We start from the raw sequence: 121,896 nt of genomic DNA on the forward strand, positions 1-121,896 counted from the left end.
TTATTTTGTATGTTTTATACTCTTGTTTAAAATGAGATGATTTGGAAGGATAGGATTTATCAGGGCTTATGTGCATTCTGAAGTCTACAATTAATTGATGTATAATGGTGGTTGTACCTTGATTTTAATCAATCTTAACACTTTGCCTGGGATCTTTGTATTACTGTGAAGGCCTTGGTTGAATGAACAGTAGCCTTTTGTTCCTCTTTGTGCAGTGTTAGTGTGACCAAATTGAAATATTGCATACAGTTTTCAGTAGTTCAGTTACTTCTCTACAAGTAAGAAATAAAAAAAAAATAGAGAGAGGGTCAAGAAAAGCGCAATAAATATGATCAAAATTGGATGGAATGACCTATGAGCAGGAAAGCTTGAGAGCTAGTAGTCAAAGGACTAAACTTGCTAACCAAAGGCTGATGTGAAAAATTGTTGTTGGAGCAACAACTGACATTCAAGGGTGAAGCTCAGCCCATAGCTGGTGGTAGATAAATTTGAAGCAACCCGCATCTCTGGCTCCTAGAAGGGAAAATGAATACTTGCAAATTCTTCATTTCTTCACACCTGCCCCAGAAGCCACCTAACTGTGAGAGGGACTTGACTGCTCTGTCCCATTCACCAGCAGTGAGTTGGCAAATACTTTTTCCAAGAGTTGCCTATGGGGAAAAATTAAAAGGCTTTAGATATTGTGGCAAAGTCAGACTGCACAGCGGTAAGAGTGGTGGAATCCGTACTAGAATGGTAAAAGCTTTTTTCTCCATGAGCTGAAAAGAGGCTACCTCAGGTCAACTAGGGATGCCTGAGTCCAGTTAAGGGCTGCCTGTGACCTTTAAAAACCCTTCTTCTGGTGAGAAAGACGTGAAGAGATGAGACACGATCCGCAGCAGGGAGAAAAGGCTTCTCCTGGGTGGAAAGCGTCTCTCCTCCCAGCAAGCAAGCTAGCTAACTGCCTGTTTGGGGAAGAACTGGCACTAGCATCACAAGGCAACATCCCAGAGAGGGGGCAGGAAAAGATATTCCCTTGTTCTAGTGTGAATTTTTCTTTGGTTTGGCTGAAGAGTACTACTCCCATGGCCTACTCTGAAGCCTACCTTGTAAATATTGGGGGGGGGGAATACCCAAGTGAAGAATAAAACCTCTCCTTCGTGAAACTGATTTACTCCAGGTCCTTCCACCACAACCACCCCACCCTGACAAAGGGGGAAGATGCTGAGCCCAACAAGGCAAAGGAGATGCCTTGCCACAACATATACATTTTGTTAAAAAGACTGCTAAGAGGTGATAGCTGTCTACAAATATTGGAAATAATTGTTTAAAGCTTTGCTGATGCGTCTCACAATGCTTTGCAAAATATCCTAGGAAGAACCTATATAGTATTTACTGGGTTGCGGAAGGCTTGTATTTATTAGGACATTTGCATGAAAAATGGGAGCTCTGTTGCTTAGGAGATCTCTGCTCCTTCTGTTTGTTCCTCACTGCAATCACAACAATAGCAGTTTCAGAGGAAAATAAACTGCAGTAGCATATTCTAGATAGAATATTTTTGTGTGCGTTTGAGGCATTAAGTGTCCATCAGTTTGTGAAAGAAAGAAGTTACGGAATGAACTTGTTAAAGCGAATTGAGGCTAGATATAAAGAAATATTTTTGAAAATAAAAATCACTTAGGCTATATTTTGGTCTTCTATAGGAAGTTGTAGGGAATTCCACCAAAAGAGCCGTTTACAAAATGCTTGGAGATAAACGGGGGTTAAGATGTTTTTTTCTGTATCGGTGTCTGCCAATACATTCTATTTCCTAGTGAACTGATGAGGAGGGAGGCAGATCCAGACCAATCACTTTTTGGCTTTGGAGTTAAGCTCTGTCTCCTTAGATTCTTGGATACTTACAGCACTTTATCTAAACAAAACGAAAGGCAGCAAAATTGAAAATGTACTTACATGTCTAAATTGACTCCTTGGGCTTTCGCTGTCTATTAGAGAATGTTGTCTCCCTTCTCTAAGGTACCTCAGCAGTGCTCCTCCTTGGATAGGCCCCCAAAATGACTGACAAGACAGAGGCCAAGGCTAACAGTCCTGAGAAATTGCTTAGGGCATGTCTGCATGGTAGGACAATGCACTCTGTGGGAGTGTGACTTCTAAAGCACTCTCACATGTTATGCATTAATTGGTCCACATAGACTACTGATGCGCACTAGGGAATTTTTAGGTAGTATTCTTTGAAACAGCGCTATGTTAAAGAGCACTAGAGAACTATTAGTGCATACCTGCAGAGTTTACATGGAACAATTAAGGTTTAATATGTTAATGCACTTTAGAAATCACACCCCTGTAGTGCACATTACCCTACTGTGTAGACATGACCTTAGCCTGCATAGATCTCCTCTTAAGAGGTACTGAAGGGAATTTTTGCCTTTGCTGCAAATAACTCCAAAGTTTTCTTCCATTATCAATACAGCACAAGAACTCAATAGCCTACCACCAAGTCAGCACTTAGGTTAGATCCCCATGTCCTAGGCAGGAGATAATCAGTTCTGAGATCTCTTCAATCCACATAGATTCATAGATACTAAGGTCAGAAGGGACCATTATGATCCTCTAGTCTGACCTCCTGCACAATGCAGGCCACAGAATCTCACCCACCAACTCCTGAAAAACCTCACCTATGTCTGAGCTATTGAAGTCCTCAAATCGTGGTTTAAAGACTTCGAGGAGCAGAGAATCCTCCAGCAAGTGACCTGTGCCCCATGCTACAGAGGAAAGCGAAAAACCTCCAGGGCCTCTTCCAATCTGCCCTGGAGGAAAATTCCATCCTGACACCAAATATGGCGATCAGCTGAACCCTGAGCATATGGGTAAGATTCACCAGCCAGATACTACAGAAAATTCTTTCCTGGGTAACTCATCTAACATCCCATCACAGGCCATTAGGCCTAATTACCATGAATATTTAAAGATCAATTAATTACCAAAATCATGTTATCCCATCATACCATCTCCTCCATAAACTTAACAAGTTTAATCTTAAAGCCAGATAGATCTTTTGCCCCCACTGCTTCCCTTGGAAGGCCATTCTAAAACTACACTCCTCTGATGGTTAGAAACCTTCGTCTAATTTCAAGTCTAAACTTCCCAATGACCAGTTTATATCCATTTGTTCTTGTGTCCACATTGGTACTGAGCTTAAATAATTCCTCTCCCTCTCCGGTATTTATCCCTCTGATCTATTTATAGAGAGCAATCATATCTCCCCTCAACCTTCTTTTAGTTAGGCTAAACAAGCCAAGCTCCTTGAGTCTCCTTTCATAAGACAGGTTTTCCATTCCTTGGATCGTCCTAGTAGCCCTTCTCTGTACCTGTTCCAGTTTGAATTCATCCTTCTTAAACGTGGGAGACCAGAACTGCACACAGTATTCCAGGTGAGGTCTCACCTCCTTATCTCTACTGGAAATACCTCTCCTGATGCATCCCAAGACCGCATTAGCTTTTTTCACAGCCATATCACATTGGCGGCTCATAGTCATCCTGTGATCAACCAATACTCCAAGGTCCTTCTCCTCCTCCATTACTTCTAATTGATGCGTCCCCAGTTTATAACTAAAATTCTTGTTATTAATCCGTAAATGCATAACCTTACACTTCTCACTATTAAATTTCATCCTATTACTATTACTCCAGATTACACGGTAATCCAGATCTTCCTGTATGATATCCCGGTCCTTCTCTAAATTGACAATGCCTCCCAGCTTTGTATCATCCGCAAACTTTATTAGCACACTCCCACTTTTTGTGCCGAGGTCAGTAATAAAAAGATTCAATAAGATTGGTCCCAAAACTGATCCTTGAGGAACTCCACTGGTAACCTCCCTCCAGCCTGACAGTTCACCTTTCAGTAGGACCTGTTGTAGTCTCCCCTTTAACCAATTCCTTATCCACCTTTCAGTTTTCATATTGATCCCCATCTTTTCCAATTTAACTAATAATTCCTCATGTGGTATGGTATCAAACGCCTTACTGAAATCTAGGTAAATTAGATCCACTGCGTTTCCTTTGTCTAAAAAATCTGTTACTTTCTCAAAGGAAGAGATCAGGTTGGTTTGGCACGATCTACCTTTTGTAAAACCATGTTGTATTTTGTCCCATTTACCATTGACTTCAATGTCCTTAACTACTTTCTCCTTCAAAATTTTTTCCAAGACCTTGCATACTACAGATGTCAAACTAACAGGCCTGTAGTTACCTGGATCACGTTTTTTCCCTTTCTTAAAAATAGGAACTATGTTAGCAATTCTCCAATCATACGGTACAACTCCTGAGTTTACAGATTCATTAAAAATTCTTGCTAATGGGCTTGCAATTTCGGGTGCCAATTCCTTTAATATTCTTGGATGAAGATTATCTGGGCCCCCTAATTTAGTCCCATTAAGCTGTTTGAGTTTCGCTTCTACCTCAGATATGGTAATATCTACCTCCATATCCTCATTCCCATTTGTCATGCTACCATTATCCCAAAGATCCTCATTAGCCTTATTAAAGACTGAGGCAAAGTATTTGTTTAGATATTGGGCCATGCCTAGATTATCCTTAACCTCCACTCCATCCTCAGTGTTTAGCGGTCCCAGTTCTTCTTTCTTTGTTTTCTTCTTCTTTATATAGCTATAGAACCTTTTACTGTTGGTTTTAATTCCCTTTGCAAGGTCCAACTCTACTTGATTTTTAGCCTGTCTCACTTTATCCCTACATGTTCTGACCTCAATAAGGTAGCTTTCCTTGCTGATCCCTCCCATCTTCCACTCCCTGTATGCTTTCTGCTTTTTCTTAATCACCTCTCTGAGATGTTTGCTCATCCAGCTTGGTCTACAACTCCTGCCTATGAATTTTTTCCCCTTTCTCGGGATGCAGGCTTCCGATAGCTTCTGCAGCTTTGATTTACAGTAATCCCAGGCCTCCTCTACCTTTAGATCCATAAGTTCTTCAGTCCAATCCACTTTCCTAACTAATTTCCTTAATTTTTGAAAGTCAGCCCTTTTAAAATCAAAAACCCTAGTTGCAGATTTATTTTTGTTAATCCTTCCCTTCAGTTTGAACTGAATTAGCTCATGATCACTTGAACCAAGATTGTCCCCTACAAGCATTTCTTCTATGAGGTCCTCGCTACTCACCAAAACCGAATCTAAAATGGCATCCCCTCTAGTCGGTTCAGCAACTACTTGATGAAGGCATCCATCAGCTATCGCATCTAGGAAAATCTGGCCTAGCTACTGACCAGAAGGAAGATGTGTTGGGGAGAAACCATTGAGGCAAAGTCCTTGCTAATCATAAAGTTGAATCTGAGTCATCTATCCTCCACAAAACCAGAAATGTAGATACCTCATTGTGGATGCCCTTCATACCACATTAGCTCGTGAGAAAGCAAAGACCCTGCCAAGAGAAAGCAGAGGTTATTTTCAATCTTCAGTTGTTGTTTTTCCTGGACAACTAGTACTGAAACAACCTTCCTGCTGCCCCAGACCTGACTAGTGCAAGGATCTTGAGGTAATTTTTCAACAATCTGGCCATCATTGTTCCATCAGAAGTGTTAAACTGGCTGTTTCCATTTCTGAGGAAACAGAAACAATTTGAGCCATGGGAGAAATCTTTTCCTGTCCCTTTTCTGGCGCTGACATGAGACTGTTGCCATTACTAACCAAAAAGGGATACTCCAAAGAAGTTGTTAAAACTGGCTGGCACCCAGCAAAGATTCCACCAATAGTTCCTATTCCAGGAAATGGAATAAATCAGATCAAAATTAACATTTTGTACCACTTTTTCAAAAAGAATTAAATTTGGGGCTAAAGGCCAATTCCTGGAAGGTCCACATCTTGGCAATTGCTGGCATAATTCAGTAAAACAAACCAAATCTCATCCCTTCCTATCTGTATGTGAAGGATTTCTTAAAGACCACCATCTGAACTTCAGTCCAAAACTAGTTGGTTCTTAGAGCCCTAACCCATTAATCATTCAAATCTCAGAGCTCAATTTCCTTATTTTCCTTGATTTACATGGCCTTTCTGGCAGCAGTTATTTCTGCTATAAGACTTACAGAATTAGAGACAGCCACAGTGTCCTATTATTGCTTATTTCACGAATACTGTGTGGTTTTAAGGACGGCTTCAGCCTTTATTTCTATTCTGTTCCGATTCAGAGGAGCCTATATAGGTTTCCTAAGGAAAACAACTTCTTTTATAGATCTTGGAATATCATCCTAAATATCCAGTTCCTAAACATCCAAAGGAAAAGAAGTGGGCATGTTTCTTGGGATGAGTTTTATTCTAACAAAACTTGTTTCTAAAAACTACCTTGGGTTTTTTGGGTGTGGGTTTTGGGTTTTTGTTGTTGTTTTGTTTTTTTGCCACTTGGCAGTCAAAAGGAAGAAAACTATACGTGTTTTTGATTTTTTGATGCTTGGTGGCTTAAAGCATTTAAAAGTCAGATGGACTTAACCCAGGTATACTGGACCAGGGCCATTAAACATTGTCTTCTAAATCTAGTAAATGTATTAGGCTAGATCAAGGGTGATATCTTCTTCTTCTTTTTTTAAAGACACAGTTTGAGGAATTATGTGAATAAGTTTTTCCAAAAACGTCCCTGGGACATTCTCACTGTTGTTAAATCTCACAGGAGGATTGGCAACCATGGATAAACTGGGGACAGAAAACATTTGCTTTACGTGATCATTCGTGTTCTTCTGGTATCCATTCTTGGTAGCATGACTCACACCACATGCAGTTTATAGGCATGTGTGTTCTTTCAAATTAAATTCCTCTTTGGAATAGTTTTATATTTCTCCTTTAATGCTCTGCTCTACAAGTTCATCAAAAAAGGATATCCAATAGCCTACATATTTACTGGCACTCTTTGGTTAGGCAGAATGTCCCCATCCTTCCTGGAGACACTGTACCTACATGTAAGATTTGCAAAAATGGGTTCTAAAGAATAAATCCCATGTCAAGCATAACATTTTCTGCACTGCACATCACAGGTCTTCGGGGCATGGAATGCATTATTACTGGGGTTTGTAAAGGGCTTGGTAAACTTTTATAGTGCTGTATAAATGGTTTACAATGATTGCTTGTTAGGTCTTTTCTATCCCAGAGTATCTCTGATTCCGGAAAATGGTGATTCTTCATTTCCCATCCTGCAGTACTCCTTTGCTTCTGTTTAGAAATGACCTCTGAGTGGTTTTCAACTCCACCAAATTTTTATTAGCAATTTACCAATTCTGACAAAACTATTACTACTTTCAGAATGACATGAACATATATTTCTTGAGACAGAAGAACAAAGGTTTTAAGCCACCTATGTGACTCCCACTTCTCTGGGTAAAAGACTGTCTTTTTGTTACGTGTTTGTACAGTTCTGAGAACAGTAGAGCTTCTGGTCTATGACTGGGGGCCCTTGGCATGGCTGCAATACAAAAAAAATCATCAGTCATTCAGCAGGAGATCACGTTAGTTCCAGAAGTATAGCTAAAGTATTTTATTTTTACCAATTATTATTTCAGACTGTTCCACCCCGAGCTGGAGTTATTAGTGCACCACAAAGCCATGTCCGTCCGTCTGTGGGGAGGCCAACACTTGAAACCCAAACCAAGCCAGCTGAACCGCCAAGAGGTAATGCTATACTTTAGAAGAAAAGGAAATGTAATCTACTGTTTAATGGCAAATGTAGGTTGGCTGCCTTATTTACCCTATCCAAACCTGTCCCACCCTTACCTTTGATTTGCTTCCAACTGAAAAAGCCATCAGTTTTCTGTGAAACAAGACGATTCTTTCATGTAATAATGTATGGCCATTCCTCATAATTAAGGCTGTGAGTTTGTCACGAAGGTCACGGATTATGTGACTTTCCATGACCTCCATGATTTCTGCAGCAGCCAGTGCGCCTGGCTCAAAGGCAACTCAGGCAGCCCCTGCGCCAGTCACACCGGCCGCTGCTGGAGCAGTCTTGGGCCCCGGTGTTCCCCTTCCCCAGAAGCAGAGTTGGGGGGGAAGGGGCATGGGACAAGGTGAGGAGGACTCTGGGCAGCACTTACCTGGGGGGCTCTCTGGAAGCGGTGACATCCCCTCACTCAGCTCCATCCTAGATGGCCAGGCAACTCCATGCACTGCCTCCGCCCAGAGCACTGGCTTCACAGCTCCTGTTGGCTGGGAACCAGGGCCAATGGGAGCTGCGGGGGTGGTGCCTGCAGGTGGAAGCAGTGTGCAGAGCTTCCTGGCCATGCCTTCGCCTAGGACGGAGCTGAGCAAGGGAAATGTCACCACTTTTGGGGTGCAGGAGTCCCAGGTTGCGTGCCACCCTCCCCCAGCACCCGTGGGGCCCCCAGGAAGGCCGTTGTCCACCACCTCCACCCCCCCCCCCCAATTTTTAATCATGGGTATTTTTTAGTAAATGTCATGGACAGGTCACAGGGGCTGTGAATTTTTGTTCACTGTCCATGACTTTTACTAAAAATATCCATGACTAAAACTTAGCCTTACTCATAATGCATGGAATAATCTAAGTCAGCAGCTAATGCCTTAAACTGCACTTAGAAATAAACTAGCAGCCAGTGTAGATCATGGTGCCTCAAGTGTAATGTGCTTTTAGAGGGAAAATACTTAAGAAGTGTGCTGCCTCATTTTGCCCTGGAAATAGTACTACCTCCTACCTTAGATGTATTTCACAAGTAATTTTTAATGTGCCAAGAGGAATATGTAACACATTGTGTGTTGTGGTAGCCTGGTGCTCCTGATGGCTGCACCACTAGTGTTATCTTGGGATATTCAAAAGTACCTAAGTGATTTAGGAGCACACGACCAATTGACTTTCAATGGGACCACCTTCAACCTCCATCCTAAACTGACTGATAAAACTGTCTTAAATATGTATTGTTCAGAGTGTACATCTGTACAACAGTGACTTTCAAAATACATTTTATGTTTGACCTTAGTTATCTAGATATCTATTTTATTAATCATTTTTATGGAGAAAACATCCAGAATATATTTCTAATAAAATGCATTGTAAATGTATTTGTAGTGTCACCTTTGCTTCCTGAACCACTTAAACCTCAGGCCGTAGTTCCTCTTCAACCCACCATTCAGCCACCATCTGTTCAAAAAATGCAGGAGCCTCTTATGCCTATGATGATGCATACATCTCAGACAACTCCTCCACAGAATCTGGAAGCACCACCGCAACCACCTCCTCGGAGTAGGTCATCCCACAGCTTGCCTTCAGAATCGGTTACTTCACAACAGCAAGTAAGTGTACAACTGAATATTTTAGTGTTGTGCCTTAACACAGCCTACCTTGACTTAACATCACAGACCACAGAAAAGCCCCAGAACAAAAAAAAAAAGTACCATTAATGATTAAACTTCTGATACCTAAGCACAGCAGGATAACAGCACAGCAGTAAGATAACACTTAGGTGATTCTATATTGTCCTTGTATACTGAAAATGTAAACCCTGAATATTATTTTTTTAATTTCTTGAGAATTTTTCATTTTGATAGTTACCTAAAATATAAATTACGTGTTCTTACATCTTGTCATGTAACAGTAGAATTGTAATCTTGTACCTTTATATGAAAAAATGTTTTCCAAAATTGAATACATTTCACAATAACACAAATGTGTACCTTACAGACTAGGCAACTTAATAGATACTTTTTCTTAAGAGATCTCTCTAAATCTTGCACAGAAATACTTGGAGCTTCATACTGGAGCTAATTCATTTCAAGGTGGGAAAGCTGAGTCCTAATTTTAACTAAAGTACATTTATTCTGTTTAATTCATGGTGTTCATTAAAATATACAATACTCCAAAATAATTTGACATTTTAATTCAGTAACATTGAATGCTCTGTTCTGTGTACTAGCTAAAGTATCATTTAAAAACAAACCCTTTGTTTAAGAAAAGCAATAATTCTTCGAGGACTGTCCCTATGGGTGCTCCACTTTAGATATTGTGGCACCCTGCACTTCTAGTTGGAGACTTTTGGTAGCAGTGCCCTGGTTGGCCGCACCCTTATCTACTTTCATATTGCTTTTATTCTCTGCCCTTTTCTCAGTTTAATTTCCCTCATTGTTAATCTCCCTTCATTTTTCTTTCGTTTCCCATTTAAAAAAAAAGAAAACCTCTCTGTTTTTCTCCCCGCCTCAGGCTGATAGTCCCTGAAGAGGAATTAGACTGGGACTATTCCCATTCTTTATTCAGCTAGCCTCGGACATGCCTGGCTCGCCAGGTTTCAAGTGCTGTCTGACATGCAGACTCTCAATACCAGTGACAGATGGCCACTCGCAGTGTGTCCGTTGCCTGGGAGAGAGAGACTTTACTCATGGATTCATAGATTCACAGATATTAAGGTCAGAAGGCACCTTTATGATCATCTAGTCTGACCTGCACAACGCAGGCCACAGAATCTCACCCACCCACTCCTGCGAAAAACCTCTCACCTATGTCTGAGCTATTGAAGTCCTCAAATCGTGGTTTAAAGACTTCGAGGAGCAGAGAATCCTCCAGCAAGTGACCCATGCCCCATGCTACAGAGGAAGGTGAAAAACCCCCAGGGCCTCTTCCAATCTGCCCTGGAGGAAAATTCCTTCCAACCCCAAATATGGCGATCAGCTGAACCCTGAGCATATGGGCAGGATTCACCAGCCAGATACCCAGGAAAGAATTCTCTGTAGTAACTCAGGTCCCACCCCATCTAACATCCCATCACAGGCCATTGGGCCTATTTATCATGAATAGTTAAAGATCAATTAATTGCCAAAATCATGCTATCCCATCATACTATCTCCTCCATAAACTTATTAAGTTTAATCTTAAAGCCAGATAGGTAAAGAGTCCCCACTGCAAGAAACTCACAGCACAGACAAGAAAGGCCAGGGACTTCCAATTCAAACTTTTAATGATGGAGGGATCCCTCTGACCTGCCTCTGACCCTGAGTCCAGGACACCACCTCTCCAGTCGTCACCTGCAGCTGCCTCAGATATGGGGTCCTTTTCAAAAATGGCTGCTAAGGACCCTGGTCCTAGCAAAGCCACAAAAATGCCTCTCACTCCTCACCACACCAGAATTCCCCTTTTAAAAAAAAAAAAAAAATTAAAAGGCAATCCATGACTGCAAAAACTGCCACGGTACCAATGGCACCCAGAGCGCCAGGCCACGAGGCAATGGCATCGTCCGCTCCGAGGAGTGAAAGACCCTGTGCGGTCTCACTCTTGCAGCGGCAAAACTAAGCCTTATAGCTCAGTGTGAAGGGAACAGAAACCTCAGCCACAGAGCAGTGCTAAGGCGCCACCTGCTGCACCAATACAATATGACAGGTCTGCTGCACTGACAACACTGGTTCCTAGCCTGAGCTTGCCTGCGCTGTCGGCACTGAGTATCCTGGTACTGCAGCAGTTTGTCAGCCCTGCAGACCTCCTTACTGCTTTCACCCCGGGAACTCCACTCTTTGGCACCGACGGCACCCCGGCCAGATCGGCGCTAAGTGTCATCATTATACCTGCTGGCTTGGCCCCTCCTCTCTCCAGTGATGAAGAGGAGGAAGTGGAGACAGGAGTGGACACATCTCACCACTCCTCTCCTAAACCTGGACCTGCTCAGCCACAGGGCGTGGATAGGCAACCCCCACAATGGGGGCCCCCTCCCATGGCCTTCCTGCCGCAGTGAGCATACTGGAACCCCTGGGCATTATACAGAACCCAAAAAACCCAGCCATCCAATCCATCCAGATCCAGGACACAGCAATCGTGTCTGCCATCTGCTCTGGCTTCCCCAGAACTGCTGGAGGAAGAAGTTGAGGAATCTGCAGACAGGCCAGAGGATGTTCCCCTCCCACCTACTCAAATCCTCACTTCGTCTCCGGATAACACAATAATGACACACACACACACACACACACACACACACGTTGGGAGATGACTTTAAATACTCTCAGGATTTATTTAAAAAAGTAGCAGATTCATTAGACATCCCACTGGCTGAGTTACCAGAGACTCAACACAAGCTGACAGATATATTGCAAGCTTCTCCGTCAGCCAAGTTAGCACTACCCATTAATGCTGCCATCATGGACCCAGCAAAAACTGTAGGACAGACTCCAGCCACAGCCCCACCTTCGTGTAAGCGATCTGACAAGAAGTACTACATGCCGGCTAAAGGAGCTGAGTTCTTGTTTACCCACCCTACTTCAAACTCATTGGTGGTAGAGGCAGTTAATCAAGGGGGGAAGCAATATCAAACCAAAACCAACCCTATGATAAAGATTGGAAATGCCTAGACTTCTTCGGCAAGAAAGGCAATTCATCAGTGACCCTCCAGTTTTGCATAGCAAACTACTCTGCATTACTGGTTAAGTGTACACACATTTTTTCTTAGATGTCATCTTTTATTGAGCACATCCCATCTGAAAAAAAATAACTATATAAAGCCGATATAGCAAAAGGCTTCCTCATCGCCAGAACTGCCTTGCAGCCTTCTCTGGATTCTGCTGACATGGCGGTTCGCTCCATCACCACATCTGTTGTCATGTGGAGGGCTTTATGGCTCCATCTCTGTGGCTTCCCCAAGGTGGTCCAGGCGACAGTAGAGGACTTACTTTTGAGGGGCAAAAATTGTTTGCAGAGCACGGACATCTCCTTACACACCCTGAAGGACCCTCGTACAACATTACAGATGCTTGGTATCTATATCCCTGTGAACAAAAAGAAACACAGCAGATTCTACAACCAGCGATTCCGTCCTGACCCATACGCTCAGCCTCAACAACATTATGATCAATTCTGCAAGCAGCGCCCAACGAGACACCGTCAGACGCGGGACCAGTCGTCTACGTCTCAGCCATCCACTTCTAGGCAATAGTTTTGAAGTGTTGGTCAAGGACACGATAGCCCCATATTCTCCAATCCCAGAGTCACCTCTAATCCCCAGCCCATTTGGGGACTGCCTTACATTCTTTTACCCAGTCTGGAGAATCATCATTACAGACAAGTGGGTTCTGGAGATTATACAGAAGGGCTATTCATAGAATCATAGAAGGTTAGGGTTGGAAGGGACCTCAGGAGGTCATCTAGTCCAGCCCCCTGCTCAAAGCAGGACCAATCCCCAATTTTTGCCCCAGATCCCTAAATGGCCCCCTCAAGGATTGAACTCACAACCCTGGGTTTAGCAGGCCAATGCTCAAACCACTGAGCTATTCCATCCCCTTTCTTTCCATTCCATCTACCCACCCCCGTTCCTCTTCAGGGACTGATCTCACAAGCACCTCTTACAGCAGGAAATACACCATCTCCTGCAATTAGGTGCTGTGCTGAACCGGTACTGGTTCCACAGGACTCGGGGGTTCTACTCGCATTACTTTCTCACTCCGAAGAAAACAGGTGAATGGAGGCCCATTCTGCACCGACACAAACTAAACAAGTTTGTGAGAACACAGCACTTCAAGATGGTAACGCTAGCAACCATAATTCCGGCATTGGAGAAAGGAGATTGGCTCTCAGCCCTCGGTCTGCAGGATGCTTATTTTCACGTCAATATCCACCCCACGCACAGGAGACTCTTACGATTCACTCTTGGCAACCTACACTATCAATACAAATACTTTCCTTTGGCCTCTCTACGGCTCCCAAGGGTTTTTTCCAAAGTACTGGCTGTGGCAGCAGCACATCTTCACACGCAGGTTGTGACCATATTCCCCGATGTAGACGACTGCCTGTTAAAAGCACCAACTTATGACGAGGCAGTTCACGCCACTCTAACCCTATTTACAAACTTAGGGTGACAAATCAACCTACAGAAATCCACCCTGACCCCAACCCAACAACTGGACTTTATAGGGGTATACCTCAACTGTGTCACGGCATCAGCATGGCTACCCCAACAATGGTTTCTTGCCTTAACAAACCTAATCACAACATTAAGACACAGTCCACAAACGTCCGCCAGAACATGCCTACAACTTCTAGGACACATGTCGGCTACGACGTTTGTCGTGAAACATGCCAGCCTGCATATGAGAAGTCTACAAACCTGGCAATGCACTGTATACATTCCTCACAGACATTTGATGAACAGATGGCTTACAATGCCCAGGAGAGTGAAAGACTTGCTCACATGGTGGACAAAACAAACAAATGTCCGCTCAGGCGTTCCCTTCCAAAGGTAAACCCCATCAGTCACTATCACCACGGATGCCTCTCTGGTAGGATGGGGTCACACTTGCCCCACAACACCATCCAGGCCCGATGGTCCCTACAGGAGTCAAATCTCCACATAAATATACTGGAGCTCTGACCAGTTCGAAATGCCTATCATCACTTTCTCCCCCGATCCACAACAAAACTGTCCAGATTCTCATGGACAACTTGGCGACTGTTTTATATAAATCGCCAAGGAGGGGCCCTCTCTTATCTTTTCTGCACAGAAGCAGTCCACCTCTGGCAATGGTGCATTTTCAACAACGTAGACATCACTGCATCCTACCTACCTGGAAACCAGAATGCCACAGCAGATGACCACAGCAGGAACTTCTCACAGATGCACAAGTGGGAACTGGACCCACAAATTCTGCAAACTATATTCCGACAATGGGGATTCCCCTCAATAGACCTCTTCTCCACGACCCACAATGCCAAATTCCCACAATACTGCCTCCAAGCAGGACTGGGACATAACTCTCTCTGAGACACCTTCCTCCTCAAATGGGAAGCCCCACTCCTGTACGCCTTACCCCCGATCTCCGTGTTGAGTCGTATCCTACACAAGATCAGACCAGACAAATCCAGGGTCATCTTGATTACACCAACGTGGCCTAGACAAACATAGTTCTCTTACCTGACCCAGATGTCTGTCAGATCATGAATCCTTCCCCTCCTGCGTCACCTACTGACACAGGATGCAGAATGCCTGCATCACCCTAACATTCCAACACTTTGTCTCAAGGCATGGCTAATCAATGGATGACAGAACTCAAAACAAACTGCTCCAAGGAGGTCCAAGACATTCTACTTAACAACCGACATCACTCCACATGAGAAACATATGCACACAAGTGGAAAAGATTCTCCATTTGGTGCTGAGACAAGCAAATCATTCCACAATCTGCCCCGTTACCCACTATCTTTGAGTACATATTGACACTCAAATCAGGCCTCTCGACTAGCTCACTCAGAATGCACTTATCAGCCATCACCACCTTTCACAACAAGGTAGATGGACTCCCCATTTTCACCCATCCACTCACTAAGCCCTTTTATTGAGAACACTTATCCTACATTAAGGGACCCGACCACCTATGTGGAACCTCAGCCTGGTTCTCCGTGCCCCCATGGGCAAACCCTTTGAACCGCTAGTGACCTGCTCGTTCCTACACTTATCCATGAAGGTCGCCTTTTTAGTAGCTATCACATCAGTATGAAGGGTGGGAGAGTTGGGTGCCCTAATGGCTCAGCCACCTTATACCACATTCCTCAAGGACAAAGTAATCCTATGCTCACACACTAAATTCATACCCAAGGTTGCCTCTCTCTTCCATCTCAACAAACCCATTTACTTAGCTGTATTCTTCCCCAAGCCACACGCCAGCAACAGGGAGGCATCCCTTTACATGCTAGACATCCACAGAGTGCTTGTGTTCTATGTAGAGAGAACAAAAACATTCAGAAAATCGTCCAGGCTATTCGTATCCACAACAGAACGATCAAGAGGCCAAACCATTTCCAAACAGAGACTTTCTAAATGGATCTTTAATTGTATCAAGCGATGTTACCAAAATTACAATTTGAAAGCTCCTTCTGGACTTCGCACACATTCCACTAGAGCTATGTCCACATCCATAGCCTTTCTCAAACATGTATCCATCACTGATATTGGTAAAGCAGCTACCTGAGCATTGCCCCATACTTTCACCAAACATTATGCCCTGGAACAGCAGTCAGCTACAGATGCTCACTTCAGTCTATCGGTGCTCTCCACTGAACATACATAGGCTCCGAAGCCCCTCCTCTTCACCAAGGGGCACTGATCTTCAGTCACCTAAAGTGGAACACACTTCGAAGAAGAGAAGGTTACTCACCTTGTGCAGTAATTGAGGTTCTTCGAGATGATTGTCCCTGTGGGTGCTCTACTACCCACCCTCCTCCCCTCTGGTTTGGAGTTTCAACTCGATCCTCTGTGGGTAGAGAAGGAACTGGGTGGCTGTTGGCTGCGCGCCTGGGGTAGCTGCTCGGAGCAGCGTGAGCACGGCCAACCTGGGCACTGCTACCAAAAGTCTCCAACAAGAAGCGCAGGGCACCAAGACACCTAAAGTGGAGCACCCACAGGGACAACCATCAAGAAGAACCTCAGTTACTGCACAAGGTGAGTAACCCTCTCTTTTTAAACATTTATTTAAAAAAAAATTAAAAGCACATTTGCAGTACACTGTGTATGCACAGAAGGCTGAAATTCTTCCCTAAGCTATAAAATACTAAAGATCAATGTTAGCAATTAGGGACTTCGCTTCCAAGTAATCAGATACTGAACCAAATTCTCCACTACCTTAAAAAGCATCAGTGTACTTGTGCCCATTTACACCAGCAGTGAATTTGGTCTCTTAAATGTACAGTAATTCTCAGTTGTTGGACTGCTTACTTTGACTGAAAATCAACAAATAGGCATTGAAACATTTTTTTAGAAGAAATTTTCTATGGAACAGGAAATTAATGCTTTGTGTTTATGTCAACATTCTAGATATTTTTTCACATCAAAGAATGTGTCAACCTTAAAAGCAGTTGCACCAAAGCACTTAAGTATGTGCTTAAATTGATCCCTATTCAGCACAGTGCTTAAGCATGCTTAGGATTAGGGCTGAATGGGTCTTTGATGGGTTAAAGATTTTAAATTCTAGTTGAAAGCCTATAAATATCACCTTTCCTCTTCCTTCTCCTGCACTTCTCCCTGCCTCTGAATCACTCCCTGCATTGAGCACCTTTGGCTGCTAATTTTTTTCTTCTCTGATGGAAACTTACAACAAAAAAATAGTTTTAAAAATAACCAAAACTTGATTATCACACTTTTTGGAGGGTTTTTTTTTTTACATAGTAGTTATGACAGTTTATCTCCATTTCACAGTATGAATGGACTCTACAAATATACTTAAATGGTTAAACAAATGTCTCAGAACATCAGAGCTTCTACAATTCTGTATTCAGAAGTAGATATGAGTCTGCTGATAGAGGCACCTTAGCTGCCACAAGAAGTACTGCAGAATGTATTAAATGTTCTGATTAAATATTGATTCTGAAGTGTCATTTTCAAGAGCCTTATTTTTAACCTTTCTGATGTAGTTTAAAACTTGAAATTTTTTGTGAAATATGTGCAGTGAATGTCCTTACCAAATGTTATTCTAAAATTATCTGTATTAATCACAACGGAAATTTCAGATGTCTAGTTTGATCTTAAAGTATTGTTCTCATCTTTCATTTTTCTTCTCTTGTAGAATTTAATTATAGAGTGGAAACCATGACTACTTCATTTATTTAGTATTATTTGTCAACATACAGTCTTCTGAAAGGAGTTTTGGATTGAAAATATTAAGTTGACGTTCGTCTTTTGGAAGTTTATGGGTCCAGATCCCACTCTCTGATTAAAGATTACTGAATTTTTGTGCATTTGAAAACCTTAAAACTCTTGTTGTCTGTCTTTATAAAATTAACTACTGTAAAATATTAATTGCATGGGTTCTATAACTAGAGGGGTAATCAAAATGTTGCAATATAAAAAAGTACCTTTAAAACTAAGGTGAAACTGATCATTTTAAATGTAAAATGACATTTTCTGATAGAATGTGAGATTTAACTGTTATAGGCCCTCTCTTGCTAAATGAACTACATGGACTAAGTGCTTGGAAAAAGTATTTTAAAATGATCATAGACTGCTCCATAGGATGTGATAACGTCAAAGTAATAGCTGACTTAAATTAACCAGGTAGTATGTTGTTGAGTCTTCATGATCAAATTTATAAAATCTTATGCTCCAGCTGAAATTCTACTTCAACAAAATTTTAAAATTCAATATACAGGGTATTAAGTCCACTGATATTCTCATCTCGTATCTGTTGTATACATAACATCAGACATTTTTCTTCACACGTAATATAGTATTTAAAACATTTTGGATAATAAGAATTCTTGAGGTTGGTGAGGTACCTTGGATTTTTCCTCTAATTTTTTCCTTTGATGTCTTTTTTTTTCTTTCACAAGCAGGAGCAACCATCAGGGTAACAGGTACCTGATTACTTACCAATCTTGTATGTGATCTCCATCTCTTCTAGCAGAAAAGATGTATGAGTCTTTTTTTTGCTTCATACATCTGCAGTCTCATCCACATTAAAAACCACTTGTCCACATACTAAAACAACTGTCATGCCATAAAGTTTGCTTTTTCCTTTCTTAATAGATGAATATTGACAGAAGGAGTCTCTTAGCTTTATTTGCTAGCACTGTAGTGAAAAATTGACTTCATCATCTTTTATGAACCAATTAAAGCCTTACACAGCTTGTTTATTTTGTAGAGCAAAATAGAGCTTTGAAGTAACATGAACCATTACCTCAAATTTAATCTTGATGAAGCTTTCAGAAAGTTTTTTTCATGAGAAACAGATTTTACCTTTTCAAAGTCTAAACAATAGAATAGCTACTATCCTGGGAAGTAAAATATACTCATATAAAAAATTCAGTTCTTATATGTGAATCAGTGAAAGACAAGAATTTGTTTTGAAGACCTCTGACCAACATTACTTCAATATTTCTAGTTAAAATTAAAGAATAATTGTGTTGTAGTTGATCTTGGACATCATAAAATTAAATTATTTGCCTGATCAACATGGGACTCAAGCAGACTCTGTTGAACTGTAGTTGACTTACATTCATCTTATAGTTAGCTTTACCATTTTTTCTACATTCCCCATGAAAATTAGTAAATGTATGTAGTCTAATGCGATTTTTCCCCCAAATTACTCCTGCAATTTATGTAGTGTAGTTCAAGATGCATTATTTTTTAATTACAAATTTATATCTGTATTAGGCCAGATCTACACTAGAAACATTTGCAGGCAGAGCAGTGTCAGCTGAGGTGTGATTTATCTGGAAAATTTCTATGCTGGCAAAAGCTCTAGTCTAAAAGTGCTTTTGGTGGTATAGCTTCTTTTGCTTGCCTAAATGGAGTAAGCTATACTGGCAGAAGCTGCTGGTGTAGCTATACTGGCAAAACTTTTAATAGTAGAGTAGGCCTTAGACTTATAAAGCACATGATCCAATAATTGTTCATTGCTGCCTACTGAGTGTGTTGCTTTATAAAACAATTCTCAGGAGTCAGAACAGCCTGAAAGTACTTATAGTAAATAAATAACACTGAGATTGTGAGATAAACGAATGTAGATTTTTTGTAAGCTAAATTTTAGTTGATGATTGCAATTAGTGTCGTCATTCAACAAAACTTTCACTAACAAAATAATTTTCATGTTAAAAATTCCAAATTAAGGCTGACATAGCTATATTAAAAGTTTGAGTTGCTTATGAATTTGAGAATCAAGAACCTTGAACATAATTCCTTCACTTTAGTTAATTATGGAGCATAAAACTATCCATAATAATAGGATTAATGTAACAAATCTCATATTTGAGCTTTTTTAGATAGTGTTAGAGAGAATGTGACGGTTATACTGTACACACTTGGTCACACAAGGAAATTATAAAAGAAGGAATGTTTTTTCATAAGTTTTTAAAAGATGAGGAAGTTGCATGGAGAAAATTATTATTATTCTCATTTGGTCATATTCTAAACAATGATAACTTGCTATTTAAAATACATTTTCTTTTTCTTTTTTTTTTAAAGGCTGGTGTTCATCACTTCATGTGCAGAGAAATGAGTGCCTTAATTTAGGCTTTTTTTAAAGTAAAATATGTACTAATAACACTAATTTTCCATTCATTGTGATACTTAAATATTAATAACATCACCCTTTTTATAAATTGTGAATAAACAATGACCCCATAGCACTTAAAACATTTTCTGTGCTGTGTTATCACTTGTTTAGAATATACCGTATTTGCCCCAGTTCTTCAAATGGTAAAGTGTAATTTTTATAATTTATTAAATGTGGTGTACAGTCGTGCTTTGATTCAGATAGTTGCATGAAATGTATTCAAGTTGCATCAGCAAATAAGAGTAACATTTTATATTATTTACAAGAACTAAGGAGGTATTTGTCTTTGTGCACTTAGCAAATGGGATTTTTAAAAGAATGTTGCCTAGAAAACAAATAATCATTATTACTACGTGTATACTGTATACATTATAACTAAACTGCATTGAGGCTTCTGTTTAAGTCCCAAAGCTTGTATTCTTGCCACAATGGAACAATGAGAAATGGGAGATGGTAAGGATCTTAAAAGCAAACTGAAATGCTACTACTGAACACCTTGTTTTCTTTACAGATTAAAGCAAATGGAGTCTATGGCATTAAACTTGAAACACAGTTAAACAATGACCCTTTTGAAGATCTGTCATTTAATCTGCTTGCTGCATCAAAGGTTCAGACATCTGTTCGAATATCACCTGTTCCAACTTTAAACCAAAAGGAGTTGACTTGGTTGCCTTCTGCAACACAAAGCAATGTTAACAGTTTGGATACTGTAAACTGCATGCCAGCTATGCCTCCTAATCCAGCCTATAGCAAATCCCAGGAACATGTACGCAGTTCTCCAAATTCATTGGTTACCAGACTGAACAGCACAAATCCTTTCACTGAAAGAACAGTTAATGCTGGAAACCCGTTTAGAACTGAAATGCAAGAACCTGAAGTAACTTCACAGCTTTTAATAGAAGGACCTGCTGCTTGTAACCCTTTCCCCTCTTTAAATCGTCCAAATCCTAGTAAAGGCAAGCCTATGTTCTCTATCAGTGCTTTTGAAGATAATTTTTATTTGCAAAGTAAATCTTCTATCGTGAAAAATACAAAACCGAAAGGATGGGTAACATTTGAGGAAGAGGAGGATTCCAGTGTAAAACTGAAGACGTCCTCTGAATGTGTTACAGAATTCAAGAGAGTCCGTTCCAGGAAACCTACTGGTTTTCCAGATTTAGTGGGCACTGAACCAGATATATTTCCTGGCTCAGACTTTACCTTTGAAAATGACTGGAATTCTGCTGATTCCTTCTATATGCTGCCAGCAAGAAGACCACCTGCACCTCCTGTACCATCAAGAGTAACCCAGACTATATCCCCTACAGATCCTTTTGCCTTGTTGGCACCTAAAGTGTCACCAACACAAGATTTTACAGAAAGATAGACATTCTAAAATAAAAGAGATTTTAAGTTTGTTGCTAGGTGTATCCAAAAGAATAATTGGGCATTGAGGTTATTCTGTGTGCAATAATTTATTGTCAAATGCACTGAACCTTAACTCTATTCATAGCAACCACTGTTTGTGTACAAATTTTGAATATGTATATATGGTAGTGCACAAATGAATTGTCCACAATTAGTATAAATTTAGATGTAGTAATATTGAAAGGATTAGTCGTTAATCCTCATAGAATGTACAACACTCTTGGAAATTTAGTTTTTGTTTATGAAGCACTTTCATTTCTGTTCTTCTCAGAGGAATTTCAAAATGCTCAAGAGACTTCCAGCTGTTAGACCCCTCCAGTCCCTTTTTACTGTTTGGTAACTGATATTTATAAATATTTACCAAAGAGCAGCAAAGTTTAATCAAAATATTGAATGTGGACAGGTACTATTTAGAAAGTAATTTATAACAGAGGTTATGTAGATTAGTAAGACTTAATTATATTTAAATTTGAGGCACAAACTAAAATAGTTACTTTCAAAATACAAATAAGACCTCATATACTAATATAGTAAATATTAAATTTATTGACTTTTTTGTCTACTAATTTCCTCCATTTGTTGATGTAAACTTAGAATAGCTATTTAATATTCAGTTTTATTCATTTATTCATCATTCTCTTAAAGGCTTTTTTTCCCCAGAAATTGGAAACTACTAATATTACAAAAGTCTTTCTCTTCACCCTTTAAAAAATAAATCCCATTTTTCATCTTTTGCTTTGATGTTTAAAACCAGGCTCCCGCTGTAAAGATGTGGGTGAGGAAATAAGCAATTATGCAGTGACTTCAGGAGTGTGTTTTGGGCACCATTTTGCCCAGTTTCATCCCTCTCTACTAACTGCTATAGTTTCAAAACCTTGCCTTCAGCAGAGAAAGCAGGAGAGCAGCAGCCCTCTGAGCTGAACGGTACTGTTCTATCAGCCTTCTGTTTGTGATAAATCAGCATTCTTCCTTCCCCCAGAGGTTGTAAACACCATATTTGTGGTGCTGCTTTGAAGTCAGTGGAGGCTACATCTTTTCACATAGGATACTGTAAACATGCAACTGGTCCTGTTTCTATAGTTTTCTGAAGTTCACGGTATTTGCATAAAATGTGGTATTTTGGTATCTTGAAGGAATTTTAAAATAACAAGTGTTGCTAAAGAAATCTTTATGTATGCTAAAGAAATGGTAATGTTCCTTACCATTCACCGTATCTTTTATAACATGACTTTCATATAAAAAGTTGTGTACATTCATCAAAAATGGAATGCATCAAAATTTTTTTATGAGATGTACTGGGGGTGAGCCACCATACACACCTGCACTTATTGGCTTAGCAAACAATTTATGCTATTTTTGCAACATTTGTAAGTGAATCATAGTTACTAGCATTACATTTATAGCAGCAAAAGAATATGACAATACTACTTCTAAATTCTCCAATACTATCAAAATATTCCATTCAGAAATAATCCACTCTTCCTTTAACAGTATAATTAGGAGATGCTGTTGGATAGAAGTTACAGTAGTGAGTTTTATATTGTGCTTTTTTTCTGTTCAGGTCATTAAAAAGTTCTTGTAAATTTTAAACACAGTACCTGTGATAAACTTTGTGCTTCAATATGTGAATTAACTAGTTTAAACTGTGGCTATTAATATCTATGTGATTGGTGGGTTTGGTGTACAGTCTTACATTAGCAAAACAATTTTGTTTTGGAAACTTTGCTTGTGCAAATTGCAGCTTTGTGATAAATATGTTCCTTGATGAATATTTAATTACAGTGCTTACAAACTGCTGTCTAAAATGTACTTAATATGCAGCACCTCAACACTTACATGGGATTAAGGAGTTTGACAAAATACTGCACAAAAAGATGCTAAAATATATAATACAAATAGCTAACCACTCTAATGTGTATTACTGGAAATAATTACTACCAAAAGTACTAAAATACTGAGAAGTAAAATTAGAAATGCTAAACGTATTTTCATGAATTGTGTTCCCCGTAGTAAATTGCTCTGTTAATGTGTAACAATTTTATTGCTTGTGGCACACAACATTTATGATGGTATACTTTATAAAACTGCAGTATTAAAACTCGGTGGCATACAACATTCCATACCTATCCTCTGAAATGCAGTAATGTATTACTGAAGTAAATATACCTGTCTTTAAGAAGTTTATCTTTATTCTCTTTTATTTTTGGTACTTACATGGCCCCTATTACCATGGTATGTGAGTGCCTCATGATCTATAATGCATTTATTCTCTCAGTACCCCTGTGAGGTAGGAAAGTACTGTTATCTCCATTTCACAATGGGAGAACAGAGGCACAGAGAATAAGTGACTCAACCAAGGTCACAGGCAAAGCAGACAGTTGGATCTCAGGCCAGGGGTGAAAATTCCACACCCCTCGGTGGCATACTTATCTCGACCTAACCCTCTGGGTGGACAGCAGTATGTTGACAAGGGAGCTTCTATCAGCATAACTACCATCTCTTAGGAAGGTGGATTAACTACCCCAGTGGGAGAAGCTCTCCCGTTGGCATAATAGCATCTTCACTAAAGCACTGTTGTGGCACAGCTGTGGTGCAGTAGCGTTGTACATGAAGACCAGTCTCCAAAGTCCGAGGTTAAAACCCTAACCACAGGACTGCCCTTCCTCTTCTAAATTAAAGGGTAATGTCGACCGCAAATAGAGACCCACACAGGGATCCCTCCTGCTGCTGCTTTTTAGCTGGGCCAGAGGACAAGCAGCTTCCATTGCTGCTATTGCGTCTACTTCTGAACGAGGAACAGCCACTGCCCTCACTAAACGGCCCCTTCACCATCAAATCATTCTTCCATTCTCTTACATTTCCGATTCACCTTGAATTGATAACTTTAAAATCTACTTTTCTGAATTAGTAGTGTCCTTTTAAAACATATGGTCATTTTCTGATAATCTTAGTCACAAGACTTTTTACCCATGGATAATTAATTTTCACAGTAACGTGGTGAATTGCTTTACATTATGTATATTAACAGATCTGGAAGTATAAAGTAAGTGCCCAAATTTGCAATGATCTTGGATCAGATAGGCACCCCCTCTCAGCTTTTGTAAATTATCTTAGAGGTGCAGCTATTTTAGTTTGGAGTGTAGATATTTTTCCCACCAGGATCTTGTCTATTCACAGTTAATGGGCATTGATCCCTTTCATAGCCAGACTGAGACTGGCCGCTGTGCAATCACTTTGGATGGCTGCAGCCACCACTGGTGTGTTGAGGGCACTAGGAGATGTGCTATTTCTTTACTGTTATATTCCTTTCTGTATATGTTCTGAGGTAACTCCCCACCCCTGCCCACTGTAGGCAGGGTAACTCTCGCCTTACAATACATGCCTGGAAAAAGAGAAACCCCTGAAATTACCCTCTTGACTGTTACCAGTACCATGCTGTCTAGGCTTCCTTCTGCCATTTTAAAAAGTATTGACATCTTTTATTAAAAATCAAGAAAAAATATTGCAGAAGGCTCTGTATTCACACTTGTCTTATTGCTGGCCTGCTGCAGTGGCACCTTTACTAGTAAAAGTGCTACTGTAGCCGGGACTCCAGTGTTTCTTCACCACATCATCACATGCGGCACAGAGAAATAAAAATGTCAGTGGCCTGGCCTACACCACTCATTCCACTATTGGTAGCGCTGCTATTAAACTAGCAGCAGCCAAAGAGCTGTCAATTCCCAGGACAGGATGTGCAGCTAAAGGCTCTGTCGCTTCCACTGCTGCTTCAACCCTTGCTGTGGTCCCAGCACCCTGGGCCTTTAAGCTAAACACCAGCTACCACAAAACCCCTGATAAAATCCTGAGAGTTGGTAACACAGCCAAGGTGAGCAACAGAGGCAACTTCTAGACAATGTGTGTGTCCTAGCCTGGGCCGCTGGGACCCCTGTCCTGTTGGGGCAGTTTGTGGCTGGGGTGCTTGGGGCCTCATCCCCCTCAAAGTATGCAAGAACATATATAATCTACATACACAGTAAATACCAATTGTGAACAGAGCAGCTCCATATGGATTTCCTGTGCTGCTTGTGGTTGGTATTTAGTAGTAGGGCAGTGCTTCCATCTCTACTGCCTCTGTAACACCTGCCCAAGCTGTGGCTTGAGCAGTAGCCATGATCACAGCGCCCCCTAACTGCACTGACAATCATCATGACTATGGCCACCCCTTAGGTAGATCTCTACAGGGCAGTGGTGCTGAACCAGGGGTATGTGTACTCCTGGAGGTTCGCAGAGGTCTGCTGGGGGTACACCAACTGATTTAGTATTTGCCTAGTTTTACAACAGGCTACACGCAGTGGTTCTCAAATGTTTGTACTGGTGACCCCTTTCACACAGCAAGCCTCTGAGTGAGACTCCCTTTCTAAATTAAAACGCTTTTTTATATTTAACACTATTATAAATGCTGGAGGTGAATTTAGGTTTGGGGGCTGAGGCTGACTGCTCATGACCCCCGCTCCCCATGTAATAACCTCGTGACCCCCAGTTTGCGAAGGGGGGGGCTACAGGAATAGACTCAAGGGGGAGAAAAACTTAATTGTTGCTCTTGCTTCACTGCCTCCCCTAACGACAAGGCTCACACCTGGAAAACAGGCTCAAGGATCACACTGAAATGGAAGTACAATATTTATATTCCAATTGATCCTTTTTCATTTTTGCCATACAATTATAAACTATAAGCAGCTTGCCCGTAACAGCGGGCTCTGACACTTTCGCACGTTTATGTCTGACTTTGTAAGCAAGTAGTTTTTAAGTGAGGTGAAACTTGGGGGTGCTCAAGGCGAGTCGGACTCTGAAAGGGGCACAGGCGCCTGGGAAGGCTGAGAGCCCCTTCCCCAGGGGCTGCGGCGGGGCAGGGGCGAGAGCGGGCAGGCCCTGGGCAGCTCAACGCTGCAAGAGCGGCGGGGGCCCGCTAGGTCTGGGGGCGCGCCAGAGCTCCGGGGTGCGGGGGGGGGGGAATCTTTCGGGCAGCGTCCCCGGGGCGCGGCGGCGGAGTCTGGGGGGTGGCCGGGGTCTGGGATAAGGGACAGCCCGCGGGAGCGAGGGGTAGCTGGGCGCGGGGCAGAGGACACAGGCGCCTGGGCTGGGGGAGCTGCTCGGCCCGGCCCGTGGCTGCTGCAGCGGGAGGTCGCTGGGCCCGGGCCTGGCGGGTATCTGGGCCGGAGCCACCCCGGGCCTGGCACGGGCCGCCCCTGTCCTAGGCCGAGCCGCCTCTGCGCCCCGGCGGGCGGGGCTGGTTCCTGCTGCAGCCCCGGGGCTGCTGCCGACTGATGCCGCCGGGGCTGGCCCTTTAAGAACCGGCTCTGCTCGGCCTCGCGCCCCGGCCCCGCCTCCAGTCGGTGGAGATCGCGGGGCAGGCGCGCTCCCCTGGCGCATGCGCTGAGGTGCGGAGTCGGCCCGGCCCCACCGTTCGCGGAGGCTCCTGAGCTGCGGCCCGGCGGGGTCAAAGCACCGCCTCGCCCCCGCCTCCTTCCTGGCGGTTGGTTTCCAGGGACGCGGCGGTTGCTGTGGCTGAGAGGCGGCGCGCGAGGGGGCTCTGGCCCGTCCGGGGAGCGGCGGATCGGACACGCGGCCGGCTCGTGCCACTGCGGAGCGAATCCCGGGCCCCGGGGCGGGTGAGAGACTGGGGAGGAGCCAGGCCGGGGGGAAGCCCAGTCCCGCCGTGCACCGCAAAGTGCGCACACCGCACCCTCCCCCCGCGCACCCCTATGCCCCCTCCACTGCCCTCACACAGCAGCCCCCATGCGCCCCACATACAGACCCCTCATCCCCTCTACACCCCACAGGCCCCCATAGAGCCCTCTCGCCTCTACGTCCCGTCCCCGCACATAGAGCACTTCTTAGTTGTGACAGGAACATTTTTGTTTAATCATAAACGCATAGATTTCCCTGTCTCTCGTCCTCCTTCCCACTCCTGTCTGCAGCTAACAGGGAAGTTACTTGTCCCTTATTAAAATGTTGGTAGCACACCATTGCCTGGTTCTCAATGCTTTTGCCCTGAGATTTCTCTCTCTCTCTTTGATCTGACAGGAAATTGGAGCCAACAACTCCCATCTCCTTTCGGTCTCTGCAGAAATGGTTCAGCTCCATGTGAAGCGTGGCGACGAGAGCCAATTCCTGCTGGAAACAACATGCGGCATCTCCATGGAAGATTTAACACAGCAAGTCACCAGGATCTACAATCGCAGGCTCAAAGTGCAGCGTATTTGCTCAGGTACTAGCCAAATCCATACACCACACAAGCGACCAGGGAATTCTATCTCTTGTACTTACGTAGCCCCATAACCACATCTGAAAGCCTCAGAGCTATTCATGTGTAGTAGGCAAGTACTGCTATGCTCATGTCACAGTTGGGGAACTGAGGCACAGAGAGAGTAACTAAGTTGGCCAGGGTCATACTGGAAGCCAGTGGCAGACCTGGGAACAGAGTAGAGCTGATTGAAAATCATTCCAATTAAAATTTTTGGACAAAAAAATATGCTTTTGTAAAACTGAAATTTTTGGCAGGAAAATGTTGGTTTTGCTGAAAATCAAAATGAGGGGCTCTGTTTCCCCCCATAGCTTTGGGAGCTGGAGAGGCAGCTTCTTTGACCCCAGAGCTTGTAGGGAGGGCTGAACTCCCTGGCTCCCCTGAAATGAAATTTTTGTCAAAAAACCCATCCTGGAAATGTTTTTGCATTTTTGATGTTTCATCCTGATTCAGGGCAATGTTTTGTTTTGTTTTAAATGTTTTTCATAGAAAGGGATTTCTATTTTTCAGGCATCTCAAAAATTAACCATGGAAAGGGACCCTCATGGTAGTCGATGATGATGATACTTTAGCCAGGCCAGAGGAACAAGCAGCCTCCATTTATCTTTGCCACCAGTGCTCCTGAATGAGTAGGAAACAGCAGCCATGTGCTGTCCTCACATCTAGCTTCTGGATCAGCACTTGTACCCATTTGTATGCATTTCTCTTAGCTGGCATAATTCTGTTGTCACTCATGGGTTCTGTGTTGCTTTTTGCGTATTTCAAAGTAGGGTTAAAACCCATTTCTTTATTTTAACATATACTATTTTGATGCCTCATGTTACTTTACAGTCATTAAAACAGTTGTTAAAACCTCTCAGGCCTGCCTTAATGCAGAGACAACATTTCAGTATAAAAATCAGGATATCCTAATGTAACTACATTTTCCAGAAGCATGAAGTCTAAAAGTTGGCAAAGCCAAATTTCAATACTTTGGTGTTTTAGGTTCTCTTCCCACATCAGATTAAAAAAAAATATTATGAAACTGTATATTCTAATAAAGTATAATTGTGCTGTTTTTCAAATTTGTTCGTTTAGTCAAAAAAATATGAAATTAAACAAAGGAGATTTAGGAATTATCGCTAGAAAAAGGTGGTGGCAGTAAAACAGCAGGTGGCACTAGTGTACACCTGCTTACAAAAGTTCCTCTTTGCAGCTCTTTAAAAGCTGAAACTTAGCCTGTTCAAATAAGTGCCTTTGACTTAACATTGTTTTCTGCTTCTAAACTCTGACCTTGTTTTTTAAGAAATGGAGGAGCTGGCAGAACATGGTGTCTTCTTGCCTCCTAATATGCAAGGACTGACAGATGAACAGATTGAAGATTTGAAATTAAAGGATGAATGGGCAGATAAATGTGTACCAAGTGGTGGAAGTGTCTTTAAAAAGGATGAAATTGGACGAAGAAATGGACATGGTAAATGCATCTTAAACATGCATATCTCTGTATGAGCATAACTAAGACATAGCTGTATGAGGAATTTAAAATTATTTGATATTTTGACTAAATGCTGTTGAATTTCATAACAACAAACCTCTAATTTAATCTCAAAGCTCTTAAACGAGAAATCAAGTAGATGTTAGTGTATAGTTAAAATTATCCCAATTGCAATATCTGTCAGCCAGTCCATTTCCTGTAAAGTACATAATTATAAAGTTATTTAAAAAAGGAGATTTTTTTAAAGGCAGTTCTAGTAGTATTGGGCAGCAATTAAACTCATAGAAACTGCTTGCTTGGCTGCAGTCTCACAAGAAATGAGACTTGAGAAATGAGACCACATCAGGTCTTGGATTTAGACTTGATTTAACGTTGATATTAATTATTCAAGAGTGAATAACACTATACTGCTTTTCCTCAACATGTATTTTAGATTACATCAAAAAAAAATGTGTTGAACAATAAGGTTGCAAAGTCAGGTTTCAGAGTAACAGCCGTGTTAGTCTGTATTCGCAAAAAGAAAAGGAGTACTTGTGACACCTTAGAGACTAACCAATATATAGTCTCTAAGGTGCCACAAGTATCCTTTTCTTGTTGCAAAGTCAAGTACTCAGAAATTAGGAAATTTCAGAATTAAGGTTGCCTGTGCAACCATTATTCAGCCCCTAGATATAGTTATTAATAAGATGATCACATACTATTTTTTCCACAGGACCCCAGCCTCATTTAGTGAATGGGTAGATACTTAAGATTTCTTTTTCTCTTCATTCATTAGATGGTCTTAGGCCTTATTTAACGTAGGTTTCCCCCTCTGTTTCTTTTCTCTCCTTTTCCCTCATCTCTCTTCATTGAAATCAGGCAGCTTCCTCCTTGTTCTCACTGCCACGGTGCCAACAGTGTAATCATTGAGATCACAGAAGAGACAGTTTCCTTGTTCTCAGTTTCTGTGCCCCACACCATAAATGACCTTTAGCAAAAGGAAGGAGCAATGACCCTTTTGTTTTTAATTTTATTTTCTTCTTTTTCTATTTTTTAAAGTTATGTTCATGTAACCACATTTTACATTAAAGGTCAAGAAATTCGAAGCTCTAGTTCCCATAAAAGCGTAGCTCAGAATTTTTTCACAGTATAGAATGAAGAAAATAATATATACAATATGAGCCAGAGCTAATACAGGAGAGTCAAGCTTTATATGTTTCAGTATAACAATAGCATTTAAAAGGCAAAGCCCAATCAAAGTGACCTTCTGGGTGCATGTCATAAATCTTACCCTCTATTGTAAAATAGTGTTTTTGTTTCTTGTTTAGAGTACAATCGAGAAACTTGATTATGAATTTGTAGACTTATAAATAGTGAAACTAAGTAGCATGCCTTCTGGGTTTGTGATTTAGTAGTGTTTAAATTAACTTGCTTACGGTAGATTATATATGGCATATGTAGGCAGATTTTTATAGCAAGAAATATTAATGTATTGTATTAAAGATGCATCTATTGTTTTTAAGCTCCAAATGAAAAAATGAAAGAAGTTTTAAAAAAGACAGTAGAGGAAGCTAAAGCACAAATATCTAAGGTAAGATTTTAAAGTGACGCTGAATCTTTCAACAGTGTTATGGATGCTACATAGCTCTTCTGTTTTTCAAAAATAACAGATTAATTTTTCATTTGAGTGCAAAGGACAGTAATTTCAAGTAACAATGTAAAATAATTTGAATAGTCTGATAAAAACTGTGAAACTCCAATTCATCATTTTCTTAATGACTTGTGGCAAGATTTTTTCAGTGAGTTGCAGAATCAGATATTAAACTCTGAGTGAATGCTGGCATCACAAATTTTGCATTAAATAATTAAACCACATTTCATTCCACTCACATGCTCTTCATTTTTTATTTGTTATTGATACATTCTTTAAGTGAATGCTTGTCAGGTTTTCTAGTGGAAAAATTAACTACATTCAGAAATTTGTAGATTAATATTTACTCAATTATATGTAAAACTACAGCACACTATATTAATGAGCAATAGGTATTTTAAAGTAATTGAAATGAGGTGGTCTAGACTCGATGACCCAGATGTTCCTTCCAGTCCTGTTATCACTTTTTCATAGCCTAGATGATTTAAGCCCCGATCCTTCCAAAGCTTATCCACATGCTTTAATTTAACCACATGTAGTTACACTGAATTCAATGGAACTAGGCATGTGCATATGTCTTTGCAGGATTGAAGCCTAAATTATTCAATTCCACTTTAAGAATAGCTATATATTTTATGTTGACACACTACTTGTTTATGACATAGAAGCACAAATGCAGTAATGACTTTTTATTCATATACTTTTCCTTGTAAATCATGGCTCTTTGAAATTCTTCTAAAGTACATAAGTTGACAGAGAAATGTTGCAAACAATGGGGATTTATATTACTGTTTTTTAGTCCCATTAGATTTAAAATGAACATGCTATTTTTTTAGGTTGGGGGCTATTCTACATCTATAGTGGCATTATAGTGGCGACCCCCCCCCCCCCGTCGCTCACTCTTTCCCACCCTCACTCACTTCCACTGGGCTGGGGTAAGGGATTGGGGTTTGGGAGGGGGTGCAGGCTCTGGGCTGGGGCTGAGGGGTTTGCAGTGTGGGAGGGGGCTCTGGGCTGAGCCTGGGGCAGGGGGTTAGGGTGCAGGAGGGCGTGAGTGCTGCAAGCTCTAGGAGGGAGTTTGGGTACAGGAGGGGACTCCGGGCTGAGGCAGTGTGTTGGAGTTCAGGAGGGGGGTGCTGGATCTGGAAGGGGGCATGGGGTGCAGGACGGGTTATGGGGTGCAAGAGGGGATATAGGGTGCTGGCTCCAGGAGGGAGCTCAGGGTTAGGGTGTGGCCTCTTGCCGGGCAGCACTTGCCAACCGGGAGCCGTCGGAGGTGGCAGAGCGTGGCTGCCACTCCCAGAAGGGGCCAACGGACCCCTGGGGGGCACATGGCTCTGCGTGCTGTCCCTCTCGGCAAGCACCGCCCCCACAGTTGTCCCGGCCAATGGGAGCTGCGGGGACGGTGCTTGCAGGCAGGGGCAGCGTGCGGAGGGAGACCCCTGGCACACACACCTTAGTGACAGCCACGCTGTGCCACCGGAGACCGCGATCGACCTGAAGAGCCTTTAGGATCAACCGGAAGAGCCTCTAGGATCGACTGGTTGGTGTCCACTGTGCTGGAGCATGCTTGCAACTTGCTTACTATATACTCTTTGCGTCGTGTTCCCAGATGCCATAATGATTTCTCAGGAACCTATAGGATTTTTGGCACAGATTGGAGAGAAGATGGCTGGAGAGCCATCTGTAACCTGATAGTCATTGCACAGAAGACATTATGAAGGCACACTGTTGCATTGACTTAGGCAGAAATATAATTTATCCTTGTCCATGGACATTGCCAGGTACCTTCCAGCTGAAATATTTGTTAGTGAGCAGTTTGATTAATCATGATTGACTCTTCACCCATCCCTCTCCCTGTTTGTTCCTTCAGCTTGTTGATGTAACTCTTTTATTTGTAGTATTAAACTAGAACTCAGAATTGGTCTCGGAGTCTATGACTAAGAGAGTAAGGGGTCCCTGAATTCCTATCATGTTCAGTTCAGTTTCTTATTTTGATGTCTCTAGTGTTTTGGGTTCCACGTCTGCATCACTTGACTCTGATTCATTTTGGTTGGTTAAAGCAGTTGATGTAGCTATAATATCGCTGCCAGGGATTATCAGTGTTCCACTTAGTAAGGATGTTGACCATTTTCAAACATGCAGATCTTGTCCTCAAGGATTTGCCACTTGATAGTAGGTTTTTGCCAATTGTTGTCCAGTCTCCTACCTCCCCATTTTCCATGATGTGATTTGAAAAACAGTGACCATTCTGTACAAGGTTTAAGCACTACTGACATCTTACATGTGTTCCAGTTTGGGTTCAGCAATCCCCTTGTAGTGACCCTGCTTACGAGAGCCATGAATTATGATCTCCTCATTTTAGTTTACTGATGTTTGGCCATTCTGGTCGTGCTGGACATCTCAGCAGCTCATATATATGAGGCCTCTTGGCAATATCATTTCTAAGTATGAGATAGATTATTAGTATAGTGCTGAGATGCAATTTTGTGTCCCTTGCTAAATTGAATCCTGCAGATTTGGTCTCTGCTCTAGAGGAATGCCTGCATGAAATTTGCTGCTAGAGACTGTATTTTAATTTCCTGATCATAACTATTACATAGCATTGCTGTGTTTCACCATGGAGGATGCTGCATGTAAGTAGTGGATTGAAATTAGTCATATATTGTATTTTTGTGAAGTGCCTTGGGTTGCTTTTGAATGAAAGGTGAAAACATGTTTTTTATTTGTATATACATTATTTATAGCTAAGAGCCTTAAAATATGGTCAATTTACTTGGGTTTGGAGGTAAATTTGTTTTCAAATTATCAGTCCATAATGATGAAAATGAACACATACAGTACTTTTCTTGCCAAGTTTGATCTTACAGATTGGGTGGGGGGGAATATATTGTACTTGCCAGCTAATGAGGCTAGTAACGGCCACAAGGAGGCATCATTCTTTTAGTCTCCTTTTTATAACTCCCTGTATTGAAAACTTTGGCGAGGCAAAATTCATTAGTGAAATATAAAAGTTTGTTTCAGCTGCTTCTTGTTTCTTCTAATCTGTGCAGTGATTATTCCAATCATATGTTTGCAGTGTTGGAGCTGTGACAGTCCCAGGATATTAGAAAGACAAGGTGGGTGAGGTAATATCTTTTACTTAACTGACTTCTGTTGGTGAGAGAGACGAGCTTACACAGAGCTCTTCTTCAGGGCACCAACAGAAGTTGGTCCAATAAAAGATATTATCTCATCTACCTTGTCTCTCTATTAAGGTCATACAGCAATTAAGTGTCTGTGCTGCTACAGATCTCCATATGAGCTGCTCAGAGTGCTAAGCATTACCTTAAGAGCAGATCCCATTTGTGATTTGCTCATTCTTGTCTTTCATTTGCAGGTGCTCTTTTATCTGAAGTCTCAGGTCTATACGACCCTTTCTCTAACCCTCATTTGATTTTTACTACTTTTTAACTTTTGTCCATGAATCACAAATAGTCAAAATAAGAAATTTCCCCCTCCAGTTTCTGCAGTCATCGGTACGCTTATTTGAGTGCCTGTGTTCAATAAACACCTACAGCAGAAATTTTATTAAGTTGTGTAGCAGGCATTTAATGGATATTTGAGATTTCATTCCTTTGCCAATAAAAGCAAATAGAATAACAAGACAAAAGTTTACTGCTATATGCAGCTGTTTTATGAATCAGGATAAAGAGAACTGAGAGTGATTTGCTCTGACATAAATATCTGTTTAGCCAGTTGGCTTCATTTAAATATCACACTGTTTAACATTGTGAACTGATTGCAAAACAGATGCTTTCCTCCTAACTTAATTACTTTGTTTAAATTTTAACAATGGCTCCTGTCTGTATCTCAGAAACAAGTTCAAGCTAATGTATGTGTTAATATGGAGATGGTGAAAGATGCACTGGACCAGCTCCGAGGAGCTGTAATGATTGTTTATCCGATGGGATTGCCGCCACATGATCCAATTAGAATGGAGTTTGAAGATAAAGAAGACTTGTCCGGAACTCATGTATGTAGTAACATATTTGGGTTACATACAGTGATTTGGTTCAATTTATGCTCTCCTAGGAAAGGAAGGAGAAATTCTTCATTTTTATATGACAGTAATTATTTGATTTCTTGTACACATTCTGATTTCTTGTTGGTTTCTAAATATTTTTGTCTCTAATGGTTTTTAAAAATACATGAGGTGTCAATAAAATAATTTAAAAATAAGATGAACAAACATATATTCAGTTAAAGTGCCCCATACTAATGTGAGTTCATGTAGTTTTATTTGGTTGTCCACTTGAAATAGCTGGTATCTTTATAACACCACCTGTGAGAATTAAACATTTTGAGTGATAAAACTGGAGTCAGAATTGAGGAGAATAATACTGTATTGGAGGGACCAAGACAATACAGATTAAGATCAGAGGAAGAAAGATATAGCGGTAACCCTTTTTTAATAAGGATAGAGGGTAAAATTAAGGGAATTTTAAATGTTAACTGAGCTTGTTGTTGTTACTCCCAGAGGGATCATCTTATAAACTGACTATGGAAGGTTGCTGCAAGAGTCTCTGTTTATGCAAAAATTACTAGTGTTCTATTTTTTCTTGCAAATTATAATTGTCACAGGCTGGACTTGAGGTTATTGAAGAGTCTGAAGCACAATTGTGGTGGGCAGCAAAGGAGTTAAAAAGAACAAACAAACTTTCAGACTTTGTGGGCAAAAATGAAAAAACTAAAATCATTGTCAAGCTACAGAAAGTGAGTATTACTGTCAATCTCTACTTATGATTCAGTGCTGACTTTTTTTACAGCAGAGAATTTCTAATTGATTTAGAAAATGGATCTGGTTAATTTCAGCTTGGGTCTCTCAAGGTTATAAAACCAAGACTGACTTAAAGGCTTCAAATACTATAAGTCTTCTGTTTTTATTAATTCCTTTAGTCAGCAGTGAAATCCTGCCCATACCCCCAGAATATACTTTTGAAAGAACAACCAAAAATTGCAGATATTAAGGTTTGCATTAGACTAAAAATTAAATAAAAATGCCATTTGATGGAAGTTGAGACAGAACATTTGTTCTTCAAGTGATTGTCCTCATGGATTCTCTTTCTGATACATGTGCATCCTATGTGCAAGATCAGATTCTTTTGGCCACAAGTGTCCGTTGGGGTTGCATCTGCACCTTGGATGCCCTCACCGCATCCCCTCACACCTGAAGTCATAAAGGATGGAGTGTGCCCAACCATCCCTCCATTCCTTCTTACTGACTGTGGCTGCTAGACAGAACCCCTGGAGTGTCTGCTTCCTTGTCTATTGTGTGACTTTCCTAGTCTTTGGGTGGGTGGGTGTGTGTGTGTGAAGGTAGGTAATGTGGTAAGCTTAATTTTTCCTCTTTTTATACCTCTTTTTTTCCTTTTCTTTTTTTTTTTAAGTGAAACTTTATTTGTGCTAGGGACTTCCCTAGTACCAGGATGTAGCTAGGATTATGGCTGAAACAAAGCCCAGAGGGTTCAAAACTTGCCTCTCCTTTGATGAGGCTTTTCTGCTCAATGACAGCCACTCAAGCTGCCTTTTTTGTCTTGGTGAGGGGCACATCATCCCTAATAGATGCTCAGTGTGTTGCTTTTTCACCAAGAGGACACACAAGGTGAGAGAGGCCTGTCTTAAACTCTTCCAGAGTACTCAGTGAGAGCTTCCTCAGAAACAGAGAAAAAAGGGCTTGAACATTCTTCCTCAGATAACGATCCTCTGAGCTGTGGCTCTACTCCAACCTCGCTTCAAAGAGATCAAACCCTTCAATGACCAAGACTGTCAGCTAACTCCTCCTCCTCCTCCTCCTCCACCCAGTCATGTGAAAGGCATAGGCAGGAACATTGTTCCCACAGTGACCACAGGCCTAGGTCACTTTTCCCAGGGCCTAGTAAAGTGAGGCAAAGATTTTTTGAGGTCACTCACCCTAAAGGCACTTTACAGCCCAGGTTGAGTCCTTAGATGTCTTAGCAAAACCTGGTAACCAAGTGCACATGGTACTCTCTGATACAGCTGTCCATAGTTCACTTGGTACCAACTTCTCAGTACCAAACTGCATGAGTATTGGCACATGTGGTCCTGGCACCATGACTGAGGAGCTGACCCCTGTAGTGCATATGCTCCTGGTACCAGCTTTCTTGGTACTAAGTATCAGAGGGGTAGCCATGTTAGTCTGGATCTGTAAAAACGTCAGAGTCCTGTGGAACCTTATAGACTAACAGACGTATTGGAGCATAAGCTTTCGTGGGTGAATACCCACTTAGTTGGATGCATGTCGTGGAAATTTCCAGAGGCAGGTATAAATATGCGAGCAAGAATCGGGCTAGGGATAACGAGGTTAGTTCAATCAGGGAGGAGGAGGCCCTCTTCTAGCAGCTGAGGTGTGAACACCAAGGGAGGAGAAACTGCTTTTGTAGTTGGCTAGCCATTCACAGTCTTTGTTTAACCCTGAGTGGTGGGGGAACTGTTCGTCTGAGCTCAGGATTAAACAAAGACTGTGAATGGCTAGCCAACTACAAAAGCAGTTTCTCCTCCCTTGGTGTTCACACCTCAGCTGCTAGAAGAGGGCCTCCTCCTCCCTGATTGAACTAACCTCGTTATCCCTAGCCCGATTCTTGCTCGCATATTTATACCTGCCTCTGGAAATTTCCACTACATGCATCTGACGAAGTGGGTATTCACCCACAAAAGCTTATGCTCCAATACGTCTGTTAGTCTATAAGGTTCCACAAGACTGTTTGCTGCTTTCTTGGTACCAAAGTTCTTCTCAGTACCAAGTGATCTTGCAGTGACTACACAACATGAGTCACCATTGCTCTTCTCAGCCAATAAAACATCTTTTGCTTCATTGTTTAGTAGTACTACTACAGTACGAGTCAGCTCTTCAGCTGCAGTAGTGGGGGAACTCAAGATCACCAGATAGGGTAGCTCAAGTCCTCTCCAAGAGATCTAAATGATTTTTACACATACCCAGATCCTGGATCACTGGGAGTGACATCAGCAGAGACCCACAAAGATGATGATGGAAAACAAAGATCCCAAAAAGCTAAATTTATTTGGCAAAATGATTTATTCATTATCAAGTCTGTAGATGTGCATCTCAAATTACCAGGAGCTTCTGTCAAAATGTGGTTACCTTAATTTGGAAAAGGTAACACGATTTATAGAGAAACTCCCTCAAGAACATAGGGAGGAACTGAAATTTATTGTCTGAAGGACAGTTCGTAGCTTGAACATCAGTATAGGTTGCATTAACTGCTTATGATCTGGCAGAACTCTCAGTAGCCACTTCCATTGCCATGTGCAGGGCTTCATGGCTCCAGTCTTCAAGACTACCTAAAGAAGTCCAGATGAAGATAAGGGATCTCCCTTTTGAAGACTGTGATCTGTTCAGTGTGCATATCGCAGTCACATTCCTGGCCCTGGAACAGTCTGCATAGTGGAGCTGCCAGCCCAGAACCGCAAACCACTAGGAACAGCAGCACAGTGAAACTGAGTAGAATGTCAATTTCGTATATTTGGTTTTGGAAACGCCATGTTTTGGTGTTTCCTAAATGAAATTTTTGATTCACCAAGAAATTTTGTCAACTTGGTTTCATTCCAATGAGGAACAAACCCAGATTTCTGGTCATATTTGTGGATATTATACCTTAAGTATTCTACACATTAACATCCTGGGCCAAGATTTTCAAAAATAAGTACCTAAATTTAGGCGCACAAAGCCATATTTAGGCACTTTAGTAAGTCTTTTGAAGTGCTGAGCAGTCATCTGCTGTCATTGAAATAGCCTATTTTATCATTTGTTATGTAGGCCTGTTTCTGGGATGTGCAGAGATATTTATCAATACTATTTAATTTCATACTTACATGTTATATTAGCATTTGTACCATCCTTAGTATCCAAGATTAAAGATGAAATCTAAGTATACTTCTGTTAAAATGTAAATTTTAATTGCTTCTCATAGATTAAACTGTTTGTCATGAATACAGTGTACATAGACAAACTGGTTGAACATGGATAAAACTAGTCTTTGAATTTAAAATTCAACATAATTGGGGGGGAAAAGCACATCATGTGCTTCACAAATTTAGATACTAAGATTGTTATGCATATGAGGACAATAGTGAGACATCTTTGAGAATCTTAGAATTGTGGAAAAATAGAATTTAAACAAGACATTTTAAAAAATGTTTTATTATTGGGTTTGTTTTGTAACCTTAAGAATTGCACTATTAAAGCCAATGACAACTTTGCCATTGACGTCAGTGAGTACAGGCTAAAGCTTTGTGAAACATTTTGTTAATTACTTTTATAGTAGAAATTTCAATATTTTTAAGTTCATAAATAAAATAGACAGAGGCCACATCATCAAGCTCACCACTCCCTTGACTTTAATATAACTGATTAGGCCCAAAAGTGGAGGAATATTTCTCAGTTAAATTAAACCTTAACGTTGATTCTTCTGTCTTATAGAAAGCCATGAAACTTGACGACTTACTGTTTGAGGAAATATTTGTTTAGCACCTTAAGATTCTTGTGTACTTATTTTTTTGTACTGAACGTACTATCATGAATAATTTTTATCAATTTACTTTCAGAAAGGACAGGGTGCCCCATCACGTGAACCTGTGATAAGTAATGAAGAGCAAAAACAGATGATGCTGTATTATCACAGGAAGCAGGAGGAACTCAAGGTAACAAGTGATTCTACTGTGTTACATGACACAACAAATAGAGTGAAGCAAATATAACTAAATCTCTTTTCAGTTATTTCATAAAAGCTTCTTTGTTAATTTTATTTGAAACAATTTTATTTGCAGAAATTAGAAGAAAATGATGACGACTCCTATTTAAATTCAGAATGGGCAGACAGTCATGCTTTGAAAAGACAGTTTCATGGTGTAAAAGATATTAAGTGGGGACCAAGATGAAGCTCTCCAAACAGACTTTGCCTCTTTAGAAATAAATAAATAATTGACCCACTCTTGTTTTGGAAATGACTAGCACATTAGTAAACCTCAGTTAGCATTTGTGGCAAATGTTGAAATTTCCAGTTTCTTAGTAGAGGTTCATTTTAAGCTTGAGTTTTTCAATGAAAATGTCACATTTCTATTAACTGTCTATAGCAGGACTCTTCTGTAGTATGACTATGTAGATTACACATTGTAAATTTTCATAATTCTGTTTTTACAAATGTTTGTAACTGGAATAATTAAATCTTAAATTATTTTGCAAACAGCATTCATAGCTAATAAAAATAATTAAATGGTTGTGCTGGTAGCCTTAAAGTTCTCCTTTATTTTGAAAATCAGTTTTCATGTGTACCATCTTGAATCAATGCAAATTCAGTGGTGTTAGCTATTTGTTTGTATCTTAACCCCCAGGTTAATTTTAAACTGTCAGTTTTTAAATGAATGGATTTTTGTTAGCAATTATTTAAACAAAGTAGTTTTGTTTGAACACCGATTAAAATGAAACTTTTTTGGTATGCTTCAGTTTCACTCCACATTTTCCTTATTTTCCACTTTTTTTCTTTTAAAACTGAAAGCAAGGAACTGAGCACAGTTAATAGTATCTTGTTTTCATATATCATCATTTTCATGTGTAGCCTAAAGGAAATCCAGTTGTAAATGATTAGCATCATTTCTGAATAGGATTGAGACAATGCAATAGCTGTGTCTATGTGAAGGTGAAATTTTTAAGATTGTAAAACAAGTTAGGCTTTGGAAAAAGTTACAGCGGTTGTATCAACATCACATTTTCTTTCAAACAGATACTTTTTATTTTAACATTTATTATAAAAGTGGCCAGTTATAATTGAGTTTCCATTATAAGCTTGATTTTGGCCCCTCTCTGAAATCCCCACAAATACTTATATTGCTCTCAAAGTTTATAGCAGTAAGTCTGGGTTCAAGATACAGGGTGGTTGGGGTTTTTTTGTTTTTTTATCAGATTTAAAGTGAACTGGACATGGGGCTTCTGAATTATGGCACCTTCAAATAGGAATGTTCACGAGAGTTCACTTGTTGCCAAGTGGTAGAAGAAAAGGAAGATTCTGTTAGCTGAAATCCAGTGCACAGTACCAAAGACTATTTGATTACAATCAAATTTGAAAATGTAATAACTTTTTCAGTAGGCAAATTGCTGTGGATCATTGGCTGACAAATGTAGGTGTCAAATGATGGCTGGAGAGCTGTTCTTTCATTTGTTTAACTCAAATGTAAAAGGAAGTCTAGCCCTTCTTAACTTTCAGTAGATAACTCAAGTCATTTAGGGGGGCTTACCAATGGGAGAAGAATATTTTTCACCAAAACTGAAGTTAAGACAACCTGTTTGTAAATTAACCCACTTTAAAGGAAAGTAGTCTCCACAGTAACCAATTTTTATTGAGGAATCTTAAGTATGTATTTAAATATGCCAGCAAAAAGAATAGAGTACGTCTTTACAATAGTAACAAAAATTGTAGATTCTCAATTCCTTGTTCTTTTTTTGTAAAACAAAATAATATACTGACGAAACTAGAACATTTAATTCTTGAGTGATGGAGTCTGTGTTACTGGCAGGCACTCTTTAGCAAAATCAAAATTGCATAACTTTCTAGCTTTAGAACAAAAGGAGACACAAAATCAGATTAACTAGGTTAATCTACTCAATGGGAAATAGGTAAAGTATGACTCCCTTCTATGATGTGTCTCTTTCTCTCTCTCTCTCTCTCCAGTCCCCTGCTAGCCTTAGTTCTCTTCTCCTGCACAGCTTCCTAAAATGCTCATTTCCCCTGGCTCTTAGTGGTTCTGTATGAGGTGTGTTAGGGGAGGAGAGCAGCTGGCAAGAGCTTGGAGGCATTGAGGATTCCAGCAGAGCAAAGGGAATATAAAAAGGAACATGGGGGGCAGCAGAATGGGGGACATTCATAGAAGTCATAGAATATCAGGGTTGGAAGGGACCTCAGGTGATCATCTAGTTCAACCCCCTGCTCAAAGCAGGACCAATCTGCAATTTTTGCCCCAGATCCCAAAATGGCCCCCTCAAGGATTGAACTCACAACCGTGAGTTTAGCAGGCCAATGCTCAAACCACTGAGCTATCCCTCCACTATTCTTGCAAACTTTAGGAGGTTCCCCTATCTTCATGATCCTTACAACCCCATCAGATCCTATCCTTCCCCCACACACACCAGAAGTTTTAATATTTATTTAGACTTGTGCATACTAAAAATGGTCCCGTCCATACACTCTAGGTGCCCTTGACATATTTTAAGAAATACAACAAAATTATTATCCAGGTGTAACTACAGTGCAGCAGTACAATTAAATATAATCCAATACCAGCAAACCAACACAAAAGCTTACCCTCTATCAATTCCCCACCCTTATCATTTTCCATTGATTTCAAATGCCTGGGGAAAAGGATGAGCTTTGCAGCATGTGCTGATCTTTGTTATTCATGCTATTTCAGACTTGAGGAAATTAAATTCCTCTTCATCACTCAACATGCTTGGGAGCTTTATTAGGCCCATTCGAAGCCTAAATAGGGGCACTGGGAGACTGATAAGATTGCACATGCTCATGTGTCTGATCATCCATTTTAGCTTGTTGGAGGCTAACTGGTCTCCTAAGGCTTGCAGTAGTTGGGGGCTGCATCCCTCCAGGAATTATCCCAAAATCTGTGAGGTTGTGGAGGCATGCATCTTCTAGTTTATAAATTACAGATTACAAAGCCAGAAAAGACTACTAACTTGTCAAATGGCTGCTGAATTTGCTTGGGTGGAGCCCTGTTTCAGTATGCGCCACCTAAGGTCTCAAGGAGTAGGTTTCCCCTCATGCATGTCAAGATATCCATAGGAAAGCAGGGCAGTGCATGTCATTTTGAAGACATCAAGGTCCCCGGAAGGGAAGCCCTCACTCTTGTGCACCTCCTAAGGGAGAGTCTTCACACAAAAGTTGCACCAAATTAATTTAAATGGGGTTAGCTAAACTGGTGCAACTTCTTGTGCATGGGCCCTTATATCAGGTTAGCTTGCATCTGTACATTCACCAAGGCATGCTAAACTGCTACAAACCAGGTTTAAAAAGACAGGAATATCCAGACACAGTTGTATTAGTTTTTAATTAATTGTTATAAAATCACACCTTTAAGCTAACCAATTTATTTGAGCATAAGCTTTCGTAAGCTACAGTTCACTTCATCAGATGTAGCTCACGAAAGCGTATGCTCAAATAAATTGGTTAGTCTCTAAGGTGCCACAAGTACTCCTTTTCTTTTTGCGAATACAGACTAACACGGCTGTTACTCTGAAACCTTTAAGCTGTTACCACTTTGATTTAAGCCTGGTGTGTATACAGTTATTGACTTATAGGGGAGCCAAGGTTGATCAGCAACTTTTGAAAATCAGGCCAGTTTTATTTAGGTGTCTATGTTCCCAGGTTTGACATATTGGGCCACAGTCAACATATGGTACCACTGTCATATTCTGCATTCCCTTCTCCCCCAGATGATATGATGTGCGTGTCACTGGTTTAGGTACATGGACATGGAATGGCAAACAGAAGACAGGCAAATAGAGGGAGTTTGCCTGCGAGGACTTTCCACAGAGTTGTTTTGCCTTTCAGGCTTCTGTGAGTGGTAAATACAACATCTGAAGAGGCTCTTAGAAGGAAGACATTATGCATAGGGAGCGATCAGCTGTTGTGATCTGCACAGGCTATGCCATGTTTGTCTTTCTCCCAGAGGATAGATGCAACTTCGTCTGTACGAAGTGCAAGCTGTCTCCATACTGGAAGAGAAGGTTAAAGGACTAGAGACCCAAGTATCAACGCTGCATTGCATCAGAGGAAAGGAAGATTTTCTGGATAGAAGTCAGCGTTTGGTACTGCAGGCACAGCATGCTGAAGAATCAGAGAGGGCAGTGCAGAATGGGGAAGAATATTGGCAGCATGTGACCTCCAGAAGAAGAAAGAAGAGAACCCAGATAACCCCAATGCAGATAGAGGTAAGAAACCGTTTTCAGACTCTCTGCATGTGTACTACGGCAGAGAATGGTTTGGAAGAGTTATCTGAGGGAAAGGATCAGAAGGAGACCCCATCGACTGGAAGGCATGGGATGCATTGTCCGAGGAAAGGGGTTTCCATGACCACCACTCCCAAGAGGAGGAGACAAGCGGTGGTGGTCAGGGACTTCCTCCTAAGGGGGACGGAGTCATCCATCTGCTGTCCCGACCGGGAAATTTGAGAAGTTTGCTGCTTGCCTGGAGCTAGAATTCAGGATGTGACGGAGTGTCTGCCGAGGCTGATCAAGCCCTGGGACCGCTACCCCTTCCTACTTCTCCATGTGGGCAACAATGATACTGCTAAGAATGACCTTGAGCGGGTCACTGCAGACTACGTGGCTCTGGGAAGAAGGATAAAGGAGTTTGAGGTGCAAGTCGTGTTCTCGTCCATCCTCCCTGTGGAAGGAAAAGACCCAGGTAGGGACCATCAAATTGTGGCGGTAAATGCGTGGTTATACAGGTGGTGTCGGAGAGAGGGCTTTGGATTCTTCAACCATGGGATGTTGTTCCAGGAAGAAGGATTGCTAGGAAGAGATGGGACCCACCTAACGAAGAGAAGGAAGAGTATCTTCGCAGGCAGGCTTGCTAACCTAGTGAGGAGGGCTTTAAACGAGGTTCGCTGGGGAATGGTGACCTAAGCCCTGAGGTAAGTGGGATACCAGGAAGAAACACGAGGAGGGTGCAACAGGGGAGACCTCCTGATTCATACTGAGAAAGTAGGGCAATCGACTAGATATCTCAGGTGCCTGTACATGAACACAAGGAGCCTGGGAAACAAACAGGAAGAATTGGAAGTTCTGGCACAGTCAAGGAACTGTGATGTGATTGGAATAACAGAGACTTGGTGGGATAACTCACATGACTGGAGCACTGTCATGGATGGGTATAAACTGTTCAGGAAGGATAGGCGGAGGAGAAAAGGTGAAGGAATTGCACTGTATGTAAAAGTGCAGTATGATTGCTAGGAGCTGCAGTGTGAAACTGGAGAAAAGCCTGTTGAGAGTCTTTGGGTTAAGTTTAGAGGCAAAAGCAACAAGGGTGATGATGTGGTGGCTGTCTGCTATAGATCAGGAGGATGAGGTAGTCGTCCAAAGAAAGCCTCGTCTAACAGAAGTTTCCAGATCACAGGCCCTGGTTCTCATGGGGGACTTCAATCACCCTGACATCTGCTGGTAGAGCAATACAGCAGTGCACCTGATTGAATAGTTGCAATATGACACAAAGAGAAGGGATTTTCGGCATATTTCTACATTATCGTTTAAATATTCCATTATATATAGGACCCTTGATTTTTGTTTTTTATTTTATTTAATTTTTCCTGGGAATTTATCAGTGTTTATTACCACAACAACAAAAACAGGTGAAAATCAGTCCAAAAAACTATTAATAGTTTTTCTGGGTAAATATCTGGGTTTATTTTGGTGGCTGGAAAGATAGGAAAAAAGCATTCAGTAGATTAATGCTTTAATTAATGAAATTCGCCGTGGTTTGCTGAAGAACTAAACAGAACTCAGAACACAATGCCACCTCTGAATGTAAGAAAACAAGATCTCTAATCCCCAAATAAAACTTTTCATTTGAATAAACAGTTTACTGCTGTAGACGTAGAACTATTAGCCTATAAATACTTACATTTAATAATTGGGCCACAGCATTTGCAGCGCATACCTTCAACTTCATCCTTTTCTCCTGTTTTTGTTTTTTTAACCCTTTTTAGAATACTTCCTTGTGTTCTGAAACGTATTCAGATACAGATTTTTGGTTTCTTCGTATTTTAGTTTGTCAAATCTTTAAATAGCATCTGCTAACAGCTTGAAATGTGTACGTGGTGGACGTGAGATAAATCACTACATTCAGATGCGCACGCACTTCAGAGCTTGCGTGCTTGCCTGTTTGTGTATCGTGTGTATCTTCTAGACGAGTGTTTCCCAAACTTGTTTCGCCGCTTGTGCAGGGAAAGCCCCTGGCGGGCCAGGCCGGTTTGTTTACCTGCCACGTCCGCAGGTTCGGCCGATCGCGGCTCCCAGTGGCCGTGGTTCGCTGCTCCAGGCCCATGGGAGCCGCTGGAAGGGGCGGCCAGTACATCCCTCGGCCCGCACCGCTTCCAGCAGCTCCCATGGGCCTGGAGCAGCGAACCGCGGCCACTGGGAGCCGCGATCGGCCGAACCTGCGGACGTGGCAGGTAAACAGACCGGCCCGGCCCGCCAGGGGCTTTCCCTGCACAAGCGGCGGAACAAGTTTGGGAACCACTGGTCTAGACTGATACATAGCCTTATTTCAACAGGCAGCTTTGCATATACACACAGACTAATGTATTATCATAATACATATAGCTTATACAATTTATTGTATTTTCCTAATGAAACAAGTTATTTTTCATATTTGAATTACACAAAAGTAGGGTGAAAATTGGAAAAAATTGAATAATACTTTTTGTAAAATCCAGGCATTTTTCAATAAAAATCAGTTTAAGCTGAAAAGGAAGGGGCTTAAGAGTTTTACCCAATGATAATATATAATTATCAGGCTACATCAAAATGTTGATTGAGCTTACATAGCTGGAACACACCACAGTACTTGTGCTACTTAATAGATTGTTAATGGTCTTTCTACTTTGACCATCAATCAGTAGTTGTATTTTTAAAAATAGTTCTTCAGTCTCACATATAAAGTTCAATTGAACATTAATGGAAGTTGTTTGTCTCAAGAACACACTATGTAGACCCTAGGGTCTTCAAGTCAGAATGAAAAATGTATTGTCCTAATTGTTTAAGAAAAACTAATTTGGAATTATTTTAATATATTCAAAGAATACAGTAGGTTATAAAAGAGTTGCTAATATCTCATTTCTTCAGATGAACAGCTGCGACTTGTGATAACCCGTTCACATAGATCATAAAAAGTCTTCATACTAGAAACATAAAATCCATACTTGGTGTTACTTGCAAGGGTGTAGTGTAGGAAAGCTAGAAGTTCAAAAGGTGTAGCCATATTTGATTCCTTAGTGCCAACAGGATCACAAGCCACAATGGTTTGGGAACATTCATGTTCCATAGCGTCAATTATTGCATGAGATAGTTTTAATCTGAAGTACGTTTTCTAAAACTTCAGATAATTGAATTCTCAAATGAATAATTCACCATCGCTGCACGTAGATCTATTTTTGCCTTTTTTCTAACAATATTTTAGGTCTACGCAATGTACTGGGGGGGGGGGGGGAATTGAAATTATTTGTTTCTTTTTTTGAGTCAGGAAAAAAACACATGAATTGCAGTCCCATTACAGTTGATGATTTTAAAGTATTTTGTAATTTGAGAGTTCTATAAAGTTTTAAGCACAGTGTACCATGTATCCAGAAGAACGTTATAGCCCAAAGGCAATGCCTTTGTACGGCTCTACGCTAAAATAATTCCTCAAAGGGATTGTCTGTGCTTCATGGTATAAAAGGAACTTTCTTTAGTTCTGTTGTCATAACTGCATTGAGATCAGTGTCCCTGGCAAGATGTTTCACAAATGTTTTGGATCAGTCTTAATGGATGCCTGAAAATAGCGCAATGACTCCATTCTTACAAATAGGACTTTCATCTTAGATCAACGTTCTTTTGAATAGTTTGTGCTGTTAGTTTCCAGGCCTATAAATAACTGAAGTCATTGTTGGCTTATAGCCATTTCACTCATTTCTATGATACTGTGAAAGTATAAGGGAGGAAGAGGCGACATCACAGTCAAAATATGAATAACCGTACAATAAAATGGTATCTGCACTCTACACGTTTCTGCATTTAAACTCGAGAAGATTGTACAACTACTTTGTCTGCTTATGATGGCAGTTTTTCATTAGCAGTGCTAGGGTCCTTTTTGCCAAGAACACTCCTCATTACACTTGGCAAACTTATCAAAGAAGTCGAAGAAGCTCTGCTATAGTTCCGTGTCTCGTTGAGAGTGGTCACTTCAGTGGAACCCTAACAGAGATGTTTTAATTACCATTGTATGCTAGGAGCTCAGGGAGCACTTGAAATGATGCCTTTGATTCTGTTGTTTACAATATACTATAATTAATTTTTTTTTTTTTTTAAGAAAAAGCAAACAGTCATTGAGCTTATGGAATAAAAGTGTGAAGGATTTGGGGGTGGGGCTAAAGAGTTACTGTCAACTTGCAATCTAATGATGTTTTAAAAATGAGTTAAGCGATTTCAGGCAATATATTTGCCCTTGCATCCCCTTGCTAATTTTTATGATTTTACAAGCAGATTTTCTCTTTTGTTGTGTTAGTGTGTCTGATCTTTCACTGTTGCTGGGTGCAAAACTCACAAAAATAACAGGGGAAATTGACAGTTGGCACAATGGAAGGCTACACCGCAGTCAGCCTTGCTAAAAATAAATGTAATCCAACCGGTGCATTGAAATAAATTAGGTTAATTTTTTGGTTTAGCTGCTTTCTCTAAGCACTCTTCCTCTCAAATAGTTGAGTTGAATTGTGGGTTTGCTCAGTGACCTAATGGAATGCACTGCCATTTGGGAGACCTCGATTTAATTATTTCCAGTCTCTTATTCTTTGAGCCAGCAAGAACTGGAAGCATGGCAAAGATGATGAATTCAGCCCCTAAGGAGATGGGCTCTAGTGAGCAATGGCTCTACTTACTGAATGGGGCTGACAAACTCTGAAGGGACCCCTGCCAAGTTCTACTTGCCCAGAAAATTGTGGAGATGATGCTAGCCATGAAGGTTGGTATGAAATGGGAAGAAATGAGCAGATCTTCAGGATCCTTACAAGGGCATGAGGGACTCAAGAAGAATCAAAATGCAGGAGTTTTATCTGCTTTGTTTTACACACAGTATTTCAGGATCAGTTTAACTTGCCACTCTATTGACTGACAGATAATTGCCATTCATTCAGTCAGAAACTGGGTGAAAACAAAAGGTCCGAGTCTCATCTCATACTAGTTTATAATGATGTAACTCAGCAAAACTATTTCTAACTTAAGTGTAAGTGAGAAGAGAATTAGGCACAAAGTCTCTGAGTGTGCAGCGTTCCCACCTCCGTGAAATATTTTCAGAAGCTGTAAATAGCAATATGTCTCTCTCTGGGATCTCCAAGAGTAGAAATAAAGACTTGTATTCCTAAAGCTCCTGCTTCCTGTCCCCATCAGGATGCTGCAGGACATAATAAATGGGCTAAAACATAATTAAAAAACCCCTTTCCTCAATAAAGTTAAACAAAATTAGTGTGGGGGGAGGGTTCCTGTGTTTTTACCATAAAACACCTACCTGTCTCTTTCAAGGACTTGACTTGTTCTCATGTTGTACTGAAACAAGTACATACTATACAGCAGTTAAAATGTTTTGGACTTAGAGGAAGTATATAGCAAAAATAGGAAATTTGGCACTTCCTTAAAAAACTGTAGCAATTTTTTTATATATATATTCCAAGAATCATGAGAGAGATTTTTCAAGAGAGGGTAAGTAATAAAAGCCATGTATAATTATATACTATACTTAAATTATGCATTTAAAAATTCCTAGTTGCTACATTTTAGTGGGGTCTTATAAGTTTTCTTCAACACAAAAATGCTACTCGTTACTAATTTTGAGTCTTTTGTAGGGCATTGTCTCTTCTGATAAGTGTTTTGGTACCTCAGTGTGTTATGCTGGATTGGTTGGAAACATAACCCATAACATTTAAGAATTAATCCAACAGTTTTTCCATCCTGCAGTAATCGCTTTTGCTTTTGGTACCCTCTGCTTTCCTGTCTTTCCCTCAGCACCACTTTGCCTCCCATTCAGAGCAAGAATTGCTTCCTCTTCGTTTATCAATTCTGAATAAAGTTAGTCCTGATTTTGAGAGAGTGGGGAAAAAACACAGGGTAAAGGGAACTCCTTACGGACCTCAGCTGACCTGAGGCATATTTATTTTCTTCCCCAGAATGCTCTGCTTATCTCACAGTAGTAACTGCAAAAAAAAGAAATATGGGAGAAATGGATAGAACTTAAAGCTTTCAAAAATTACAGCGGCAATTAATTAAAATCTCTCCAGCTTGGAGGGTGAATGATTTAGGATTATCTTCATCATTAGTGTATCATGGCTTTGAGGGGCCATCACTGTCAAGTTTAAAAAAAATATATAACAGAAGTCTGGTGGTGACTAACAAACACTTTCAGTTTCTCCCTACTCTGTGATTTTAATAAATTCTGTATAACCTTTGTTCTGTGATAAGAATTGTTAACAGATATTTGCTATTGCATTTAATCTGAAACCATAGCTTTGTTGGGTAGTGTGAATGTCAACTTGAATTCTTAGGATCAAATTCTGCCCTATTTCATCGTCTGTACAAGCCTACTGGAGTCACGGGGATTGCATGGGCTGTAACTCAAATCAGAATTTGGCTCATAGTCTATAAAGAGTTGAATATTCTGCCATTCTCTCTGCGCTTATCTCCATTTTTTTTATCCTTAGGGGAATTCCTTGTTTCCTAAGGATTAAGGAGGAGTTGCCAGGAGCTGTGTGCTGGGCGGTTGGAGGGTGTCTGATGCCAAGAGTCTGGCCCAGATCAGGACTTGAATGAATCCCAACCCCCATTTCCTCATCCACTACAAAGCCTTCTTTCCTCTGAATTTCCTTTTGGTACAAGCTAGCTCACACTTGCTGTCCCTCTCGACCCTTTCCGCCCATGCTGGGAAACTAGCAGTGGGGTGGAGAGCACAAAGTCAAACAGCGCAGAAAAGAATCAGCACATTCTTGGTGGGTGGTGTGTACCTTTAAACAAACAAACAAACAAACAAAAATGAGCTGCCATACTAAACTGAAATTAAACTAGTGTGAATGAACCATTTTGCATGTGCAGTATTTCAGATATTCATGAGTGTACAGGTATTAAGATCAACTAGCCAGAGGTGTGTATATCAGAAGGTACAATCATTCACATACACCTGTGGTTGTTACAACTGAATGTATGTACATTCATTTCTTGTAGCAACAGGTATATGCATCGGAAGGTGCAGCCATCATGATATACACACTGTCGTAAGTGTGTGCATTAGGTTGGTAGCATAATCAAATATAGTCATGAGTGGTTGCTGGCAGGGTTAGTTAATATACCTTATTTTAATTAGGTAGCCTTCTCACAGGTCAGTGTAAACAGGGTCATGGATACTAGGATAGTAGCGGACCTTGTCTCCTAGGGTTCTGTTCGTATCAAAGAACACGGAACCCAGTTCTTGTAAGGGTTATGTGGAGTTTTAATGGTTTAACTTTAGGTTGCTAATATTTGCACAGCCTCAAAAAAAATACTCTTTGCTCCTGAGTTAGAATTTCAGGTTGATGGCAGTTGTGCTATTGATGTGGTGTTTGATGTGGAAAAGCAGCAGCCATGTGACTGTTTACTCTACAAAGAACCTTAGAACTCAATCCAAAATTCACTAAAGGCAGTGGGCAGATTCCCGTTGCCATCAATGGGCTTTGGAGGGGGGCCTGTGAGAGCCCTAGAAAAATCTATGCTACAAGACGTCTGCTTCACAAACGTTGCAAAACTGCTTTCATTGTGTGGTTGAACTGATCACTTCCAAGCTTGTCTGTGCTCAGCCATGTGACTACGAGAAAGGTTACACAAGGTTTCTACGGGTTTGATTTTTAAGCTTCACAATGTTTATACTGAAGTCAAGTCAGTTGAGTGGTTTCTAAACCTCTCTGTTTTCATTCCCTACCTCCCAGGCACTCAGATTTTTATGCTTTCTTAAGTGCTTCAGGTTCTCACTTGAGAATAAGGAAAAGCTCTAAACTATTTTAATGCTGCACCACACCTTCTTTATTGTCTTCTTCATGACACCTTTCAAGCGGCAATGCACAGCTCGGCTGATCACAATAGTGTCTTGAAAACCACTGCAGTGCAGCTTCGTGCTTTTGGCTTCAGTGTCAGACAACTGCTGTACACGCACCAGCTGAATGGATTTTGATGAAAGGCCTGGGTTTCAAAAGGATTCATTTTCAACCTCTTTCGAGCCTGGCACAGGGATTTCTGATGATAAACTTTGGGCTCCTGGGTGGCCTAGTTATTTCAAAAGAGCAAATTATAGATTTAAAACAGATCCCTGCAAACTTTGAACAAAACCTTCCCACTAACTTAATATTTCATGTTTGTTGTAATTGAATGCAGTGTTTTCAAATGTAAATGTCATTCACATAGACAGGCATGTAATATAACCCTAATATGTAACACCTTCAAGACACACAAAGTCAGCCAAGTAACTTGCAAGCTCCTTCATAATATTTTCTTCTTATGCAGTTCCACTGAGTAGCAGCATGGATTCTACGGCTGAGACTTCATCTTGTTATTAACGCTGGACCATCCCTCCTGTAGTGATGCAGGTGACCTATGCCACATCGGTTAATTGTGTCTCTGCCTTTAGCCTGCAAACAAAGTAGATATGGGCTATATTTCTACTAAATTTTTCAGCTTATGCATCCCCCTGCTAGCTAACAAGTCAATTGCTTTTTCACATTGCTCCTGCAATGGTAAAACAGGATAGGAATGGTACTGAAAGTGGCTCTCTCAGTACAGACCATTTTATGTTTAATTACCCTATTTGCTATAAAAATTGTAAGTCATTTGTTATAGTATCTGTCAGGGTTCTCTCCCCACTCTGAACTCTAGGGTACAGATGTGGGGACCCGCATGAAAGACCCCCTAAGCTTATTTCTACCAGCTTAGGTTAAAACTTCCCCAAGGCACAAATTCTTTGCCCTTGGAGGGTACGCTGCAAGTGATTTAACAAAGAATCAGGGAAAGGAACACTTGGAGTTCCTATTCCCACAAAATATCCCCCCAAGCCCTTGCACCCCCTTTCCTGGGGAGGCTTGAGAATAATATCCTAACCAATTGGTTACAAAGTGATCACAGACCCAAACCCCTGGGTCTTAGGACAATAGAGAAATCAGTCAGGTTCTTAAAAGAAGGATTTTATTTTTAAAAAAGGTAAAAATCACCTCTGTAAAATCAGGATGGAAAATTACAGGGTAACAAAAGATTCAAAAACACAGCAGAACTTCCTCTAGGCTTAGTTTCAAAGTTACAAAAAACAGGAATAAACCTCCCTCCAGCAAAGGAAAAATTCACAAGCAGAACAAAAGATAATCTAACTGGCCTGGCTTTTACTTACAATTTTTGTAATATGAGAGACTTTTAGGATGGTTTATAGGAGAAGGAGTTTTCTGACCTGATGCTCTCTGCTTCCCAAGAGAACACACAAAACAAAGCCTCCCCCCAAGATTTGAAAGTATCTTCTTTCCCCATTGGTCCTTTTGGTCAGGTGCCAACCAGGTTATTTGAGCTTCTTAACCCTTTACAGGTAAGGAGGAATTCTAGGCTACCCTTAGCTGTATGGTTATGACAGTATCTGTTACAATTGTTCCTCATTTATTTTCAGTTTCTTACACCAAATTTTGTTTTCAGCATGAGCTATAACATCAATGAAACTGAAATGATCTGCTCACTGCATCTTAGTTCTACCGAAAACAATCAGGAAAAAGCAATGAACTCAAAGGTGTCGTGAAGTTTATGCTCAAATCAATTGGTTAGTCTCTAAGGTGCCACAAGTACTCCTTTTCTTTAAACAACAAACAATACAGTACAGGGAAGCAAATGAGAGACTTACTGAAACTTCATCCTATCTACTGGCTGTGAAGATTTAGATTTTAAATAAAAATGAAGTAGCAAGTTGAACTCAAATTGTAAACAAGAAAGGGAAACTTCCCCCAAGCAGGAGTGAGTCATGGTTTCCAATCTTATGCAAAACAGTCCTTCCTCTTCTACACCAGGCAACCCTGATTTTCCTTCCCTCATCATCACTTGTCACACTGACTTCAAACAAATGTATCCCTCTAATGTTTCATTTAAATACACTTAAATACTTGTATGTGAGCACATTTTCAGGGTGCAGCTCAACAGAGACAGCGGTGGATTGAGGAACAGCTGTGGATTGAGGAACAGCTGCCCTTTCTGATCCATAGAAGTGCTTTTACCCAGTTGAGGCCTTTGGATGTTATCATAATTTAAATATTTACACTTGATCTAAGAATCTGATATGGCCCCTGCCACCATCAGATCTGAGCCACCTCACAACCTCCCTGTGCGTGGGAGTGTGCTATTATCCTCATTTTGTTGATGGTAACCTGGGGCACAGACAGAACTTATCCATGTCACACAGGACGTGTGACAGAGCAGAGAGTTGAACCCAACCCTTCCAAGCTCTAGGCTACGGTCATAACAACTGGATGAACCTTCTAGCCCCACTAATACCACCAATACTGTCTCCAAGGAAATACCAGGTCCTGTAGTGTTCCCTCACATGTTAAATAGACTTTGCTGAAATCCATGCTTATATACACAGCTGAACAAACCATACCCATCTGCCAATGCACAAGGCCAGAATTTAAAGCAGCAATACTTACCCTTTGACTCTCAAATCACATACCTCTCCCTACGTCCTACATTCAGCAATGTTCTTAGGTTTCAGGATCCTTGGTGGTTGCCATAAGGAAGACAGAGCAGTTTAAAGCACATGCAGTCAATAGTGTTCAACATACAAAATATCCTTGAATAGGAAAACGTGTGGTCAAAAGTCAAATGCTTATGGAAGAAGTCAAAGGGACAACAGTCAGAAGTGTCAGCAGGGCTCCTTCAACTATGCTGATGCTAAGTAAAAGTCTGGGCTGAAGGACTAAGCCTTGAGCTTTGGAATGATGTCAAATGCAGTCACATACAGGGCCAAACAAAGAGTTGAAGGAAAACAATCAAAGGCAGAGACACCGAAAGGTTGGGAAGTAAAAAGGTTTGAAGAATGTTCAACTGTCATGGAAAAGGTGATGGGCTGAGGGGGTTTCATTTCTAAAGTAGCCTAAATCAGTGGTTCTCAAAGCCGGTCTGCCACTTGTGCAGGGAAAGCCCCTGGCGGGCCGGACCGGTTTGTTTACCTGCCGTGTCCACAGGTTCAGCCGATCATGGCTCCCACTGGCTGTGGTTCGCCACTCCAGGCCAATGGGGGCTGCGGGAAGCCGCAGGGGCCGAGGGACGTGCTGGCCGCCCTTCCCGCAGCCCCCATTGGCCTGGAGCAGTGAACTGCGGCCAGTGAGAGCCGCGATCGGCCGAACCTGCAGATGCGGCAGGTAAACAAACTGGCCCGGCCTGCCAGGGGCTTTCCCTGAACAAGCGGCAGATCGGCTTTGAGAACCATTGGCCTAAATTACATGTGTTAAGGAAGTGTGGGATGCTGAAACTCTTCAGTGGGATAAGGGCCCAAAAGACTCTGGGGCTGCTCTGAGGCAGTCTTTATGCATTGCAATACAGCAGAAAAGGAAAAGGTAAGCACACTGGCCAGATCCTCAGCTGGTATAAATCAGCATAGCTCTACTGACGTCAATGAAGTTGCACTGATATATACATATATAGCAGCTGAGGATCTGGCCTCCTGTCTTTAGTCCAAACTTTAAGCTGTTCCTGGGACCTGGTTTTAGGGCTGACTCAACTAACAACAATGAAAACGTAAACCTGGGTCCAAGCTCTCTCCTTCCGCTTAGCTGCCTGCAGGATTTCCCTGCACACTCATCTCTCTCTTAGGCCAGGTCTGCACCTGAAACTGTTCTTGCTAGAATACTGTCTCTTAATGGGGATGATACGTAGAGACATTTTTATACTGGCAAAACCATTAGTGCTGACACAGTTATGCTGGCATAAAACGCTTTTGCTGGTACAGCTTATTTAGTGTGAGCAATTGGTGTAAGCTGTACTGCCAAAAGCACTTTTTTGCCAGCATTGTGTGCCTCTGCACTAGGAAGTTTTGCTGGTATAGCTATACCAGAATAGCTGGAGCCAGGTATCTTTCCTAGCGTGGTGCAGGGTAGGCCTTAATCTGCTCAAAGAACTATTCCCATCTCTTCATAGGCAGGGTGAAGTTAATGAACCACAGCTGGCTCCCTGAGTCAGCTGGAATCAGTCAGCATTTCCCTGTGGGATAACACCTACTCGCAGGGTCGGTCAACAGAAAAACCTGGCCTTATTAGGCTAAAAAAAAAAAGTCTTTCACTTTGCAGTGCACATTGAAAAGATCAAGTAATTCACTAAATCTTTTCCAAACCAAAACCTGTGAAAGGAATGCATTAACCATAATAACTGCTGTGGAAAGGGGGCTCTCACGTCCCAGCGAATGAAAAACTAGTCCTATCTCAAATTTACAATGTATTGCATGTTTAACACAATGTGCATAATTTGGAAAAGTGGCCTAGCTAAATGAAGTAGGCTAATGTCATCCTTTCCCATCTCCTTAATCTGTGTTCATTCCCTTAACAGGACACTAATCAGTGTTCAGATTTTCCAGTTCAGCAACTGATTGCTGCTAAGCCAGCTGAGCAAGTCCCGCTTCTCTTTTCTAATTTTTTTTCCCAAACTCAATTTTGAGTTTAAAACAATCCCTATTTTTTTCTTTCAAAGGATTCATACAACTACATTGTACATGGGGGCTGAACAGGGACAGCACAGTGATCTCATAAGTATTACCACTAGGAAGTGACATTTTTCCTCCTTTTGTTCTGCTAGGTCCCTACAGACTGCCGTTCAATTATTGGAGACATTCTACTCAAAGGCAGGAAGGCTGCATTTTCAATGTAGATAAATTTCTGATTTAATTTTCTGTGTGACTGAACTAAATCAAATATGATTAGTCCATGAACACTCTTGAAGTGAAGATTATGACCCTTATCAAAGAGCCTCATGGAGAATAACTTGAAATCAGATCAGCAGGCTCTAAAAATATACTTTGATATAAACATTAGCAAAAATGGCCACAATACTCACAAAAATACTTGTCTAACATGCTACCAATCCTAAGGGGAGGTGGGGGTGGGATTTATTTTGGCTCCTACGAATTAAAAGGTTGCTAAACTCAAGGACAGACATACGTAACAACTGAATATGCCTCAGGTAAGTGCTTTATCGCATTTTTATTTTTAATCCTTTTTTCAGCAGTACATGCCACTGAAGGTCCTGATGCCAGTTTACACTTCTTACCCATGCATATCTTCCCTGCAAGTGAATTTTTTTTTCCATGGTGAGGGCATATGTTCCTGTTACCTGCATACAGAAAAAAGCCCAACTGTGAAGCTCCTATTCATACTGAATAGCACCTTACTCTTGCTATTGAAATCAATGGGACTACTTGTGGAGTAAAGCTTCAGCATACATTAGGGACTCGTCACCTAGGCCTGTGTGCATTCTGCATGAGCATTAAGGTGGGGTTTGGCTAACCATGGTTCTGAGCGAATACACACACTTTTGAGAAAAAATATGACTTCACTGTGGCTTAACTTCAAGGGCTCCCACACTTTTTACCTCTTTTGCATACAACCCTATTGAACCAAACCTGTTAACCTGCCTAATGCTAGCAGGATTTTAGCTCCAGCTATACTGAGCTCAATTATATTTACTGGGGGGGGAAGGTTGAGTTGGGATGTGTTGGAGCAATAGCAGAAGGGCCTCAGGGAGCCCTGGATGGTTTTGTCTAGCTCCACCTGCCTTATTAATAATACAAATATTTTACATTGCTTTAGCACATGGCAGTTCCAAAGTACTGTAGAAGCCTGTCCTAACTAACCTGTTAACTAATAAATGCCATGTCCTTATGGAACACAAATACCTAATCCTGTATTATGCTGCTTTATTACTTTTCTTTCTGCAAAGGTGTATGTTTTTCACTTATGTACAGGAATTCATCTTCAACTAGTCAATAAAGAACAACAACGAACTATAAATACTTGCAGAATTTGTTCCACACTGGGTTATGTAGTCAAGGGTTTGAAACAGTCCTTTTATTATTGATATATTTTTTTACTTTACAAATAATTATATATAGTTACACGTGTCCCTTCACAGAAGGTACATTAAAAACAAAAAGCTTGGATCATCCAAAATAAACACTTTGTTGTTCATTAATATAAAACGGACTGATATTTCTAGTAAGAGACATATCCAAACCACTGTTCATCCAAATTTCTTGCATTATCTGTTCTCGGCGCTCTATCCTTTCAGCCAGTTCAGCTGCTTCTGTTGAATTATAACCCGAGTAAGAAGTCCTATAAAACCCTGTTAGCTCATTTGGCAAATCTGAATCCAAAGAATCTTCCTCTTCTTCATCATCACTGTGATCATCTGCTTTGTCACTTTCCAGCACTGAATGGTCTTTCATTCTGTGCAGTTTTGGGAAGTCGTTAGTGCACGACACATGTATCACCAAAGCGCACAGTGTGAAGACTAAGCCAATACACACACTAGACACGAACAGGAGAGCAGCTCTTTCAGGGTGATCTAAAATTCAAAACAAAAAGCCAGACTTAAAACATCTGTAAACAAAAGCTGAGAACGGATACAAAAGTCAGCGGTCATTTCCAAAGAGCCCTACGTGATGTTGGGTAAGTTTGGCACTTCTTTAGCCTTATCTGCCATGCAACAAAAAGTCTGTATACATGTAATCTAAATCCTGTCTAGTCAATTTCTTTAATTACTGTGCAAAAAGACTTGCCCCTAAAAGTATTAGGCTGTGTGTTATGAATAGTTTACTAGCACTCTTAACAACTGGCTGGTGGCCATGCCACCTTTTCCAGCCATCTTGCCATAGTGGGCATGGCCTGGGAAAAAGGGGGCATGGGCAGAGAGCTTCTGTGTTCTGGTGAACTCTGGTTGCCAGAATAGTCCCTCGGGCTGTTGCAGCCTTCATGACAAAGGGTACATCTACATTTGAGCTGGGAGGTGTGATTCCTAGCTAGCGTAGGCGTACTCTGCTCTAGCTAGCATGCTAAAAATAGCAGTGCAACCAGGGTAGCCAGGGCAGTGGCTCTGGCTCGCCGCCTGAGTACATACCTGCCCAGGCCCCCTGGATACATTTGGGGGTTAGCCCCCAGATACATGGCTGCTATCCCCAGATACATGGCTATATTTAGTGCTCTAGCATAAGCAGCACTCATGTGGGTACATCTATCTCACCTGAGAATAGCACCTGTGAGCTCAAATGCCACTCAGGACCAGACCAACACGTGCAGTCTGAGTATCAGGGAAACCCAAAGGTATCTTACCCATTTGCAGCTTTCCCGTCCCCCAAGCTGTCACATGCCAAATGGCAAGTCCTGAGGATCTGAGCCATAATCTGCAGTCACTCCATCTCGGTCTGTGCTCTTGTCAAATGTCATAAGTAAAGGCCAGAGAATGCCAATGTACAAGGGGGTGCAGAGGGGCTACCCAAACCTCCTGATTCTGGCATGTCCATTCTGGTTCACCAAAGAATGTCATGTGAGGTCTCAAATAAAAGCTGGTGTCACACTGGTCAGCAATAGCATTGTGAAATGAATGTACAGATAATATGTAAGGTGTTATGCATAGATACTAAAAATATGTTCTTGAGTTTGTGTCGAGAGACTAGTCACCAGCATAGGTGAAAAACAGGTTCTCTCCAGAAAGGTTTATCTATCTGACTGTTCTCATGTAAATTAAGTGTTGTATGTTTCACAGTGGGTCTCCTATAACCAGTCTCGCCTGAAGGCAAATGAAGGATTGCAAGAATTTTAAAAAGAAACTAAGCAGAAAGGAAAAGCAGTGGGGGGAGGAGTGAAGCACAGAGAACTCCATCTGCAGGTACACATCAAATGTTTACTCCACTATATTTGGGAGGGAAAGAAGACACCTGGGCACCTTTTACTGAGGAAGAAAAGGATAGCACTTTTGCTTCATGAAAAAAAGGAGCCTCAATCAGGCTAGATTGAAAATGCTGGTGTGAATTTTGGGTGAGACAAGCTTCTTTAGATAGAAGGTTAAGTTTAGTCTCTAGAAAGTGTGTTATGATTTTGTTTTATATGTAACCGTTTGTTTCTGCTACCCATTATCACTTAAATCTCTGGTTTTTTATAACAAACATTCTTATTTTCACTGTACCTACATCTAAGTGCTGGGGTGTAAAGAAAAATGCTGTTCTTAATTGAATCTTACACGCTGGTGTACTGTTCCTTCGGGAACAGCAGGCCTGGTAATGCTGTGATTGTTCCGTGAATAAGGGGCTGGACACTGCTGGGAACGCTCTGAGAACTCAGGAGACTGCTGTGTGCCTGTCCCTACGTGTACAACCAGACTAAGACCTGTTGAGGCCTGGAAGGCACTGCTTGTGCTGCCAGAGGCTGTTGGTTTCAGGGAGCTGATGCACAGCAGGCAGAGACGCTGCTTCATGGTGAAGGGCAAGTGATGGCAAGGTGCCTCACAACCCTGGTGTAGTGGGGTTGACATCTACCTCTCACAAATGCCCTCTTTTGGTATGGTATGTCTGCCGTCTTTCCATTTATGGTGACCCATCAATAGTGTCTCAGGTGGTTTTTTAGTGACTCAGCCCTCCGGCTGAGTCACACACACTGTCTGTATGTGAAACAGAACAAACCCTTTCCAGAGTATACAGTCTTTAACTTGCCTCGGGCATGGTATAGGCCATATCCTCAAGGCTTCTTCGCTGGAGACACTGTCTTCCTGTGGCCCTCCCTGGGCTCAGTCCTAGCAGTCATCCAGGAGATCCTTCTTTGCTCCCCCGGTCCCAGCCTGCAGACTATCTTAGGCTCAGTTCCAGCAGCGAGCCAGGAGCTCTCTCTTGCTCCCCTGGTCCCTTCCCACACTGAGCTGTCCATGGTCCTACTTCTCTTTCAGACAGTCAGGAACACAGTCCTCCCTCCTCCAACTCCAGGCAGTAACTGACTGATGCTCTGTTCTGCAGCTCCTTTTATATGGTCCTGCTGGGCCCTGATTGACTGCTCCCTGCAGCCTCTCTCATTGTTGGCTCTTTCTCCGCAACCACTCTTGGCCGCTTGGAGGACTTCTCTTCTGCTCCTCTCTGAGATGGAGTGTGGCAGGACCTTGAGGCCTCCAGTATTTGTATGAGAGACCTCTAAAGCAAAGGTGTGCTACAGGAAGGTGTGATGGTGACTCAGTAGGGAATACTCTTGTATCTGATTCAGTAGTTAATGTCTTTCCCAGTACAGTGCTAGGGGACACTGTGTTGCAGCAGTGTCATATTTCAAATGTTATGTAAAACTAAAGCCGTAATTGCTTGTGCTCATTTACAGATCCCATGACCTCTTCTGAAAGAGTAGAAATGTTGGCTCCAGGGCTGCTCCCAAATTTCAACTTGTGGTGTTATAGTCTGTCTACCTACATTTTTTTCTCAGTTTTCAGTTAGCTGGTGATATTATTGATACGAGCTGGGTGATACCTTGTTATGGGTTGAGTTGAAAGCCCATTGAGAGTGGTAGGTGTGAACTCATCCTTCATTTAATATAACTGTAAGCATAAGCCCCACCGAAGGCAAAAAATGTGTGTGAACCCATTCAGGAGTTTTTGGCTGAATGCTGTTTTGGGTAGGGGTGTGTGTGTGAGAAGAGAGTCGCTGTAGTTAATCCACCTCCCTGAGAGGCAGTAGCTAAATCAATGGAAGAATTCTTTTGTCCTAGCACTGTCTACACTAGGGTTTAGGTCAGTGCTAGGTTTAACTATGTCACTCAAGGTTGTGGATTTTTCACACCTCTGAGTGATGTAGCTAGGTCAACCTAACTTTTCAGTGTAGACCAGCCCTGAGAATGAGAGACAACCTAAAGGAGCAGCTGAAAGCTGAAAGTGGCTGACTCTGAAAGAACCCTGGAAAGAGATTTTTGGGTTATGGGTGCAGGCTAAAAGAGTGCTCTTGGTGCTGGGAGCAAAAGAAGCTGTTTCTTGCTATTTGATCCCCTTTGCATTCAGAGACACAGGATTTTGTACATTCTTTGTAAATAAACAAAACTGGATCAAAAAAACTCCTATTACCAATTTCTACTTCTAACTGGAATATCTATAGGGCCCCAAACTTTGACTAGCCACTCAGATCTAAAAGGGGCAACATTATCTTATATTTATTTTCCTAAATCCTGCTTTGTAGGGTTGCTGGGTCAGAATTCCCACATCGCCAATGGTGGACACAGACTGAACATCCATCTAGACCATCTTAAAGATCTAGCTAGAGGTTGATCTGGGTGGCACTCTGCAACAAGACCACGTCCCTTTGGGATTTGCCTTGATGATTGGTGGTGGTGGTGGCTATGGGTCAGAATTCCTGTCATGTGCCATCCCAGAGGTGGCTGAATTTTAATTGTGCTTCAGTGATCCTTGTATACACGGACCAAAACTTCCAGAAATGGATTCCTAAAGATAGGCTCCTACATAAGTGCCTAATTTTCAAAAGTGCTGAGCACACAGAGGTCCCGGGGGGGTCATCAGGGAACAGGGGGCTCCCATTGAAATCACTCATTTTAAAAATCTTGGCTGTTGCCTCTAAAAGAGTTTGGGATCCTTCGGGATGGAACATATTACATAAATGTCAGTTGCTATGTTATGATCGTCTCATCCTCCCGGCAGCGTGGTAATGCTCTACCAGCACAGTTACTAGAAGTAACAGGATTACCAAACACAGTACAAGGAGGGGGAAAAAACCCAATGTTTTCCTACCTCTAACGTAAGCAAATGTAGCCAAAGAGTTGCTAATAATAATTCCATCTTTCTTTGGAAGCCTTGATTCCCTGGGGTCAATGTTTATATCTGTAATGTGAAAATACAAGACAAATTCAATTAGAGTATGTTACGCTTGATAATGCTACTAAATTCTAATTTTTCTTTCAAGTTCTTTAAATCCAACAGGTCATCTAACTGAACTCGTGGAAAAATTTAGGACTGACAGTGTTATAGTTTCAGGGACTTTGCAAAACATTAGACCAAACCCGTGATCTACAAACAAAACATAACGGATAGTTAGAAAACTACGAAGTTGTTATTAAACAGCAGCTATGACCAATCCCATTTAGTGCCTGAACCAAAGCCCAATGAGGCCAAAGGAAAGATTCCCAATTACTTCACTGAGCTTTCGATCAGACCCTAAATGAATCACTTCCCAAAACAATCTCTGCAGTATCCTAGAAATGGTGGCAATAGAGCCGAGGTGGGCAAACTACGGCCCACGGGCCACATCCGGCCTGTGGGATCCTCCTGCCTGGCCCCTGAGCTCCTGCCCCAAGAGGCTAGGCCCCGGCCCCTCACCAGCAGCCTCAGCTCACTGCTCCACCGGCGCCGTGCTCTGGGCGGCAGGGCAGTGAGCTCCTGGGGCAGTCCAGCGGCAGAGCCCGGCCTGACCCGGTGCTCTGTGCTGCGTGGTGGTGGCATGGCCCGGCTCCAGCCGGGCAGCATGGCTGTAGTGCTGCCAGCCACCAGTGCTCCAGGCAGTGCGGTAAGGGAGCAGGGAGTGGGGGGCTGGGGTTGGATAGAGGGCAGGGGAGTTCAGGGTGGTGGTCAGAGGGCAGAGGTGTGGATAGGGGTCAGGGCAGGAACAGGGAGTTGAATGGGGGCAGGAGTCCCGGGGGGGGCAGTAAGGAAGGAGAGCGGGGGTTGGATGGGGCGGCGGGGGGCAGGGGTTCCGGGACAGTCAGGGGACAGGGAGAAGGGGTGGTTGGATAGGGCAGGGGTCCCAGGGGGAAGTCAGGAATGAGAGGAGGGGTTGGATGGGGCGGCGGGGGGCAGTTAGGGGCGGGGGTCCAGGGGCGGTCAGGGGATAGGGAGTGGGGGTTTGTGGATGAGGCAGGGGTCCCGGGGGGGTCGTCAGGGAACAGGGGGGGTTGGATAAGGCAGGAGTCCCGGGGGGGGGGGAGCAGATAGGAGGTGGGGGCCGGGCTATGACTTCCTCCCCTAACTGGCCCTCCATACAATTTCCGAAACCCGATGCGGCCCTCAGCTCAAAAAGTTTGCCCGCCCTTGCAATAGAGGATGTGTGCTAGCCACACCATTCATTTTCTCCGCTGTTCACAAAATTACATTTCAGCCTTACTCATACATGGTTATCCAGTCTGAAACAATCATATACTCAATGTTACTGTTCACATCTCTTGACCACAGTTAAGAAAGATGTACAATAGTTATGGATAACAACAATGTGCCCATGTCCCAGTGATGGAAATGTCAAAATGCAATATGTTTAAAGTTCTGTTTAAAGTGACTTCAGTGGCTTAATTAAAGATCACAGCTCATAGTATGTAGTGTAAGGGTATGGTTAGAAGATAACTCGTTTTTTATGTGCAGTTTCCCCTCTACCTTATTCCAATCTAAATTTAATAAATTAATAGACAAGAATGAAATATGCTAAGACATAAATAAGATTATACTGTGCATGGCTGCTTCCCAGGGAATGAAAGTGACCAGACTGAGAAGCAGCTGAGGAGAACAGCGATGAAAATGAACAGTACAAGTGTTGCTACTCTGATTCTTGAGGAAATCTTGTGTATATAAACACATTGTTGATCAAGGTTGCTTTTTTCAGAAAATCTTTAGCTCTGTAGACAAACAACCACATCATGTAGCTTGTTTGGTTTGAACATGCAGTTTCAGGCAAATGACTTCTCCACACTTTAAGGCACCCCTTTAAATATTCAGAAGCGCTGGCAGTGAACTACAGCGCACATTGGGCATGTGCGTTCTGGAGCAGAGACAGAATTCCTGGCTGTGCCTCCTCAAAAGGTGGACATAACGAGGCAGCGATTGGCACACTCGGGTCCTGAAGAAAAGGGGTAGCTCCTCACTTACCAGAGCCACTGAGCATCTATTGAGTCAACAGGTTCTTCCACAGGAATAGGTGTGGGAAGCATGTCCTCACCCCTCAGCTGCAAGCTTACCAGCTTCACCTCTCAAATTTAGGACCAAATCTTGCAATCCTGGCTCGAGCCAACATCTTATATATTTTTACAGGCATTTGGACTCCTGGATTTGGCCCACAATAACTTATTTAATATCAGGCCCTAGAATTTTGCCTTTGTTCCTGAATGGATTTCTCATTGTGAAATTCCCACATTACAGTATCATCAGAATCTAATTGTGTAGAACTCATTCTATTGATGATAAAACATCTTTTTTTTTTTTTTTAGCAACTTTCAGCGGTCAGAGCCAGTTTTAACACATGATTTTACTATTTCCCCCTCTTTATTCTAATACAGCTATGTCCATCTGTGATCAGACATATTTCCTATTTTGACTTAAAGACAAATGATGGTAATAAAACCATAAAAATTACCATATTCACCGTCGTTCTGCTTCAGAGAAGGATTTAGATTAGAAATCATTGGATCAACTGCTGTAAGTATGATTTTGGGAACTAAAAAGAAAAAAGAAAAATTGTGCACTTTCAATTTTAAGAACATTACGCTGTCTGAGCTGTTATCTTAATCACACTGCAAATAAGGAAAATTCACTATAAACTATGGCCCAGAATAATAATCAAACCCATCATTAATCCATTTTAAATGTGCACAATCAACACCTTTATGATTACTGTAACACAAAAGACCAGGGCTGTAATTTTCTGCGGGCCTCGTCCACTAAAGAACATTCATACAAAGGCTCTAGTCCTGCAACTGGATTCGCACAGGTAGACCCTTGTGTCTGCATGCAGCTCAAGTGCAGCCAATGTGGCTGCATGAGGGTGGTAGGGTCTGCTCTTCTGGGTTGGACTGAAGGAACAGGGCCAGAGTTTGTGCTCCCAGAGCCACAGTTACCGAAAGAGCTAAATTTCTCCTGTTAATAACAAAAGATGAATCAAATGGATCTTTCAGGGGCAAGATCTTTCTTTTTCTGCTGCTTTTCTTATGTTCCTACTTGTAGTCAAAAGTAATAGATGCTAAAAGAAACAAGTTCTTGTTAAATCCCTTAGCTCCAGGTGAGAGCAAGGGTCTGGACTGCTGCCAAAGATCTGTCTCACAGAGCATGGTTTCCATAAGACATAACTATCCAATAGCTAGATCCAGCTTTCGGGACCAAAAGGAAATGCCAATGAACAGGAAATAATGAGGCATACTTTTGATAGACCTTAAATTGTGCCAACCACTGCTTTTGATGAGGAGAATAGATCAAGTCTGTAACGGTCAGTAAAGAAAAGTTTGAAGCTCTGTGTGACGTGCTCTGTGACTTTCCTGATGAAAAGTTTTTGTTCTACTTCAAGTGGTGGACTCTACTAGTATTCTGTTGTGGGTGTGCATGCACTCCATGTGCCAGAGAGCCTGCAGTGGAATATAGAGACCACACAACTTGAAGAACTCCAGTTACGGTAAGGTAAGTAACCGGAGAGTGTTCCAGATGGAATGAGCTCTTAGGCCATGTCTACACTATGGTGCTGCAACTGTGTTGCTGTTGTGTAGATGCTTCGTACAGTGACAGAAGGAGTTTTTCCATCACTGCAGTTAATCCACCCCTCTGAGTGCTGGTAGCTACATCGAAGGAAGAATTCTTCCATTGACTTAGCCAGAGCTACACCGGGAGCTATTTCAGCTTAACTACAGCCTTCTGGGGTGTGAACTTTTCACCGGAGTGACACAGCTAGGTTGATCGAAATTTTAAGTGTAGACTAAGCGTTGGTCTGAGTGGCCAGAGAACTGTTTCCTTTTAATTAACTTATTGTTCTTCTGCATTTTAGTGGATTTAATTTGGAAGCTTTCACACTCTTCTTACAGGGATTAAAATGATCTCAAAGGAAGGCACATTGTGTACATGTTAAGAGCTCACAAATCCTGTGTCAGATGAATGGGTCCTTCAGTTATACTGATCTTGGCACCTATTCACTGTACTATACAAAGACAGACTGATGGAGTTTCACACGCATTTGGAAAATGGAAGACATTTCAGGTATGAAACTAATGTTTGCCAATAAACTGTGTAAAAGAAGATTGACAGGAACAGAGTGAAGTCCTGTCCAAGGGGTTGAAGTACAGTTTTACTCTGAAAAATCTGAAAGATCTGAAAGAGGACAGAGTTGAAGCTAGCCCTGAAACTGGGACAGATATTGTCTATGTTAAAATCCAAATCTCGAGTGAGGAGAAACCACCAGCTCAGAGAGGAGGAGGAGGTGAGAAGAAATTCTGAGGCAAAATCAGGAACATCTCTCAAAGTACATAGTTAGTGGATTTACAATTGAGAAAGCCGTGTATTTCTGAACATAGGCATTCCTTACCACTGTGATGTGCTATCAATTCAGTTCAGTTTGGCTTCAACAGGCAAATTGCTTTAGCAAAGTAAAACTTGATATACTGCCATAATCAGAAATTTCTATGGAGAGGTTTGCTTTAAAAACATACTACTGTACCTATCCACTGGGAGTCTTTTATCAACAGGAGCTCCCACCCTGTGTGTGGAATTTCAAGAATTCAAAACTCTTCTTTTCTCATGGCTACTAGATGATCTGTAAAATAGTTAGAGCTGCAAATCACTTGCTAATGCTTCAGATTGCACAGTTTAGTAGTGTTTGGCAGAAAAAACCTGCAAAATGTGCCAGCAACACAGAAGAATGTTATCTACTACCTGGTTTATGTGTCTTTGCAAAACCACTACAATGATTAATAGTATGAGTTATCTTACCACATACATACCCCTCAGCCCACAAATAAAGAACAAGGTGTCATAATTATTGTTAGCATAATTAAAGGGAATTCCAGTAACTCACTTTTATAAAAGGACCAACAACACAGAATTTACTGTCTAAGCATATTATGTATTAGCTCCATGGCAAGCCTCCAGCTCCTTCTTCATAAAAATAAACATCAATCTTCATAATTCCTCTCACCTGAAGGCTAACATATGAGGGTAGATTCTTAAAAGCTCTAAAACATACCTTTAAAAATCCCCTATTGTGCCTGCAAGGAACCTGCCTTCTAGATAATCCATAGATGATCATTGTTTTCTCTGATCTTCAGATATATGGCACTGTACAACTAAAATAAGAATCAATCCCAATATGGCTACTTATTGCCAACCATGCAAGTAAACTCTGAATACTGCTTATTTGGGCCTCTCCAATGGGAAGACCTGCCAGAGGTAGACTCAGAAAACTCCACAGTGTTTCCCCATAGAGTTAATTTGGCATATTCCCCACAGGGAGGGGAGGAGATTGCAGCTGCAGAGGGGAAGGGGCAGGGTGCACAGCTTTCAAACCTATGAAGTCCAAGGATCTCTGGTGATATTGCCAAGAGTTAACACCTCCTTTCGACTGGAAGCACAGATTGCTGCGATTGGCTTCACCAGTTATACCAGTATCTTACCTCAGTGCTCAGGCCAGGGGGTAAGAAAAAGCAGGCATGGGGGGAGTTAATGATACTATTGCAGTTTCTGTAGTGTAGCAGTAGGGGCCTGATCCAAAGCCCTCTGAAGAAGTTATTGGAAAGACTTGGATCAGGCTATATGTAAGCTGCCTACAGGAGCTAGCTACTTCCCTTCTGGCTAGATGCCACCCTTACCCAGCTGCCAAAAATGCAGAGCCCCAGTTATTTGGTGCTCAGGTGCAATGACATGTGCAGGCTTCTAGGGGGCACAGACCATGCTCCCTCTCTGGTCTGGGGGCTTTTCTGCCCCGCACACCAACCAACTGTTGGGAGCCTCTGGTGTTTTTTGAGCAGAACCATTAAAATAAACCCACTACTGGGCAAGAGCAGTTATTGATCAGGACATACAGGAGAATGAAAACACAGACACAGGGATGGAATTTAAAGTGGAAGGATGTTACGTTATTCATTTTTAACTTTAATGGAGTGGGTTAACTCTCCCCACCCCCAATACCAAAAACATATTTGGGTTCAATGTGGGTGTTAACTGACCTCTATGCCAAATATCTAATGTTCAGGGTTGGACCTCTTCAGCCTCTCCCCTAGGATTCACCTCTCCCCCAATCCTCTGGCTCTCTTCCCTTTGAGGGAGAATGAGGGTACAAATGGGGGCACCTGTCTGTGAAGACTTATGGTCTCTCCATTTTTCACCAGCATACTCTTATTCACCTTTGGGAACTGGCCCCTCTGAGCCTCTCACCCACACTGGCCACTGGTTGCAAGCTGTGTCAAAATTACAAACTAATTTATAAACCTACAACTTTTAAATCTTGTCTTTGCTCTCTATTTACCTAAAACTAGGCCTCCAGGATGCTGCTAAGAAGGTGGAAAAACCCACCAGGAACCTTGTCAATCTTGCCCTGAGGGAAAAATTCCTTCCTAATCCCAAAACCCGGCAAACAGTTCAACAATTCAAACTATACCTCCACAACAGAACAGGAAGCAGCAACCACAGCAGAATTGCTACTGCATACTGTGGCCTTGGCTACACTTGCGAGTTACGGCGCAAATTCCCCGTCCACACTGGCAAGGCACGTAGAGCGCTCTGACTCCGCGGCTCCAGCGCTCCTGGTAATCCCCCTCGGCGAGTGGAATACCGTTTGCTGCGCCCCCGCTGGAGGGCTGCGGTACCAGTGTGGATGCCCTGGCCCTATATTGCGCTCTGATCAGCCTCCAGAGGTGTCCCACAATGCCTATTCTAGCCACTCTGGCCATCACTTTGAATTCTACTGCCCTGCCCTCAGGTGACCAACCGTCAGACCTGCCCTTTAAATTCTCTGAGAATTTTGAAAATCCCCTTCCTGTTTGCTCAGCCAGGCGTGGAGTGCTCTCAGCGAATCTTTCCAGGTGACCATGCCTCCACGCGCCAGGCGATTCCCAGTATGGAGCAATGGCGAGTTGCTGGACCCCATCAGTGTTTGGGAGAGGAAGCTGTCCAGTCCCCAGCTGCACTCCAGCCGTAGGAATTACTATACCTTCAGGCAGATATCAAGGGACATGATGGAAAGGGGCCATGAGCGGGATGCACTGCAGTGCAGGATTAAAGTGAAGGAGCTGCGGAATGCCTACCGCAAAGTCCGCGAGGCAAACCACTGCTCTGGTGCTGCCCCCGCGACCTGCCATTTTTACAAAGAGCTGGACGCGATACTTGGGGGCGACCCCACCTCCACTCCGAGTACCACCATGGACACCTCAGAGTCCAGTGCAACAAGGCAGGAGGAGGAGGAGCAAAGCAGGAGTGAGGGTGCTGAGGCGGAGGAAGACACCTCAGAATCCCTAGATGCATGCAGCCAGGAGCTGTTCTCAAGCCAGGAGGAAGGTAGCCAGTCGTAGCGGCCGGTGCTTGGGGAAGGACAAGAAACATCAGAGGAGGTTCCCGGTAAGCAGCTTTTATTTTGGGAAGGAAGTTATTTGGTGCGGGCTCTTGGGGCGAGGAGGGTTAGGGCTGCATGCATGCCTAGATGCAGAATAAGGCATTGATGTGCTCTCTCACATTGCGGTAATCGGCCTCAGTGATCTCTTCAAAGGTCTCAGCCAGAACTTGGCCAATGCGCTTGCGCAGGTTTCTTGGGAGAGCCACTGTGGTCCTTGTCCCAGTAAGGCTAACGTGTCCACGCCACTGTGCCGTGAGGGGTGGGAGGACCATTGCTGCACACAGGCAAGCTGCATATGAGCCAGGGCAGAATCCACACTGCAGTAGAAGACCCTCCCTTGCTTCCCACGTCACCCTCAGCAGCAAGATATCTTCCAGTACGAACTCCTGTGGAAAATGTGGGAAGAGTGTTCAGTATAGGGGCCCCTTGCTGCTGTTGGCTCTCCCCAAGGCACAGAAACTTAGAGGAAAGTATGAACATGAAACAATCAGTCACGCTTGACCCTGTGCTTACTCACCATTTTGGGGCTCCCGTGGGTTATGTGCGCTCACTTTGGGAAGGCTAAATTATACTATTGTGTAGACTGTGCTTGCCCTTAAGTACGGGGGAATCATTGCTCTGTCTGGTGTGAACAATGCTGCCTCTGTTAAGTGTTGCATTTTGCCTTTACAATGCAACCTTGAGATCTCAGCCGTCCCTTGTTATCACTGGCCGAAAGACTCCAAAGAATCAGAAAGAGGCCATGTAAAAGCAAGGAAGACATGTTGCATGAAGTAATGCAGCATTCAAGTAATGAAAATCGAAAAGTGCAGGAGGGGCGGGACAGTGAAAGGAGGATCCGCCAGCAGAATGAGGAGCGCTGGCACATAAGCGCGGATCGCCGGCACCAAAGCACGGAGCAGCTGATAAGCATAATGGAGCGCCAAGCGGACTCTATCCAGGTGCTCATAGCCATGCAGACGGAGCACTACCGCGCTGGCCTCTCTTCCCCCCCCCCCCCCCCGCAGCCCTTGTCCCAATACTCTTTCCCTTGTGCCCCCATGTCACCTCCAACCCACTTTCCCCAACATCCAGGTTCTTACTGCCACCAGCTGCCTCCAACACCTGTATCTTCACCACCCAGCCCTGCAAACTACGACCCTTTACCAGTGCACTCAACCCCATCACAATACAGTATAGCCATCCTGAAGTGCAGCACTCATTGCACAGCACTCCAGACAGGACATATGCAAATCTGTGATTTTACCGTTCACCACCCCATCCCCTTGCCCTTTCTGTTTCCCAAGCAGTTGTGTTTCTTTTCAATAAATGAATTTTCTGTTCAATAAATGGATTTTTTGGCTTTGAAAACATTCTTTATTATTGCATAAAGTAAAAGAGACCTTAGCCCAGGAAAGAAATAGGCACTGCAAGTCAGCTTAGCAAACACAAATTCCTACTAACATTGGAACCACTGCACTTCACTCCTGTGCAGACATTACTGGTGGCTTCAGCCTCAAATTGCTCCCTCAAGGCATCCCTAATCCTTGTGGCCCTGTGCTGGGCCCCTCTCATATCCCTGCTCTCTGGCTGTTCAAATTCAGCCTCCAGGTGTTGAACCTCCGAGTTCCATGCCTGAGTGAATCGTTCACCCTTCCCTTCACAAATGTTATGGAGGGTACAGCACGCGGATATAACCACGGGGATGCTGTCATCGGCCAGGTCCAGCTTCCCATACAGAGAGCACCAGCGGCCCTTTAAACGGTCAAAAGCACACTCCACAGTCATTTTGCACTGGCTCAGCCTGTTGTTGAACCACTCCTTACTGCTGTCAAGGCTCCCTGAAAACTCGTGTCATATGCGTTACTCGTGTTGATATCATCAGAGTCCTCACTGTCAGTTTGTAGCTTAAGGAGTAACTTGACTGCCAAACGTGATGCACTGGCGAGACTCGTCAGCATATTCCTCAGCAGTTCGGGCTCCATTCCCACAGACCAAAAGGGAAGACAGAGCGCGCAGTACAAAAAACATTGAAAGATGGCGCCAAATGTGGATGGAAACACAGGGATTGCTGGGATGCGAACTGATGCATAATGGGGCATTGGCCCTGCCCGCCCTCTTCCCACAAGCCACAGCGCCAGAATGGGAAGAGGTGCTCTGTGGGATCGCTGCCCGTAATGCACTGCTCCCAATGCCACTGCAAGTGCCGCAACTGTGGCCATGCCAGCGCGCTGTCAGCTGTCAGTGTGGACAGACTGCAGCGCTTTCCCTGCTGCACTTTCCGAAGGCAGGTTTAACTCACAGCGCTCTACATCTGAAAGTGTAGCCATGCCCTGTGAGGGTGAAGGGGAGAGGTAAGAAAGACAGTGCCCATGAGCAGCTCCGGCCTATGTCCCCACCTCCTTGGGCAAGTGGAGGGTCCAAGGCTCCCCACAGCAACCCAGCCCCCCTGGGTGGCTCTTACCACAGCCCAGCTCTGGCTTCTGGCCTCGGGGCGGGGGGAGAGGAGGAGCAGGGGGTCCCATTGCAGGTGGGAGGTGTGGGGGCCCAAAAGTTCTTTGTGCCGAGGGCCCCAATAAATCTTAATCCACCTCTGGCTGCAGGGGTGCAGCTGCACTGGTGCTCCACTGTAGTGCTTTGGTGGAGATGCTACTTCTCCGACAGGAGACCTTAGTTAATCCACCTCTGAGGGCGTGGCTACACTGGAAACTTCAAAGCGCTGTCACGGCAGTGCTTTGAAGTGAGCGTGTGGTCACATGCGAGCACTGGGAGAGAGCTCTCCCAGCGCTCCTGGTAATCCACTTCCACGAGGGGATTAGCTCCAAGCACTGGGAGCGTGGCTCCCAGCGCGCTGAGCCTGTCTACACTAGCGCTTTAAAGCGCTCCGACTTGCTGCGCTCCGGGGGGTGATTTTTCACACCCCTGAGCCAGCAAGTTAGAGCACTATAAAATGTAAGTGTAGACAAGCCCTGAGAGAGGCAGTAGCTATGTTGGCAGGAGAAGCTCTCTAGTCAACATAGCTCTGTCTACACCGGGGGTTAGATTGGTATAACTCTGTCGTTCAGGGGGTGGATTTTTCACACACTTGAGCAACGTAGCTATACCAATGTAAGTCTGTAGTGTAGACCTGGCCTGAGACTTTACCCAGAGTAAGGAAATTCTCTGTAGGGGGAGGAACTTAGGTGTACCCATGTGGATCATATTTCAGGATCAGGGCCTTTATACAGTGCTTTGATTATGCTGAAGTGCTTTATAAAGGCTAACACAATACAATAGTGGATTTTCTTTACTTAGCTGTGCTGTAGATGAATTATATGGAGCACAATTTAATATCTAGTGCATTTGTCAAGCACATATTTTAATTATTGCAATTTATGTTCTGTAGATCTCTAGCTGTGTGATTGTACCTACATCTCAGGTATTTTGACATGTAGCTATAATAGGTTACAGATACTAACAGGAAGGCCAGGTTTAAGAATCCAGCTCTGGGCATGTGCGCTCATATATATATACACAACTTTGCATTATTATGCTCTGTAAGTAGAATGAGGTCTTCAAAATTATCACATATTTGCTCTTACCACATGCATAGCTGACATTAAGATATTTTTTCACTCCAGGCAGGCACGGACTTCCAAAATGGTTGTTGTTGACAATAATTTTACACCTTTGTTTCCCATAACACCTCTTTGATAATACTTCTAAAGCTGTATAGGAGAAACAGTCTGAAAGAAAAAAATTTGAAATGTTGGTTATATACATATACTTATGTTATCAAAGACAATATCTACTACATGTGTACTTATGAACCTGAACCTGTCATCCATATTCAGTCAAAACTCCCATTGATTTCCCTGAGTAGGACTGCAAAATTAGATCTTAGGTTTATTCATTGAATATAAACCTACGTTGCTAACTTCTACATTTGCCTTGCATTTGTTAGGAAATGGGATTTGTATATTTCTGTTGCAGGTCAAAAATGTGCTCCCAGTTTCAATAACATGCCATGTGCATTAATTTTATAAAAATAAACTCATCTGCCTGGATTTTACATTGAAGGTGAAATGAACTGAATAGGAAAGTTTATGTACTGTACCTACCTGCTTTAATCTACTTCAGAAAAAGCAGAATATCTTTAAATGCTATTAATTTCTCACATGTACTAAACACAAATCCAACAGGAAAAATGCATTTTTGTCTTGTTTTTTAAATACGAAACCTTCTGAAATTGCAAGTGAGGAGAAGGTCATTGTTTTCTGGAGCTCTCTGCTCCGAACCAATATTATTTCATTTCCTTTGTGGCTTTCTATGAACGATGGATGCTTTCTTTTTGGAGTCTCCAGCTGGGGACTTTTAAGAGGTAAGAAATATATTTCGCTCCTTTTGACCAAAAATGTCAGACAAAGAAGGCAGCTCGTTATCTTCTTCCTCTTCATTTCCATCTGGGTTGGCTAGTGCTACTTTAGAAGAAACATGCTAATGATCACAAGGAGTTAAAATAGGATTCACAATAGATTTAACACAAGGCAAAAATCAGTCACCTTTGAAAAGAAAACAGAGATTTCATATTGAGGTTTTTGACAAAAATAAAAATTCAAAATTTGAAGTCCAGAGATAGAACAAATCTGTAATGTATCGATTGAATTCTTTTAAATGCAGACCAGACTTAAGCAACTATGAGTAATTTGTAAACCTGAGTAGCTAGTCTGCGGATACTGCATTGTTTTGTTTGTTTTTGGTAAATGGCTTAGTGACTGGTAATCTTGAGATACATATTCCCTTGAAAGCAATTCTTAGCTATAAGAAAAAGCTGGTGACTCTTAACTCCAGCACTTTTGATGCGAGTCAGAAAACTATAAGAAACAAAATACTTTAGTTTGCAAAGTCTTCTGACCACATTACATATGAAGTCTGTCATAGCGGAATTTTATAAACTCAAAGCTGACAAAGAGAAGGAAGAGTTTTGATTCAATGACTCAGCTGTTTTAGTCTCCCTTTGGTGAGCTTGAACGCTGGAAGACAGAGTAGATTAGGTGGACATTTTTAGGACTCTTTAGGCAGCAAAATAGTTTATCTTGGCAAGTAAGAAAGAAACTAAAGAACATTCTGTAGAGGAACTATCAGATGATCCATACAGGAAGTGCTCATGATAATAATATTGTTCTTGCAAGTTTAATTATATTTTCTACAACCTTTCTTGCTCTGCTGTTAATTTTATTTATATGAATGGTGTCTTATATGAGGCTCAAGCCATTGGCCTGCTTATTTCATTCAAGTACAATGATATAATGAGAACATGTTTTATTTCAATGTTTTTAGGTGTTGGTTCATGTTGCTGTTCAAGTTAATAACTCCTTTTAGTCCATATTCATGTTGACTTTGGGTTAGGCTCCTCTACCTGAGCCATTCTTGGCACATCACATAGATTAATAGGCTCTTGGCATCTAAATGTTTTGGAGGAAATTCCAGAATCTGCCTGGTTTCATGTTGGGTGGATCCATTCAAACCTTTCATGCTAATTATTTGTCCTTTTTTTTCTTTTACAGGAAGGGGTAGTTTTTCTAGGCTTTATATGCAAAGTTTTATGACTAAAGAAAACTATTTAATTGTTCCCCATAGGCTAGCCAATGTTTAACAGCTAAACAATTCAGTTCAAAATGTTCTACAACTTCATGCATACTTTTTGTGTGTGCTTGTTATCTTTCCAGTAATTCCCCACAGTTAGAATGCTGGCAAACATGTGGTTCAGTTGGCAGGAAGTCTGTATACTTAATATTAAAGAGTACATTTTCAAGAACAGGCTCAAAATGTGCCCCTGCAATTTTGCTCATGCAAACCTCCCCAAGCAGAAATTACACAGATAAATCAAAGAGATGCCTAACCAGGTGAGCTGCATATGCTATTCTCACATTCAAATTCAGGTTTTTGAATACACAGAATAGCAGGTGCAACTTATGGGACTGGATTGAAATATCTTTGACAATTTGGCCCAAGTGAGTGAGTCCATCCTTTTCTCGATTGAAGAGCCAACTTGTAGTAGTTGGTGCCTAGTTATTCTTCTTCCGCCATGTCACACTGTATTTTGGTTGTCTCACCTATTTCCTCTCTCTCTCCACTGTCCATTCTGAGCCTTTTTCTCTCTGTGTTCTTTTTCCCCCTCCTGTAGATTTCTAGTAGTTTTGCCTTCTATCCTTCATTCTCGTTTTTGTTCTTTACCTCGTTTTTTCATGCTAGCCCTTTCATTCCACTCTGTCCTCCTCTTGCTCCAAATTCCCCCATTTCAGTCTGCCATTTTTCCTCTCTCTCTCTCTGCTGCCACGGCTATATGTTCTCTCTCAGGCCTCGTTTCACTGCTAAAAAAGGTATACTTTATACCTCAGGGTAGCTAACATGTATGAGCTATCCTAAAGTAAAAGCACAGAGACTAGCCACTTTAGCTTTACTGTGCAGTAAACTAGATGAAGTCAATTCTATATCCCCAGTGGGGTAGGACCTCAACTAGTTTACCTCATGGTAAAACTAAAGTACCTTGTCTTCACTGTACATTTACTATCAGCATTTCTCAAACGAGGCCACTGTGGCTGCATGCGGCTACCAGCAGATTTTTTTGCGGCCTACAACAGCCTCCAAACCCTGGGCAGAGATTGGGGGCAAAGCAACAGCCTCTTCCTGCAGCACCCAGCTGTTGCTCCTGAATAGCTGTTAGCAATGGCAGCGAGATGCACTGCCTTGGTGTTTGTGCTGGCATCACCAGCAGGGATTGGAGCCCTTCACCGCACAGCCTCCTCGGGGGCTCCAGGCAGCACGTCTGGATACACGTGGGGCTGGTGTGCACAGTGCTGGAAGCGGCTATGGTGTTTGGTTGCTGGGACGCTCCCTCGGTAGCTCACCCACTCCCACCGGGCCAGGGCCTGGGGAGCCTGGGATTCCACAGGCAGTTAGTGAGTTCCCGACTCACCTTCCCCAGGGTGGGCTCTTGCTGAAGGGCCACAGGAGGCAGGGACAGAGAGACGGGTTTGTCAGAGCAGCCACCAGCATGAAGTGATGGCCACACTCTGAGGCCACCACAAAATTTGTTGTGGGAACCCCTCGCTCATATGATTTGTGAGCCTAGATCCCCCTTGTTTTCACACCCTACACACTACTGCAATAATATTTGTGCAAAATATGCCTTGTGAGGTGCAATATGAAAGCTAAGAACATGCTGGTTATTAATATAATTTTACAAAGCATATGTTAACATTATATGTAAAGTTAAGAATTCCATCTGCATGATGTTACTAGAACATGTTTAAGACCAGACAGCATAGCCTAGGTAAAAGGTGATAAACTAGTCTGTCCTAGACAAAGGAATGTGGGTTTACCTCAATTTACATATTAGCAATAAACAAAGCCATTGAGCTAAACTCAAGAGAGAGAGAATGAACATAGCTTGTGCACCCCAGAGAGACATAGGAGACTGAATCCCCAGTATGACAAAGGCATCTTTTTTGGGATATAAGGAACAGAGGGAGACTCCATCTTGATCCTTCACCTTAGAAGACAATGAAACCAAAAATTTGATCTCTGTGATGGATCCTGGCCAGTAAAAGTCTGGAAAGGAGATTGTGGGTGAGAGAAACCGTCATGAACAAAGATTATCTTGCTAGATTAAGTTTTAGTCTTCTATATGTGTGTTTTCACTTTTATTTGCTTGTAACCATTTCTACCTTTCCTGCTTGTACTTGGCGTCACTTAATACAAGCTCTTTTGTTAATAAACTTGTTTTGCTTTCATTATCAATCATCAGTGCTGGGTAAGTTCAGTGAAGTGTGTGCTTCCAGAAAGCTAACAGGCTGGACTGTTTTACTGTCTCTGTAAAGGCAGCAAACCCAAGGCTTTCTTTGTGAGGGTCCACTGAGAGGGACTGGTTCCTGCAGAAGGACAATTTTGGGGCAAATTTGGGGCTGGAAGGGTACTAAGGTCAGCCTGCAAGGAGTAACCAAGTTGAAAAAAGTCCAGGTGAGGCTTGTCGGCTGCTGGCAGACTGATGGGGTCAGAGTGCTGGACCAAAGCTGCCCAGCCACAGGGCACCCAGGATTACAAGGCAAACGGTGACCAAACCCCTCACGGGCCTGTGTGAACTCCCAAATGTTACAGCGTTACCTGTCCCAAAGGTAAAAAGCACACATTTGTAAGGAATGAAAACAAGGCCTCTCTTTCCCTGAATCACTAGTGCTACAGGGCTCTTTGCAGTATGTCTCTTGTCACAAACTCTAGAGGGATCACCCTCATCTAGCACCACTCACGGGAGGGGAAGAATAAGCGTAACTTAATGGAGGTCTGGAATAAGAGAAGTATTCCTAGGGGAGAAGGGTTAGTGGGCAACGTGCAGGTGAGTCAGTCAAAGATACATAATAAATGCAATGTATCATATTACCACATCTGTGATGGGTAGATGTATGTATAAATAAATATGTTCACTTGTTGTTCAAAGGGAAAATTTAATAAAGTCAAAAACAGTCTAAAATATATCTGCCTCATCTGACCTGTATATTATATTATATTTGAAAAATTCATTTTTATGTCCATGTTATTTAATAAGAAAAATAAATCAACTTTCCTTCAATAATGGAAAGCAGAGAATAACACACCCTTCAAATGAGAAAGATTAATTCAAGACTGTGCAACCTTATGATATTTCTGGCAACAATGCTTTAAACACAGTAGGTAGACTGTATTCTGCAAACAGGATCCGTTTTCCAGCTAAAGAGCATTACTTCAAAAAGAGTTTTTCTTTGAGGTCCCAGTTCAGCATGGAATTTAAACAAGTGCTTAACTTTAAGCATATGAGTGAATAGTCCCATGAACTCAATGGAACTAAAGTCTGTACATAAAGCTAAGCACATGTGTAAGAGTTTTCCTGAACAGAGCTGAATTTAAGCATGGACTAAGGTTTGAAGGTAAGCACATACTATTCTTTTTTTCTGGAATGCCTTAATGCTTAAATTAGATATGTGCTCGCATAGGTTGCTGAACTGTTACTTAAATGTTTGAAATGAATTGCTTGTGAAAGGTGGCTGATCGATGGAGCTGGAGGCTGAAGTCTTCCATCCACAGAACACGTATGATATAGAAAGTAGCAGTATAATCATCTCCACACTGCCAGTTTACCTCACCCTTCTCTGAAGGGAGCCTCTCTCTCGAGAGAAGACAGTTAATTCTCCAGGCCTCTCTGCTGAGATTGCCAGCTAGGTGCCAATAGTGTTGGGTGGTGGGTTTTGTGAAGCAGACATTTAGCTGAGTGGAACTGAGGAATATGGGGCCTCAAAAAGGGGTTTAATACAGCAGGAAAATATCGGCTCTGACCTCAGTTATTTAATGAATTAGAAAGTCTTGTTTCCGGAGGAAGGGCTCTTTCAGCTCGTAATTAGCTTTAGTCAGAAATGTTTTGGCATGCAAATTACACCTAGCCGCTGTAGGCATAAATCGTTCAGGATTTAATTAGTAGCAATTCTTCTGATTTCTTAAGGCTTCTCACATTTCAGCCTGTACTCTCTTTTCCCTTGCACACAAACCTTGCAATTCCATGGAATGGCCAGAGCTGGCTGAAGCAGCAATTTTAGCCAAGACTGTGAAACAATGTTCCGTCACTCCTTACTAATTGCTGTCCAGTACTATCCCACTGCCATGCACAGAGCCGGTGTAGCAATTGTGGGGAGGAGTTAATGAGATGGGTTTTTGGGATGCACCTCAAAATTAGACCAATTTTACTTAGATTGTAAGCTTTTTGCAGGCAGGAACTGTCTTTTTTTGGTCTGTGTTTGTACAGCCCCTAGCACAATAGGTTCCTGGTTCATGACTGGGGGTGCTAAGTGCTATGATAATACAAATAATAATAATTAATACATGTGTGAATGGGAAGAGGAGGTCCTTGCCAACTTCCGACCACAGAAGTAGAGCCCAGCAGCTTGTTCCTTTCATCCCTGATCACTGGTTTTCATGACTTTATGTTTTCAAGGGTGTCTCCTCAATAAAAAAAGAGCTAGTCAGGACTTGCATTTTAAATAGTGTGAAATCTCTGCTTTCAGTTTATCAAACCAGGCTGGCTCATGTTTTGCAGAGCCCAAGGTCACTCTGGGGATAGGAATTGACTGGGGGAAACAATGCAATTCTGGAGCACATTAATGCTGGAAATTCAAAAAGAAGGACAATAACATCGCAATTTATGCAGGAGCATATTACATGGGGCCCAGCTTGTGCATCAGAAGACACTCAGTAATATTGTTAACTGTAGCAAATACATGGAATACATTGTGACAGGTTTCAGAGTAGCAGCCATGTTACTCTGTATTCACAAAAAGAAAAGGTGCCACAAGTACTCCTTTTCTTTTTGGGAATACATTGTGTTCATGAAACATATTCCTGATACCTTTAGTTTCAGATCCAAGTATGTGAGTAAACAAAGCACTAGATCGGGTTAAAAATACCACTTATGACTGAAACCATTCCTTGGATGTAAGTTCAATAATGAAAGACTGATCTCTCTCTTTGCAGAGAAACTGTTTATGTGATTGTGCAGACAGCATCAGTCTCCAACAGGATTATCTCATGTTTTGGTCCTATGTTGAAGTGGACCCGAGTTCAGAATCCAGCCCTTATGGATTTAGCAAAATTTTTATCTATCTGATGCACAGAAACTTGCCAGCACAAGTGTGCAGGACAGACACGTGGTTCCTTATTCTTTGTGGGGTGATAACAGAATACTGATAAACTAGAATTTGTTGCTGCAAACTTCTTAAATGTTTATCACTGCACTTTGCAGAAATCAGCTCCATATGTATATAGATTGGTTAAAGGGACTTCTTATTTTATTTTAAACTACAGTACCTAGAATACATTTTCAAATAATTCAGAAATCTAAGCTTCCATTTAAAAAAACACAAACCAACCTAAGTTGTTAACCTTTATGGTTGCAAGGATGTGGACATTACCTGATACAACTGTGTCTGCAAGAGTCTGCAGACAACTTGAAACAAATCACTCTGAGGGATGCGATCTGCCCATCCAACTCTGGAGGTCAATGCTGAAGCCTAATGAGAAGTTTTAAATATTATCATTGTTAACTATTTTACTGCTAATCATTGAATTGGGGATTGGTCCTGCTTTGAGCAGGGGGTTGGACTAGATGACCTCCTGAGGTCCCTTCCAACCCTGAGATTCTATGATTTCAGCAGAAACTTCTCCACAGTGGTTGGATGTAGCAGCAGGCATTTGGGCAAGGTGCTGTGGGACACGCTATGAATAGCTGCTGGGGTGGGAAGTGAAAAATTCAATGCATTCCCCTTGTCTGCAACTTACAAATGTCAAGTCAACTCCAGTAGCCAAAAGAGGAAGGGAAAGAGAAGATGTATCCTGTCCCCATATCAAAAGCCTCTCCTGCCTTTTGGTGGCAAATTTACATTTAATGTACTGCATGAGCCACACAAAACAGCATAGGCAATAGGAAGCTCTTTTTATATTTCTGATCTCATACATCTCGGAGAGTGTTGCAATTCAAATGCAAAATACAGCACTCTGAGATATGGTGCAGATTTGTGCTAGTCCCAAGGCCTAACCTTCATCAGCTGCCTACAGCAAAATCAGCATCAAGATTGATTCCAGCTGCTGGAGACAGCAAACAACAGTGCTGATGCTGCAAGAAAGTTCTTTTCCTATCTCTGTCTGCTGCTAGGAGGAGGCATAAACCAAGGCACCTAGGCTAGTACAGGAGGCCATTGAAGGAAACCACTCCTTTAAATTTTTAGTCACTGGAGGAAGTAGGTGTAACCCCACAAAATCTCAAGCTGTTGTCCTCCTAGTGAAAGCCTTTATATATTAATGAAACACAATACTGCACAGCTAGCATCCATAGAGTTGAGTTGTAACCTGGGTTTACAGCAAGAGCAGTTAACCAGGTGCTCTCACCTCAGAAAGTGTGAATCCTAACTTCATAATTAAATTCAGGGGGAGAACAGATCAAAGAGGAACTGTCTGGAAAATAAATACGTAGGAGTGTGGATTGGATTTCCTCCTCTCAGTAGTTCTGCTTGGATTGCAATGACAGTATTTTTTGAAGGGAAACATAGTGAAATACATGTATAAACAACTGAAAACAAGAAACAATATCTCTTTTAGAACTAGGGCTATGCAAACTGATTCACATAAAAGGAAAACTGGCCCCCAATTTTTGCCCATCTCTCAAACTGTTTTTGAGGTTCAAAAAGTTTGGTTAATAACTCCTCATCTCTTTCCCTCTCCAACTCCCAGCACTGAGAGAGGCGGGAGGGGATTCCAAAATGGCTGCTGCTCTCTTCCTGCCTTTGAATAACACCACTAATCTCCCTCGGGTATTGTGGAGCTCTCTCTCCTCACAACTTTCTTAATCTCTTTCCCTTTTTACAGCTTTCCCATGATTGTGGGTATGCAGCAGTTCCTGGCAGTCTTCTAGACTAGGCCCTGTGCATTAAGTATTTTCCCCACTTCGTTCATGGTGAGAAATGCTACAAGAGTGCTCCATGTCTATGTGTATGTAAACAATTACTTAATACATAAATTACTAGTAGATGGCACTCAAAAATAGGTTGCATGGTCCCTGGGTTTTGTAGGAGCAATAAGACTTGTGTACTGTAATTTGCTTCCCTTTACATAGCTCTGTACATCAGCTCTTGACAAGAAGTGCTTTTGAATTTGCAGCAAAACAGTTGAAGGTTTCCTTTAATACATTGAATAATCCCTGAATTGCTGGTATTTAAATGTCTAGCAATTTCCTAGATTTTGGTTGCATTAAACTGTTCATGATTTCTGGAAATTAAAAGTGAGTAGTTAATAATGGGTATAATTACAACGGTGTATGTGTATTCCTTGAGCTGCCTGCAGTGATTTGTACTTTTACTTTTTTAGGGGGTGTTCTCATCTCAGTGCACAGAGGGTTACACGTGGAAATCCCTCACACCAAGAGGACAACATACCCCTTATTATGTAAGCTGCAAGCTTTTTGATAATTATTAATGAATAAACGATTTAGGGCCAAGTTCTTCCCTTAGCAACATGTACACAAAGCCCACTTACCTCAGGGGGAATTGAGCACACATATCCAAGGTCATAATTAGGCCGTTAGTGCTTCAGGAAATGTATGTGTATGATCAATAAGGGAGAATAGATGTAATCTGTGTAAAAGTATTTTAGTATCTTACCTTGAACATTTCAGCTAGGGGCTATCTATTATGCACCAACCCTTCTTTCAAGTACTTTCATGTGTTAATAAGAGTAATTTATGAATTTAGGAGTGTTTGTTGACCTGAAGCTTCCTTGCACGCTCTATGGTAACCTATGCTTTGGCACAATGCTTTATTTTCCTTTGGCTAATAAATTTTCTCTATTACATCTTGTTCCCATTCACATGTTACTAGGAATTTTTTAAAAAAAGAAAAGAACAGAACATGTTAGAAAAGACAATGCTGTACACGGAAACAAACTGCTACAAACTCCCATACTGGCTGATCCCAGTTACAGTATCTTAAAAATATTGGGCACCATGAAGGTACCTCGAGGCTTGGCAGTTCAGAGCCGTGACATTTCTGGGCTTGCTGCATCAGTTATGAATGTAAAAAAAATTGCTTGAGCCCTGGCACCTTCTTCATTACAAGTTAAGCACTGCTTTCCTCCCTCATTTTTGAACTGACTCTACTCTTGGAACACATGAAGGGTAAGATTTTCAAAAGCACTCAACGCTAGCTTAACTCTGCTCCTATTGAAGTCAGTGGGCCATGACCTTCAAGAGGCAGAGTTTGGCCAATGCTTCTGATGTCCCACTGAAGATGTATGGGGTATAAACACTCAGGCTTCAAGGCATAAGCCAACATCTGATTAATGGAAGCTAGGAAGAAACTTTTCCTATTCCATAATGGCCTTCTGCGGGGTTTCTTGCAACTTCCTTTGAAGCAATTGGTGCTGGCCAATGTTGGAGACAGAATACTGGACTAGAAGGACCAGTGGTCTGACCCAATATGGCAATTCCTACATTCCCTTGTTAAAGGCATAGGAAACTAAGCTGCACTGGTAAGCATGACTTGGCATCAACTCAGCTGGCCCCAAATCCTCAGAGGTCCTGACCACATGCCACTCCTGCTCAAGTAGTGCCTTTGGAGTTGGCCCTGAGGGGGGCTCATTCCAAGAAGCAGAAGTGGCAATGCAGAATCAATAAAGGGGCTCAGCAACTCAAAGAATCAGGGCAATAACATCTCAAACTTTGGAACAAGAACAACTTTAGATCTCATTTTCATCCTTCAGGGCTGGGGAAACTAAACAATAACAGAACATTCAGCATGGCCTAGAGAATTCTTATCTTGTATTTATGTATGAGAGAGTACACTTTTTGCATCTGTTTTTAATTCTTAAAGCTTTATGTACTTTATCTGGGCCCCATTTGAATCAAGCCTCTGAAAATCAGTCAATTGGCTTTACAAGTTTAGGGAGAATTTAGAATAGTTCCATAATAGTGTCAGCTCTAAGCTGCGTCTTGTAATGAGTTACTTATCAACTCTATTCAATGGGATGCAAGGTCACCAAAACCTAGATTCTAATTAATTCAGTACCCAACACCACTGGCAGTTTGACCCAGTACTGAACAAGGGTGAAACCCTGGCTCCACTGGAATCAACTGGAGTTTTGCCATTGACTTCAGTGGGGGCAGCATTTCACCTCAGGTAATTTCTTCCCTGATGTAAACTAAAAAGTTCTTATGTCTGCACTGTGAGGCAAAGAAAGTAATTGTAGGACTAAAGGTCTTAGGGCTGATCTGAACACAAACGCGTACAGAGATAACAACAGGTGTCAATTAAAACTAATTTAATTATTGTGATGCAAGTCAGTGTGCAGGCACTCTGCTGTTTTTATTAGAAAATAAAAAATTAATTGAGCCAAAATCATTTTGTTATCGACTTTAGCTAAATTGACTGTAGCCTTTTTTGTTCTGCCATTAATGTAGCCACACACAGATGTGCACTGACACAACAAAATCAGTTTTAGGAAATCAATTTCATTACATCCGTGCAAGTTTGCATGTAGACCGGGGTTCCCAGACTTTTTGCTGGCATGACACTATTTTGATGAATTATTTCCTCCCAGAATCCCAGACAGCATGGAAGATGCCATTTTGAAGAGCAAAATGGCATCCTCCACACAACATGACCTCGCTTGCACTGCCGATTTGTAGTACCACCAGAGGATCTGATCCATTTGCATAAAAATAATCATAAGCTTTTATCTGTTTTATTGGTATTGATCTTTTTACTGAGTTTTTGTATAAGCATTGAATATAATTTTCAGCTAATACACTTTTTAATAGTACATATAAAGCTAAATAGAAATATTGGCTTGCAGACAAATGGTTTTGTAGACTAATTATTGATCCCCTCTTCACGTTGTAAGTATCATATTTCTCACTCTTGGATGAAATACACCTCTGTGCAGAGGGCCAGCACGAATTCTATGCATCAGTTAAATCACACTGAACCCCTCAATACAGGGCTTCAGTGGGACTTGAGTGGTGCACAGATCTTGTGCTGGTCCTCAGAGTGAAATTCTCTCCAAACATCTTGAATGTCATCCACTGAATAGCTTTCATTTATTCAGTGGCTTGTACTCACCTTAAGCACTCACATCACTACAGTTTAAGGTTATCTAACTTAAAGGCAGCTGCAGTAATATACTTTAAATGGTCTATTTCCTGCCATGCATCAGCTGAGTTTATGCATTTGTTATTGACCGGTTATTATTTATTATTTACAGTAGCACCCACCACTGGCCTTCTTTCTATACATTTGAAAGGGGTATAGTCACTGCCTGAAGTAGTTCACAGTCTAAGGACAAATATTATTATTTATTTGTATTACAGTAGCATCTATAGGCCCCTATTATGGACCAGGACTCAGTTTTGCTAGGAGCTATACAAACACCGAACAAAGAGACGGACCATGCCCAAAAGACATTACAATCAAAGTATAAGACAAGAGCCAACAGTGAATACAGACAGACAGGGAGCACAGGGCAAGGATAAGACAAGCATTATAAGCAGCTGTCACAGCACATTGGCTGCCTAACCATTGTCAGGAGCAGACAGAGGTTAGGGGAAAAGGGAAAGCAAACAGGGATATTTACTACAAGTTAATTAGATTCACAACAGACATCAGGAGTAGAACTTTTAAAACTATTGCTGGACCATTTTCTAGACTGCAATTATTATATCTCAGCTACACTTCCGATCTCATTTTTGTTCCTCAGCCTGGACACTGTGTTTTAAAAATACTAGTTCTCATTAACAGCTGAGTGAGATGCTATTCCAAAGAACAGTGGATCTTGCATATCAACTTTTCTATCTGTTTTCTAAATTTCCACATTTCTTTTAAGAAGGCTGCATAAACACACTAAAACTTACCAAACTGAGGGGCATGGCCCACTTCTGTAGAGCAGATGTCCTTCTCACGTGCTAATCTGCCATATGTGGCAGAATAGATGTTAAGAAACTTTGACTCTTTACAGTGGAGTTTCAGTTCTTCGTTTTCACACGCTGATTTGGTTTTATGTTCAGCTAAAATAGAAACCAATAACAATGTTATATTATGAGGTGGACCGTTGGACTGTTAATGGTTAATTAATGAAATGTGGCATACCTACAAGGAGGAACTCAACCAAACAGCGAGGGGAAAGTTAACTCCTCCTAGATGGTTCCCTCATTTTAAATTAATTAAAAAATAATTTTCCCAGTCTTCTCTCCCACTGGTTCATCTTCTATGACCTGCTTTATAAAAATACTCATTAAAATAAATCTAATCTCTCTTTGCTTCTCCAAAGGACATGGCCACATTCTCCACTGCTTCACTGTTAAGTGGCTCAGCCCACACATTAATAATATAGATGGTCTGCATCACTTGGTGCCACAGCATACAGCTGAAGTGAGCGCCAAAGAATTTGAGGCACTATCGTATAAGAATGGTTCGATTTCAAATGTTGGTCTCAGCCATAACCATTTAACTCCAGTGAAGGCAATGGGTTTGCACAGATATGACTGAGTGTGGAGGTTAGCCCATTCTGTTGAACATCTTTTAAAATGAGTCATGAAAACAGGAAAAGGGGGTTACACAGCTGAAAAGGGGGGAAGGGAAACCTTATTGTTATCAGGGATGTTGACATGAAGTACTAAGATCAGACTGGAGAGAGGAAAACTTCATATCTATTCATAAAACAAACTTAATTGTTTCATCTGAAATACAAGAGACATAAAATAGCTTTGATTTCCTTGGGAATAATCCAGTTCCCCACACAAGAGCAGACAGAAAGTAGTCACTTTTAAACATTCTTTGTATTGGCTCACTGATTATTAGTTGTGTAGAAGTGCAAACGGTGCTGCACAATAGGTAAGTTGTGTGAAACAAACAAAAAAAGTTCTGATCTGGGGGGCTAACAGCCTAAAACTATGTTCTGTGTTCGTACAGCACCTAGCACAATGGGATCCTGGTCCATGACTGAGGTTCCTAGAGGCAACTGCAATACAAATAATAAAGAAACCAGAAGCTGTTATACTACAGGACAAGCCAAACCAGTTGCCTAGGATAAGAATATAATGAAGATTTTTTTGTAGCTATACCATACTAATAAAGAAAAAATAACATTCCTAATGAGACTAAAAACTACATAAAGCTGACCTCTAAGAATCTGGAAAAGTACTCAAGCACATGCTTGAAGACAATGGGTACATCTACACAGGGATAAAAGACTCCTGGCATGGCTATGGTTGGCCCAGGTCAGCTGACTTGGGCTGTGAGGCTAAAAAGTGCTGTGTAGACATTTGGGCTCAAGCTGGAGTTTGAAGTCTAGGACCTTCCACCCTTGCAGTTTCCCAGAGCTCGGGTTCCAGTCTGAGCCCGAACAGCTACACAGCAATTCTTCAGCCCCAGTGCCGGAGTCAGCTGACCTGGGCTAGATGGAGGTTATTTATCCCTGTGTAGACAAAGGGGCTTGACATTATGCATATGCACAAGAGTTTTCCTGAATATAGGGATGTTTTCCAAAATCAGGCCTAACTAAGAATGTTAATATCATACTGAGAAATATAAATCTTATGTTGAGATAGATTAGATTGTTTGCACTCACCTTGAAACCTATTATTTAAAGTAATTCTGCAGACAGGAAACTCCATTAAATATACTTTTAGGTAGCTTTTGTAAAAGTCAAATCACAAAGTCAATCATAGATATGAAATATCTGCACTACAGTAGATGAAAAATATCTAGTGACTTTAAAAAAACAAAGAAAATCCCAATCCACTGAGATCCATAAAATGAAAGAGCTTTTTAATGACATAGACCTTAATATAATATCCAGGATACATACAAACATAACAGATAGAAATCCTGGAAAGTAAGTATGCAGGCACATATTTATTTTTCTGAAGACAGGTTCACCTATTAATATCGGTGATGGGAGTCAATGTGTTGGTGCTATTTCAAAGTTAGGTTTCAGAGTAACAGTCGTGTTAGTCTATATTCGCAAAAAGAAAAGGAGTACTTGTGGCACCTTAGAGACTAACCAATTTATTTGAGCATGAGCTTTCGTGAGCTACAGCTCACTTCATCGGATGCATACCGTGGAAACTGCAGCAGACTTTATATACACACAGAGAATATGAAACAATACCTCCTCCCACCCCACTGTCCTGCTGGTAATAGCTTATCTAAAGTGATCATCAAGTTGGGCCATTTCCAGCACAAATCCAGGCCCTCCCACCCTCCACCCCCCCACACAAATTCACTCTCCCGCTGGCGATAGCCCATCCAAAGCGACAACTCTCCACACAATGCGCATGACAATCAAGTTGGGCCATTTCCTGCACAAATCCAGGTTCTCTCACCCCCCCACCCCCCTCCCAAAAACCACACACACAAACTCACTATCCCGCTGGCAGTAGCTCATCCAAAGTGACCACTCTCCCCACAATGCGCATGATAATCAAGGTGGGCCACCCCCAGCACAAATCCAGGCCTTCTCACCCCCTAATCAAAGTTAGTGATTCCTTATCTGAGCTTCCTGTCCTTGACTTTGAGGTCCTACACAATTCAGTCTCCCTTCACCTATTTGTTTCTTGTGTCACCCCGTCCCTCCCCTCTCCTGTTCCTTATTGCCAGTCTTGATGCCCTGTTTCCTTGCTCCTTTCACAATCCCCCTTGTGCTTCGATGATGCTCCCCCTATACACGGAATATCTTCTCTGTGCGTCAAAGTCACTACTCTCTGAAAATCCAAATGCCTTCTTGAAGACCCATTTCCACTATACAAAAAATTAGCCAGCAAATAATGGCTCGGTGCTGGGGAGTTGGAATTCACTCTTATATTTAATAAGACAAAACTTAAAAAAAAAAAAATCCAGCCTCTTGATTGTTGTTTCCCTGTTCTCCACCCTTCCTATTTTTCTCTCGTGTTTGTACAATGAGTGCCCATTGAGGCAATGACTGTCTCTTTACATTTGTTGTCAGAACCTACCCTCATTCGAGGTTCTACTGAAGTATAAATACTTTATCATGTATATTTATTCTTTCAGTTTTTTGTGTATACTTATTCTTACATGTCCACTGAAAACAAATCTCTGTTATGCACAAAAACTGGTTATGGCTGAACTTCAAAAGATTCTGAGGTTTTGTTCCAGCTATCTAGGCATTTTTTCCCACACTCATCACCATGGTATCTAGCCTTTTGGCATTTGTATGCTTTTAATACAAACCACTTCTTGTGAAAAATGGCATAATATTCCTCTCTAAAGTATGAGCTTTTCCACCTTTTTTTTTTTTTAACTTTGTCTTAGATTCTGACAAACTCTAAGAGCAGTTACATTGGTAGCAAGCATGTGAATATTGCAGACAAGATGGAAAGCTAAGATAAAGTAGAAATACAATTTGCTATTAATCTTAAAATCTGAAAACTTCATGTAGATTTATGCAAAGCTTTCTGCACTGGCATTATAACCAAAACAAATGAAACACACACACAAAAATGAACTTGCCTGTTGTAGAAATTACTTACTAGGTTTGCATTTAAAGGAGACAAGGAGGTATTTAGTGGTTCCTGGACATAGATCAGGTCCAAAAACCCGACTATTGACAAGGAGTTGGCAGGCTCTCTGGTTCTGGCATTCATCCAGTACTTTCTAGAACAACGGGCAAAAAGGATAGTCTTGAAAACAAGATATGAAGCTATACAGCAACCAAAACTCTTAGCTGCATTTTGCTCTATACATGAAAGAAATTATTCAGTGGCACTGTTTTTTTTTTTGTCATAGATGCATTTAAAAAAAAAAAAGATATATGACAGGAATAAGACCATGTCTATGCTGAGCTTTGATTGGTGGCTGAAAATCCTGGGTGAGTTCATCTGAAACACAGTTCAAACTAAGGACTTGATGCAGCGAGGTACTTAAGCACATGAGTAGACTCAAGAGGGACTACTCGTGTCCTTAGAGTTAGGCACATGCTGAAATACCTTCCTCAATTAGGGCCTAAATCCATTTCAGACATAATTTGATTAGCCGATGTAGATGTGACCAAACTACTTAAAATCTATTTTTAAAAAAGTCAGACCTTGATCAACATCAGTTTGTTTTTCTAATAATATCCTGCTATTCCTATTGTGCTGCTCCAGCAAGTAATCAGTAATTGTAAGGGTGAGAAGAGTAGAGCAGAAAGGCTTCCAACGTTATAACCATGTTGTCAACTAAAGCTGCTCTGAGCAGGGTGAAAGAACATGGTGATTGGCAGGCCAGAAGCTGTTTACAGTAGCACTTACACTTTGCTTCTGCTGCTGGAGCTGTACCAGTGGTAGCGATGGTGGGAAATCTTAAGGAAAAAAGGATAGTGTAAACCAGGGATCGGCAACTTTGGCACACGGCCGACCAGGGAAAGCCACTGGCAGGCTGGGACAGTTTGTTTACGTGCTGCATCCGCAGGTTTGGCTGATCACAGCTCCCACTGGCTGCAGTTTGCCGCTCCAGGCCAATGGGGGCTGTGGGAAGTGGCACGGTCTGAGGGATGTGCTGGCCTAGGGGAGCAGGCTCTGGGGTGGGGCTGGGGATGAGAAGTTTGGGGTGCAGGAGGGTGCTCCAGGCTGGAATCGAGGGGTTTAGAGAGCGGGAGGGGGATCAGGGCTGGGGAAGAGCGTTGGGACGTGGGGAGAGGCTCAGGGGTGTGGCCCCCGATGCAGCACCCCCTGGAGCGGGGCACACCACGCGGCTCAGCCCCTGACCCAGCGCCCCGGCTGGAGGGGGGCTGAACCACTTGGTGTGGCTCAGGGGCCGGCTTAAAACGGCTTGCGGGCCATAGTTTGCCCACCCCTGGTCTATTTTCTAGTCAGAAGGAGCTAAATTCATCCTTGGCATAGCTCTACCAACTTCAGTGGATTTACACCAGGGATGAATTTAAATCAGGTGTTCAAATCACAACAATTGCACTAATTGACACTCCCGTTTCCACTTTCAGAAAAGATGTCAATAGCTGAACTATCATAATCCTTGGACACAGTCCCTCCAGAACAGAAATGATGCACATTTGCTGCACATCACAACGATCCTATAAAGTTCTGGCCCCTTTTTTCTTTTTTGTGGAGAAAAAGGACTGAATTCCAACACTTTTTGTGAACATTACATTCCTATTAAATTGTTTAAAAGGGAAAACAGGACTGAGAACTCAGTTTGGTCACTCAATTCTTCTTTTAAAATATTTCAAGTCAAATCAATAATCTCTACCACCCTGGCACATCTTCATTGGAATTGCTCAGGAAAGAGTCAGTTAAACAAAATCAGGACAAATTTAGCTCTTGAACAAGTGGGCATAACTGACTCCCATTGAGTTCAATGAACATTGCATCTGTTTACACCTGAGCTGAACCATCATCTGTAAATCTCTTTATAATGGTATCTCTTTATACAAAGAGTGCACACATTTTGCACTGACTCAGCTGTGCAAAAACATCCAGCTACTTATATTATCATAATTAGATTGCATTATTAGTCAGGTTATTAACATATTGCGACAGATCTAACTTTGCCTTTATCCTTTCACTAGGAGGCTACTGTATAAAATGCCAGCTATTCTTTCTCCTTTCTGTAAGATAATACTGTGCTTGATTATGCAGATCTCAGACTCTGTTCCACAGAGAGGGACAGAATGAGATCATCAGAGTTCTTTTCCAAGAATTCAGTTTACAGTATGTGTCTTTTCTATTTGACAGAGTCAGAGCTTTCTGGGATGCAAAAGCCAGACACTTATCTTTCATATCTGTAGTTTTGAACAGTGAAAAAAGGAAAATATCTGTCAAAGTTAATATTATTTTACAATGCAGTTGTCAGCTGAGATGTGTAGTGTACTCAAGAAAAATTGTCCATGGAAACCTCACAGAGACCCTCAGGACTCAAGAACTCAAAGTAATAATGGGTGTCACTCCACTGAAGTCAATGAAATGACATCAAGGATGCATTTGGCCCCCACATTTTTTTAGTGGACAGCTGCACTTTCACATGGCCCCAAGGTCATTCATGGAATGCCTTTAGATGTTAGTTGCAGTACAGCATGGACAAGCCACGTTCTTAAAAACTCTCTGTCACAACACTGTTTTTATGAAAGGATGTTATACTAAATCACTTATTAATACTATTATTAATGGATGGAATGGAAATTCACTGCTGACATGAAGCAATGGAACAGCTGTAAGCACTAAGGCCTTGAAAGCACCCCTGTTCTGTAGAGCTCTTAAATGCATCTTTACTTTAAGCATATGTTTAAATCCCATTGATAATACTTTGCTGAAGCATAGCCTAACAGCGGAACTCTAGACCTCTTTCCTGTGATGAAACAAGCTCCTGACTATACTCGAAGCGTGGGCTTCCTCAACTGATGTAAAGAAATTCCCATGTGTAGGGAGCCAGGGTGGCTCCCCTCCGAACCAGAGGGTAAAGAGCCTGAGTGGGCGGGGCCACTCAGCCTTAGTGGGCGGGGCCAGACCAAGCTTCCGCCAATCCCCGGAAGGGGAAGGGTGGGACAGGAAGTACAAAGGGCGGGGCCCTCTGCCCAGTGAAGAGAGCACCAGGGAGGGAGACAGACACAGGCTGCTCCCTTGTGATCCTGCTGCTGACCCAGGCGAAGCCCTGGGCAAGGAGGAGCCTGACTGGGGGGAAGGCCTGTGGCAACCGGGGCTGCCGGCTGCTGAATACTCAGAGGACCTGGAGGGACCTGACTACAGCCCGGGCCAGCATGAGTCCGATACCGAGGGGGAGCGGGAGTGGCCCGCAGCGGAATACCCGGACGAGATGGAGGGACCGGAGCGACCCGCCTGAGAGACCGGGTAGGAAGTAGCCCAGGGGCCGAACTGCACCGTGGGGTGGGTGTGTTTGGTCAGCGGGCGCGGACTGCCCTGGGCTGGAACGCAGTGGAGTTGGGTGGGCCTGCGTTCCCCTACCCTGGCTCTCCCCTGCCTGAGGGGTGCGCCACTGACTCGTGCCGGCACACCTTCCCCGCTAATTCCCCAACCCCCGGAAGGTGTGGCTGAGGTCTGCCAGTGAGACCATAGCCTCCATCGCCCCTAGGGGCTCGGAGGACCAACCGAAACCTGTCACACCATGACAGCAAGTAATGAACTGCAGTGTAAGCCATACTCTAGTCTGTATGTGAAGCAACTCTTAGGATATTACTGGTAAACTTCAATATTCCTGTCAAATTTATGATAAAGTAGGTTGCTGTGGCCAGAGGGTTTTGCTCAGTCTTGCCATGCGGGTGATCCAGGTTCAAGTCCTGTTATCTGACACTCTGGGTGATTAATTTGGCTCAGTGTATTCAACTGCTGGGGTAAGGAGTGCCTCATGTCAGGGGTCCTTGAGACTGATTAAGACTATTCTGACCAGATCTGCTTGGCTAAAAGGATGGGTGTTGTAGGGCCTCGAAAATGGGGGTTAGATGTGGAGGTTAGTGTAGAAGGAACCCTGAAAATCTTTTACAAGCCTACAGGAATAATAAAACCTATTCACCTGATATTTCTGCTGGTCTAATTAGTGCTTCCAAGTGTGCCATTTTGTGTTATATACCAGTTGAAACATTGTGGAATTCACTTAACATTGTGAATACTTGGCATTTTCATAAAATATGGGTCACAAAATTGAAATCCGATCTAAAACATTCTGCTTTTTAAAAAACATCTACAATATGTTTTACCTGCAAAGTGGTAGACGCCACACAGTTTAAGGGGTCTTTCATCGCGGTTTCAGGCTGCTGTGTACTACACATTTGGTAATCTTGCCCGTAAAATGCTGATTGGACACTTATTGTTGAATGTCGAGGACACTGCAGGCTCAAACGATCGCCATCACAGGCATACACAGAGTGATTTTGCAGAAGTTTGGTTAGGTAACCTAGAAAATATTTAGCTATGTTACAATTAGTACAGGCAATGATGAACTCTTTAGGTAATATGAAAACCGTGGTCATCTTCTGGAAAGGGCATAAAAATCAGGATTGTAAGCATGGCCATACCACATGACACTATGAGCTTATCAGCCTTTACAACCTAGCCAGGATCAGGTCGCAAAAATATCCAGATGCTACAGGCAATCTTGTTGGTGATCCAGTAGGTGACACCCTTCCCACTGAGTCAGTACTAAACCAATGCTCCAGTAGGGGGCACTGTGCTGCTGGAGATGCCATTTTTCAGATGAGACCTGAAGCTAGGTTATGGCAACTTGTGGTCATTAAAGATCCCAAGGCACTTTCTCAAAAGTCCAAGGTGTTATTCCTCAGTTTTCTGGTCTATTTCCCCCTGCAGTCTCGGTTGGATAAGGTATTCTTTATTTCCTGTCCTAAATTGAGGTGTAATCTTACTGTACTGTTAAATGGTTGCTCTGTTTCATCCAAGTGATGGATAAAGTGATTCTCTCTGTATAATTTGCATATCAGAGTCTAAAGTAGTTCAGGATCCTTCCTGATGAGAGATACTGTGTAACTGTTAGACATTATTAATTGTTTGCAGTGCTGTAGCTGTGTTGGTCCCAATATAATGAGAGACAAGGGTGGGTGAGGCAATCTCTTATTGGACCAACTCCTGCTGGTGAAAGGTACACATTTTCAAGCTACATAGAACTCTTCTTCAGGTTCTTCCACCATTAGAACTTGGTCCAGTAAAAGATATTACTTCACCTAACTTCTCTTAGACATTATTAATAAAAGTTGGATATACTAGTCTGATGTGCATGTAGTTTTGTGTTTGCTAGTATATAACTACCACAGATGAAGAGGTGGAAATTCATATGCTGCTGTCATAACTACAGTTGCCAACTTTCTATTCACACAAAACCAAACACCCTTGCCCTGCCCCTTCTCTGAGGCCCCGCCCCCTCACTCCATTCCCCCCTCCTTCTGTTGCTTGCTCTCCCTAACCTCACTTGCTCATTTTCACCGCACTGGCTCAGGGGGTTGGTGTGCAGGTGGGGGTTAGGGCTCCGACTGGCGGTGTGGGCTCTGGAGTGGGGACAGAAATGAGGAGTTCAGGGTGAGGGAGGGGGTTCCGGGCTGAGGCAGTGGGTTGGGATACAGGAGGAGGTGAGGGCTCCGGCTGGGGGTGTGGGCTCTAGGGTGGTGCAGACTCTGGGGTGGAGCTGGGGATTAGGATTTGGATGTAGGAGGGTACTCCAGGCTGGGACCGAGGGGTTTGGAGAGTGGGAGGGAGATCAGGCCTGGGGTGGCGAGGTGAGGGCTCCAGCTAGGGGTGCAGGCTCTGGAGTGGGGCTGGGGATTGAGTATAGGAGGGTGCTCCGGGCTGGGAGAGAGGGCTTCGGAGGGTAGGAGGGTGTTCAGGGCTGGGGCAGACGGTTGGGGCATGGCAGTGGGTGAGGGCTCCGGCTGGGAGTACGATCTCTGGTGTGGGGCTGGGGATGAGGGTTTTGAGGTGCGGGAGGGAGTCAGAGGTGTAGACTCTGGGCGGCACTGACCTCAGGCTTCTCTCAGAAGCAGCGGCATGTCCCCCATCTGGCTTGTCCCGCATCTGGCTCCTACACATAGGGGCAGCCAGGGAGGCTCTGTGTGCTGCCCTGTCCGCAGGCACCACCCCTGCAGCTCCCATTGGCCGTGGTTCCCAGCCAATGGGAGCTGCGGAGCCAGCACTTGGGGTGGGGGCAGTGTGCGGAGCCCCCAGGCTGTCCCTAGGCATAGGAGCCGGAGGAGGGACATGACACTGCTTCCAGGAGCCACACAGAACCACAGCAGGCAGGGAGCCTGCCTTAGCCCCGCTGTGCCACCCTCCAGACTTTTAACGGCCCAGTCGGTGGTGCTGACCGGAGTTGCCAGGGTCCCTTTTCGAGTGGGCGTTCCAGTCAAAAACTGGACACCTGGCAACCCTAGTCATAACAGCTGCATTCATCATGTGATTTCAGGTAATATGCATGACCATGTTCCCTACTGTCTTAAAATGCAGCAAACTCCTGCATTTTTAAACCTTCAGCATCACACATTTGAAAGTTAATGCATGTTCAGTACTCAGCATCCCTAAGTATTTTTCTTCTCACATTTAAATTTAAAAAAGAAAATGTTATAAAATAAAATTAGGGGAATAATTTAATGAAATGGCCAAGAAATCAGAACCACAGTTGTTTTTTTAAGAAGAGTTGTTTGACTAATGGCCCATTTGCTACATTTAAAATTTATCTCTAATTATCTTCTGTTTTAATTATCCATCTTAACACACCCTTATGTTGATGTGTATACAACAATGGTATTTAAAGGAGCACTTGGAAGGTTGTAAGCCTAACATTTGAACTTTTATCTTGAGATGGCCATGACATTCTATATATTTGCTCCCTAAAAAAATCAAAACCTACAATCCTATAGCAATAAAATAGTACATATTCTTGACAAAAACATCCACAACATTTTTAATAGAGTGACCTCTTCCAGTGAGTTATTTGTTTTAAACTGGGAGAAACAGAATTTTTAAAATCAAGCTAAATAGCACAACAGAGTCATTTTAATTCGTCAGTACACAATTCAATTCTCTACAAACAACTTTTAAGAAATTTCAGGGGAAAAACAGGAAATCCCTTACCATAATAATAGTTGAATACTCTATGTTAGTACAGTCTGATATTTTTTTCCACATTTAGATTTTTTGTTGTTAAAATTAAGGTTGGTTGTTCATAGATGATACACAGATTTGGTGAGTTTAGGCCACATCTAGCAGCTAACCCCACTTTTTATGTTCTGACCTACTTGGGAAATTGGAGAACGCCAGAAAGTAACTGTTACCAAAAAAACTACTACAATTCTGAATCTGCACCATTAAAGTTAGTGGGAGCTTTGTCACGGATGTCAGTGAATTTAGGATTTAAACCCTTACAGAGCTCTACTTGCAGCACTAAATTTGGAGTGAGAAGAAGGAAGTTTAATTATCAGCCCATTTTTTCACATGCTTATAAATCTGAAAATAATTACCCTTTGGGTTAAAAATATTCATTCTTGTTACTAACTCAAAAGCATTTCTTTCTGTCTTCTTTCTCTCTTTCTGCAAGTTTGGGAAAATACAGTTTGGCCATTTTTGAGTTACCAGAGCACAACAAATGGTGGATTTTACACATTAAGAAAGTTACTCAGAAGCTTTCTGTGCTCTTATATCTCAAAAACAGCTTTATTTTAAAAGTTCCCATTTGTCATGGCTCTAGATGTCAATAAGCACACACGCCTAAGACATGATTAAAGAAGTCTGGTTTAGGAATAATCAAATTGTAAGTCTCAACAGAATGTGTTGAACATGCACAATATATTATTTTGCCACTGTTTTTTTTTAGGCATGCACACTGAGGTGTGAAACTGTGTAGATAAGTGGTTCTCTGCATGCTGAGACCTCTCTCCTGTTTAGCAACATAAGAAGGGCAGGGTGGTGACGAACCCCAGGTAGATATCCTCTGCTTTTAATTACCAAATTTACTTTTACCAAAATTTAATTTTGTCATTTTTCATCAATTTGAAATGAAGAAAAATTGGGGGGATGACAATTTTTATTATTTTTGGTGTATTTTTCAACCAACTCTGAGCTAGTCAAATTCTTTTTAGTGTCAAATTTCATCAACATTTTTCATTTCCATGACCATTTTTTTCAAAATGTGCATGAATTATATTAAAAAAATTTTTAATCATCCCTGTTTGCCTGATTTTCAAAAATGCTGACTCCAATTCACCAGAGGCTCCTCTAAGGAAGAGAGGCCTGCGTGATGTTTGAGCCTGTTCATTTGTTTTTCCTTTCCTCCTAAACTCTGGAAGGAGCAAGCTCCAGCGGACCCCAACCAGAGGGCTGAGTTTCCATTCCCAGACCTGGGTGACAAGAGACTGAGTTCAGGACACCATCGAATGCCAGGGAGGTGTGGTGGAGGGACTATGCCCATGAGAGTCCCACGGACTTTCAGTGAGGTTTAGGCTCTTCAGTGCTTTGATCACTTTTGTAAATGAGAGTTAGGTTTCAAAGGCACAAAAGCGCTTTTGAAAATATTAACCTATATTTATGTAGGGATTCACCTTACTACTGAAATGCAGCCACCCCTGAGACACATGAGAAAAGTTACTGACTATAACAATTGCACCTCTAGAAAGACAGGAATTATAATATTAAAGAGTGTTACACACACAAAAGGATATTCTCATATGCTGAACTTCTAAGTCATCAAGTTTCCTTGATTTGTCATCTCTTTACCCACTAAAAATAGCCAACAGTCTTGCTTTGGTATTTCCTGAAGTTTTATTCCCCTAGTCTTGTTAATTTTGACTTTTTTTTTCACCCTTAGAACTCACTAAGGGCCCAATTTTGCTTCCATTGAAAGCTCCATTGACTTCAGTGAGAGTAGAATCAGAGCCTGTGGTAGAAAACCCCTGGGTAGAAACAAATCAAACCTCTATATTTAATTGCCCTAAGGATAGATTTCATAAAGGAATAGATGGCTTATAGACGGATATATGGGACCCTTCACATCTAGGTCACTGCATCAAATCTAATGTAGGTTAATGGCCAGTAAAAGCCACTGCTATCTGCTGGCTGTGTGGTGGCTTATGTGAAATGATTTGGCATTCTTCATCTAATTCCTAAGGACAGACATCTGAACTGACACCTTTGTTGGCAATCTCACCATACCGGCCAAGGGCTGTATGGACATGAAGACTCAACTACCTTCTCATGCCTAGAGTTGGTAAGTCCAGAAAAAGTCTGAGGCATGGGGGAGGAGGGAGGAGAAAGTTTATACTGTCTTTATTGTAAGGTAAACAGAGGGCATAAGGCTGCCAGGCTGTCAGTCTGGCATCTCCCATAGCACCAAAGACATGGGGAGAAATCCTGACCCTGTTGAAGTCAGGAGCTCAGGCATTTACTTCAGGAAGCCTAGGATTTCACCACAACCTTGCAGTCCCTCACTTGTGTGAGCTGTCCTTTTGAGGTCAGCGAGGCCACTGACACGAAAAAGTGTTTTCAGGATCAGGCTCTACATTCCTTTTTAAAACGTTCTAATTAAACAAGAGCTTTTCTCTACTCAAACTGTACAGAAATAAAGTACCTTCCCTGCCAGAGACATTTCTCTGTGGACCCAATGCCCAAAGGTGCTGAGGCCCCCTGAGTGGTGCTGGGCTTGTACTGAGGATAGGCCAAATTCCCATTTACACTGTAAAAAGAAAAGGAGTGCTTGTGGCACCTTAGAGACTAACAAATTTATTTGAGCATAAGCTTTCGTGAGCTATAGCTCACTTCATTGGATGCATGCAGAGCTGTAGCTCACGAAAGCTTATGCTCAAATAAATTTGTTAGTCTCTAAGGTGCCACAAGTCCTCCTTTTCTTTTTGCGGACACAGACTAACACGGCTACTACTCTGAAATCTGTCATTTACACTGTGGCTTCTTTGCACCACTCTAACATTGTAAAGGGGCCTTAAATGTAACTTACTGCTACTTTAACGACTTTTTACACTACCAGAGTGGCGTAAAGGAGCCATAGTGTAAACGAGTATCTGGCCCAACATGCATTGTGGATGCTCAACACCATGAAAGATTTGGTCCCATAGCTGTAATCATTTCAATCCTTTAGGTTTTAAGTTACTTGGAACCAAATGTGCTGTGTACAAAAAACAGCCCAGTATTCCCTAAAGAATATCAGTGATGGTGTGATTTGGATGAGTTCCCTGGCATCTTAACTGCAACTTTGATCCTGCAAATTCCTAATCCAGGATCTAAGCACCTTTCTGCAACAACCACAACTATTCAGTTCTAAAAATGCTTTTTAAAAAATCTGCTCTGATTTTATATAAGCAGGTGCATTTCTCTGAGAAAATAATGGTAAAGGGACTGACACGAAAAGAAATCATGCTCTCCAGCCTTCAAAGTGGCATTTAAAATGCTTGTATATTTGCACACAATAAAGGATAAAAATAGTCATGGAAATTGGCTGCTAACCTTTGATAAGAAAAGTGGTGACGTACTGGTATCTGGATTGTTTCACTCACATGGTACTATGTAGACGTGCATTTTGATTATTACACAGAGTGCTACACACACAGCCTTGCACCTCTTGGAGGGCTATATTGAGACTGAATGTCTCGCCTTATGGAACGGGTGGTGCACATAGCAGCCCTGGGAAGGGATGGTGCCTCAAAGCCACAATTATCTGCCTCCTTCTCCTTAGCTCCAAGAGGAAATAAGTCACTGCAGTCCTTTACAAAATGCACCGTACCTCCCCCTCATGCTGACTCAGTTCCACTGATTTGTGCCTGGGGGGCATGGCTCTGCACACTCGCTCATGGAGGGGAATAACATTCCCAGGAAAGCTGCTGTCTCCCAGGTGGGCCATGCAGACAGTCGCAGTTTCCAATTGCTTCCTTCAACTTCCCCAGGGAGTGTGACTTCATAACACGTCTAATGCAGGCCTGTGCCTCAGTGGCACAATGTGCTTCTATATTGTTTACATAATCCCGTGCAGAGACCAATTTTGCTAAAGGCAACTACTCCAACCAAAGGGCAATGTCAGGTTAGAAAAAATGTCCTTATCTCTCTAACTAATAACAGCTGGGATTATTCAGAGAGAACGTTTTAGCAATTGAACGGACTTGCCAATATTTATGATGTCTGTTTACTTTTCTGCAGTTCTCTGGGCTGGGACAATGAAGGTAGGTAACTGGTCCGTTTCATGTTGCTTTACAGTCAAGTTGTTTCACTTTGGGTTCTGATACAGTCTCTGCAGCATTGACTGTATTATTACAAACATTTCAGGGGAATGTTTATTTGTGTTACAAGATGTCTCTTTTTTGTTTAATATGATGGAAGTATTTCTATTGGTCTTATGTTCTATAAAAGTATATTTTAAAAACACATCTAAACTGGGAGCCATAGCTAATCTGACAGGGATAGTATTGCAGAACCCGAGCATACAAAACTCACAAGTCAGGCCCCCCAAAATCATGAGATATGCTTAAAAAAATCAAGATTTTAAAAAATAATAAATGTTGGGTTCTTTTAATTTGTCTTCTGGTTTTTGAGCCTTCAAGCGTTCACATTTTCAAGGTTTTTTCTGAAACATGAGAGCTAGAAACTTCCTTTCCCTACCTTCCCGCCCCCCACAAATGAAAGTAGAGATTCCTTTGTAATAACATGACTCCAGCAGCTGGGGATTTAAGGAAAATGACTTTTCCTATTGGCTCAAAGCATATAGTTATAAGCATTATATGGGCTACACTGTGAACAAAGTAACCTAAAAACCTGTACCACCCTACTCAGAAGTTAAGCCTGAATCACAGCATCATAAATTGATTCATAGGTTCAAAGATTTTTAAGATCAGATGGAATCATTGTGATCACCTAGTGTGACCTTCTGCGTAACACAAGTCAGGAACTCAATGCAACTTTTTACTAGGACTCAAAAGACACATGAAATCCAAGCTGAATCCTTTCTTCCAGAATTGACCGGCTTAGTTAGTGTCCACTGTGCTGACAAAGAACTCTGACTAAAATTCACTACACAGATAAAGCATGAAATACATGCAGATTGAGCTACAGTATTATGTTGTTGTTGTTATTATTATTATAGTATTATTATTAATACCATAGCGCTTAGGAGCTCTAGTCATGAGCCATGACCCCATTGTGCTAGGCTCTGTAGAAACAGAACAAAAAGATATCCGTGCCCCATAGACTTTACAGTCTAAGTATATGATTAGAGACAACAGCTGGATGCAGACAGATGAGGGAGCACAAATTAATAATGACACAGTATTGGCCAGCATGATACAGTGTGGTCTCAGCACACCAGCAACCTAACCATTGTCCAGTTTTTTGTAGGCATCACGGCAAAGGAGAGTTTGAAGGGGGACAACAAGGTAGCTTTGTGGATATTTATGGGGAGCACCTCCCAAGCAAGAAGGGCAGCATGGGAGAAAGCACAAAGGTGCTTGTTTGCAATGTAACAAGTCAGCAGTGAAGGCTGCTATTATGGGGCGAGTGGAGGCAAGCATCAACACCATGATGATGGATGAGATGATGGGTAGGGGTGATTGACTGTGAAGGGCCTTGAAAAAGACAACAAGCAGCTTATGTTTGATGCAATTGAGAAGGGGGGAGCCAATGGAGGGATTCAAAGAGGTGTGAGACCTGGTCAAAGCAATGGACTAGGAAAACTATCCAAAAGTGGCAGAAGGTCGCTTTGAATGGGAGGGGTGGAGGCGCACATGGAAACCTAAATGTACTAACATGGGGAGCGGGAAGACTTAGAGGGAGTGGGAGGAAGTTAGGATGTCAGGGAAAGTTAGGATGGGTGCTCCGTGTGGGGAGAGGGGGACAGTCGGGGTGCCAGGGAAAGGAGGGGGAGCAGGATGGTGCTCTGCACGGCATGTGAAGGGAGCTACTGAAGATTTTGAGGAGGGAGATATCTGGCACCAAGTTGGGAAGAAGGGTCTTGGTGATTTGGGCCTGAGGTAGTTGCTCCCAGCCCTGGCCTGATTACCCAGGTTCCTACCTGCTCCCCAGGCTGAGCCCGGGTGCTGCAACAGCTGCTGTAGCCCCCCCAGTCACACGCTTGCATCCACACCCAGCAGTCTCAGAGCCCCACCTGACCTGAGCCATGTTGAGCTTGAGCTGACAGCTAGACATCCTCGAGGGGATGTCTGAGAGAGAGGCCTCTGGTGTATTGAGGACTGTGTTGCAATTTCAAGCTATCACTGTAGAGTGTCAGAAATGAGTGAAGGGTTCCTGGTCCTGCTTGCAGGCTAGGGAACTCTATAGTGAAGTGTGTGATCTGGGAGCAGCAATCAGTCTGCAGCCAGACAGCCTAGAGGAAGGTGGCTGAGTTGGTTTAGGGAGCAGCCTGCTTTGTCACTCTGTTTTTTGGTTCTCATATGTTACCTGCATTCTAAGAAATAAAGCAGTGTTACACTTTTGTAAGCAGTATTTCTTGTTTGTTTGACTTTTCTGTGTGTATGCTGTGAACGTAACTAGGCCAAGATTTTAGTTTGGACAGAAGGAGACAATTCTGGAGTAGAAAGGTAGATCTACAAGTTAGTATAGAGATGGTAGTTAAATTTGTGTTTACAAATAAAATGACCCAGAGATAAGGTTTGGAGGAAGAAGAAGAAAAGAGGACCAAGATCAGAGCCTGTGGAATCCCCTCAGACAACTGGAGGGTAGATGAGGAGGATCCTCCTCAGGACATGCTGAATGAGTGACTAGAGAGGTGAAAGGAGGATCAGGAAAGGACAGAGTTATACAAGCCAAGAGAACAAGACCTCAAGAAGAGCATGGTTGATGATGTCAAAGGCGGCTGGCATGTCAAGGAGAATGAAGGTGGGGTACTAGATCTGAGCTTTAGCTAGGAAGAGATCATTAGAGATTTGGCAAGTTGGCCCCTCACTGTCACTTAATGCAAAGAGGACATGGCACTGATCAACCATAAAGACAATCCCAGCCCCCAAACCCCAACCTTGCTTAAATAGAGTTTAAGATTGTAAATAGATCTCTCAATTTAAAATAACATTCTTAGAATGCTGTAGCAGTTAATTAAAAAAAAACTTTGAAAGTCAGGAAATTCAGGGAGAATTTTATTTTTAAGTTTGAAAGTCTGGAAATTGGAATGTTGTAGTTTACAAATGTAAACATCAGAAAGTCTGGAAGTACTCAGTTAAGACTCCAGTGCATCACAAAATAGCACAAATAGTGTAATTGACAATACATTGGAATTCATTAGTTTGTTCTTATCCAGAACAATATCATTTCATTTGGGATTAATTCATCTCTGTGTAGGTGGTCAGCATAAGACCTGTGCACCACTTATCTCTCTCGAAATAAGGTTAAAGTGATGCATAAGCTTTGTGCAGGCCCACTGCACTGGGGTGCATTTCACCCTTAGTGAAGAATGGCACTGTCAGAACATAATCATGAGTTCTGAGGATAATACCTGGCACATATTAAAAGCAATCTAACTGTTTACTAATAGAATGCCTTTTTATGAAGAATGCATTCTGCACACATTTATTTTTAGAGCCTGAATATGAAAGGCCCACAGAACTTAGCAGCTCTCTGAATCAGGCCTTTATATAAGTTTATTGTATTGGTTATAGTTCATAGTTCAATTTAGCTTGATTAGCGTAGTAATTTGTTCTCAGTTTTTTAAGAGATGCTAATTCATTTCAGATGAAAATAGACAGAAATACCACACATATTATTACTGGAGTCCCAAAAAGCTAATCCATTTTATAAATCTCCATCAACCCCTGCAGTTTTTCCAAGAATTGTGCCAACAGCCAGTAAAAATTGTATGGGCAGGTTTGACAGTCTCAGAAGAGGAGAACTCTCCCAGTGATGACTAAGCCACTGATAAACTCCACTACAAATTAGTCAATTCTTGAAGAATTATCTCTGGATACTTGCTGTTCCATGGGTGAATTTTTAGTAATAGCTACCCAGCAACACTTCCTTTATTGATATGTAGAGAGACAGGGTGAAATCCTGGCCCCATTGAAGTCAATGGCAAAACTCCCATTGACTTCAAAGGGGCCAGGATTTCTCCCACTAAGTTACCAGAAAGTGATTGATTCTCAGCTGGTCTGCAGTGATAACTGCTGCCCCACAAGGACACTGCAGGGCTATTTAGCAGTGTTAGATAATCGATTAATATTGCTCCAAGAATTATAATTTCTGTACAGGCGGCTTGACCATTTCTAATGGCTCTATCCAGCTAACACCACAGACGATGTACTGCAGCTTCATCGCTTTGCAGTGATGAAATGAAAGTGGCTAAGGTTTACTCGGCTCGGTTTCACTGTGCTACAATACAGTACTATTGTAGCATACAGTGATCTCCACTCATGATGTCACAAAACAGTTTTCAGAGAAAGTTAATCTTCATTACCATAAAACAAAGGATTTAAGGTGAAATTTGAAGTGGGGAAGTCATTCAAGGGGATAAATGAGGGGGAAAGGGCCATAAAAGGGGCAGTACAAATGAATGAGTGATTCCCTACATGTGGAGGTAAGAGAGAGGAAGACAATAGTGGAGGAGATGAGTGAAATAGACAGGAAATAGGCAAGCAAACATAGAGAGGTAGCATGAAACATGTCCATGGAGAGGCAATATGAATTGGATTTAGAAAAAAACTATGAAGCCATCAGAAATGACAGAGGGTTAGTTTATTACACAATGTTTCTGCTTCCTGGAGTGAGAAAGTCATTTGGCTGCAGAGTTCTGGACACCTGAAGTTTGAAGAAGAGGCATTTAGGAAGAATGTAAAAGAAGGAACTATTATACTCAAGACATTAGAGGACTGATTTTCAGACTGAGATTATATGTTCAAGTGCGTTACAGTTTACTGCAGGAACTACCACATACACGTGTGTAAATCAAAGACTTGAGTGTGTGCACTGGATAGCTATATGGATAGTTGCCATCTAACTCTGTGGGTATGAAAATCCCTGCTTTTGTGCATGCACATGCTTGTTGTACATATGCAAAGTAGGTGGCAATTGAGCAGGCTGAAACTGGCATGCAATCTTGGTCTGAAAATCAAGAGGGAAAGAAAGTTTGGGGTTAGAGACAGCTTCAAGATTTCTGCCCATCAAAGCAAAGTTAAGGTTCTGATTAAGGACAGTGATGTCTTCATATTGGTCTAGATAGAGCCTAGCATGTTGTAGGCACTGCTGCAATACAAATAATATATATTAATAACAATAATGAATGATAACAGTCAGGCATATAGAGGAACTGAGTGTGCAGTGTAAAACCTCCCCCCAGAATAAAAGAGAACCAGTTATAGAAGTAGGCTTTATGCAAGAAGAGAGTGCTGGAGATGGCAGCAGTGTGTCCAGTGATAAAAGAAAGCTTTGTCTAGTACAGGTTTGGCAGGTAAAATGGGACTGCTCCTCTCATCAGCTTCTGTTTCCAGGAAAAAAAATTAGTAGTGGCAGACATAAAGGGCCTGATTCATCTCTCACTTATGCCAGAGTAGATCAGTTTTACACTGGTACACATGGAAAAGTGAGAGGAGAATCAGGATTGATATGTGTACATTAACTCTTTTGATTGTGATGTATGCAGCGAGGGACCGTCCTTCCCATTGCCTATAAGTTAGGTAATATTCTTCACAAAGGGGCCTCTCACCTAGCAAAGAGTCAATGTAACTCTTATTAGTCCATCACCCAGGTGTCTTTAAGCTCTTTCTATAGGTATAGAGGGTTCTTTTTAATATTAAATCTTAGGACAGAGGGGGAAGTCCTCCGTGAAAAAACATTACGTCAAAGAATTCAGAGCAATCCAATTCATCTGTTCCATAATTTGCTTCTTTCTTCCCCCACGTTCCCCAAAGCCGTTTTCCAGGATGCATAGTTCAAGTCACCCTAAAAAGTCTTAGTCTAATAGTCTTATTCAATGGTAATCTTCTTTGGAAAGGGACCTTGGGCCGACTCCACACTCTGTACAACACTGAGCATAATGCCAGAGTGTCCACTTTGCTAGATTTTATTTTGGCATATACTCATTAGCTTCACTTAAATTTTCCCATTTCCTTAGTTTTTCAGATATAATTCTTCCCCCCTTCTCCCTCCCCCCCGCCCCCACCTCTCCACAGCTTGCAACATGGAGCTATAACTCTATCATTTTGTTTTCACTGTGGATTGTAAACATTTCTGGAATCCCTATGGAGTCCCCCAGAGCAGCGTGGGTTGGAGATTCCCATTCCCACAGTGGCAGCATGAGAGGCTGTGCTGTCATGCAAGGGAAAGAATGCTTGTATAATCATCTTATTTTTAATTTTAGACATTGTGCCAGCAGTTGGTGTTATCTTAACCCTTTGTAATGGGCAGATGTTTGCTTTGAAAGCACAATGGTAAACTGGCGACCTTAGAATTCTCTGTTCTCAGATGTCTAGTCCAGAACTCAGCAAAGTTGCAACCAGCAAATGCTAGTTCCAGATCTTAAGTTCTGACTGTGTTGCTTTGTTAGGACCAGATCCTGAGTGTTTTGCCATTGACCTCAGTGAGGGCTGGAGCAGCAGGCCCTTCACAAGCAAATATTAAAAATAAGTGTTTTTAATACCAGCACTGTTTGGACACTAATTTAGAATTAATACCATAGGTGCAGCAATCCAAGTAGACTCTAGTGATGAAGATTACAGTGACTAGCTACAGTAAAATATTTTATCAACATGCATTTTCCTAAAGGAAAACACTTCTTTTCCTTTATTTCATGAACATGTCTTGTGGACCATAATTATCTGACATATCATAACTCTGATTACATATCAAACTTCAATGGCCAAATTAATCATGGGTGTGACTCCACTGAAGCCAAAATAGAGGATCCAATGGAGTTACATCAGGAATGAACTTGCCTCAAGACCTCAATCTTACCCTCAAGTATATGAGGGCAGGAGCTCTGGCTAGAACCCTGGTAAATAAAAGATGAAAGAAATACATAGCTGGTGACATCATCTTCTGAAGATTGAGGAAGGGGCCAACCATGCCCAGGAGATAGCAGGAAACCACTACACCCAAAGATTTTAAGTAGGTGGATCCTGGAGTCTGGAGAAAAATATTCCTTTAAAAATTTGGGTTTGTGAACTTGAATCTCCATGCAATCTTGCGGGGGTCAATCCCTCAAGAAACACAATGCAAGGTTCAGTTTGCAAACACCATTGTGACCGAAACCCTGCGGGATTTAAACAGTCCTAGTTTATTCACATGACATAGAATCTAAAATTCACATGACATAGGATCACATGAGTTAGAGGTGAGGAATGGGATCACTTAATCCATTCCCTTGCAAGGGTGGCCTACAGTCCCCTCAGCAGAGGAGATGTCAGTTAACAGTACAGTAGATCAAGGCCAAAAAGCTATCTGCATGGCTGGATTACTTTCATTAGCGCAGCAATTGGCTTCACATTTTTTTACTCAATTCAACTTTAGATTGGATAAACTGAAAGACCAAAAATTCTGCTGTGGTCCAAAAATGCAAAGTGATTCTGAAAATCTAACTCGTGTCTTCCAGCATGTGAACAAAGAAAACAGAGGTAAATAAATAAAAAAATATATTCTACAGTTCTTTAGGGCCCTGATCCAAAGCCCACTGAAATCCTTGGGAATTGTTCCACTGACTTCAATGGATTTTGCACCAGGCCTTATGTTACAACTTATGTTTTAAAATTAATTCTAAATTAGTGTCCAAACAGTGCTGGTATTCTTTTTGTTGCCAAAAGCCGCACAATGGATCTTTTAAACAACTCTCTTAAAATGTACAGAAATTCAGATGAAGTGACTCACAATGCTGAACAAATAAGGCACCACCATGCCTAGTTGTGCCTCTCGAGTTCTCTCTAAGACAATAGAATATTTTTTCTATGTTTGACAAAGAAAAATATTTTAATTATAATTGTTGATTGGCTGGAAGATTAAAAAAGTCTGATAGTTGGTGACTGATTAAAGTGGTTGGTTATAAACCTAGAGAACGTTACTGAGAAATGTGAAACATATTGCATAAAAAATGGGATTAGTATTTATTTGGAATTAGTACCCACTTTCCTTAATAAAGCTGAGGTCATCTGAAAGTCCTATCCCACTGAGAAGTTTATCAGCTTGAATTGTAGTATAAAGGCAGGAGGACCTAATCAACAAATTTATTTTATTAAATTTGTTTTTCCTTTGACATACAGAATATACAATTTGTTATGTGCCAACAATATGCTCAATGCATTAGAAGACACAAAAATAAAGCAAGTTCCTGCCTCAAGGAGTTAACAGTCTAAAAGGCAGACTCAAAAAATATAGAGATGGGCCTGACACAAAACACCCAAATCTAACTAAACCCTCACATTGGGTGTATACCTCTATTTCACAGAACCAAATCCCAGATCCTTAACCTCAGACCAGCTCAGACCAGAACTCTGAAGTTTGCGTCCCTTTCTTATTGACATGGAACAAATGTTTTCCTTTAAATATAGGAACCAACATTTGCATCTAACCTTTTCAAACAATATCAAGAAATTACATCTCTTACCATCTCTCTTAATATTTTGGTGAGTTCCAACCATCACTTACCACAACACGTCAATAGAATTTACTCAATGGATTTATACAGGATTCAATCTCCTGCTAACATGGTAAGTCGACAAAACAAATGCTGCATCACTGTGGCCATCAAAATTCTTACCACTTTATTAAAAGCCCCAAATAAAATGGCATTCACTTGCTTTCTTTGTGTTTAGGAGAATCTGGATTGTGTTAATTAATGGAAATTAATGGAAACTTATTGTGCAGGAGGATTGCATGGTCAGCTGATGTTTCTTGAGTGTTTTTGTCTACTTTTCATTGACTCCATTTGCTCTCTATTATTGGGGTAGAAGGCCAAGCCTGATTTGTTAAAGCAGTGATTATTTCTGCCTGAACTGTTCTTGAAAAAACAGATGTCTTTGTGAGTGGACTAAGACAAAAAGGGTTGGAGCTATCAAAACTATGGACTGCTTCTTTTGCCTCTTCAACCTCCAAAATAATTCTCCAACCCAGGTATAAGATCCCATGATTACTCCCTTTTGATGTGTACACATCTTGAGGTTCCATTAAGATTCTTTTGGTTTTCTATTACAGGCTTACTTCTTGGAGGCTACACAGAAGAAATGGGTTTTCAGAAGAGATCTGGATCAAAAGAGTGTGGTTGATTGATGAACTGGGGTAAGTAGGTCATTCCATATATAAGGGTCAGATGACCACAACCTCCATGAAACCCTTGTGACCCACCACAATTCCAGCATTCTGTAATGAGCAAAGAACTAAGTATTTGTGATGGTGGCTCTCAAAAATGGGATGATTTAGCATAATAGAAAGTCTTCGCTTTTCTACGTGGATTTTGACCCATTCTCAGATATGAAAGTTGCAAGTTACCACTGAAGAAATAATATGCATTTAGGCCAATGGTCCCCAAACTCTTCACAGTCACGCTCCCCTTGTCCCTGTCCGCGCCCCCCACAGGGAGCCGGGCAGGGAGCAGGGCCGTAGCTCCTGATCGGGGGGGACAGGGGTAAGGGGGCTGAGGCTGGGGCCACAGATGTGGGGTGGGGCTGGGGCTGGGAGCATGGCTGCGACTGGATGTAGGGCTGGAGCAGGGCTGGGGTTAGAGTGGGGCTGGGTGGTGCTCCCTCCCCTCATGGGGGCTGGCCCAGGTCCTGCCATGCCCTCAAATATTGCTCTGTGTCCCTCTAGGGGGGTGTGCCCCACAGTTTGGGGACCTCTGATTTAGGCCCTGATTCAGCAAACCATCCCTATTCAGCAAAGCATTTAAGCATAGGCTTAAAGATAAACCCATGCTTAAGTGTTTTGCTGAATAGGGATGAATTTGTGTATGTGCTTAAATGCTTTGCAGAACTGGGGCCTTAGACTTCCTCTGGTGAATAGCTAAGAGGGAAGAAAAGAGCTTTCTAGCCATGGGCCCAATCTGGTTCCCATGGAAGTCAATGGAAAGGAAGAGTCCCATTAACTTTACTGGGCATTGGATCAGACCCTACATTTGTTTCTCAAGCCCTTGGCATTCAGTTCCCAGTGTTTAAATATATGGATGGGATTTCACTAAAAAAATGGCATTAGGATAGCAGACATCAGAACAAATATTCTCTATTCTGCAGTTCACGGTACATATAGGATGCAGCATGTTTGCATCAAACAATTGTTAAAGAAGTACAGACTATGTACATCTTTAAACCAATGTATCTTACATCTCCATGTGGACAATTTCTACATGAGATATGTCCTGTTTCAACAATTTGCGACATTAAATTTTTTGATACTCAGCCTTCTCTACCCAATTAAGTGGTTTAGAACCCGGCATGGATTTTCATGACATATATTGTTCAGATAACACTGTTCACAAAATTAAGAGATACCTAGAAAAACTCTATTTCTGTATTTGAAAGCCAGACTAAGGAATACTGTGGGAAGAAGCATATGTGACTACCTAACCCTAGAGGGCTTACAGAAAAGGCAAAAACATGTCTAAACTTGATTTGTGGTAACAAAGTGCGTGGAGATTGAAAATTCCACCCACAGCCATAGATGACAATGTAACTCTTATGAAAAGGAAAGGGACAAATCCTGTGTACATTATATTGCCTTCATACTGTGAGGTGATCCAGCAAAAATATTACATGAACGGAATTTGGGAGAAGAGGATTGTGAATGGGTTCACTGTCCGCCACCTAGGGGTTGCTGCCGCTGGCAGCCACTCCACCTAGTGGTTGCAATAGGATGGGTCAGGGAACCCACTCCCTCCTACTCCACCAACTGTCAACTCAGGACCCTGTGAGGCCTGTCCAGCGTCTTTCACCTTGAGGTGCCTTAAGTTAGCCTTCCTGGGCCACCTCCTACCTCCCTCTTTCCCAGGGCATGTGGCAGTTTGTCCCTGCAAGTGCTACCTCGAGGCTTGCCTACCCGCCTCCGACCCATAAAAGCTGCTGCTCATCAGCATGCCTTCTCCCGGTCTGGATCTGGCTACGTTGTCCTCCTCCACAACTCACAGAGTGGGTCCTTCTCCCTGCCCTGTCTACGCCCAGTTGAGCTGTCTGGCTCCCTTTTAAACCCCACCTCCAGGGGAGCATTCTCAGCAAAGGTGGAGGGGCAGCACCTCCTGAGCTCAGAGCTGCTCTTTAACCCTTTTCTGTCCAGAGAGGGGTTTATACACACTATCACACAGCCTCCCCCCTCAGATCCAGTGTTGGGGTATTGTCTTGCAGACCTTGCACATCTCCCCCACCCGCCCTCACCTCTTGAAAAAAAAGTCTGTTTTTATGGCCCTTCCTAGCCCTGCAACATATCTGGAAGCTGTAAGGTTGAAAGGAGAGGTACCGATGCATGATCCTGGGGTTGGCAACCCTTGCAGAGTGTAGCCACCACAGCAGTGCATGGTCCATCACTAGGAGACAGGGGTTCCCCCACAAATAATATCTTAAGGTGTCCACAGTCCATTTGACTGCCAGGGCTTCCTCCTCAGTGACCGAGTAGGATGTTTTTTGTAGGAACAGTTTGTGGCTGAGGTACAGTATGGGGTTCTCCTCTCCATCAATGTCCTGGGAAAGAACTGCTCCTAGCCCTACCTCGGAGGCATCCATTTGTAGCATAAAGCTCTTGATGAAGTCAGGGTGTGCGAGCACTGGCTCTTGGCTCAGCTGCTCTTTTAGCTCACAGAATGCCTTATTTCAGGCCGTGGACCATCTCATCTTCAGGCTGGTGTCCTTTATTAGATCGGTTGGGGTGCTGCAATGGTGGCAAAATTGGGCACAAAGAATCTGTAGTACTCAGCAAGTACTCAGCCTAGGAAGCGATGCACCTGCTTTTTTGTGTGAATGGTATTGCACATTGCTCTAGGGCCTGCATTTTGCTGACTAGCTGCCTTAGACGCCTGCCCCCAACTAGGTAGCTCTGATATGTCATCTCCCAGCTGGCCGGCTGGCACTTGGCTGGGTTAGACATTAACCCTGCCTCCTGGAGGGCCTGCAATATCACCATCACATGCCTTAGTTGGTCATTCCAGTCCTGACTATAAATGTTGATTTCGTCAATGTGTGCAGTAGCGTACTGCCCGTGATTCATTAGGCACTGAAAGGTGGCCGCAGCCCACGTAGGCCGAAGGGCATGATCTTAAATTGGTATAATCCAAACAGTTTGGAGAAGGTGGCCTTCTCTTGTGACTTGGCAGTTAGGGGAATCTGCCAGTAACCCTTTTTTGGTGAAGGGTAAAATATGCCCGATGCCAACTCTATCCACATATTTATTCAAGTGACATCATCATAGGACCTAAATCACATTAGCCACGTCATCAGGGGCTCGTTCACCTGCACATCTACCAATGTGATATATGCCATCATGTGCCAGCAATGCCCCTCTGCCATGTACCTTGGCCAAACCAGACAGTCTCTACACAAAAGAATAAATGGACACAAATCTGACATCAGGAATCATACCATTCAAAAACTGGTAGGAGAACACTTCAACCTCTCTGGCCACTCAGTAAAAGATTTAAGGGTGGGAATTTTGCAACAGAAAAGCTTTGAAAACAGACTCCAACAAGAAACTGCTGAGCTTGAATTAATACGCAAACTAGATACCATTAACTTGGGTTTGAATAGGGACTGGGAGTGGCTGGGTCATTACACATATTGAATCTATTTCCTTAAGTTAAGTATCCTCACACCTTCTTGTCAACTGTCTAAATGGGCCATCTTGATTATCACTACAAAAGTTTTTTTTCTCCTGCTGATAATAGCTCATCTTAATTAATTAGCCTCTTACAGTTTGCATGGCAACTTCCACCTTCACTGTGTGTGTATGTGTGTGTGTATATATATACACACATACACACACACCTACATACATATCTTCTTACTATATGTTCCATTCTATGCATCCGATGAAGTGGGCTGTAGCTCACGAAAGCTTATGCTCTAATAAATTGGTTAGTCTCTAAGGTGCCACAAGTACTCCTGTTCTTTTTGCAGATACAGACTAATACGGCTGCTCCTCTGAAACCTGTCATATATACTTGGGGGTCCGCTGTCTGTTTAGTAGCTCATTGACCTGGGCCATAGAGTACGCATCATACTTCGATATAGCGTTCATGCTCCAGAAATCTATGCAGAAGCAGATTGACCAGCTGGTCTTCAGTACCAGCACAATGGGGTTCCTCCACTCATATGGGACTCCTCGACTACCTCAGCTTCAACATTGTCTGCAGTTCCTAGTGGACTACCTCCCATATCTTTCTTGGCAGGAGCCAGGGGTTCTCCCGGACCTTTTTCCCTGGCTGGCGCCTATGTGACGTGCCAGGTGCATACGCCCTGGCAGCGTAGTGAACACCGCGGGAAAGGCTTCCAGCTGCAGCAGTTGGTGGCACTCTTGCTCTGGCTGAAAGTCTTCTCCTGGTGGAATCAGTCCAGTGTCTTGTCCTGGGGGCCTCTGTGAACCGAGTTCCAGCTCGGACAGAGATGGTGCTATGAGGAGGCTCTCCCACTCACACCAGGCTTTTAGCAGGTTGACATGGTAAATTTGTATCACCTGTCATTTTTTGGGCTGACGTAGCTCATAATTAACTGCCCCTACCTTCCTCAGCACCTCAAATGGGCTTTGCTATTGAGCCATCAGTTTTGACTCTGAGGTCAGAAGGAGCAGCAGGACCCTATCCATGGGCCTGAACTCTCTCATCCAGGCCCCTCTATTTTAGGCTCATTTTTGGTCCTCATGGTCCTGCAGCAGGTTTTCCCAGGGAAAATGCCCCTAACCTCTCCAAATCCTCTCGCAGGCAGATTGTGTTGGACCACACTGGGTTTAAGTGGTGGCTGCTCATCCCACATCCCCTAGAGGAGGTCTAGTACCCCATGGGGTAGTCTCCCGTACAGAAGCTCAAATAAGGAGGACCCCATGGAAGCTTGAAGCACCTCACGGATAGTAAAAAGGAGGGGTGGGAGTAACTGATCCCAATGCCGTGGGTCCTGGGCGATGAACTTCCTCAGCATCCCTTTTAGGGCTTTATTGAAGCACTCCACTAGCCTGTCTGTCTGAGGGTGATAGACTGACATCTTTAGGGCCTTAATCTTTAAGAGATTACATAGCTCTTTCATCTGTTTTTGATGTCATGTTGCTCCCCTGATTGGTTAAGATCTCCTTTGGTATCTCGACCCGGGTGAATAGCTTCTGTAGCTCAGGGCTGATGTGAGTGGCTGTGCTAGCTCAAAGGGGGGTGGCCTTGGCGTAGGCCACTAGCACTTGAATGCACTGGTACCCGCTTGTCGTCTTCTCCAGTGGCCCCACCAGACCCATGCCGATTCTTTTGAAGTTGGTCCCAACCACCAGGAGGGTGATGAGCGGGGCTTTCAGGGGTATCGTGGACCTGGTCAGGTGGCACTCGGGGCATGACACACAATAATCTTTGACATCTCCATGCATCCCCAGTAAAACCTAAGGGTTACCCAGTTGAAGGTTTTCTCTTGCCCAGTCGGACCCCCACAGAGTATTGTATGTGATGGCTCTAGCACCCGTATTTCTCCTGTTTGGGCATCCTTGGCCATCCAGTACATTCTCTCCTCCCATAGCTCAAAGTGAGGACATAGTTGCAGCAGCCATGGGTCTGCCATTTTCCGGTTCACGCCTGTGAGGTGCTCATATGCCCGGCTCAGAATCAGGTCCTCCTTCTGAGCACTTATAAAATCTATTTTGGCCATCAGCAAATCCCAGTCTTCAGTTTGGGGGGCCTTCTGCCTCCCTGGTGGTCGTTCCTGTTGGGACAGGCTCTCTTTGGAGTCCTCTTCATCCCTGACTCAAGCTAGGTTTCCTGACCCCAGGTCCCTCCCTGGGGGTATTCTTCCCTCAGCAGGTTATTAGCCCAAGATTTTATAATCTCCTTAAAATCTTCCAGGTCTTGACCCAGAATCACCGGGTAAGCCAGTGCAGGGACTACCCTGACCCACACTTTCCTTGAGTGTTCACTTATTGTGAGCTGCACTTCCCTAGTGGGGCATGGGGGTAATGAAAGACTTTCATCTTCATGGACATACTATAGACAGATGGCGTATAGGTGGTCTCCCAGCCTGGCTAGGTATACTCGGACCATTGTCTGGCTACACCTAGAACCTATCAATGCCAGCATGGCCACCCCATTAACCTGCATTTTGTCTGGTCCTTTCTTTCTGGCCTGGGTATCCGCTATCCAGACCTGCCCGTAGGAGTAGTCCATGTAGGGGAACTCTTGACAGAAATGGGCTGGCCGTTCGCATGAGAAGCAGGGTTTGGTCAGGGGGCTCACTCTATCCCTTCCCAGCAGTGGCCGTGGGGTGTCCCCAGGGGTTCCCCCATCAGGGCTGGGTTTCTCCTTGGGGTGCTTGGCCCCCTGGGCCCGGACTCCCAGGGTCCCATCCAAGCTGCGGCTAGGTTGCAGGTCAGGGTAGAATCCCGCCTTCATGGGGGCATACTGCCCTCAGTAGTCTCTGGGTCTCCGGGGCAGGGACACCCTGTGTCTAGGGCCTTCTGATCACCACCCAGTTCTTGTGGTGCCACCTGCCCCCAGAAAGTTTTCCACCAACCTAATTGCATTGGCCAAGGCCTCGCTGGTGTCTTAACACCCAATCCAAGCTGCTGGGGGGGAGAATCTGTGTAAATTGCTCTAACTCTACTGGTTCTGAGATCTGCTTCCTGGTTTGCTCTTCGAGTTGAAGCCACCTCCAGCAGTGTTCCTTAAGATGCTGGGCCAGAGCCTGCAGCTGGGCACCCTGGGAAAAATCTTTCCCAGAAGAAGCATTGCCAGTGGATTTCGGTTGTGATATCAAAAACATGTGAGATGGCTGCCTTGACCTTGGTGTAAGTCTTGGGCCTCCACCACGTCAAGGCTGTGGTAAGCAGCTTGGGCGGGCCCTGTAAGGTATGGAGAGAGCAGGATAGCCCAGTGTTCTGGAGGCCATTGAGCTAAGGTAGGGACCCTCTCAAAAATGACCAGGAACACTTTTTAAAAAAAAAAAAAAACACAAACAAACCCTACCCTCCCTGTTCTACCTAAAATGTCATTGTTCTTTTGTGCATCTTTCCATTGTATAAGCCCAATTCTGTGCTCCAAACCTTTGCATATGCAGGGAGAATTAGGTCCTGTGACTAATAAAGTACTGAGCAATTTCCAGGTTAGTACTGACAGCACAATTTAATGTATTTAAAAAGGGAAAGGGTAAATGTACTGTTGTTTCATGCAGGCTTTCACAGCAGGCTGGGAAGTGATTAGAGGAAGTCACCAGAATGCCAGGAGAAGGAGGAGAGAGACACAGCCCAGTTTGGGGCTGCTGAGGTAGAGATCTGATGCTAGAATCACGTAGAGCGAAAGGATCAGTGAACCAAGAAAGTATGCCACCTGATAATCTTAGTATAAAAGCTCAAGATCTGTGAAGAGGAGAAAAAGCTTAAGCAACTTTCCTTCCAACTCCGTGTGCATCACTAATCTCTCACTACTGGATCCAACTGTACGTAACACTTAAATGACCCGTTGACTCTTTCCATTTCTTTTGCTGTGACATGGTTTTCAAAAGGAAATGCACACCAGGCCATATGGAGATTTTGAGGTTAGATTCACCTTCTCCAAAAAGTGAACATGCATGTGGATTACAAAACACGGAGAGCCAGCTCCTCAGCTGATGTAAATCAGCACAGCTTCTTTTAACATCTGTCCTTGAGAGCAGAGGGGATACGTGGGCGGGGTGGGGGGGCATCAGCAAGTACAGGTCACCTCTGCCAGAGAGAGATTGTTTTGTTTATTACGAGTCTTTGTGCCAATAGTGTACTGTCTCTTTAAAAGAGGCAGATTTGTTTTCATAAACTCAACAAGGCTTAAGAAAATCAATTGTGTGCTTTTGTTGAGGAAGGAAGGGAAAGTATAAGGAAAGTCAGCAACTTTAGAAGCCCAGTACTCATTTTTGCTGTTGCATAGCCTGTAGCCCTTAACAGGTATATTAGTTTTAAGCAGACTCAAGATGGCATTTACAGGTTTCATCTTACTTCTTGAGAATTTTCTGACAGCTTTTGGCCTGCACTACCTGTTGTAAGTTTCACTAATTCGGAACTAGTGAAAAACCTGCTTGGATTGTTCTGGATAGCATTCTTTTTTCCCCTAAAGGGATCAGTAACATTTTGATTTTTTTCTTTATCACTACGGATTACATCCCTGCATTAAGAAAAAATGTGAGCAGATTGTAATGCCTACAAATGTCACCAGTTCCTGCTGGCAATAGATTGGAATTTAAGAGGCTCTTCTACATTTTACTTACACAGTTGTCTGTATGGCATATTTTTAATGCTGGATTCTGGGTTGGGAGGGGAGGAACAGTCTTGATTCATTTAATTTATTTGGATAGCTCTATGAACAATGAAATACTGAATACATAAGTACTTTTGAAATTTATCTTGGATTTTCTTATCTAAATAACTTAATTTCAACTTTGAATAGTCTTTTGTGAGAGGATCTTGGGATATTTTTAATTCAGTTGCTATTAGAAATGAAAATATGAACTTTATTATTTTTTCTTACCTATAGACAGTTACATTAGTAACTCCAATACTACTACCAATAACTGGGAGTCAAGCCACAAAACACCTAAGAGTAAGATAACGAAGTATTTAAAAGCCTTTTACATGTGAAAAGGAATCTAAGGGTAGTAATGTAATATATACATCTGTACTTTTGTTCTCTACAATTTAGGTATGCTTGTTCAGGAATAGGATTTTGAAATTTGAAACAATAGCACAAACAATTTTTTCTACGTTTGAGAAAATAAACATGTCTGCACAACCACCCACCAACATTTTAAAGAGTATTAACATTAACTATGTTAATATTTATAATAATGTATTAATATTATTTATGAGGTATTAACTTTGCCCCAGTGCACTTGATTAGGATTTGGAAAGTTACACTCTGCTTTTTACTTGTGAGGTTTACCTTTTGCCATAGGAGAAAACATTGGCTTACAGTTTGGTGAGGTTGCAACTATGAGGGGAATACTAAGCATATTATTAAATACACAAAGGCAAACAGCTGATCTTCTAAGTACTTTCATAACAACAAAGAAATGACCTATGTCATGTAACAAACAGAAATAGTAATCTTCAATAGAAATGTTGTCCCTTCTTTCTGCTGAAAATAAGCAGCAGCATCTGTACAATTTCCAAAGCTGTTTAAATTTTGCATTATGAAATAGTTCCCTTGCATTATCAGCCACATGCCATTTTGATGGGGCGGACTGGTATGTCCACTGGTCTCAGAACTGACCTTGTATGATCTCTCCACTTAGGGCCTGATTCGAAGTCAGTGAGACTCTTTCCATTGACTCCCATAGACTTTGGCACAGGCTCTTACTTACTACCAAAATTGTGTTCTCATGGTTTTATTTGAAAAGAGATTGATAGTACTGAATGGTTAAAGTTGTCACACTGCTTCCCATGCCACTTCCCGGAACCCTTAACCCCCTCTTCCTATGTCCTCCTCTTTAAGTAATTCTACAGCACCAGAAGGTCTGAATCATGCTCTTATTAACTTTTGTGGTGTAGGCCTAACAACCTGTCAGGACTGGCATGATCTTGCTTGATGCTATAGAGTTAATGGGGCTCTCCTTTTAACTGATCTGTGTTGGAGAGGTAGCCAGTGTTCTCCCTTTGACTAATCTTTGCCCTGGGTCTAAATTTGGGCTTTGTACAGCTAACACCTATGCCCAATGCAGGCCCAAATGCTAAAACTAAACCCCTAATTGTGATTTCCAAAGCAATGGTACCAGTTAGAAGTTTCACTGATTCCAAAATCATCCTTTATGACCTGAATCGCTCAAATGGAAAAATGTAAGTCAGACAATTTAGCCAAAGTAAAATGTCCCAGTCTTTTCATCTATCTATCATTATACCAGAGCATGCACCCTAATCCCCAGCATGCACCCTAGTGAGGAACCACTCCAGGATGCACCATAACCCTGCCCCTGGGCATATGTTCTACTCATGAGCCCCTCCCAGACATTCCCCTAACTACTCCTAGACACACACATCCTCGCTGGGCACACACCCTGCCCTAGCCCTGTGCACATATCCCACTGAGCTGAAAGCTGGGCACCCTAATCCTGGCCGGGCACACCCTAATCCTGGCCGGGCACCCTGCTGATGAGCCAGTGCTGGGCACGCACTGTATTGAGGAGCCCCTCCTAGGCACACCCCCTGATCCTGGCCATGCACCCTGCTTGTTGGGCGGGCAGGCACGCTACCCCCCCCCCCCCACAGTGCAGGCTAGTGAGGTGCCCACCTGTTACTGAGTGTCCCTGTCTCCTCCCAGCCCTGGGCATGGCTATGCTGCCTTACCTGAGAAGTCTGTCAGAGCCTCGATTTCTTTGGTCCCCACCAGGAACACGCAGTACAGGAGATTGAGAAGCAGCCCGGGCTCTACCTGTCTCCGGCTTGGATGCTGCCCAGCATCCAGTTCACTCATGGTGCGGAGAGGAGCGGGCGGGGGGGGGGGGGTGAGGGGGGTGGTCGGTCTCTGCAGCCCGGGAGAGTCACATGATGAACCCGGCCCCCAGCTGGCAGCGCATCCTCCCCAGCGGCCACCTCCCCTGCGAGCTCCGCCGTCCTTCCCGGGACCAGAGCGCGCTGCCCCCAGCGCCAGCGGGCCGGAGGGAGCCGAGAGCCGCCGCGACCGAGCCCGCGCCGCCGCGCAGTTTCCCCCAAGAGGAAGTCCCAGCGATTACTGGTCCCTGGCACGGCGCTTTGCCTGCGTGTGTGTGTGAGGGGAAGGGAAGAGCCTTTCCCCAAGGCACGGCTACCGTGAGAGCCTGCGGGAGTCAATCCCGAAGTGCCCCCCCCCGCCCTTCTCTCCACCCCCGGCTGGGCATTTCTAGGGCCCGGCACCTCCCTCCTGATCCACACACATCGCTTCTTCCTCAGCGCTGCTTCCTAGTCACGCTGTGGCGGGCCGGCTAACCCACCCGTGCCCCGCGTCCCCGCCTGTCTGACAGGACAGCCCCTTCCCTCACCCGCCCACGCTTTACCTGGCGTGGGTGCATGCCCCGCCGGTGTCTTCACCGCGATCAGTCACGCCTTCCCCGAGCCCCCCGTGGCACCGGAGTGAGCGCCACACTTTTCTTCCTTCTCTGCTTCAGACTTTTTGACACGGTCATTAGCAAAGCAGAAGCCGCCAAGTCCGTTGGTCTAACCCAGCAGATCACGGCTTTTCAGCCTGTTTTATGGGTCTCTGAGGAAAACCCAACCAATCTACAGATTTCCTCCCAGGCTCAAAACTCAGGATGGGAGGATGTCAGCTGAAGTGTATCTGTTTAAAGAAACAATACCAACACATGTATCAAAACAATCTTGTTTCCCTGATTTCTCTCCTAATTTAGAGATCCTTCTCTTAGCAAATATTTTATTGCTTCATTTAACGTCCAGTTTCGCAGATAGAGCCCCCCCCACACACACGCTTTTTGTCCCATTAAAGTTTTAAATGTGCGTTGGGGACATATTAGGGGGACTGCAGTCTCTTTTGCAGGAATAAAAAAAACTAGTGGAAAGTAAGGGATCCAAAAACTGCCCTTACAGTTCTATACTGCCTTCAGATGTTCTTTCCAGTTCTTTTAAGCCTATCAATAGGGAATTGCTGAAAATGGCTTAGCCTGTGTGCATCTCCTTTTGACATTAATGGAACTAATTAAGTAATAATTAAGCGAGGGCACTAGTTCTCCAGTCCCTTTAAGGCTTGTCACCATGAAGGAGGATAGAAGCAATATTGGAAATATAAGGACGGATCTGCAATCAATTCCCTGCACTGGGGCTGTGTTCAGAGATAAATGTGAAAGTGGGAAAGCATGAGCATTTAACAGTT

At 42.5% G+C, this 121,896-nt stretch overlaps 3 protein-coding genes across 11 annotated transcripts in view; 2 read left to right on the forward strand and 1 right to left on the reverse strand.

Annotated features, from left to right (window-relative positions):
- SYNJ1 (synaptojanin 1) overlaps window positions 1-23,577 on the forward strand; it is a 107,655-nt gene extending 84,078 nt beyond the window's left edge. For 5 of the 8 annotated variants that reach the window (XM_075133093.1, XM_075133101.1, XM_075133109.1 and 2 more), the window contains 3 exons: window positions 7,535-7,643; window positions 9,052-9,275; window positions 20,503-23,577. In XM_075133093.1, coding sequence (XP_074989194.1) covers window positions 7,535-7,643; window positions 9,052-9,275; window positions 20,503-21,357 — 1,188 coding nt within the window. In that variant the 3' untranslated portion in view covers window positions 21,358-23,577. Of the gene's footprint in view, window positions 1-7,534; window positions 7,644-9,051; window positions 9,276-18,267; window positions 18,292-20,502 lie in introns of all 8 variants that reach the window. The other 3 variants (XM_075133111.1, XM_075133117.1, XM_075133115.1) reach the window with 2 other exon arrangements.
- Window positions 23,578-26,800: 3,223 nt separating this feature from the next.
- Window positions 26,801-40,303, forward strand: CFAP298 (cilia and flagella associated protein 298). Its single transcript, XM_075133125.1, has 8 exons — window positions 26,801-27,049; window positions 27,465-27,648; window positions 28,970-29,137; window positions 30,661-30,728; window positions 34,645-34,803; window positions 35,412-35,543; window positions 39,414-39,509; window positions 39,636-40,303. The coding sequence occupies exons 2-8, from the start codon at window positions 27,510-27,512 to the stop codon at window positions 39,744-39,746; spliced, it is 873 nt and encodes a 290-aa protein (XP_074989226.1). The 5' UTR covers window positions 26,801-27,049; window positions 27,465-27,509; the 3' UTR covers window positions 39,747-40,303.
- A 17,380-nt stretch (window positions 40,304-57,683) lies between these two features.
- EVA1C (eva-1 homolog C) lies at window positions 57,684-121,234 on the reverse strand. Of its 2 annotated transcripts, none has more exons than XM_075133131.1 (8): window positions 121,067-121,234; window positions 94,199-94,395; window positions 90,027-90,150; window positions 86,391-86,543; window positions 73,516-73,659; window positions 65,009-65,089; window positions 62,407-62,496; window positions 57,684-58,209 (listed from the first exon to the last, which is right to left on the reverse strand). In XM_075133131.1, exons 2-8 carry the CDS (start codon window positions 94,268-94,270, stop codon window positions 57,806-57,808), a joined length of 1,068 nt encoding a protein of 355 aa, XP_074989232.1. In that variant the 5' UTR covers window positions 94,271-94,395; window positions 121,067-121,234; the 3' UTR covers window positions 57,684-57,805. The 2 variants fall into 2 exon arrangements, with proteins under 2 accessions (XP_074989232.1, XP_074989229.1); XM_075133128.1 differs by lacking the exon at window positions 121,067-121,234 and adding an exon at window positions 120,381-120,900.
- Between the last annotated feature and the right edge of the window lie 662 nt (window positions 121,235-121,896).

This window comes from Caretta caretta, chromosome 1, assembly GCF_965140235.1.
Source record: "Caretta caretta isolate rCarCar2 chromosome 1, rCarCar1.hap1, whole genome shotgun sequence".
Taxonomy (NCBI): domain Eukaryota; kingdom Metazoa; phylum Chordata; order Testudines; family Cheloniidae; genus Caretta; species Caretta caretta.

What these genes read in the sequence shown, in the direction of transcription:
- CFAP298 (XM_075133125.1), top strand. Translation starts at nt 27,510, where the DNA reads ATGGTTCAGCTCCATGTGAAGCGTGGCGACGAGAGCCAATTCCTGCTG. An exon ending in AGTGCAGCGTATTTGCTCAG is followed by an intron (nt 27,649 to 28,969) that starts GTACTAGCCAAA and finishes TTGTTTTTTAAG; the next exon opens with AAATGGAGGAGCTGGCAGAA. An exon ending in TGGACGAAGAAATGGACATG is followed by an intron (nt 29,138 to 30,660) that starts GTAAATGCATCT and finishes ATTGTTTTTAAG; the next exon opens with CTCCAAATGAAAAAATGAAA.
- EVA1C (XM_075133128.1), bottom strand. Translation starts at nt 120,507, where the DNA reads ATGAGTGAACTGGATGCTGGGCAGCATCCAAGCCGGAGACAGGTAGAG. An exon ending in CTCCTTTAAATGCAAACCTA is followed by an intron (nt 86,544 to 90,026) that starts GTAAGTAATTTC and finishes TTTCTATTTTAG; the next exon opens with CTGAACATAAAACCAAATCA. An exon ending in TACATTTGCTTACGTTAGAG is followed by an intron (nt 58,210 to 62,406) that starts GTAGGAAAACAT and finishes TTTGAATTTTAG; the next exon opens with ATCACCCTGAAAGAGCTGCT.